The sequence below is a fragment of the Leucopleurus acutus genome, assembly GCF_964270905.1.
Source record: "Leucopleurus acutus genome assembly, chromosome: X".
Lineage (NCBI taxonomy): Eukaryota > Metazoa > Chordata > Mammalia > Artiodactyla > Delphinidae > Leucopleurus > Leucopleurus acutus.
This window is the reverse complement of record NC_139148.1, coordinates 113,188,370-113,332,548: the sequence shown is the minus strand read 5'-3', so window position 1 is coordinate 113,332,548 and position 144,179 is coordinate 113,188,370. Positions and strand designations below refer to the sequence as shown.

The window sequence follows — 144,179 nt, the reverse complement described above, 5'->3', positions numbered from 1 at the left end:
GAAATAATCCACACAGAAAGCTAGTAGGAAGGTTAAAAGACAAAGTAGTAAAATCATCTATATCCACAATAAGCAATTTAAGGATGCACAAGACAATTAAGTGTAAAATGATATCAAAAACAGTAATCGTGAGGGGAGGAGAGTACACGTGCATGTTTGTTATAGTGCATTTGAAATTAAGAGAATGCAACTTAAAACAGATATATATACATCTGGCTATATAAAAACCTTATGGTAACCACAAATCAAAAACCTGTGATAGATATACACCAAAACGAAAAAGGAATCCAAAAGATAGTCATCAAATCACAAGAGAAGAGAACAAAAGACGAAGAAAGGAAAGAAAAAAGACCTACAAAAACAACCCCAAAACAATTAACAAAAAGACAATAAGTACATACATATCAATAATTACCTTAAAAGTAAATGGACTAAATGCTTCAAATAAAAGACACAGAGTGGCTGAATGGATACAAAAACAAGATCTGTATATATGCTGCCTACAGTAGACTCACTTCAGATCTAAAGACACAAAAGACTGAAAATGAGGGGATGGAAAAAGCTATTCCATGCAAATGGAAATCAAAAGTAAGCCAGGGTATCAATACTTATATCAGACAAAATGATAAAATAATAAAGACTGTTAATAGAGACAAAGAAGGATGGTACATAATGAAGGGATCAATCCAAGAAGAAGATGTAACAATTGTAAACATATATGTACCCAACATAGGAGGCCCTAAATACATAAAGCAAATATTAATGGACATAAAGGGAGAAATCCACAGTAACACAATAATAGTGGAGGACTTTAACACCCCACTTCAATGGACAGATCATCCAGACAGAAAATCAATAAGGAAACACTGGCCTTAAATGACACATTAGGCCAAACAGACTTAAGAGATATAGAACATTCCATTTGAAAGCAGCAGAATACACAGTTTTTTCAGGTGCACATGGAACATTCTCTATGATAGATCACATGCTAGGCCAGAAAACAAGCCTCAATAAATTTAAGAAAATTGAAATCATATCAAGAATCATTTCTGATTACAAAGCTATGAGACTAGAAATAAACTACAAGGAAAAAAACTGCAAAAACCATAAGCTCATGGAGTCTAAACAATATGCTACTAAATGGATCACTGAAGCAATCCAAAAAGACATCAAAAAACATGTGGAGGCTTATGAAAACACAGTGATCCAAAACCTATGAGATGCAGCAAAAGCAGTTTAAGACAATACAAGTCTACCTCAGGAAACAAGAATAATTTCAAAGGACCCCACCTTCCACCCAAAGGAACTAGAAAAAGAAAAACAAACAAAACTGAAAGTTAGTAGAAGGAAAGGAATCATAAAGATCAGAGCAGAAATAAGTGAAATAGAGATTAAAGGAAAATAGAAAAGGTCAATGAAACTAAGAGCTTGTTCTTTGAAAAGATGAACAAAATTGATTAACCTTTAGCCAGGCTCATCAAGAAAAAAGAGAGAGGGACCAAATCAATAAAATTAGAAATGAAAAAGGAGAAGTTACAAACAACACCACAGAAATACAAAGGATTATAAGAGACTACTACCAACAACTATATGCCAATAAAATGGACAATCTAGAAGAAATGGACAAATTCCTAGAAGTGTACAATCTCACAAGACTGAACCAGGAAGAAATAGAAAATATGAACAGACCAATTACTAGTACTGAAATGGAATCCATACTAAAAAAGGCAAAATACCAGGACCAGATGGCTTCACGGGTGAATTCTAGCACACATTTAGAGAAGAGTTAACACCTATCCCTCTGAAACTATTCCAAATAATTGCAGAAGAAGGAACACTTTCTAACTCATTCTATGAGGCCAGCGTCACTCTCATACCAAACACAAAGATATCACAAAAAAAGAAATTATAAGCCAAATACCACTGATGAACATAGATGCAAAAATTGTCAACAAAATAGTAGCATACCAAATCCAACAATACATTAAAAGGATCATACACCATGATCAAGTGGGATTTAGCCCAGCAATGCAAGGATGGGTCAATATCTGCAAATCAATCAATGTGATGCACTACATTAACAAATTGAAGTATAAAAGTATATGATTATCTCAATAGATGCAAAAAAATGTTTTGACAGAATTCAATATTCATGTATGATAAAGTCTCCACTAATTCTGTGTAGAGGGAACATACCTCAATATAATAAAGGCCACATATGATAAACCCACAGGTAACATCATACTTAATGATGAAGAGCTGAAAGCATTTTCTCTAAGATCAGGATCAGGATGAGCATGCCCACTCTTGCCACTTTTATTCAATATAGTTTTGAAAGTCCTAGCCACTGCAATCAGAGAAGAAAAAGAAATAAAAGGAATCCAAATTGAAAAGGAAGAAGTAAAAATGTCACTGTTTGTGAACAAAATGATACTATACGTAGAAAATTCTAAACATGCCACCAAAAAACTACTAGAGCACATCAGTGAATTCAATGACGTTGCAGGATACAAAAGTAATATGCATAAATCTGTTACATTTCTATACACTAGCAACAAACTATCAGAAAGAGAAGTTAAGGAAACAATCCCATTTTCAACTGCATCAATAAGAATAAAATGCCTAGGAATAAGTCTAGCTTAGGAAATAAAAGACCTGTACTCAGAAAACTATAAGACACTGATGAAAGAAATTGAAGATGACACAAACAGATGGAAAGATATACTGTTTTCATGGTTGGAAGAATTAATATTGTTAAAATGATCATACTACCCAAGGCAATCTACAGATTCAGTACAATGCTTATCAAAATACCAGTGGCACTTTTTACAGAACTAGAACAAATAATTTTGAAACTCTATGGATACAAAAGACTCTGAGTAGCCAAGCAATCTTGAGAAAGAATGGAGCTGGAGGAATCATGTTCCCTGTTTTCAGACTACACTATGAAGCTACAGTAATCAAAACAGGATGGTACCAGCACAAAAACAGACACATAGAACAATGGAACAGAATAGAGAGCCCAGAAATAAACCCACACACTTATGGTCAATTAATCTATGCCAAAAGAGGCAAGAATATAAAACAGAGAAAAGACAGTCTCTTCAATTAACTGGTGCAAGGAAAACTGGAGATCTACATGTAAAAGAATGTAATTAGAATGTTTCTTCTCACACCATATACAAAAATAAACCCCAAATGGATTAAAGATCTAAATGTAAGACCAGAAAACATAAAACCCCTAGACGTAAACATAGGCAGAACACTTTGACATAAATCATAGCAATATTTTTTTGGATCTGTCAACTAAAGGAAAGGAAATAAAAGCAAAAATACACAAATGGGGCCTAGTCAGACATAAAGCTTTTGCACAGCAAAGGAAACCATCAACCAAACGAAAAGACAGCCTACTGAATGGGAGAAAATATTTGCTAATGATATGACCAATAAGGGGTTAACATCTAACATATATAAACAGTTCATACAACTCAACCTCAAAAAAACAAACAACTGGGTTAAAAAATGGGAAGAAGACCTGAATAGGCATTTTTCCAAAGAACACATTCAGATGGCCAGCAGGCACATGAAAGGATGCTCAACATTGTTGATCATCAGAGAAATGCAAATTAAAGCCACAATGAGATATCACCTCACACAAAGAATGGCTATCATCAAAAAGAACATAAATAATAAATATTGGCAAGGATGTAGGGAAAAGGGAACTCTCATATACTGTTGTTGGGAATGTAAATTGACTCAGCCACTGTGGAAAACAGTATGGAGGTTTCTCAAACACTAAAAATAGAACTACTATATGAGTCAGTAATTCTACTCCTGGGTATATTTCCATAAAAAATGAAAACAGTAGTTCAAAAATATACATGCACCCCAATGTTCATAGCACAGTTATTTATAATTGCCAAGTTATGGAAGAAACCTAAGTGTTCATCAGCACATGAATGGATAAAGAAGATGTGCCACATATATATACGTGTGTGTGCCTGTGTGTGTGTGTGTGTGTGTGTATACACACACACACACACACACACACAATGGGATACTACTCAGCCATAAAAAAGAATGAAATTTTGCCATTTTCAACAACATGGATGGACTTGGAGGGTATTATGCTAATTGGAATAAGTCAGACTATGAAAAATACTGTATATCACTTATATGTGGAATCTAAGAAAGAAAACTAGTGACTATAACAGAAAGGAAACAGGCTCACAGATATATAGAGGAGAAATTTGTACCAGTGGGGAGAGGGAAAGGGGGAGGGAAAAGATAAGAGTAGGAGATTAAGTGGTATGAACTACTATGTATAAAGTGAATAAGCTACAAGGATATATTATACAACACAGGGAATATAGCCAATATTTTATAACTATAAATGTAGTTACATATAAATGTGAATACACTCAATACAACTGAACTGTACACTTTAAGGTGTTTAAGATGGTAAGTTTTATGTTATGTGTATTTAACCACAATTAAAAAGTTGCAGCATTATTTACAATAGTCAAGATATGGAAGCAACCAAAGTGTCCATCCACAGACGAATCTATATTAGGATATGGTATATATACATACAATGGAATATTACACAGCCAGAAAAAATGAAATCTGCCATTTGTCACAACATGGATGTACCTGGAGGATATTATGTAAGGGAACTAAGGTAAGTACAAATGGGAGATTGGTTCAAGATGGTAGAGTAGAAGGACGTGAATTCACTCCCTCTTGCGAGAGCACTGGAATCACAACTAACTGGTGAACAGTCATCGACAGGAAGACACTGGAACTCACCAAAAAAGATACCCTACATCCAAAGACAAAGGAGAAGCCACAATGAGATGGTAGGAGGGGTGCAATCACAATAAAATCAAATCCCATAACTGCTGGGTGGGTGACTCACAAACTGGAGAACACTTATACCACAGAAGCCCACCAACTGGAGTGAAGGTTCTGAGCCCCACGTCAGGCTTCCCAACCTGGGGGTCCGGCAACGGGAGGAGGAATTCCTAGAGGATCAGACTTTGAAGGCTAGCGGGATTTGATTGCAGGACTTTGGGAAACAGAGACTCCACTCTTGGAGGGCACACACAAAGTACTGTGTGCATCGGGACCTGGGGGAAGGAGCAGTGACTCCATAGGAGACTGAACCAGACCTACCTGCTAGTGTTGGAGGGTCCCCTGCAGAGGCAGAGGGTGGCTGTGGCTCACTGTGAGGACAAGAACACTGGCAGCAGAAGTTCTGGGAAGTACTCCTTGGCGTGAGCCCTCCCAGAGTCCACCATTAGCCCCACCAAAGAGCCAGGTAGGCTCCAGTGTTGGGTCACCTCAGGCCAAACAACCAACAGGGAGGGAACCCAGCCCCACCCATCAGCAGCCAGCAGATTAAAGTTTTATTGAGCTCTGCCCACCAGAGCAACAACCAGCTCTACCCACCACCAGTTGCTCCCATCAGAAAACTTGCACAATCCTCTTAGATAGCCCCATCCACCAGAGGACAGATAGCAGAAGCAAGAAGAACTACAGTTCTGCAGCCTGTGGAACAAAAACCACATTCACAGAAAGATAGACAAGATGAAAAGGCAGAGGGCTATGTACCAGATGAAGGAACAAGATAAAAACCCCAGAAAAACAACTAAATGAAGTGGAGATAGGCAACGACCCAGGAAAAGGATTCAAAATAATGGTAGTGAAGATGATCCAGGACCTCGGAGAAAGAATGGAGGCAAAGATCGAGAAGATGCAAGAAATGTTTAACAAAGACCTAGAATAATTAAAGAAGAAACAAACAGAGATGAACAGTAAAATAACAAATAAAAATACACTAGAAGGAATCAATAGTAGAATAACTGAGGCAGAAGAACAGAGAAGTGATCTGGAAGCCAGAATGGTGGAATTCACTGCTGTGGAACAGAATAAAGACAAAAGAATGAAGAGAAATGAAGACAGCCTAAGAGACCACTGGGACAACATTAAACGCAGCAAAATTCGCATTATTGGGGTCCCAGAAGAAGAGAGAGAGAAAGGACCCGAGAAAATATTTGAAGAGATTATGGTCGAAAACTTCCCTAACATGGGAAAAGAAATAGCCACCCAACTCCAGGAAGCGCAGAGAGTCCCAGGCAGGATAAACCCAAGGAGAAACATGCCAAGATTACATAGTACATAGTAATCAAAGTGACAAAAATTAAAGACAAAGAAAAATTATTGAAAGCAACAAGGGAAAAACAACAAATAACATACAAGGGAACTCCCATAAAGTTAATAGCTGATTTCTCAGCAGAAACGCTACAAGCCAGAAGAGAGTGGCATGATATATTTAAACTGATGAAAGGGAAGAACCTACAACCAAGATTACTCTAACTGGCAAGGATCTCATTCAGATTCAACGGAGAAATCAAAAGCTTTACAGACAAGCCAAAGCTAAGAGAATTCAGCACCACCAAACCAGCTCTACAGCAAATGCTAAAGGAACTTCTCTAAGTGGGAAACACAAGAAAAGAAAAGAACCTACAAAAAGAAACCCATAGCAATTAAGAAAATGGTAATAGGAATATACATATTGATAATTACCTTAAACGTGAATGGATTAAATGCTCCAACCAAAAGACACAGGCTTGCTGAATGGATACAAAAACAAGACCCATATATATGCTCTCTACTAGAGATCCACCTCACACCTAGGGACACATACAGACTGAAAGTGAGGGGATGGAAAAAGATATTCCATGAAAATGGAAATCAAAAGAAAGCTGGAGTAGCAATACTCATATCAGATAAAATAGACTTTAAAATAAGAAATGTTACAAGAGACAAGGAAGGACATTACATAATGATCAAGGGATCAATCCAAGAAGATATAACAATTATAAATATATATGCACCCAACATAGGAGCACCTCAATACATAAGGCAACTGCTAACAGCTATAAAAGTGGAAATCGACAGCAACACAAAAAGAGTGGGGGACTTGAACACCTCACTTACACCAATGGACAGATCATCCAAACAGAAAATTAATAAGAAAACACAAGCTTTAAATGACACAATAGACCAGATATATTTAATTGATATTTATAGGACATTCCATCCAAAAACAGCAGATTACACTTTCTTCTCAAGTGCACATGGAACATTCTCCAGGATAGATCACATCTTGGGTCACAAATCAAGCCTCAGTAAATTTAAGAAAATTGAAATCATATCAAGCATCTTTTCTGACCACAACACTATGAGATTAGAAATCAGTTACAGGGAAAAAAATGTAAAAAACACAAACACATGGCGGCTAAACAATACGTTACTAAATAACCAAGAGATCACTGAAGAAACCAAAGAGGAAATCAAAAATACCCAGAGACACATGACAATGAAAACAAGACAATCCAAAACCTATGGGATGCAGCAAAAGCAGTTCTAAAAGGGAAGTTTGTAGCTATACAAACCTACATCAAGAAACAAGAAAAATCGCAAATAAACAATCCAAACTTACACCTAAAGGAACTAGAGAAAGAAGAACAAACAAAACCCAAAGTTAGTAGAAGGAAAGAAATCATAAAGATCAGAGCAGAAATAAATGAAATAGAAACAAAGAAAACAATAGCAAAGATCAATAAAACTAAAACCTGGTTCTTTGAGGAGATAAACAAAATTGATAAACCATTACCCAGACTCGTCAAGAAAAAGAGGGAGAGGACTCAAATCAATAAAATTAGAAATGTAAAAGGAGAAGTTACAACAGACAATGCAGAAATACAAAGCATCCTAAGAGACTACTACAAGCAACTCTATGTCAAGAAAATGGACAACCTGGAAGAAATGGACAAATTCTTAGAAAAGTATAACCTTCCAAGATTGAACCAGGAAGAAATAGAAAATATGAACAGACCAATCACAAGTAATGAAATTGAAACTGTGATTTAAAATCTTCCAATAAACAAAAGTCCAGGACCAGATGGCTTCACAGGTGAATTCTATCAAAAATTTAGAGAAGAGCTGACACCCATCCTTCTCAAACTCTTACAAAACATTGCAGAGGAAGGAACACTCCCAAACTCATTCTACGAGGCCACCATCACCCTGATACCAAAACCAGACAAAGATACTACAAAAAAGAAAATTACCGACCAATATCACTGAAAAATATAGATGAAAAAATCCTCGACAAAATACTAGCAAACAGAATCCAACAGTACATTAAAAGGATCACACACCACGATCAAGTGGTATTTATCCCAGGGATGCAAGGATTCTTTAATATATGCAAATCGATCAATGTGATACACCATATTAACAAATTAAAGAATAAAAACTATATGATCATCTCAATAGATGCAGAAAAAGCTTTTGACAAATTCAACACCCACTTATGATAAAAACTCTCCAGAAAGTGTGCATAGAGGGAACCTACCTCAACATAATAAAGGCCGTATATGACAAACCCACAGCAAACATCATTCTCAATGGTGAAAAACTGAAAGCATTTCCTTTAAGATCAGGAACAAGACAAGGATGTCCACTCTCGCCACTATTATTCAACATAGTTTTGGAAGTCCTAGCCATGGCAATCAGAGAAGAAAATGAAATAAAAGGAATCCAAACTGGAAAAGAAGAAGTAAAACAGTCACTGGTTGCAGATGACATGATACTATACATAGAGAATCCTAAAGATGCCACCAGAAAACTACTAGAGCTAATCAATGAATTTGGTAAAGCTGCAGGATACAAAATTAATGCACAGAAATCTCTTGCATTCCTATACACTAATGATGAAAAATGTGAAAGAGAATTTAAGGAAACACTCCCATTTACCATTGCAACAAAAAGAATAAAATACCTAGGAATAAACCTACCTAAGGAGACAAAAGACCTGTATGCAGAGAGCTATAAGGCACTGATGAAAGAAATTAAAGATGATACAAACAGATGGAGAGATATACCATGTTCTTGGATTGGAAGAATCAATATACTGAAAATGACTATACTATCCAAAGCAATCTACAGATTGAGTGCAATCCCTATCAAATTACCAGTGGCATTTTTTACAGAACCAGAACAAAAAATCTTAAAATTTGTATGGAGACACAAAAGACCCCAAATAGCCAAAGTAGTCTTGAGGGAAAAAAACGGATCTCAAGGCATCAGACTCCTTGACTTCAGACTATACTGCAAAGCTACAGTAATCAAGACAGTATGGTACCGGCACCAACATAGAAATATAGATCAATGGAACAGGATAGATAGCCCAGAGATAAACCCACCCACCTATGGTCAACTAATCTATGACAAAAGAGGCAAGGTATACAATGGAGAAAAGACAGTCTCTTTATTAAGTGGTGCTGGGTAATCTGGACAGCTACATGTAAAAGAATGAAATTAGAACACTCTCTAACACCATACACAAAAATAAACTCAAAATAGATTAGAGACTTTAATGTAAGACCGTATACTATAAAACTATTAGAGGAAAACATAGGAAGAACACTCTTTGACATAAATCACAGCAAGATCTTTTTTGATCCACCTCCTAAAGTAATGGAAATTAAAACAAAAATAAACAAATGGGACTTAATGAAACTTAAAATTCTTTTGCAAAGCAAAGGAAACTACAAACAAGACGAAAAGAGAACCCTCAGAATGGGATAAAATATTTGCAAATGAATCAATGGACAAAGGATTAATCACCAAAATACATAAACAGCTTATGCAGCTCAATATTCAAAAAACAAACAACCCAATCCACAAATGGGTAGAAGGCCTAAATAGACATTTCTCTAAAGAAGACATACAGGTGGCCAAGAAGCACATGAAAAGCTGCTCAACATCATTAGTTTTTAGAGAAATGCAAATCAAAACTACAATGAGGTATCACCTCACACCAGTTAGAATGGGCATCATCAGAAAATCTATAAACAACAAATGCTGGAGACGGTGTGGAGAAAAGGGAACCCTGTTGCTCTGTTGGTGGGAATGTAAATTGATACAGCCACTATGGAGAATAGTATGGAGGTTCCTTAAAAAGCTAAAAATAGAATTACCATATGACCCAGCAATTGCAGTACTGGGAATGTACCCAGAGAGAACCATAATTCAAAAAGGCACATGTACCCCAATGTTCATTGCAGCACTATTTACAATATCCAGGTCATGGAAACAACCTAAATGCCCATTGACAGAGGAATGGATAAAGAAGATGTGGTACATATATACAATGGAATATTAGCCATAAAAAGGAACGAAATTGGGTCATTTGTAGAGATGTGGATGGATCTAAAGACTGTCATACAGAGTGAAGAAAGTCAGAAAACTAAAAACAAATATCGTATATTAATGCATGTTTGTGGAACCTTGAAAAGTGGTACAGCTGAACTGGTTTGCAGGGCAGAAATAGAGACACAGATGTAGAGAAGAAACGTATGGACACCAAGGGGGGAAAGTGGTGGGGTAGGGGTTGTGGTGTGATGAATTGGGAGATTGGGATTGACACATATACGCTAATATGTATAAAATGGATAACTAATAAGAATCTGCTGTATAAAAAAAATAAATAAAATTAAATAAAAAATATATACAGCTCGATCAACTCAAAATAAAAAAAAGATAAATACGAGTACTGTATGTCATCACTTACATGTGGAATCTAAAAAACAAATGAACAAACTAATTAAAAAATCCAGAAACAGATTCATAGATACAGAGAATAAACTGGTGGTTGCCAGAGGGGAGGTGTGTGGGGTGATGGACGAAACAGGTAAATGAGATTAAGAGGTACATACTTCAGCTCTAAGATAAGTAAATCAGGGGATGTAATGTACACATATGGAATATAGCCAGTAATATTGTAACAACTTTGTATGGTGACAGATGGTAACTGGTCTTATTGCAGTGATCATTTTATAATGGATAAAAATATTGAATCACTATGTTGTACACCTGAAACTAATATTGTATGTTAATTATAACAATAAAAAAGTTATGCTTACCCATTAAGAGCAGTGAATTTAAATCGTGTTCAGGAGATAGCATAAATACATTGCTAGCACAACAAGGTGATAAAATTGCTTTACCACTCACTTCGTATCATTCACTCTAAGTACAGACACTGTGTCTTCTGTATTACACATTATTTTGTAGACTCGAATTTGAATAACATTTTTATTAACAGCTAAGATGTAAGTAGTAATTAGAAATATCAAATCATATGATCTGAAGTAAAAGGGAGCACAATAAGTCATATTCTTCCAGAGAATAAGCCACTCCCTAAAAGAGAGTATGGTGCTTTATACACTGCTCCAGCTCTTGCTGACACATAGAATGGAATAAAAAAAAAAAAAAGCCAAGTAGATTAGTAGGGACAAATAGATATTTCAGATATGGATCCAAGTATATATGCGTTAATGATTAATACATGACAAAAGAGGTGTTCATTGTCTGTCAGCAAAGGGTGGTTTATTTATAAATGATGCTGGTATAATTGGAAATTCATGAAACAAAACTAAACCAGCCCCTTTCCTCATACCTGTGCAGAAGTAATGTACAGCTGGATTAATGCCTTAAATAAAATGATGCAATATGAGAAGTAAAATGGGGATGCTATTTCATAGTCTTCGAAGAGGAAAGACCTTTATAAGGTAGGTAACAGAGAAGTCACATATACACACTACTGTATATAAAATAGATAACTAATAAGGACCTACTGTATAGAACAGGGGACTCTACTCAATACTCTGTAATGACCTATATGGTAAAAGAATCTAAAAAAGAGTGAATACTTGTATATGTATAACTGATTCTTCAGGTGTACTTTGCTGTACACCTGAAACTAACACAACATCGGAAATCAACTATACTCCAATAAAAATTTTTTAATTAAAAAAAAGAAATCACTGGGACTTCCCTGGTGGTCCAGTGGTAAAGAATCCGCCTTACAATGCAGGGGATGCGGGTTCAATCCCTGCTCAGGGAACTAAGATCCCACATGCCTGAGCGCCACAGCTATGGAGGCTCTCAACCAGAGAGCCTGCGTGCCGGAAACTACAGAGCCCACAAGCTCTGGAGCCTGTGCGCCACAACTAGAGAGAAGCCTGCGTGTCCCAACGAAAGATCCCGTATGCCTCAAAAAAGATCCCGCGTGCTGCAACTAAGACCCGACACAGCCAAAGATAAATAATAAAAAAACTTAAAGAAATCACTAAAGACAAAACCAAATGAGAAACAAAAAACTGAAATATATGGCATATATGTTAGACAAAGGTTAAATATATCTTGATCAGAGTAAAGCAAATGAATGAATAGTAAAATGCCTAATGAACAGGCAATTCCCAGAAGAGAAAATAAAGATGTCCAATAAATATATGGAAAAATTCTTAACTTCATTATTAGTGAGGGACACGCAAAATGAAGCAACAACAACTGAAGGAACAAATCCCCTGCTGGTGAAAGTGGAGATGGAAAGAGCCAGTCACACATACTGCTAAAAGCTTTTAATGAAATAGTTATGATAATGTCTGGTAATAGTAAAAATACACAAATTCTTTTACTCAGCACACTCACTTTGGGGAATCAATCCTTTGGGAACAAAAGCATTAATGCACAAAGATATATGTACAAAATGTTTATTTCAGCTTTATTTGTACTGTCGAAAAACTGAAACCAAACTGAAGTTTCACCTAGAAGGGAAAGGAATAGTTGAATAAAGTATAGCACATTCCCATTATCGATTATTCTGCAGCTATTAAAAACAATCATATATATAGTTGGATAGATGTCCATCATATAGCAAGTGAGTGAGAAAAACAAGTCACAGAGTAAATGATTGCCCTTTTGTAAAAACCAGTAACCACGCATTTCTGTTTATATAACATTTTGTTCTTCACTTCAAATAAATGGAGAAATGACTTTCCTTATACATCTTTTATAGCATATGTACTTTTGCAATTATATCTTTAAATAAATACAATTAAATGTTACATACTTGCCTTTATGTTTCTTTCTTTTTTTTTTTTTGCAAGCTAGAATTATCATTGACTAAATTTAACTTTAGCTACTCATCATAATTCAACATTTCTCCAATGGAGAAATGTGTTTGTTGGGTATGTGTCAAATCACGTGGGAAGGATTTTTTTTTTTTTAAGTGTAGCTGCCTCTGTCCTTTCCTCCCTCCCACCCTTCCAGGCATGATGGGTGCAAGGGGACTGGGAGTGTGTGGTTTTTAAGTTTCACAAGTGTTTCTGCAATGCCTCCTGTACCACTCTGCCCTTACCTCTGGTTGAGAACCACTGAGTCTATAGCTACTGAGGCCTTGATTGAAGCTTAAAATCATGGCTGGGTTTTAATCAGTGTATTTTCCTAAGTAAGAAAAGTCATGTTTTATTTTTCCTGAAAGTGGAGGCATTCTAAAGAATGCCTTAAAATTTCCACAGATTTTTTTTGTAATTTCGTTCCCTGTGAGACATTATGGCATTTTAAAAAGCACTATAGGAGAAGTATTTTTAAAGCATTAAACAAATTGAATCATAGAGAATATTTTTCTGAATCTTATTTTAGTGAAGTTACCTTCAACATTTCTCAACACTTGATAGTAGGTTCCGTATGAAAACAGGCCTCTGACTCCCTTGCAGGGTTTACAGTCTTCCTCTTGTTCATTCTGACCAGTCGCTTGCTCCCTGCTGGCTTTGTAAGCTTTCTGCCTTCTTTTTTTTTTAAAAGAAGATGTTGGGGGTAGGAGTTTATTAATTAATTAATTAATTTTTGCAGTGTTGGGTCTTTGTTTCTGTGCGAGGGCTTTCTCTAGTTGTGGCAAGTGGGGGCCACTCTTCATCGCGGTGCGTGGGCCTCTCACTGTTGTGGCCTCTCTCGTTGCGGAGCACAGGCTCCAGATGCGCAGGCTCAGTAGTTGTGGCTCACAGGCCTAGTTGCTCCACGGCATGTGGGATCCTCCCAGACCAGGGCTCGAACCCGTGTCCCCTGCATTGGCAGGCAGATTCTCAACCACTGCACCACCAGGGAAGCCCGGTTTCTGCCTTCTTACCTGAACATTCCGTTCTTCCCATTTACAGCCTCACCTCGTTCATCTGAGCTAAAGTCAGGCCTGATGTTTCATATAGCTTTTCAAGTTTTGGTCTTTGCCTTTTCTCATTAATTGTCTTTCATACTTACCTACCTGATTACATTGGTTATTGCCCATTCAAACAAGCTCCTAAGGTCCTTCACCTCAATCTTGATACTCTAGCTCACCCACCTTTACCTGAATTTGCCCCAGACTCACAAACAGCATCCAGACAAGGATCTTTGGGTGGCTTAGAGTTGATCTTGCCCATGCTAGTATTTCTGAGAAAGATGAACCAGAAATTCTTCTCTTACCCCTAGATCTTATGACTATCAATTTCTGTGCAGATAAGGGGCAGTTAATTTTATCTGAGAACAATTTTCTCAAGAAATTGAGGAAAGGGCTAAGGTCTCCTGCATAACCCTGTGTGAGGTTGGTTCACACTGCAAATAGAAGCATCTATCTTAAGTATGAATAAGTCAGGCTTAGGTGATGCAAGAAAGAAAAAATGGTTAAAGGGATCTGGAATTAGGGAAAAGCCTCAGCAGATCAGAAGAATCCTTCCTTCTTTAGGGTGAGGGATGGAGTTCGTTCGGATCAGCGAGTACACCTCAAGGCAGCAAACTAAAGCAGGGGAAGGTGCAGAGAGTCGACCATCAGAAAAGAAAGCAGGGGACAGGAGCCCAGGTGGGCTTCCAGGTGTCAGCACTGAGTCAGAGGGAGAAGGAACCCACAGACCAGCAATGGGAACTCTGAGACCTCTGGAGGGTGCTCTGCTGTTTGTGGCTCCTGCACGTGTTAGGAGCCCCGCTGTGTGTGCCCTGAACGTTTCCCTGCCTGATCCGGAGGGAAGCCCTTGAAGCAGGATGCTCCGTGTGCCGGGCACCTGAGGCCCTAGAGGGGAGGCGCTCGGGTGGCTGTGGCCCCCTCTGCAGCCAGGCTTCCAGGGGAAAAGGGCACCCAGAGGGTGGAGTAGGAGGCCCCTGTCAGGCAGGGCCTGCCCCTGTCCTCTGAATGCCAAGAGGGCTTGAACGTCACCAAGAAGGTCCCAAGGGTGTAGTTCGGCCCCCAGCGTCGTGCCTTTGTGAGCAGAGAGCACAGGGCTCGGCCCCACCTGCGGCCTCTCTGCCCACAGGGCTCTGACACAGGGGGAGGGTCCCCCAGCCCCGAGCCAGCCGTTCTGGGGCGCCACTTCCTGACCCTCCAGCAGTGGTTCTTGTGTGCATCACACAACCCTCTGCGGACCTGGTGGCAGCTGTCGGGAAATGCCCCAGAATTGCTTTTACACATGATTCAAGGGGGTTTATGTTCACAGAACCTCCCCGCCCTTCCTCTGAACTCCCAAGTTCAGAAGCCCTGCTCTCCCAGCTTGCAGTTAGTTTCACAGTCGCAGGTTCTGCGTTGGGTGTCGTTCGCCACAGTGGCCGCTAGATGCCGACAGAGACCGGGCTGAATGCCTCACGTCTCTTCCAGGGCTGAGGGCAGCTTTTCACAAGTCAAGTTTGTCCTCATCCCATGGGTGAAATTAGGACCCGGGACCAACCGGCACACCATATCTTCCCCTCACCTCTCACACACATGTCGGAGTGAATGAAGGCTGTAAACCACTTCCTGCTCCACCCGGGACCCTCCTCTCTTTAGAATTCTCTCCCTTCCGTGATCACACAGTGTGAGTGACTGTTTTCACCAGTAAAATCAGACGGGATAGATGTTGCGAATGTAGCTGTCTCTGACTGTCCCTGTGTTCCTCACTGCCTCCCTCCCGCACGTGGTAGAAGACAGGGGTCCGGCTTCTCTCTCGACCTCACCATAACCCAGCCAGCAACCAGGAGTACTGTGGGCTGGGCTAAGGACATGGGCCACATCTTAGCTGTGTGACTTTGACCTAGTTACTTGACCTCTCTGTGCCTATGTGTCTCATATATACCATGAGGACCGTAATAGTACCTACCTCATGGAGTTACTATGGAAATGAAATGAATCTGTATTTCTCAAACACTTATGACAATACCTGGCATATATGTCAGTTCTTTTAATTTGTCATCTTGGACTCTCACAGTAAGGCCACAGAAATTCTCTCTCTCTCTCTCTCTCTCTCTCTCTCTCTCTCTCTTTGGCATTTCCCATTTAGAGCTCCTGGTTTTTGTCTTTGGGATTTGTCCCTGGTTTCATAAACTGTGTCTGGTGGTTGCTAAGTGATTTTTGGCCCTAGTTTTCTACAAAGCCCTGGTGTTGGTGATGCTGCTGCTATGCTCTGGGTTGAGACAGGCCTGACAGCAAATTACTCGAGTCCCAGTGTTCTCTGGGAACATATGACAGAAAGTAGAAACTCCCTCCACCCACGGATAGAAAGCCATCCCCTTTGGCGTAAATATTTGACCCTGGGAGCACAGCTTTAGGGCCCATGCATAAAATGCTGCTCCTGGGACCCTAGCCAGGCTTCCACCCAGCAGGTGCTGTGCGCACCAAGGGTACAATGCTGATTGATAATGGCCAGTCAGAGACCACAGGGTTCCCAAAGGCTGACCTGCTGCACCTTACTGTGCACAAAGTTCAGGGTGATCTGCAATTTCCTTTTTGTATCTGTCCTGCAGTTTCTTACTGCTTTTTTTTTTTTTTTACAAAATTGAGATATAATTCACATACCATAAAGTTCACCCTTTTTAGAATGCACGTGCATTCTAAAAAGGGTTTTTAGTATATTCACAAAGCTTTGCAACAATCACCACTGTCTAATTCTAGGCCTTTCCATCACCCCGGAAAGAAACCCCATACTCATTAAGCTCTCATTTCCAATTTCCCACCCCTATCCCCAACCCCTGACAACCACTAATCCGCTTTCTGTGTCTATGAATTTGCCTGTTCTTGACACTGCATATGAATGGAATCATCCAATATGTGCCATTTTGTGTCTGGCTTCTTTACACTTGGCATGATGTTTTCAAAATTCATCCATGTAGTAGTCTGGATCAGTTCTTCATTCCCTTTTATGGCTGGTGAATGGATAAACAAAATGTGGAATATCTCCTTGTCTTTTGAGGCATATTAGTAGGTAGGGCAAATCTAACATTCAAGGTTTGATGGAACAAGCTCCTGTACCACATATCCCTTCTGTTTCCAGACCAGGACCATTTGTCTTCTCAATCTTGCCATTTTCAGATCAGCTCTCTCCTTTTGCTTTCACACGTCTGTGATATGGCGGCTCAGTTCCTCACCTCCACCCCAACTGCTTAACATTGGCATTGGAAAGATATGGCAGGGATTTACCCAAATCCTGTTCTCTGAGCTCTGGGATGGCCTAAACTTCTCAAGATAAGTCACTTTGTCAGCCCAGCTCCAGCCCAGAGGTGCCTTTGTAAGCAGAGAATAGGCTGCTGAGGCCCCTGTTTGTGGGTCATTGTACCCACCAAGTCCTAGGACAGAGCCACCAAGGTGGGGGGCCAGTCCTTCCTTTAGAGAACATTTGCTGCCCATCCCCCTCCCCCATCCACTTCCCACCCAACGCTAAGCTTCTCTCCTCTCACCCACTTCCTAGTCCTGTTTCTGGGCCTGAGTGTTATGTGCAATGATGACTGCAAGATGCCGACACAGAGCTCAGCTGGAAGCACCCACTATGTCATGGCTCTCTGCGAAGGTCTTCCTCTGGGTCACAGAGTTCACAGAATGACTCAAGCTACAATATGTGAGATTTGAACTCTTTACAAATGAGCAGCCTTATTCCCCAGCCATATTCTCTTTTCCAAAGGGATAAATTAGAGAGAAATGGAACCTCCTACAGTGAGTATTGTAAGACCCCTGAGCACACCTAGGTCATTTTTCTTTTCCACAATCTTGTCCTCTCCCTACAACACCACATGTCATAGTGCTATTCATATCATATCATACCTAATTGGCTCTCCTGGCTTGGCCTAGTGGCCCCACAAATGCTCATGTACAGTTGTGGAATGTGAGCTTGTCCATGGGCTCAAGATAGATAGATTCTTGAGGTTCAAATATTATATATTGCAATATTTTCAAGAGCAGGGGCCATGCATTTGTCCTATTTTATGTATATATTATGTCAATATTTTTGAGTAGAGTACCTGCTACTTGCCAAGCACTGTGCTTAATTATTTACAGACAATGGTGAGTTAAAACAGCATCCGCACACTCATGGAGCTTCTTTTGTTTCCACCTGTGCTAGGCACAATATTTAGTATATATTAGAAGTTCAGTCATTGTTTGCATGATCATTTGCTTATACAAAAGATTGTAATTATTTCCCAGATGTGACAACGATTTTAATTTTGGACCATTCTATTAAATTGTCTGAGTGGCAAAATACATTAATAACACTTTCAGTGAGCTTCAAAGATTCGACTAAAGGACATATATTAATAGATTCAAATGTTAGTAAATCCTATTAAGAGGATTACCAAGGGCTATTTCCAAAGATTATGATACACGGTTACTGAGGGAGGTGAAGGATCCTTTAACGTCAAAGGTAAGGACTTTTGCAATGCTTGGTACTACTCTCTTTAACATACTGGAGATCCAATTCATTGGCCAGAGCAGATTGTTTATTTATTTATTGTTTTAACATCTTTATTGGAGTATAATTGCTTTACAATGATGTGATAGTTTCTGATATATAACAAAGTGAATCAGCTATACGGCCAGAGCAGACTGTAACTTTTCTTTAAATTAGATAGCTTGTTTAATCTTATTTTCTGTTAGAATGAATCTAATCAGATAAAGTACAACTTTGGGTCTATAAAATTTTGCCCGAGCTTGGTCATCTCTCTAAAGAATTCAATAGATGTAGCTGTTTTACCTGGTCCCTGGGACAGAAGAATGAGAAAATTCAAAATTGTTCCTGATATTTCACCTTATGTAGCACAGAAACAGATGAGCCAATGTTAACACTCAGGAAAAGCACTGGGTTTGTATAAAAATATTTGAGTTCAGGCCTTGCTTATTCCAGTTATTAAATGTTTAACCATGACCCGCCATTCTTAAAAATTGTAGCAGATTAATGAATTAATTCAGCAAATATTTACCAGGTACCTACTCTGTGCTCTCTGCTAGGCACACAGCAATGATTTCAACATCTCAAACTCTAGCAACAGTCTACTTGGGAGGCACTCGTATGAACAAAGAAGGTAATCAGCATCATGCTGTGATAGGACACAGAGAATACAGCATGCCTGGCCATGCAGACTTGTCTGATGGCGTGGCAGGAGAGTGCAATTTTTAAGAACATAGATACTCACTTAAATACTGGACTACCTATGTGACCTAAGTTCTCTGTGTCTCAGTTTCCTTATCTGTGATGGGGGGATAATCACGGTATGTAATTTATGGGATTGTTGTAAGAACTAAGCGAGCATATCACATGCAAAGTACCCAGGAAAGTAGAGTAAGGACTATGTAAGTTTTAGTTGTGTGTGTGTGTTTTTAATTCTATCTCTCTAGCAACAATGTCAGGTATAGTTTCATAGAAGATAAGACCTATGGACTTCATCTTGAGTGATGAGTAGTTTTGTAGGAGATGCTGTGAACAGAGAGTAGTGAATTTAGGAGGCTCATGAGAAGATGTATAGAAGGAGGCATACAACATCCTGCAAGTAGATCATGGTAGCTGGGAGGAACCTCAAAAGGAGGAAAAGCATAAGAGAAGTGGTTATAGAGATGGCAGAAGCTGCAGCACGGAGGTCATTGTTCACCCGGTTTCAGTGTTTAGACCTTGCTGGTAGGTGATCTGGAGTGGTTATGGGGATTGAACAGGAGGGAAGTGTCCAGGAACACCCTTAAGGTTTGTGACCTGTGAAACTGGAGGTATGGTGCTGATGACAAAGAAATATAGGAGTGTGTCTTAGCCTGAGTTTACTAGGAAGCAGAAATTGAAGCAAAGCTTTTGTGCTAAGGGCTTATTGAGGGAAGGGCTGCAATTCTAGAGAAGCTAAGAGTGAGCAGAGAAACGAAATGAGGCAAGGAGGGAGAGAAAGCAATACGAAGCAGCACATTACAGAGATTCCTACAGTTTCATGAGAAAACACAGCTGGTTGCTTGTTCACATTGGATGTGTCTGGATAAGCACTATGGAACCACTACACCTTGGTTCAGCTGATTAACTCCCTTGAACTTCCAGGTTGTGTCACTCCCATCCCCCTTTCAAGTAATCATTGGAAAGTCAGAACCTACAGCCCATGGAATACCACTTCATTTGAGGCTGGAAGAGGTGGGAAAAGCCAGAGTTTCTATGAGTGTGATTGATAGGATCAGACCTTGTGCTGAAGCTGCTCTCGTTTCCGTTGAAACAGGCATGAAGGGGCTCTACTGGAGCCTAGATCTCCTCCCAAGGAAGGCTATGAGAGTTGGTGATATTAGGAGACAAGGTGATAGTGGTTACAGCCAGAGATCACCTTTGAGCAAGTGGCCCAGGACCTGGCGTGCCAATCACTCCTCTTGTGTAAACTGAAGAGGGGCATAAATTCAGGATGATATAATCCACCCCTTGATACTATCATTTGGAACCTCCAGTTTCGTGAGAACATGTCCTCATTTCTTTCCTGCATGAGGGAGCAGTCCTGCAAGATGGTGGCCATTTGTACGTTTTGGAAAAGGTCTAATAAGGGTTATTACACCAAGATACAGTTCCTGCTATTCTATATGGCCCAACACAGAACAGTAATTTATATTAATCATCTACCTATATGACCACCATATTAATACTTTCCTCATAATAAACTAGCACCTTGGCTAATTTAGGTTTCTTGCTTGGTGGGGTGACCCTGACCTTCATCCCAGAGGGGTTTGAGCACTCAGTTGCCTTTCCCTTTTTGGGCCGTGGTTGGGTATTGGGGCTGCAATTGGGTATTCACAGTTATTGTTGGGAATAGATATATTAAGAGATGTTTCAGTGGATCCTCTGAGTTCCAAACATAATTCTTCCTATCTCTGAGTAAAGTAGCAGCCCTAACTCCTGGAATAAATTAGGGTGATTACCTCAGTAAGTATAAAAATTTCTTTCTTTGCCTGTTGTTCCATTGTCATTAGGAGCCTAAATTTGCAAGATGGGAATTGCAGTTTCTGGTTCGTTGAAGCATTTACTGTGTGTGTCATCAAGTGGAAGTGGCCCCCAACCTTGGAACCAGTATCTCAAAACCAGCATAGCTTAAATTTGCAGGAATGAGGTATATTCCACAAGTGGGTCATTGGATTGATGGTCATTGGAGCCACTCCTTCTACTACACTTTGGTTCCTGGACCTAAGTATTTTTCTTTTCTTTAACAACTTTATCGTTAGTTACTGCTTTATAACAAAGTGAATCAGCTATACATATACATATATCCCCCTATCCCTTCCCTCTTGCGTCTCCCTCCCACCGTCCCTATTCCACCCCTCTAGGTGGTCACAAAGCAACGAGCTGATCTCCCTGTGCTATGCGGCCGCTTCCCACTAGCTATCTATTTTACACTTGGTAGTGTATATATGTCCACGCCTCTCTCTTCGTCCCAGCTTACCCTTCCCCCTCCCCGTATCCTCAAGTCCATTCTCTAGTAGGTCTGCGTCTTTATTCCCGTCTTGCCCCTAGGTTCTTCTAACCATTTTTTTCTTATTTTCTTTTTTAGATTCCATATATATGTGTTAGCATATGGTATTTGTTTCTCTCTTTCTGACTTACTTCACTCTGTATGACCGTCTCTAGGTCCATCCACCTCACTACAAATAACTCAGTTTCGTTCCTTTTTATGGCTGAGTAATATTCCATTGTATACATGTGCCACATCTTCTTTATCCATTCATCTGTTGATGGACACTTAGGTTGCTTCCATGTCCTGGCTACTGTAAATACTGCTGCAGTGAACATTGTGCAGCAGTATTTAGAGTAGCCAGCAGTATTTACATTGTATCTTTTTGAATTATGGTTCTCTCCATAGAATCTGAATGAGATCCTTGCTTGTAGAGTAATTTTGGTTGTAGGTTTTTCCGTTTCATCACTTTAAGTATGTCCTGCGACTTCGTTCTGGCTTGCAGAGTTTCTGCTGAAAGATCAGCTGTTAACCTTATGGGGATTCCCTGGTGTGTTATTTTTTGTTTTCCCTTGTTGCTATTAATATTTTTTCTCTGTATTTAATTTTTGATAGTTTGATTAATATGTGTCTTGGCGTTTTTCTCCTTGGATTTATCCTGTATGGTACTGTGCTTCTTGGACTTAAGTATTTCCTTTCTCATATTAGGGAAGTTTTCAACTATACTCTCTTCAAATATTTTCTCAGTCCCTTTCTTTTTCTCTTCTTCTTCTGGGACCCCTATAATTCGAATGTTGGTGCGTTTAATGTTGTCCCAGAGGTCTCTGAGACTGTCCTCAATTCTTTTCATTCATTTTTCTTTATTCTGCTCTGCAGTAGTTATTTCCACTATTTTATCTTCCAGGTCACTTATCTGTTCTTCTGCCTCAGTTATTCTTCTATTGATTCCATCTAGAGAATTTTTAATTTCGTCTATTGTGTTGTTCATCAGTGTTTGATTGCTCTTTAGTTCTTCTAGGTCCTTGTTAAACGTTTCTTGTATTTCCTCCATTCTATTTCCAAGATTTTTTATCATCTTTACTATCATTATTCTGAATTCTTTTTCAGGGAGACTGCCTATTTCCTCTTCATTTGTTAGGTCTGGTGGGTTTTTACCTTGCTCCTTCATCTGCTGTGTGTGTCTGTGTCTTCTCATTTTGCTAAACTTACTGTGTTTAGGGTCCCCTTTTCTCAGGTTGCAGGTTTGTCGTTCCCGTTGTTTTTGGTGTCTGTCCCAGTGGCTAAGGTTGGTTTAGTGGGTTGTGTAGGCTTTCTGGTGGTGGGTACTAGTGCCTGTTTTCTGGTGGATGAGGCTGGATCTTGTCTTTCTGGTGGGCAGGTCCACTTCTGGAGGTGTGTATTGGGGTGTCTGTGGCCTTATTATGATTTTAGGCAGCCCCTCTGCTAATCAGTTGGGTTGTGTTCCTGTCTTGCTAGTTGTTTGGCATAGGGTGTCCAGCACTGTAGCTTGCTGGTCATTGATTGGAGCTCAGTCTTGGCGTTGAGATGGAGATCTCTGGGAGGTTTTTGCTGTTTGATATTATGTGGATCTGGGAGGTCTCTTGTGGACCAGTGTCCTGAACTTGGCTCTCCCACCTCAGAGGCACAGCCCTGATGCCTGGCTGGAGCACCAAGAGCCTGTTATCCACAAGGCTCAGAGTAAAAGGGAGAATAAAAAAGAAAGAAAGAAAGAAGAAGATAAAATAAAATAAACTAAAAACGTTATTAAAATGAAAAAAAATGAAAAATAAAAGATAATTATTAAAAAATTTTGAAGTAATTAAAAAAAGAAAGAGAGGAAGGAAGAAGAGAGCAACCAAACCAAAAAACAAATCCACCAATGATAACAAGTGCTAAAAACTATCCTAAAAAAAACAAAACAAAAAATGGACAGACAGAACCATAGGACAAATGGTAATAGCAAAGCTATACAGACAAAATTACACACAGAAGCATACACATACACACTCACAAAACGAAAGAAAGGGAAAAAATATATATATCATTGCTCCCGAAGTCCACCTCCTGAATTTGGGATGATTTGTTGGATATTTAGGTATTCCACAGATGAAGGGTACAGCACGTTGATTGTGGAGAGTTAATCCGCTGCTCCTGAGGCTGCTGGGAGAGATTTCCCTCTCTCTTTGTTCTCACAGTTCCCGGGGCTCAGCTTTGGATTTGGCCCCGCCTCTGCGTGTAGGTCGCCTGAGGGAGGGGCACAGAGTGCGGGGCGGGCCTGCGGCGGAAGAGGCCGGCGTGACGTTGTAGCAGCCTGAGGCGCGCAGTGCGTTCTCCCGGGGAAGTTGTCCCTGGATCACGGGACCCTGCCAGTGGCGGGCTGCACAGGGTCCTGGGAGGGGAGGTGTCGATAGTGACTGGTGTTTGCTCACAGGCTTCTTGGTGGCGGCAGCAGCAGCCTTAGCGTCTCATGCACGTCTCTGGGGTCCGCGCTGATAGCCGCGGCTCGCGCCAGCCTCTGAAGCTCCTTTAAGCAGCGCTCTGAATCCCCTCTCCTCGTCCACCAGGAAGCACAGAGTCAAGAAGAAGTCTTGCCTCTTCGGCAGCTCCAGACCTTTTTAGCGGACTGCTTCTCAGCTAGCCGTGCTGCACTAATCCCTTCAGGCTGTGTTCAAGCCGCCAGTCCTCTCCCTGCGCTCCGACCGAAGCCCGAGCCTCAGCTCCCAGCCCCGCCCGCCCCGCCCGTTGAGCAGACAAGCCTCTCGGCCTGGTGAGTGCCGGTCGGCCCTGATCCTCTGTGCAGGAATCTCCTCGCTTTGCCCTCCGCACCCCTGTGGCTGCGCTCTCTTCCGCGGCCCCGAAGCTTCCCCTCTCCGCCTCCCGCACTCTCCGCCCGCGAGGGGCTTCTAGTGTGTGGAAACTTCCTCCTTCACGGCTCCCTCCCACTGGTGCAGGGCCCGTCCCTATTCTCTTGTCTCTGTGTTTTCTTTATTCTTTTGACCTCCCCAGGTACGTGGGGAGTTTCTTGCCTTTTGGGAGGTCTGAGGTCTTCTGCCAGCGTTCAGTAGGTGTTCTGTAGGAGTTGTTCCACATGTAGTTGTATTTGTGATGTATTTGTGGGGAGGAAGGTGATCTCCGCGTTTTAGTCTTCCGCCATCTTGAAGCTCCTCCTGGTTCTGTGGTTTCTATGTACAAGCAGTGCTAACCAGTGCAAACCATCATGTAAGAGATTCAAGGTGGTTTTTCTGTGACATCCACTGCACCTGGCCCTGTTGGAAACTCTAGAGCCAATCCTAGGTCCATTGTTAAGCACGATAGGTTACAAAAACCTATCACATTTCACTTCCAGGTCCTCATTTCTTTACATATAGCTCCCAAATTTTTATAACCACTTTTTCCAGAGCTCACTCATTTCTCACGCATTTAGATTCCATGTGAATAATCAGAGACAGTAAACTGGAATATTTATTGCAGAGTGTCTGTTTCTTGCCACCTTCAAGACCCACTGGCGAAAGAACCGAAACTGATACGAATAGTGAAGACGATTCTCATGAGCATTCTTATAAGGTATGATTTGTGTCATATTGCAATTTTCCATCTCATTATGACTCTCAATCCACAGCCTACCAGAAATATAAGTATTTTAAAAATAAATGATTAAACTTATTTCTACTTTGAGCCCCAATTTTGACAGAGAGGCAGAAATGTAACTTTAGTCACTTTGGGGTTTCCACGCCGTATTTCCAATATTGTATCAACTCTCCATTTCCCCCTCCCCCCAGGCCCTGGTAATCACCCTTCTACTTTCTGTTTCTGTGAATTTGGCTACTCTAGACACTCAGATAAGTGGAATCAAACAGGATTTGTCTTTCTGTGACTGCATTACTTAACTTAGCATAATGTCTTCAAGGTTCATCCATGCTATAGCATGTGAAAGAATTTTCTTTCTTTTAAAGGCGGAATAATATTCTATTGTTTGCATATACTGCATTTTATTTATCCAGTTATCTGTTGATGAACATTTGGCTTGTTTTCACCTCTTGGCTATTGTGACTAATGCTTTTATGAACACGGTGTGCAAATATTTCTTCAAGACCTTTCTTTCAATGCTTTTTGATATATACCCAAGAGTAGGATTGCTGGATCATATGGTAGTTCTGTTTTTAATTTTTCAAAACAACCACCATACTGTTTTCCATAGCGACTTTACCACTTACATTCCCACCAACAGTGAACAAGTGTTCCAGTTTCTCCACATTCTCACCAGCATTTATTACTTTATATATATATAATATGTATATATGTATATATATATTTAATCGTAGTTATCCTATGAGGTGTGAGGTGTTCATGCTACTCTTGTTTCTCCTCTCCAGTATATGAGAACACGTCTTCTTAGTTCCATTGCAAAGTTTGTTATGGGAAAATCAGAGTTGTGGTAAAGCCTTTGGCTACATATGCACATTAGCTGCTTCCTAATAGACTATGCAGAATTGACCATGTGATTCACATGCCTCAGCATTTCCCCAATCTCAAAAATGCACCAGGGGGATAGCAACCTAGGCATCAGATTCACCATCTTAACCTGGGTTCAAATTTATGCTCATGATTAGGGTGGACAAGATTTGACTGGGGTACAAAAAGGAGATTTCACATTCAGTTTTGGATTCTTTTTACAATGTCCTCTAAAGCAATGTACATGGGTTTACATCTTTGCTGCATTCCCACTGTGCAAAATGCAATATCTAAAATATATAGTATTCAATGAAAGTTTAGTTATCAGTTAGGTGGAAGAGAGGTAGGGAGAAATGACAGGAGAGAGAGTTACAGAGAATGAGAAAGAGGTAGGGAGGAATGGTGGAAGGAATAAAATAAGGAAAAAGGAAGGAAGTGAGGGAGGGAGGGAGGGAGGGAAGAAGGAAGGAAGGAGAAAAGGAAAGTAAGGAAAGATGGAAAATAAGTCTATTGGTCCCAATTTCTAGGTATGGAGTCTGGTTAAACTTTTTAAAAAAGGTTACACAGGTGATTTTGGAACTTAGTCAGTTGAAAAAAACTGGTATAGTCTGAGAAGATAATAAGTCCTGGAAAGGGCAGGCCTCTGAAAAATAACAACATTTAAGTAATGGGGTTAGAAAGAGACTCCAGTAAAAGGGAAGGAAAAGCAGCAGATAAGGACATAAGAGTAAAACCCTGAGATAGTGGTGCCACGGAGCCCAGGGAAGAGAAAGCGTCCAGAAAGTCATATTCAACAACCATCTAAGGTTGTGAAAGGTCAAGTAAGGTTCGTTTGAGGTGTGCTCACTCATGGAAGCATGAGTGTTGAAGTCATAGATTTGGAGTAAATGGGAGTTGAGTAATTTGAGCAAGTGAAGACATCTTATTTAAGAAGCCAGTAGAGAGTGAGAGGTTGAAATTACAGGAAATTAAAATGAGTAATTAATGAATAGAAATCCTGGAAGAGAAGGGAGGTGGTGTGACCAAGAAGACAAGTAGATATATTAGTGGGAAAGAAAATACAACCACGTAGAACCTGGTGTTGCAGGTTCCTGGTTTATAGTTAAATAGGTGACACGTGGAGGGAAGTTGGAGTTAATACCTAGTCACTTTAATTGTATCAATGATATAATATTCAAAGTTACCGGTTGAGAATATAGGGGGTAGAAATTGGGTTGGAAGGCTTGAAGGGAGTCACACATATTTGGAATATTAGTTGCTAGAATGTTAGGATGGAACTGGGCACTGACCTGAAACAAGCCAAAAGGAGGATCATCGAAGCTCAGCTGAGTTTGGATACTCTGAATTTGAATGATACCTGCAGACTTCTTCTCCAGCAGTTTCCAGAAACTCAGACACAGGAGAAGAGAACTATGGATATGAGACTGATACTGGGGTTTGATTTTGAAAGGGAGATGTACTTAAGCTGGAGGAACAGAAAACACAGTTGTAGGGATTTGTGAGTACAGTGCAGGTGAACGACTGCAGGCTTCAGGATGAGGAAGGAGGGAGGGGTTTGCAAACAGGTGAAAATGGAAGGTGGTTAGGGGACTACAGAGGTCTAAGGTGGTGGAAGAGCAGTGTGCTAGGACATTAATGGGTGGTGACAAGGTCCAAGACATGACCATGAATAGGGGTGACTGAAGTCGTATTCAAATGCAGATAAGTCCTACAGTTGATATCATGGGATGGAGAGCTTAGAATGACAGATTGGACAGTAGCAGAACTTAGAACAGAGAGAAGCCCAGATGCCAAGGCCATTGATTAATGTGGTTGGTAAATGACATTGAACAGAACTGTGAAAGGTGAGAAGGGACAATGTGTTGTTACAACTCTCCTAGGCAGGAAAGTTTTACACAATAGTAAAGGAATAGTAGTTACGAAGCAGCCTTGGTGAATTAGAAGAAGGTCAGTCTCACTTATAGACTCCTGTGTCATATATGGTAGAGAAGAGTAAACCTTTCTACATAAACATGAGTTCTGGAGACAGAAAGGCTTGGTTCAAAGCCTCACTCAGCCGCTACTATTCATGCCCGTCACATCAGCTCTCCAATATTCTATCTTTTAATTTGCAAAATTGATAATGATTATAGCATTTACCTCATAGAATTTTTGTGAGGATTAAAGAAATCAATCCAGGTATAGCACCTAACCTAGTGTCTGGTGCATAGTAAGTACTTAATCAATATAAGATAATATTATCTAAACACAAATAAATGTAAAATTTCTGAAGATGAGCAGTTGTATTTCTGTTCTCTACCTCACACTCTTCTCCCCCACCCCTATCTCCAACCTAATGCTCCCACAGTCTGCCGCATTGAAGTTACATAGCAACTTCATTCTTCTAATTGCTCAAGCCCAAAATAACCATTTTTGACTCTTCTCTTTTTTGTTGTTTGTTTCTTCCTTTTTAAAAAAATTTTTTATTGGAGTATAGTTGATTTACAATATTGTGTTAGTTTCAGGTGTACAGCAAAGTGAATCAGTTATACATATACATATACCCACTATTTTTTAGATTCTTTTCCCATATAGGTCATTACAGAGTACTGAGTAGAGTTCCCTGTGCTATAAAGAAGATGTGGTACATATATACAATGGAATATTACTCAGCCATAAAAATGAAGGAAATAATGTCATTTGCAGCAACCTGGATGGACCTAGAGATTGTCATACTGAGTGAAGTAAGTCAGATAGAGAAAAGACAAATATCATATGATATCGCTTATATGTAGAAGCTAAAAAAATGGTACAAATGAACTTATTTACAAACCAGAAATAGTCTTCTCTTTTTTCATACTACACATTCAGTCTTTCAGCAAACTCTGTTAGCTCTATCTTCAAAATACATCCCGAATCCAATTTTTGCTACCAGTTCAGATATAGAAAGTCTCATGAAACTCACTCTTATTATCGAACCAAAATAAACTAAATAATGTATGCAATCATAGTTTAAAAAAGGCACATTAGTGAGCTGAAGACAAGATAATCCAATGACCCAAACTCCAGAGAGTGAAGAGCCCTTTACAGAAGGAAGACCCATTGCTGTTCTCATCTCTGGTGGAACTGCAGGAAGAGGAATTCACCATACACAGTGTAGGCAGAAACAATGTGAAAAACAAGCTTTCAACAGCTGCCTGTGAAACGATAGCATCAGAGAGACAGCGAAGGCCAGAGACTTAATCCATATCTAAGGAGTGTGTACATGGTGCATATTTTCATTTTTCTTTCCAATTCATTTTCCACCCTGCTCTAGACCCAGGGAGGATGACCTCTGTTGTCTGCAACAAAGGACTTCCTTACCTTTTGGTTCCTGCTTGGATTTGGCGAATGGGAGACATAGGCAGGATATTGGCATGTGGGGAGAAATTGAAGACTGAGTACTTATTCTCCTGGTTTCTTCCCTGATGAGTCGCCATTGTTGACTTCAGTTTGCCTACTGAAGGCCACAGCTTCTCTCAAGTTACCTGAATACAGAGTTACCTTCTCTGGGTTCTAGATACCACCCCCTTATACCTTTAGGTCTAGGCATGGTAATGTCTCTTCCCTCTTGTCAGTAAAGCAATATTGCACTAAACCTGGTAAGTTTCTCTAAATCTTGCCAACACTTTTATTAATGGTCACTTTATTAAACTCTTCTCAAATTACCCAGTGTAAGTGTGATACCTGTTTCCCTCAAGGATTCTGGTTGATACAATACGGCCTCCAAGGTCAAGAGTCCTGAGTAGTGTATCCACCATGACGAAGTGGAACGTAGTCCTAGATTGAATGAAAATAGAGTTCAGGGAAACCATCACCTATTGGCCCTTTGGGGTCATAATTAGACAAACTAGGTCTTCAGGTTCTCCCAGGCTTTCTCTGCCCTTTAGCTTTGTGGATCACGCATTTCCATAACTTGAACATATTGTGTACTACATGCAGGTCACCCAGAGTCCCTTTGAATATTTTGAAATTTAGTTGCTAGAGACAGTGGCTCTTTCTTGAGAAACCTTTATTGAGATATAAGTGACATATGACACTGTGTAAGTTTAAAGTGTACAATGTGATTTGATCTATGTATATATTGCAAAATGATGACCACATTAAAGATTACTTAGCACATCCATCACCTCAACACAGTTACTTGTTTTTGTGGTGAGAACTTTTAAGATCTACTCTCTTAACAACTTTCAAGTACACAATATAGTACTGTTAACTATAGTCACCATGCTGTACATTACTTCCCTCAAACTTATTTATTTTTATAACTGGAAGTTTATAACCTTTGACCATCTTCACCCATTTCTCTCAGCCCCTACCCCTGCCTCTGGCAACCAGCAATCTACTCTTTGTTTCTATAAGTTCAGTTTTTTAAGATTCCACATATAAGTAAGATCATACAGTATTTGTCTTTCTCTGTCTGACTTAGGCCACTTACCTTAATCCCCTCAAGTTTCATCCATGTTGTAGCAAATTGCAAAAATTTCTTTATTATGGCTGACTATTTCATTGTATGTATATGTAACATTGTCTTTATCCATTCATCTGTCATTGAACACCTAAGGATGTTTCCATGCCTTGGCTATTGTAAGTAATACTTCAATGAACATGGGAGTACAGATATCTCTTTGAGATAGTGATTTCATTTCCTTTGGAGAAATACCCAGAAATGGGATTGCTGGATCATATGGTAGCTCTGTTTTTTTATTTCTTGAGGAACCGCCATACTGTTTTCCATAGTGACTATACCAATTTCATTCCCATCCAGAGTGTACGAAGGTTTCCTTCTCTCCATATCTTCACCAGCACACATCTCTTGTCTTTTTGATAATTGCCATCCTAACGGGTATGAAGTGATACCTCATTATGGATTTGATTTGCATTACCCTAATGATAGTGCTGTTGAACACATTTTCATGTACCTGTTGGCCATTTGCATGTCTTCTTTGGAAAGACATAGATTCAGGTCCTTTGCCCATTTTTAAATTGAAGTATTTGTTTTTCTGCTATTGAGTTGTATGAGCTGAGTGCTGGTTGCTGTTAAGCCCTGTCCCCTTTCTCAATCCCTATCTGATCCCTGGCGGTTGAACCCCACAGATTCACCCAGTGATCCCCATGAGGCGACACTCGAGTGGGCCTTCCTGGAAGTGTTTTGTAATACTTTGGGCTCTCTTTTCCCACTGGAGGAACCATAGGCCCTGGGGGCCCTCTCAGTGTAGCACTCTTGCTGGCCTGGGGGAAGGGTGATGTGGTCAAAGTGAAACTGCTCCTTCTATCCTTCCAGTGTGGTCTGTCTCAGTCTCTGTGGTCCAAGGAGGTGCTTCAGCCTCATCCCTGGGTTCTGGGATTTTCACAATGGAGTCTTCTATGGATAGCGGCTAGTTGGTCTTCTTGTAAGGGGGACCAAAATCATGAACAACCTATGTCATCATCTTACTGATGTCACTTTGACAGTGGCTCTTTCTACAGCACTGGGTAGCTCAGTCACAAGGCTGTTTACATAGGAGTGAGGCAAGAACAACATAGCAGTGCAGTATTCCGCAGATTCTTTTCACACAAAATTGTTTCATTTCTGAATGGATGGATGGCCCCATGGGTCAGGGCATTTCATGCTTGGGTGATGGAGAAAAAAGGCCATTAATTCTCAAAACTTTTTCCTCTTTCAGAATTTAGCTAGTTGGATAGTGAGGCTAAGAAAGTCTATGATAACATTCAGTCATTTGGTAGTAGTATGGCAAATTGAGAAAACTCAGTGTGACCTTTGATGGTTGGCTGGGGAGAAGCAGGTCCAACTAGGACTTAGCCTGTGTCACTGTTACTTGAGTCATTTTCACCTGCATCATTCAGTGTGGAAAATATATGTGCCACAGGGACCTGACCTCAGGCTGTTCAAGATGCATACTTTTTCTAGTTTCCATGGAGATGGTTGCAGTGAGGCCAGCTCGGGTCCTGTACATGGCTGTGTCTAGGGAGTGTATTAGAACTGTGTCTGTGACCAATTCCACTCCTCTTCCAGGAGAGAGCATACATTAGTATTCTTTGGTGCTAGAATAGTTGCGAGTATGGAAAAGGTCAAAGATTGTGCCTTGTTTTTTTTTTTTTTATTTAACATCTTTATTGGAGTATAATTGCTTTACAACATTGTGTTAGTTTCTGCTGTATAACAATGTGAATCTGCTATATGTATACATATGGCCAAGCGCCCTCTGAATCGAAGAACACTAGTCAGAATACAGACATAAAGCAGGAAGATTGAGAGTTGGAAAACAGGGTAAATTTTGCTATAAACTGGAAAAACTAAGCAGGAGAGGAGCCACAGACTGTGAGGAGCAGTGTGAGCAATGAAATACCCAGAGGTTTAGTGAGCAAGGGGTCACTCTGTCTGGATTGCCTCGGAGATGCCCACTGGCCACTAGACAAAGGGATATTTAGGGCATTGCATGTGTTCAAAAGAGAAGAGGAGCTTTCAAGGGATGTAGGATATACCCTCAGGTGGCAATCAAGAAATGGATGGTAGGAGGAAAGGGGAGGCCCCACCTACTGGGGGCAAAGACCCACCTCAGAAGGGAGTTTGGAATCATAGATAATGAAGATGGTGAAAACTCTGTGTTCTGTAATCCACTGATACTCCTTGAAGTCTATTATATTTGATGTCTCCTCTTTTCCAGCGTGAACTTCAGTAGAACCCTTAAAGAGGGAAGATCTTGTTTTTGAGGAAGAAGGAAACTGCAGTATCTCTGGCTGTGCTGGGAGGGAGGGCAGGTAAACTCTAAGCATGTAAGTGAGAGAAGAGTGAGAGAGAGAGAGAGAGGGAAGGAGGGAGAGAGAGAGAGCGAGAGCAGAGTAATAACCCTAGGTTCAGTAGCCAAAGCAGGAAATGCAGCCAGAGGCTATTGATCAGTGAAGAGACCTCATGAGACCACCTCGACAGTTGGTTAATAGGAGAACCAAGAGAGTGAGCTACTACAAAAGATACGAGTCAATCAGGAACCAATTTTTATGAACACAAACTGAAAAGTTGTCCCTTTTATGGATGGCCTATGGTGCTGTGATGTGCTGAGGAGTATCTTCTTATAGATCTGTGTGAAAGCAGACACTAATGTGAAGCCAAACAGTTTTATATTTGCTAATTCATTGAATCCCAGCAACAATTCCGGGAAATGGGTACTGTATTCATATTTCATCTTAGATATGAGAAAAACATGAGTCTCAGGTAGGTTAAGTGATTTGCCATATGGGATGTAATGAGTAAGTGACAGAGTTGAGCTTCTCTGGACATTTTTCTCTGGATTCCTGGTTAAGTGCTCCATCCTTTTGCCCACAGCTTCCTCATGCTGTTCTCTGTAGAAATTCCAAATAAGAAAGACAAATCTAATGAAGACGGTGGGCAGGCTGGCCACCTAGGCATGTTACCAAGAGAAAAAAATTTCCTTGTTTTTTTTATGTTTAAGATCTTGCCTTACTCCTCAGACTCAAGGATGGCTGCTCTTTTTCTGGCTCTGATCTCCAGCTTCCCTCATTGGCCATAGTTTAAACTCTTCTTCACTGTTCTACTTTAGGCTGCTGTGGGTAAGCACCTTACTGGATCCAGACAAGTTTCAGAACTCTACCACCTAAACATACCTGCTCCTTTGGACATGAACTACTAGATTCACTCCAAACCCATATGGAGCACTTCTGGGGGTAGCACCTTGGTAGACACCCATCTTGGGTAACTTAGGTAAGCTTGAGTTATTTCTGTCTACACTACCAAGGTTTCTGAGAATAATGAGGTAGGCACCCTCTCCATAGTTCTTAATTAATCAGGAATATCTGAGATCTGATGTGCAAGCAGTCAGAACTACCTCATAAACAAGGAATTAGAACAGGATATGATGCTAGAGGCATGGACATGAGTGAAGGTTGGGGGAAAGGGTGTTTAAGGAGGAGCACAGCAGGTGGTTCTATTAATACATGTATACTCTAGTGTGCTGCCATATACCCCATTTCCCCTCTCAGGATCCAGGCAATAATTACTCCAGCTGCCAGTAGTCTTGCATGTTGATAGCTCATAGCTGAATTCTTCCTCAAAAATTGCCTTCAGACAAATGGAGCTACCTGTTCTAATATTATGACTTCCTCTCTGGGGGCAGACTGTATCCACTGACTGGTTGGAGTAAGAGTATATGGGTCCAGCCCCCTGGCCTAAGTGTGTGTCAGCTTTCCACGTCCACTGTAGCTCTAGAGCTCCCTGCAGGATTGGCTGGGTCCTTCATTGTGACTGCATCACCATTCAGCTTTTCTCTCTCCTCGATCCTGTTTCCCTCGTTCCCACACAAGTGTTGCTAGAAGTACTCCCCAGTAAACGTCTTACAAACAGGTCACCTTTTCAGAACCTATACTCTGGGAAACCCATCTTGTGGGAGTTAGTTCCAGGTATGGTCCTGGGAAGCAGCACTAAAATGGGGTTTTCAGCAGGACACTTGCTGACCATCTGACAAAGAAAAACCCATTATTGATGGTAGGTGGAGCACTGATAGCCCATCACATATCTGTTAAAACTTTTAGTTGTGGTGAGCTGGGATGGGATGTCAATGCAAGGCACATAGTAGTAGGTACATTGTCTCCAATGTTTGAGAGATATGGGGGGAATAGTAAATATGAAGACTTAGAAATTGGATTGCTATTATTGGGAATATTTGATATTTTAGAGAAAGATATGAAAAAGCTGAAAGTGACTAAGCACTAATTAAAGGCTAAATGTGCAAACCAGAGATCTTCCTTAGGAGCATATAAAGAGACTCTCATCTCATTCAGCCTGACAAAAACTGAAGATCAGGTCCAGTACTTAATTATAAAAGTAGCAGAGCAGAGAATGTTGCATTCTCAGCCCTGGCAAGTCTGCTGTGCCAAGGTTTGAGCCCTGATTCAGGACTGAAACCCTGGGAAATGGGAGGGAGCTATCAGGGTCGATATGCAAAGAAAAAATGTTGAATTTAAAGATTCCCCTGAATATTCTGAGTCTACAGAAGTGACCTAATCCCCCTGTGTTAAGGATTGTTGCTTGCGGATAAGTACAGAAAGGCAAACTGTGCCCACTCCTCCCACCCCCTAGAATCTACCCTCACTTCCTCTCCTTACCACCAGATCAACAATTAGCATTAGGTCACAACACAACCCAACCAGGGAATTATAAGGCCTTCTAGGATACTGAAGGAATTATACCACAAAGCAGTTATAGTACCTAGCCAATATGTATCGATAGGAGCTAGGAAGGTATGTATCTGTCTGTATTCTGAGGGTAATGGATAAAGTATAGGATGGAACATAAAATTCTATGAGGGAGATTTTAAAATATGGGAATAGTCCTATTATATAGGATTTAATACCTTAGCAGAGACCCCAAAGAACAGTGCTAAAATGCTACTGGGTTAGCTCTTAGTAGCTTGAATAAAGCAAGGTGAAGTAAAAAGATCTGAACTGCTGTGGAACATGGTGATAAAAGGAATCAAAAGGCTCAGAGAAATAACCATGCTAAAGTATACTCTATGTATACTATAGAGTATACATGCTATGAAGGCTGAAAAAGTTATCACATAATATGTTCCTTAAAAGAGCCTTGAGAACACTCCACAGGTCAAAACAAAGATTTGCACTGATGACAGAGGGTCACCAGCACCAATGGGAAACTTAGTTGTGGCCTTCTTGAATAGTTCAGAGACACAATAGATTATACTTCTACGGAACTAGGCTCTGGGGTGTTAGGATCCTTAAATAATAGAGGCCAAGTGGTGACATTTAACTGTCAGAAGCAAGGTAGATGAAATTATCACAATGAGCAACAAGGTCAGAGTAGAAATCTGACCTCTTGAAATCTATGGATATGGTTAATATAACACAGTATTCCTAGGGTGCAGGAAAGATGGGCAGCCATCAGGCGCACTGCTGAATCTATACAATTAGAAGAAACCAAGGATAGATGATCAGGAGGCTGCAGGAAGCCACCTCAACAAAAGTCACTATCTTTTGTCCAGTTTCTGGATCTGAGCCAGTTTATAGACCCAGAACCCATTGATGGAGAGAGAAGATTAGTTTCCAGGAGAAAGGGCTCTGAAACATTACAGAAAGTGTGTCATAATGATTTACCCAATTCTTCTCCAAAGAGACCTATGGCCATTTGCTCAGGTATCTGTACACTGGGAAAAGAGGGACACCTAGATATTTCAAGGACTGTTAGGTACAAGGTCTGAATGGAGATTAACACCCAGAGAATTGAAGCATCTTCATGCACGACTTTTAAGTGTGGGAGCATATGGGGACTAAGTATCAAATGAAGTCCATTTCATTTACCAGTTTGGCTTCTACAAAAACACATGGAGGATGAATATGTTTGGACTACTACAAACTCAACCAAATAGTAGCTCCATTTGCAGCTGCTGTGGCAGATATGGTATCTTCACTACAGCAGATCAACACTATTTTGGGCACATGATAAATCTCCAATTATCTGGCTAACATATTCTTTTCTGTCCATATCAGAAGAGAGGATCAGAAACAGTTTTCATTCACTTGGGGCAGACAACAATATACATTTATAATCCTGCACCAGGGCTAGAGCATCTAGCCATTTCACAAAATATTACATTGGTATTGTATATCTATGAAGTCATGTTGAGATGAGCTGACGAGCAAGAAGTGACTAGTATGTTAGAGACCTTGCATAAGACTCATGAACTCCAGAGGCACAAGATTAATCAGGGACAAGGGAAATGGCATTTGGATGTATCAATGAAGTGATGAACATCTTGATTCTACATAATCATTTATTGAAATTTATTTTCATGCTCCTTTCTTCTTTTCTAATGTAAGCAGTAGAGAGCTCAGAAATAAACCTGTACATATATGGTCAACTAATCTTTGACAAAGGTGCCAAGAATACACAATGGGGATAGCATAGTCTCTTTAATAAATGGTATTGGAAAACTAGATATCCGCATGCAAAATAATGAAATTGGACCCTTACCTTACTCCACGTAAAAATTCAACTCAATATGGATTAAAGACTTAAATGTAAGACCTGAAACCATAAAACTCCTAGAAGAAAATATAGAGGATAAGCTCCTTGCCATTGGTATTGGCAGTGATTTTTTGGTATATGACACCAAAATCACAGGCAACAAAAGCAAAATGAAACTAGTGGGACTACATCAAACTAAAAAACTTCTGCTCAGCAAAGGAAACAATCAGCAAATGAAAAGGCAACCTATGTGTTGGGAGAAAATATTTGCAAACCATGTATCTGATAAAGGATTAATATCCAAAATATATAAGGAACTCAACTCAATTGCAAAAAAAGAAAGAAAGAAAGAAAGAAAGAAAAAAGGCAACTGACCTAAATAGACATTTCTCCAGAGAAAACATACAAAGCCAACAGGTACGTGAAAGGATGCTCAACATCACTATCAACAAGGAAATGCAAATCAAAACCACAATGAGATACCATCTCACTCCTGTTAGGATGGCTAATATAAAAAAGACAAGAAACAACAAGGTTGGCCAGGATGTGGAGAAAAAGAAAACCTGTACACTGTTGGTGGAGGTGTAAATTGGTACAGTCATTATGAAAAACAGAGTGGAGATTCCTCAGAAAATTAAAAATAGATCTACCATATGATCCAGCAATCCCACTTTTGGGTATATATTCAAAGGAAATAAATACAGTATCTCAAAGACATATTTGCACTCCCAAATTCTTTGCAGCATTGTTTACAATAGCCAAGATATAGAAAAGACCTAAGTGTTCCTCAACAAATGGATGGACAGGGCACTTTCCTGGCTGTCCAGGGGGTAAGACTCTGCGATTCCAGTGAAGGGGGAGCAGGTTTGATCCCTGGTCGGGGAACTAAGATCCCACATGCCGCACGGCGTGACCAAAAAATAAAATTAAATTAAAATTAAAAAAAAATCCCAAATGGATGGATAAAGGAATTGTGATATATATATATACACATACATATATGGATATATATATATATATATATATATAAAATGAAATATTCAGCCATAAAAAGAAGGAAATCCTGCCTTCTGTGACAATGTGGAAAAACTTGGAGGACATTATGCTAAGAGAAATAAGCCCAACATAGAAAGGCAAATATTGCATGATCTCTCACTTATATGTGGAATCTAAAAAAAAAGTGGAACCTAGAGAAACAATAGAACAATGGTTGCCAGGGCCTGTGGGATGGGGGAAATGGGGAGATGTTGGTCAAAGGGTATAAACTTTCAATTATAAGACGAATAAGTTCTAGAGATGCAATGTACAGTATGGTATCTACAGTTAATAATAATAATAATGTTTTGTATACTTGTAATTTGCAAAGAGAGTAGATTTTAAGTGTTTTCATCTCACACACGATGATAACTATGTCAGGCAATGGATATGTTAATTAGCTTGATTTTGGTAAATATTACGCAAGGTATACTTATATCAAAACACCATGTTGTATACCTTAGATATATACAATTTTAAATTTGTCAATCATACCTAAATAAAGGTAGAAGAAATCATTTAGACATATAACTTTCCCTCCAAACACTGCTTTAGCCACATACAATTTTTAATATATTGTTTTTTTTAACATCTTTATTGGAGTATAATTGCTTTACAATGGTGTGTTAGTTTCTGATTTAAAACAAAGTGAATCAGCTATACATATACATATATCCCCATATTCCCTCCCTCTTGCATCTCCCTCCCACCCTCCCTATCCCAACCTCTAGATGGTCAGAAAGCACCGAGCTGATCTCCCTGTGCTATGCGGCTGCTTCCCACTAGCTATCTATTTTACATTTGGTAGTGTATGTATGTCCATGCCACTCTCTCACTTTGTCCCAGCTTACCCTTCCCCCTCCCCATATCCTCAAGTCCATTCTCTAGTAGGTCTGTGTCTTTATTCCTGTCTCGCCCCTAGGTTCTTGATGACCACATTTTTTTTTTTAGATTTAGCACACAGTATTTGTTTTTCTCTTTCTGACTTACTTCACTCTGTATGACAGACTCTACATCCATCCACCTCAGTACAAATAACTCAATTTCATTTCTTTTTATGGCTGAGTAATATTCCATTGTATATATGTGCCACATCTTCTTTATCCATTCATCTGTTGATGGACACTTAGGTTGCTTCCAAGTCCTGGCTATTGTAAATAGAGCTGCAATGAACATTTTGGTACATGACTCTTTTTGAATTATGGTTTTCTCAGGGTATATGCCCAGCAGTGGGATTGCTGGGTTGTATGGTAGTTCTACTTTTAGTTTTTTAAGGAACCTCCATACTATTCTCCATAGTGGCTCTATCAATTTACATTCCCACCAACAGTGTAGGAGGGTTCTCTTTTGCTGGCACCCTCTCCAGAATTTATTGTTTGTACACTTTTGGATGATGGCCATTCTGACTGGTGTGAGATGATACCTCATTGTAGTTTTGATTTGCATTTCTCTGATAATTAGTGATGTTGAGCATCTTTTCATGTGCTTTTTGGCTATCTGTATGTCTTCTTTTTTTTTTTAACATACTTATTGGAGTATAATTGCTTTACAATGGTGTGTTAGTTTGTGCTTTATAACAAAGTGAATCAGTTATACATATACATATGTTCCCATATCTCTTTCCTCTTGCGTCTCCCTCCCTCCCACCCTCCCTATCCCATCCCTCTAGGTGGTCACAAAGTACCGAGCTGATCTCCCTGTGCTATGCGCTGCTTCCCACTAGCTATCTATTTTACGTTTGGTAATGTAGATATGTCCATACCACTCTCTCACTTTGTCCCAGCCTACCCTTCCCCCTCCCCATATCCTCAAGTCCATTCTCTAGTAGATCTGTGTCTTTATTCCCATCTTAACCCCAGGTTCTTCATGACCTTATTTATTTATTTATTTATATCTTTATTGGAGTATAATTGCTTTACAATGGTTTGTTAGTTTCCGCTTTAAAAAAAACTGAATCAGTTATACATATACATATGTTCCCATATCTCTTCCCTCTTGCATCTCCCTCCCTCCCACCCTCCCTATCCCACCCCTCTAGGTGGTCACAAAGGACCTTTTTTTTCCCCTTAGATTCCATATATATGTGTTAGCATACGGTATTTGTTTTCTCTTTCTGACTTACTACACTCTGTATGACAGAATTTGGTCTATCCACCTCACTACAAATAACTCAATTTCGTTTCTTTTTATGGCTGAGTAATACTCCATTGTATATATGTGGCACATCTTCTTTATCCATTCACCCGATGATGGACACTTAGGTTGCTTCCATTCCCTGGCTATTGTAAATAGAGCTGCAATGAACATTTTGGTACATGATTCTTTTTGAATTATGGTTTTCTCAGGGCATATGCCCAGCAGTGGGATTGCTGGGTTGTATGGTAGTTCTACTTTTAGTTTTTTAAGGAACCTCCATAGTGTTCTCCATAGTGGCTGTATCAATTTACATTCCCACCAACAGTGCAAGAGGGTTCCCTTTTCTCCACACTCTCGCCAGCATTTATTGTTTGTAGATCTTTTGATGATGGCCAATCTGACCAGTGTGAGATGATATCTCATTGTAGATTTGATTTGCATTTCTCTAATGATTAATGATGTTGAGCATTCTTTCATGTGTCTGTTGGCAATCTGTATATGCTCTTTGGAGAAATGTCTATTTAGGTCTTTTGCCCATTTTTGGATTGGGTTGTTTGTTTTTTTGATATTCAGCTGCATGAGCTGCTTGTAAATTTTGGAGATTAATCCTTTGTCAGTTGCTTCATTTGCAAATATCTTCTCCCCTTCTGAGGGTTGTCTTTTGGTCTTGTTTACGATTTCCTTTGCTGTGGAAAAGCTTTTAATTTTCATTAGGTCCCATTTGTTTATTTATGTTTTTATTTCCATTTCTCTAGGAGGTGGGTCAAAAAGGATCTTGCTGTGGTTGATGTCATAGAGTGTTCTGCCTATGTTTTCCTCTAAGAGTTTGATAGTGTCTGGCCTTACATTTAGGTCTTTAATCCATTTTGAGTTTATTTTTGTGTATGGTGTTAGGGAGTGTTCTAATTTCATGCTTTTACATGTACCTATCCAGTTTTCCCAGCACCGCTTACTGAAGAGGCTGTCTTTTCTCCACTGTATATTCTTTCCTCCTTTATCAAAGATAAGGTGACCATATGTGTGTGGGTTTATCTCTGGGCTTTCTATCCTGTTCCATTGACCTATATTTCTGTTTTTGTGCCAGTACCATACTGTCTTGATTACTGTAGCTTTGTAATATAGTCTGAAGTTGGAGCCTGAATCCTCCAGCTCCGTTTTTCGTTCTCAAGATTGCTTTGGCTATTCGGGTTCTTTTGTGTTTCCATACAAATTGTGAAATTTTTTGTTCTAGTTTTGTGAAAAATGCCAGTGGTAGTTTGATAGGGATTGCATTGACTCTGTAGATTGCTTTGGAGAGTATAGTCATTTTCACAATGTTGATTCTTCCAATCCAAGAACATGGTATATCTCTCCATCTATTTGTATCATCTTTAATTTCTTGCATCAGTGTCTTATAATTTTCTGCATACAGGTCTTTTGTCTCCTTAGATAGGTTTATTCCTAGATATTTTATTCTTTTTGTTGGAATGGTAAATGGGAGTGATTTCTTGATTTCACTTTCAGATTTTTCATCATTAGTGTATAGGAATGCCAGAGATTTCTGTGCATTAATTTTGTGTCCTGCTACTTTACCAAGTTCATTGATTAGCTTGAGTAGTTTTCTGGTAACATCTTTAGGATTCTCTGTGTATAGTAGCATGTCATCTGCAAGCAGTGACAGCTTTACTTCTTTTCTGATTTGGATTCCTTTTATTTGTTTTTCTTCTCTGATTGCTGTGGCTAAAACTTCCAAATCTATGTTGAATAATAGTGGTGAGAGTGGGCAACCTTGTCTTGTTCCTGATCTTAGTGGAAATGTTTTCAGTTTTTCACCATTGAGGACGATGTTGGCTGTGGGTTTGTCATATATGGCCTTTATTATGTTGAGAAAAGTTCCCTCTATGCCTACTTTCTGTAGGTTTTTTGTCATAAATGGGTGTTGAATTTTGTCAAAAGCTTTCTCTGCATCTATTGAGATGATCGTGTGGTTTTTGTCCTTCAGTTTGTTAATATGATGTATCACACTGATTGATTTGCGTATATTGAAGAATCCTTGCATTCCTGGGATAAACCCCACTTGGTCATGGTGTATGATTCTTTTAATGTGCTGTTGGATTCTGTTTGGTAGTATTTTGTTGAGGATTTTTGCATCTATGTTCATCAGTGATATTGGCCTGTAGTTTTCTTTCTTTGTGACATCTTTGTCTGGTTTTGGTATCAGGATGACGGTGGGATTGTAGAATGAGTTTGGGAGTGTTCCTCCCTCTGCTGTTTATTGGAGGAGTTTGAGAAGGATAGGTGTTAGCTCTTCTCTAAATGTTTGATAGAATTCACCTGTGAAGCCATCTGGTCCTGGGCTTTTGTTTGTTGGAAGATTTTTAATCCCAGTTTCAATTTCAGTGCTTGTGATTGGTCTGTTCATATTTTCTGTTTCTCCCTGGTTCAGGCTCGGAAGGTTGTGCATTTCTAAGAATTTGTCCATTTCTTCCAGGTTGTCCATTTTATTGGCATAGAATTGCTTGTAGTAGTCTCTCATGATCCTTTGTATTTCTGCAGTGTCAGTTGTTACTTCTCCTTTTTCATTTCTAATTCTATTGATTTAGTCTTCTCCCTATTTTTCTTGATTAGTCTGGCTAATGGTTTATCAATTTTTGCAAAAGAATATATAGCAATGGCCAAAAAGCATATGAAAAGATACTCAATGTCTTTAGTCACTAGGGAAATGTAAGTTAAAGCCACCATGGTATACAAATATAAACCCTTTAAAATGAGTAAAAATTTTTTGGTCTTTTTTTTTTTAATTGGAGTATAGTTGCTTTACAATGTTGTGTTAGTTTCTACTGCACAGCAAAATGAATCAGCCACACATATACATATATCCCCTCCTTTTTGGATTACCCTCCCATTGAGGACACCGCAGTGCATTAAGTAGAGTTCCCTGTGCTATACAGTATGTTCTCATTTGTTATCTATTTTGTACATCGTATCAATAGCATATATGTGTGTCAATCCCAATCTCCCAATTCCTCCCTCCCCACCCCTTTCCCCTTGGTATCCATACATTTGTTCTCTACGTCTGTGTCTCTATTTCTGCTTAGCAAATAAGATCACCTATACCATTTTTCTAGATTCCACATATATGCGTTAATACACGATATTTGTTTTTCTCGTTCTGACTTACTTCACTCTGTATGACTAAAATGAGTAAAATTTAAAAAGCCTGAAAACTCCAGGTATTGACAGGAATGTGGAGCAACTGGAACTCTCCTGCATTGTGGTGGGATTGTAAAACCACTTTGGAAAAGAGCTTGCCAAATTCTGATAAAATAATATACATTTACTCTTTGACCCAGCAATTCAATTCTTAGGTATTTACCCAAGAGAAAATAAAACATATGTCTTCACAATGAATTGTATGTGAATGTTCATAACAGCTTTGTTGAAAGTGGTCAAAACTGGAAACAACCCAAATTTCCATCAACAGCTGAACTGAAAAAATTGTGATATATCCATATAATGGAATCCTACTTAGCAATTCAAAGTAATAAGCTGCTTCTGTATGCAATAACATGGATGAATCTCAAAAATATTATGTGAAAGAAGATAGACACAAAAGGGTACATAGTATATACTTCTGTTATATGAAACTCCAGAAATGATAAATCTATTCTAGATGATGAAAGCATATTCACGGTTGCCTGCGGCTTGGATTGGGGTGCTAGTTGACTGAGATCAGCACAAGGGAACTTCTGGGGGTAATGAAAATCTTTTATATTTTGGCTATGGTAGTTGTTACTTCCAGGGGGTATATAAACTTGTCAGAACTCTTTATAAAGTATACTCAAAATGGGTGAATTTTATTGTATGTAAACTATATCTCAAAAAAAAGATTTTTAAAAGAAGCTATGCTTTGCCAAGGTGATCTGACAGGTCCTGAATCAATAGGTGTGGTCAGAAGCTTATTGCCATGAGGCTGAGGTAATGCCTGGAAGAGGCAGAACTCTCCATTTTGTATAAGACTAGTACAGGGGTCTGACGTACTTCTCCTATAAGTTATCTGTATATTATTGGAAGGACTTGGCCTTGGGCTTAGAGAAACTATTCAAATGCTTGACATACTAGTGGGCCCCAGGTCCCAGATTAATCATATTCACATGTAGTTTTGCCTTCAATTCTGAAAGTGCCTTCTGGTAAGTGGCAGACTTGTCTGGAATCTCAGGCAAGGAAGTGACAGATGGTGTAGGGCCATAGTGGGCAGAGCTAGAGAACTTAGGCAGAAGTGCAAAGTAAGATGAAAAACAAAGGTTTTCTTAAGATCCGAGGCACTCGGATCTCTATCTGTAAAGGCAATAGACCAGGGAATGGGTTATGAGCAGTAACACGCTGACAATACTGGGTTTTTTTGCATGTTATCTTATGAGCATGTTAATTCAATTATCTCTATCCCTCCCAACATGGGATATTTAAAAGAGTTTCCATTTAAACTAGGATAACCTTGGATCTTGTCACCAGTGTAAAGGCCAGAGCATACCACCCAGAGTTCTATGTTATGAAATGCCCTTCCCACTGCCCTTGGCAGGTAAGAGTAAAAGGTGAACCTTCTACTCTTACCCTGGGACCCTGGTTAGTAGGAGTTTCCAATGGTGGAGATGGTACATATGGGCAAAGTGGTTAGCTCTACTTTGGTACATATTCAGAGATTAGTGTGTCCAGGAGTCCTCTGGCATGGGTTCCTCTATTTCTCTAGTTTTGTGGACACATTTGTATTCGTGCCCTGAGGCTTATTATTTTTTTAATTTTTAATTGAGGTACAGTTGATTTACAATACTATATTATATTGTATACCTTATATAATATAGTGATTCAGAACTTTTATAAATTGTACTCCATTTAAAGTTATTTTAAAATATTGCTATATTCCCTGTGTTGTACAGTATATCCTTGTAGTTTATTTATTTTATACATAGTAGTTTGTACCTCTTAATCCCCTATCCCTATCTTGCCCCTCCCCTCCCATCCTGAAGCTTATTATTTCTGAAAAAATAATACTATTCTGACTGATCCATCTAGTAGTTTCCCCTGAGACTCTCTGAGAACTCAGAATAAAGGGCCTATTCTTTTTAGTCAACCAGTGGCACTATAAGCTGTCTCCTAACTGGTGGGGCTACTGAAAAAAAATTATTGCCTAAGAGAATCGAGCTTGCCAGACTCTTTTCATGTTCTGTCAGAATCGGGTCTCTAGAGTCCTTCCTAACCTGGGGTTGCACGTTGCTGGTGAAATTTCCCCTGAATTAAGAGCAACAGGGCAATGATGCTGGTTGAAAGCAAAGGTTCCCAGCTCTCTTCTCTTTGCCCCTGAATGCACCGTATGGAACACTGGAGGGCACTCTTGTGCTATTAGAAGTTGAGAGCTGTGGGAATCATTAGATGCCGCAATAACTGTGTGGGATGCAGAGAATTTTGCTCAGCCTCCTGAAGGATTTATCAGAGGGTGCCACCAGGGCCTGGACTGGGTTTGGGGACATAAGGAAAAAGATTAAATACTGATTAGGAATTCAGGCAGTGGTGGCTTAACTTTTTAGGCAGACCTCACTGAGCCACGGGCATGAGAGGAGACATTAAAGAAGTCAATCAAAAGGAATATATACTTTCAACTATCATCTGCATGCAGATTCGCAAATGTATATTTCCAGATTTTTCTTCTAAGCTTCATATATACACACACACACACACACACACACACACACACACACACACACATACACACATAACATACATACACACAACTGGCTACTTGATATATAGCCAATTGAATATCCATCAGACACCTTAAACTCAAAGTTTCCAAAAGGGAACTAATATTTTCCTTACTCTCCTTGCCATCGACTCTCCTCACATTTTCATCCCACGTCAAAACCCCTTCTTTGCCTCCCAGACTTACTCATTTCCCAGTATTCCCCATCTCATTAAACAGCACCACCTTGTTCAAGTCATCAAACTGGTGGTATCATCTCTGACACATTCTTCCTTCTATCTTCTTTTTCATTCAGTTACCTCTTCCTGTTCATTCTATTTCCTAAATATCTCTTGAACTTACACAATTTTCCACATTCCTCATTCCGGGCTACCATCTCCTCTCACTTGGATTACTGCAGCGACCTTATAGACACTCTGCCCGCATCCTGTGTTGATTCCTCCCATTTATTCTCCACCCAGCAACCAGACTCTATCTAAAATCTAAATCTAACCATGTTACTTCTCTGCTTGAAAACATTTAATGGCTGTTCTTAGCCTTCAGGATGATGTGTAAATGCTTTAGCATAGGACTCCTTCATGTTTCTTTTGGACAGTCTGTTCTGTGCTATGTACTATGTACTATGTTGGAGACATTGGGGATGAATTCATAAATGAAACATATACGGTCTCTTCTTTCATGAAGCTTAATTATTAAAGTCATAACGTATTTGGAGCTTACAGTATAGTGCCACAGAAGGCCATGCATGATCTGGTTCCTGCTCCAGCCTCTCATCTTGCCATTCCATCCTCTGCCCTATCTTGCCATGTCTTCCCTACCCCTTCAAACCCTATAGTGCAGCCAGGCAGGGCTACTTACGGTTTGCCCATGTTTCTGTTTAATGCTTTCACTCCTCTGAACAGGCTGTTTTCGTTCTATGTGGAATACGTGCCACAACTTCTTCATCCAATAAAATCCTGTTCATCCCTCAAAGCTCATTTCAGATGTCATATCTTACAGGCAGCCCTCCCTGGTACCTTTATCCTCTAAGCCTGTGTTAGGTGTCACTATAATCCCATAGAATCTTGTGGTTATCTCCTTTACAGCATTTTACATACTGTATTATAATTGTTTGCTTCTTTGTCTCTCCCTTTTTGGTGAGAATCCATTTCACAGAAACCTTACCCCGGAGTAAAGTAGAGGGCCACATTAAGTTGGTTATGTTTGCCATCTCTCAATTTCTCTGTTGCCAGCTAGTGCTGACTCAAGGGCTTTAGCCCAACTGTAACCTGTGGCTCTTTGTTCAGTGTCTTTCATTTCAGCTATTTCTTCCAGCACTCTTCTTTAGAAGTGCCAGGGACAGACCAATAAAAAGCTGGGGAAGAGGTTCATCTGCCTGCCTTTCAACATTCCATGCTGGGGATACTTTACCCATACACTAGAAATTGAACAATGATGATGCAGGACTGAAAATGGCACTCCCTCATCTGACTTTCTAGACAAGCCCTGGGGCACCCAGTTATTCTCCAATCTGGATTTTCAGGTAGACATACAGTGACTTACTGTACTGAAAAGACTAAAGATGAAAGCAGACTTCACCATTTCAATTACAGTGTCACACCCTTTGGTTTATGTAGGGTTCCAGTTATGTTTTAATATTTCTTGAACGATGGTCTACATGACCTCCTAGAATTGGGACAAAAGTTATGTTTGAATTATATACGCAAACTCCCGTGTATACCCTCATACCACCTTCTGTTTCAGTTGATTCCATCTAGTTCACCATGAGAGCAACCAATTTTATGTCTGCCATTAGAAGTAAATTGGTGTTTAGATAGTTGTATTTCTGGGGTCCAGCTACTCAAGCCAATGCATTCAGAAAATGCTGGTAAATTTTTGACAATTCTAGAGTGGAAGTGCTATGTAATATCATAGATATTAGTGGTTATTTAACCTCAGTACACAGGAGGGGCACATGATTCAGCCTGGAATGAGGATAGAGAGTCACACTCAGCACTCATTGCTCTAGTTCCTATAGCACACTGCTGTGTTTTTGCTTGTTGCTTACTGTTTACATACATGCATGTAAACATGCACACACACAAACACACATGTGGATACCAGAAAAGCCAGAAGGGCCCATTTTACAGTGAAACACAACCACGAGGTTGTGTTTACTACTGTGCATAAATGCTTAAAATTCATTATCATGCACAGGTGCTTTGCACTGTACACTAGCAGGAGATGAAGTTAAATAACTCTACTGGAAAAGTGTTAGGCAGTGATAGTCTGGGCCAGATGTGCCTCAAGGGCAATGAAACACTGGGAGCCGGGGGCAAGTGGCATAAAGCTTTGTTGGACTAGAGTGGAGGTATTCCTTGCTGTAGCTTACCTGTCCCTGCCCCTGAAATTAGCCTTGTGGATTGTTTTTTTTTTTTTTTTTTTTTTCGGTATGCGGGCCTGTCACTATTGTGACCTCTCCCGTTGTGGAGCACAGGCTCCGGACGCGCAGGCTCAGTGGCCATGGCTCACGGGCCCAGCCGCTCCACAGCATGTGGGATCTTCCTGGACCGGGGCACGAACCCGTGTCCCCTGCATCAGCAGGTGGACTCTCAACCACTGCGCCACCAGGGAAGCCCGTGGATTGTTTTTTGAGCTGTTGTTTACAAAAATGTGTTAAAATTATTTAATTAATTAATTATTTAAATACAGTTTACATTAATCTTAAACTCCATAAACATTCAGTCAGCTGCTCTTCAAATAATGAGGTGACTGGGTGCTCTTGTCCTAAATGTCCTTGAAATCCGTAGGCTAACAGAAGGTCTACCTGCTTTTACCTGAAATGTATTCCTAATTTGTAGCTACAAACTCCTTGCTATCATAGCCAAGCAGACTCTTCACACTTGTTAAAGGTCTCCACCATGTGGAGAGCAGCCTTGTGAATATTTGAGGGTGAGATGAAGTTAGGACCAGTATTTGATAGACCACTTTTCTCTCTTCCTCTCACAACCCCATTTTGCTACATTCTGGGTAAAGTGGTTCCACACTACAATCAGGAAAACATAAGCATGGAGAATGCCATTGAGCCTAGTTCTAGCTTCGGCAGCAGAATATTCTAGAATACCTGATTGAAAACACTGTCAAAAGCACCTAATAAGGTCTTATCAGAGGTCTTAATAATTTAGGACCTTAGGGCTGATGCTGAAGGGAAATTTTGGAAAATCCCTGATAGTTTGGATCTCTTTTCATGCACAAGCTATTTTGTACGCCTAACTCAGGTTATCACTTCAAGTTGAACCCTAGTTCTGGAAAAGTGATCCCTTGGAGCAACAACCTAGTAGATTTCTGAGGAAAGAACCCTAAACATGTTACTTTGTTAAAGGAACCATATTGGATTTATTTAGAATAAAACAGTAAGCTATTTTGATTCTGTCTATACACCTATAACCCAAGGAAAGCCACTATGTGGCAGGATTTCTGTCATTCACAGGATGTAACTAGAGGCACAACCCCATACCAAGGGTTATTTGTAGGGCAGTCTCTGTGGACAGCCATCCAGTTTGGCAGATATCATTTCAGGGACAGCTGCCCATGATGCAATTAGAGGGGTCTTGGCTGCTATGATTTTGCTTTTGGAGGAGCTCCTTAAGTGATGAGACTTGAGGGGCTTCTTCCAATTCATACTTTTTCAGGTAGTTGATGTGAGGCATGACTGGGACAATATGAATATAACATATTCACATATGACATATAGAATGATATGATATTTATTTGTATATACAATATGGCAGCAACAATTAAACACATGATTTGAGAAGCCATCTTTATATGGTACGGTTTTATCTGCCAGCCAAATACAATCTGATTTCAGGGACAGCCTCTGCTATTGGTGTGAACCAGGTACCAGCTGACTCATTGGTGGACAAGAAGAGGGGAGGGTCCTCCAAACCATGTGACCTGAAGCACGTAGGGTACTTAAAGCACAATGGCTTATTTAGATATATTTGAGGAGTCACCTATCTATAATGTATGAATGTATGTATGTATAATGTATGTATGACTTCAGTGTAAAGAAGGCAGGAGTAGCTTGTGACATATGAAACTAGCCCTGGAGGGGACAGCAGAACCTGGCAAAAGGACTACATGAATATTGAAGCAATAACAAAGATACTAATAATATCAGAAACAATGAAAACAGAACTAGCCACCATTTATTGAACACTTACTATGTACCAGGAAGTATTCAAACCACCTACCTTCTATACATTTTTTCAGTATTTCATTTTAAATATTACAACTTTGGAAAATAGGTATGATCCTCATTTTATACAGTAAGAAACTAAGGCTCAGTGAAGCTAGCTATGCAAAATCATGCAGATATTAAGTGGCAGAGCTACGTTTAGAGCCCAGGACTGTCTGACTCCAAAGTCCATGCTTTTTTCATTAGACTGCTCAAGTTTCAAGAATACACTATAAGCTTCAGATGCATTTAGTCCTAAGCTTTTTTTTTTCTCTTGGCTTCAGTCAGAGGAAGGATCGCTTATAGCTATCAGCTACAGAGTGGACTAATGAAGAAGGATCTTTAGGAAGAAATACAACGATTCAAATAAACTAAAATCCCATTTAGTCACCAAGTTTTCTCAAATCTATCCTCAACCAAATGTCTCTGTAGTTCTCTCTAATCCATTTCCTCCACTCTGTGCCCACTTTGGGTAGGTCCTCTCATCTATATTATTGAAAAAACTCCTTAAATGGCGCCTTTGCCTCCAATATCTCTTCCCAATCCATCCTCCGCAGATATTCCCTAGAGAGGTTTTCAAAACACAAATGTGATCAAATCATTCTCAGGCTCAAAACTCTTCAGTGGCTCTCCATTGCCAAAGGAATGTGAGAACATCAACTCTTAGGTCCCTGATTAACTTTTTCAGCCTCAGTTACTATGCTTTCAGCCATAACAAACTCCTATAGTTTTTCAAGCACAGCATACTCTCTTGGGACATTGGAATTCATCCCTATCTCAATTTCACGTGAATTAATTAAACTCTTTTCCTACACATAGGCCTTATTCAGGCCATCTTTTACTACATGTAGACTGCTAAATATTGCCAAGACAAGATCTCACACCTTTGTGAATTTATGCTTCTACATAATTATGGCTTTTAAGCTCTCGTTGACCCTCCATGTCATGATAATGTGATGTTTTCCTAGACTGCTCTCTTCTCCATTTCTCACAATAGCTTACTGGAACCTCCATGAGCCTCTCCTTATCTTCTCCTTCATCATTTCTATCTTCACTCTCAGTACCTGACTTCTCTAATACTCCAAAAAATAGAAGTCATCAGGTTAGAATTCTTACACTTCCTGTCCCCTCCTCCTACAAACAGGTATATGTTTGATTCATCACTGACTCCTTCCCTCCTGCCTTGGTGGCAAAGAATCCTCATTATGCCTAAGAAAAATTCTTCTACCTGTGCTCTGGATTCCATTTCCTTTTATTTGCTGTAGAATAAAATAATTTACTTTGTTTTGTATTAACACCTCACTTCCCTTTTCTACTGACTCTTTCCCCTTATCCTGTAAGCATGTTCAAGTTTTTTTTTTCCCCACTATGCTATCCCTTCTCTGGCTATCACTTTTTATCACAGTTCAACCTCTTGAAATATGTAGTAATCACTAGCTATAGTCTTCACAAGTCAGGAAAGGTCTGTATGAAAAAGAGAGATTCAGGGACTAATATGTGTGGATGATAGGTTTATGTTGAAGGGAGGAATAAAAATGGATGTTGGGAGGGGTAGAGAAAGGAGTAAAGGAAAACAGTAAAATGAAAGTGCAGCAAAAAAAGCTGGGGTAAACTGAAGGAAAAAGACAATGTGGAGTTGCTACATAAAACATCTACAGAGTGGGGAAAGAAGGGCCATAGAGACATACACAAGAAAATAAGTACTACAGATTTCCTGAAGATGGACTTCAAGACACAGAAGTACAAGGAATAAAGAAATGGGTAATAGAAATTTAGATTGATCAAAGAGGAATAATATCTGTTTGCTCCTTTCTCTCCTTTCAATTTTAACTCTTTCCTATATCCGAAACTATACTTTTTTCTGCCTCTAAGAAAGAAGCTCCCATCTGCCTTCTTGTCAGAGCTAACATATACATGGTTAACTGATTTCACTTCCTCTTGATTTTTCAGGATCTTGCTTTAGTAGTTATCCTCATGTTCCATGCTACCAATTTTACTATATAAATATAAATAAATAAATAAATAAATATATATATATCTCCCAATTTGTACCAAACTCCATTCCTTATGCTTACAGTCATACAGAGGATTCTCCAGTTTTAAGATCACTCATCCCTTAATCCTGCTAAATTCATGAGCTATCTCATTTCTTCCCTTCCCTTTATCACCAAACTTCACTAAAGAGTAGTCTACAATCGCTGCCTCTACTTTCTCACTTCCCCCCCCACCGTCTAGCTTCTGCACCATCCTGTCTACTGAAATACCTTATTTGAAGGTTTCCGATCACTTCCTAATTGCCAAATCTAATGCTTCTTAGAACACATTTTCATCTGTATCTCTGAAACATTCAGCATTGTTAATCAACCCCTTCCTTTAAATTCTATATTCCTTTGGCTTCAATAATATTTCAGTCTCTGGATTCTTCTTCTAACTCCCATACAATGCTTTTTCTCCTTAACCTCCCATCTTTCTCTTCCTACCCCTGTGGGTATTCTCCATGGAAACTCCTTCTGACCTTTTCTCTGACTTTAGGCATGGTGATTTCACTCACCCCTATAATTTTAACTATTCTTTCTATGTGGTAGAATTTCAATCTTTATGTTCAACAAACCTTCATATCCATGTTTTTGATGAATAACTTGATTTGGATGGCTTTCAAGCACCTTATGTTCACTTATATCCAAAGCTGAGCCCATTTCCCTTTGACCAAAGCCAGCAGCTCCCCTTCCTTCTTTCCTTTGTTAACAGCGTTGCTCTCTTCCTACTCATCCAAATAAAACATTTTGGATTTATCTTTGATTCACTCATTCACTCTTTTGGTAAAGATTTGAGAGTCTACTTTGTTACTCCTTTTTAAACTTCCAATGGCTTACTCTTTCCTATAGAATAAAAGATAAACTTCGTAGGTCAACAATATGCTCTACAGCATATGCCCACCTTACCTTTCCTGATTTATGATTCTTGCAGCCCATCCTTCGGCCAACAGGAACTAGCCATTCTGAAAATACACCCTATGACATGATACGCCCTATTTACACTTGTGTGCATTTTTTCCCTGCCATTTGGAATATGATCATATCCCATACCATTAAATGCTATCCATGCTTCTAAACCCAGCTCAAATTCTTCAATGTTAAAGAAATATACTACATTTCTTCTTACCCATAGATAATTTATCTATTTACTTTATATCCATAGCATACTGTTGTTTGCTTATAGTACACATCCATTATTCACATGACATGGCTTTGTTTGATGTTCTTGTTATTGGAAAGGAGAAAGAGACTACAACAGAGAGGAAGATTTTTGGCAAAATATCACCATGCAAATGTTTGAAAGATAGGAGATCTGAATTGGAGGGCATGATCAAGGATGTCAATTAAGGAGAAGAGCTTGGATTTGTAAATTAAGGATGTGGTGCCCTTTCTTCATTCTTCATAAAGTAGAGTTGTTTTGGAGTGGAGGGACATTTCAGTTACATCTCAGAAAAGGGAAAAGGGCCAGAGATAATTGGAAATTGACCAGTGAAGCTGAATACTTAGAAAATTGTGTGCAAAAATGTAACTTGAGAGATTATTTGGAAGCGTATGCTAACACTTTGCAATATGCTTACATAAAAGGGAAGTGATCCAGTAGGGTTGACCGGATTTATATGCAAGAGACAGTAGAGGTCCGACATATAAAATGAAAGATAGCACTTTTTCTGATCGTGCAAAGGTAATAGCCTAAATTAATTTCTTAAAAGCTTGGAAATTTGGCAGAGGTAAATGGAGGATGAGCAAATTCATATAAGTAAGAGAAGACATTGAAAACGATGAGGAATGGTCAAGGGGAGAGAAGCCCAGCTTTCATTTCAAGCTGTCAGAAAGGATTGATACAGATGAAAAAATAATTTGAAGAAAGCTCTCAAGGAAAGAAATGAAGCCAAATGCTTTGAAGAGAAAAATAGGTATTTTGAATTTTAGAACAAATTAATGTAGAGCACAGAAAAAAAAATAAAGAAATTAGAACAGAAATAGGGAAAATCAAAGAGCAAGTGATAAATGTCTGCAATAGACAGAAAGTCTGGGTACTACAAGGAAGAAGCAAAGGCAAGCAAGTCTACTGGCATTTTCTCATGTGCATGAAGAGAAGAAGGTTGCCACGTGCTTGAGAGGTTATAGACAGGTAGGTTAAGGTGACTTTAAGTCAGTTATGAGAGTCCTTTATGGACTTATAATGCAGGAAAGGATATAGCCTAATATGGGGGTATGAAAAAACAAGCAACAAACGAAAGAGTGACTCAGCAACAGACTTCACAGCTCAAGTGTGAGGAGCATGATGAACAAGTTGTTGATGAGAAAACATGAATCTGCTGCCTTATGGATGCAGCACAATGGAAAATCTACAAGCTTTGGGGTTAGAGATGGGTTTTAGTCCTACTTTACCTTAGGCAAATCTTTCCAGCTTCCAGATCCTTGAATTTCTCATCTGTAAAGTGACTTCACACTGTTGTGAAGCTCAAATGAAACAATATTTGTGAACATATCTTGAACAAAATTTAGATATTATTATTCTAGGACTTTTATTTGCATGGGCTGAGCAAGTATTTATTTGTGGGTTTCTTTCTTTCCTCCCCCATCTTTATTGAGATACAACTGACATGTAACCTTGTGTAAGTTTAAGGTGTACAGCATAGTGATTTTATATATGTATATATTACAAAGTGATTATATCTGTGGTTTCTGTGGTATATGGGATAAGAAAGAAACGACCAATATGATAAAACAAGGCGGGTTAATGGCATTTGAGCAAAGAAAAAGAAACTGGGAGTCACTGACATTACTAAACACTATTTTTAGAAATCTTTTTATTAAGGCTCATGGTGGCACTATTCATAATGCATGAGATGCAACACTACGTCTAAACGAGTGACAGGTGATCAGTGAACTTCAGAGATCATATGAGAAGCCAGAGGATATTTATTATCTTTAAATAAACACATTTTGTTTGAACAAAATGCAATTTTATATGCCTTACAAAGCTATTCTGGGTCAGAGAAAGGACTGTAATATATGAGTAAAACACACAACTAAGTGACTTTGAACCCTGCTCTCTTCGTATTTCTCTGTGCTCACGGAATGTTAGGAAAGAAATGAATGATGTTGTGGATGAGATCACCCAACCCCAAGGCCCCTTATTATATTTGTGCTAAAGATCTTGCTTCTGAGAAAATGAATGTTGAATGTGAATGAAATTGCATGTAAAAACGAAAAAGGAAGGTTTACTCTAATGACCCAAGTTTCTTCCAAATCCGTATTGCTACAGCCTTAGTTTGGGTCTGCATCAGGTCTCAGATTATTGTTAACAGCCTCCTAATTGGCCCTATGTCCAATCTGCTATCTCTTCAATCAATTTTACACATTTGCTGTAAAATTGAGCTTTTAAAAACAATTCTGGGGCTTCCCTGGTGGCGCAGTGGTTGAGAGCCTGCCTGCCGGTGCAGGGGACACGGGTTCGTGCCCCGGTCCTGGAGGATCCCACATGCTGCGGAGCGTCTGGGCCCATGAGCCATGGCTGCTGAGCCTGCGCGTCCGGAGCCTGTGCTCCGCAACGGGAGAGGTCACAGCAGTGAGAGGCCTGCATACCGCAAAACAAACAAACAAAAAACCCACAATTCTGAACATGCTACTGATCTGCCCAAAATTTTCAGTAGTTACCCACCACTTATAGCAGGACTTAGAAAAATTTTTTCTGTAAAAGGTCAGACAGTAAATGTTTTAGGCTTCACAGGCCACGCACAGTCTTTGTCAATAGTCTTCTTAGTTGTTGTTGTTTTTTTACATCCATTAAAAATTTGAAAACCATTCTTAGCTCATGGGCTATACAAGCCAACAGCTGGCTTTGGCCTTTTAGGCTGTAGTTTGTTAACCTATAGAATAAATAAAGTGCAAGCTCCTTAATATAACATAGCAATCTTCCCATAATTTGGCCTTCTGCTTTCTTTTCAAGTTTTATATTTTGCTAAAACACTTCCCACACCCTCTGCTGTGGGAATTGAATTGGCAGTACCTGGAAGTACAGCAAACTGGGTTTTATACCTCTGTACCTGTTCACATTGCATCCACTAAAATGGTCCTTCTTTATCCAACTGGCAAACTATTCCTCTTTCAAGACTCTACTAAAAGTGTCATCTCTTCTATTAAATATTTCCTGACTGCCAAGTTAGAACTGGTCTCTGTAGCTTGTACAAATACGGATTGCAGTATCTGTAGCACTTCACTATGCTTATTTACTCAAATGTGAGCCTCTCAAAGGCAAGAAAATGACTTACCTGGATTGTATTCCTAACATACGGTAGCCACTTTTTAAATCTTTATGGAATGAATGACCCCAGGCCTTCTGTTAGCAAGTCATTCAACACCAGCACTAACATAAAAAGCAGTCCTCTGAATTGTGCATGACCCATACATAGAAGCAAGTTACTACATTTTTAGCCTCTAGAAAAGCTCCCTGAGTCTCACTCTTACATCTTGTGGAGATTTCCTCATACACCCAGCAGGTCATGAGAGTGGTTACACAGATCCTCATGGCAGATTTTTTTTTTTTTGATCATTAATGCCATCTTACAGTGCCCGTGCTTTTAGAATCCAAATGGGGACTCAAAACCTATCTTCCAATAAACATACTTTAAAAAATTCTCCTAAGGCCTTTAGTATTATTAGTGATAGAATGATGACCTAAATAGGTGTTGGTGAACTGCCCTTGGAATGTTGCTATCCTGTCTCAGTGGGGAAAACGTGCTCAGAGTTCCAAGCTGATGACTTATGAGTTAACTTTTGGACATAACTCATTCCTAAGTTTGAGGCTGTCTCTACTTAAAATATATCAAGCATAGGTCAGAGGAACTGGAATAGGAGTCAACCAGATTAAGAGTAAAGCCATAAAAGTGAGAGCCAAAGGGAAATATGATATTACTGTGTTTCTAAAATTAGAGAATGGTCTGGTGAGGCTCCTCATTGCACACCCTGGAGAAAATGATGCATAAATGAAATTGATTTTAGGAAACAAAGACTAGGAGTATTTGGAAGCTTTTAGAAAATAGCAATAATATCTACATTTATTGAACGCTTACTATGTGCTAGGAACTGCTCTAAGAACTTTAAATAGACTATCAATTTCATTTTCCAATGGCACAATAAGAAGGGTACTATTATTATCTTTATTTTATGGGTGGGGAACTTTATTTTATCTTTATTTTATGGGTGGGGAACACAGAGCAGTTATTTGCCAAAGATGCCATAGCTAATAAATAGTGGAGCTTAAATTTGAACCAAAGCTTTCTGAATCCATTGCCCACAATCCAAATAGCTTCAATTATATACATGGAAGCACCAACAAAGTGCAGTGTGGAATATAATTACATTATATTATACCTTTATAATATATTTTATATAATTTATATATTTACTTTAAATTTATTTTATTTAATTTTTATTAAATGTTTAATTTAATTTACTATTAACTAATTTATATAAATAATATATATTTATATATATTACATATAATATATCTAAATATATGTATACATGTATATATATAATTTGTCAGATAATATACCTTCAGAATAATCAACCTTTAGAAAGTGAAGAAAAAGGCTAAGGATAGAAAATATTGTGACCAGATAGTCATCTACCCAAGAGAAGGCTCTGGGAATAAAGGAAATTTTAGAAGCAAGACATAACTACCTTCTGAATGTGCTATGGCAGAAGGTTTCTGGAGTCAACCAACTTAAGATGAGAAAAAGAATCAACAAGTTACCATAATACAAAGTGTAAAATAAATGTTGCTTGACAACGATAGAAACTGCATATGGCATCTTATTAAATTGGGAAAAAGGAGAAAAATAATCACAATCTTGGCCATGAACACTTTTGAGTAGAGCAGAAATGCTGAAGCTCGTGAATGTGTATGAGAAGTGGGAGTAGAAATGGCCAGAGGGTCACTAAAGCACACCATGGAAAAGAAGGCAGAGAAATAGAAGAAGGCAAAAAAATAACAATTTCAGTTTAGACATTTTTATAAGAAATTGGGGCTTCCCTGGTGGCGCAGTGGTTGAGAGTCCGCCTCCTGATGCAGGGGACGCGCGTTCCTGGTCCGGTCTGGGAAGATCCCACATGCCGCGGAGCGGCTGGGCCCGTGAGCCATGGCTGCAGAGCCTGCGCGTCCGGAGCCTGTGCTCTGCAACGCGAGAGGCCGCAACAGTGAGAGGCCCGCGTACTGCAAAAAAAAAAAAAAAAAAAAAAAAAAAAAGAAATTGATATGATGGAAATTTAATGTTTTCAGAAACAAATATTGGTTGAGAAAATATTTATTAATATGTATAATATGCAAACTATTTTAAAATAAGAAATTATAAGTATAAACTAGAATAATTTATTTAAAAACACTTTTTAGATGATAAAGTGTTTTACAAACAAAAGATATTTCTTGGCATGAGATATTATCACCTAAATGTGGGAAGTGAGAGGTCATTTGTCTATTAGGTTCAAAATTGGGTCAGACATCTGTAAAATGTGATGTGAGGAGCAAATGCTATATTATGGTTGCATAACCACTGTCCTATATATGAATTCTATCTATCTTGTGTGGCAAATACAAAGATGTTTGGTTGCAAAAATCTTGTGGTTTATATCCCAGAAGAGAAACTTCTTCCTGATGGGCTACTATGGCTGTAGCAGTCACCTTTGCCTACCTACTACTATTATTCTCTTTGTGAACTGTTTTGCACACATTCATGGCTTTAGCTCTTAATATGGCTTGACAAAATGTTAACATTCACGGTAGACTTGATGAGTGCCTAGTGATGACCACGGAAAGAATGCTCGCTAAGATTTTCGTTGTTGTTGTTTGTTTTTAAAAACATAAATTGAAATTTTATGGGCTGAGTTTTCATTCTTATTCTTGCACATTGGAGAGGCTTATAAGGAGAGCCATTGGGATTTTTCATTTCCTTTGGCTAACTTCCTAAGTGCACCTTTTACATCCTTATTTCTCAGAGTATAAATGAGGGGATTTAACATGGGGGTAACTGCTTCATAAAATATTGAGATGACTTTGTCTTCTTCCTGATATTCCTTTGACTGAGGTTTCAGGTACATTTAGATGACTGTCCCATAAAATACAGTGACCACAGTTACATGGGATCCACAAGTGGAGAAGGTGTTAAGTCTGGCCTCCGCAGAACGGATCTTCAGCATGGCAACAACAGTGCAAAAGTAGGAAATGAGGATGAAGGTGAATGGCAGAGGCAGTGTGAACACACTGATAACCAGACCCAGAATTAGACTGACGGAGTGTCTGAGCAGACAATCTTCAGCAGGGCCTGAATCTCACAGGTAAAATGGTTGATGATATTATGCCCACAATAACGAGCAGGGATTGCAATGATTGGTGTGACTGCTACTAAGAAGGCACTGGCCCAGGTTTCCAAGGCCAACTGTATGCAAACCCGGTTGTTCATAATGATGGTGTAACGTGGGGGGTTGGAGATTGCAACAAACCGGCCATAAGCCATGATAGCAAGGAGACACTGTCATCCCCAGAAAGAGGGATATGGTCATCTGGGCATAACAGCTGGTATAGGAAATGATGCAGAAGTCCCTGAAGCATTGGGCCAACATATATGGCTCCGAGCTAGTGGAGTAACAGATATCAAGGAAGGATAAATTACTGAGAAGAAAATACGTAGGGGTATGAAGTCGAGAATCCCATCTCACTACAACAACAATAGGTTGTTCCCAAACATTGTGACCAGCTGGAAAAACAGCAGTCCTAAGAAGAAGGCAGCCTGGATTTGAGGCTGTTGGGAAAATCCAACAAGGATGAATTCAGTCCCCTCAGAGGCATTGCCTCTCTTTAGACTGCCCATTTAATTGTCTCAAGTACTAGGAAAGAAGACAAAACATAATGTCACCCACATGAGGAAAATAAGAAGAGTAGCATCTCAATAGCCTGTTAAGAATTCCTGTTCTGCAGCTCTGATTATTGTGTGTCATTTGTTTTACTGGGTTAGACTCAGCTGTTCAAGTATCTAATGGTGGAAATATAGGTTTTCTCTTTGCTTTCCTGTCTTGTAGAACCGTATATCAGGAAAGGCTTATTAAGTTGTTTGGACTGTTAGATACTTATATTTGATTAAGTAAGACAATCGTTAACAGTGGGTTAAACAGAATTATTACTCTCATAAAGGGGCGTAGCTAGATGATTGACTTTATTCTTGACCAAAAAAAAAAGAGGCAAATATGCTACATCTCCCCACCTAAAATGCTCGTTTATAGTTGACTTTATTTAAGCTGGTTCATTAATTAGCAAGTAATAATTTTTTTTTACAACTGGATCATTGAGGTTAAACTTGAAAATTATTACTTGGAATATTACTCAGCAAGTAATAAGTTTTAAGTTTAAGCTCAATGATCCAGTTGTGAATGCTTGAAATACTTCAGATACTTCTTTGCTTTTCAACCTTTTTTTTTTTGGTGGTTGTTCTTATATGTCATATTAAAACCACCTATGCATGTTAAATTAGACAGTGTATATGTAGCTAAAGCTATCAGTCAATTCAATGGAAAAACATCACTAGCCAAAATGATATGAAATAAACCAAGCAACTGGTGGATTTATTGAAATCTCACTCTGTTTAATTGTTCTGACATCCGTTTTCAAATGACAGAAACTTACTATGTGCAGATCCTCCCATCTCCATATAGTTCGAAACAAGAGCTTAAAGGGTGATGGGAAAATCTTATTAGATAAAAGGATTTCATGAAGACAACAGTTACCAGAAATTGTGAAGAGGGACAAGGCAAATTTTGGAATGCATGTTTCCAGAAGTGTTTAAAAATAAAAGAAAGGAAAAGACAGAGCCCTGTCAGTTTTATATGCTTTCAGTAGGGAGTAAAACAGATGACCCATTGAAGACTCCTTTGGCTTTAAGTGGCATGGACATATATACACTACCAAATATAAAATAGCTAGTGGGAAGCAGCCGCATAGCACAGGGAGATCAGCTCGGTGCTTTGTGACCACCTAGAGGGGTGGGATAGGGAGGGTGGGAGGGAGGGAGACGCAAGAGGGAAGAGATATGGGGATATATGTATATGTATAGCTGATTCACTTTGTTATAAAGCAGAAACTAACACATTGTAAAGCAATTATTCTCCAATAAAGATGTTAAAAAAAAGATTTCTTATTTAGACACAGAATCAAATCTCTCCTTATTGTATAGTTATATTAGTGCTGCATATAATTAGGTAATTCTTCATGCTTAATAGGCAGAATGTTGAAATACAGATCAAAAGCAAGGGAGTCAGCTGGATCAAAGTCTAAATTCTGGTTCAGCCACTAACAAGCTGCATAATCTTGAGAAATTCAGTTTTCTCATACGTGAAATGGGAATATCACCTAGCCTCTGGCAGGACTGTTCCAAGAATTAGATAAGATTATTTCTATAAAGAACCTAACACAGTGCCTGGCACAATTATACCACCCAAGAAACTTTAGCTCCCTTCCCACTTTCACACCCCACATAGACCTTTCCTTCAGCTTAGATTTCATCCTTGTAAACATGTGCCGAAATGTTATTTCATCCTACCTTTCCTTGTAAGGTTATCATGTTACCAGAAACAATACCATCTGAAGTTTCCAGTTTGAGTAACAACTAAAGAAAGGTTGACTGTGTAAGTCATTAAAATTTGTTCCTGATGGTAGGTGGGAAAAGACATATAAAGAGATGAAAATTATTCACTGACTTAGGGCTGGAGGACAGTAACAGAGAAGTGCACCTCATTCATAACAGAAGCATGTTGCAGTTGGCGACACCCCCACAAATGACTAATCTCCAAGAAGAAATTTGATTCCTTCAACTGCAAGGAAAAGAGGTTTAACACAGGCAGCTGTGGTGATAAATCTTCCTATCGGTTGTGGTTATAAGGTTGGAAAATCTTGAGTTAACTGTGCTGGTGAATCATGCACATTTATTTCTACTTGTTAAATATCTTTTTCTTTTATTTACACAGAGTTGGCTTGTAATAAGGCTACCATGAAAGGTTGATGTCTAAAACGCAATAAAAAAATTCATTTTCTAGCCTTATAATAATAATATAGTTGCCAGTTCACGACATGCAGTTTTTCTTTGCCTGTGCAAATATTAGAATGATATTTCTTCTAGAGGTGTCCAAAATTCTGTTACTTTGTTCCCAGCCACAGAAAAATAAATTGAGGAGATGTCCTTTCTGAATACATTGAGATATTTTTAAAGTATTGGTGTTTGCCAAAAGTGTATAGTCTACTTACAGACCAAAAATATTTAGGTAGTATTAAAAGAAGCCACACTTCAAATGCAAGAAGGAACTTTGGAAATTTGGATAATCTTGTGGTGGGTTTAAGAACTTATAACCTCAGACTTGAAGAACAGTTTCCACTTTGGGGATTTAAGAGATATCCCTGCTTTGTAATTAAGTTGCCTAATGCAAATAGGGAGAGAGAAAACGAATAAGGAGGAGGCGACATCTGCTATATTTAGCTCATTAAAATAATGTTCACTTTCCTCCTAACTTGGTTAGTGAGCATTTCAGTGACTGTTCCCTATAGCAATGATTCTGGTCAGTAAATATGGTGGTCGGGAGCCAGGGCTGGTTTTCCTCAAGGAGAAGCTTTCTTCTGTTTGGGCAGTTCTTCATTTACTTTCACTTCTGATAGCAAGTTAAATGTTCAGGTAGTGCTATTAAGAATTTATATTGAGGAATTTTGGGGATTAAAATGTACATCATAGTATGATTGTATAACTTAATTTTGTGTTTACTGGGTCTTCCAAAGATATGCTATGTTTGTCAATCCAATTCTCTCCCAAGTATGATTGTGAGTTCAATTTTTATTTAGTTTTGTTTTTAACTTGAGGGACTTTTGACCCTGTATAATGGAAGTAAGTCTGAGTGTACATTTTGGAAGCTGTGAGCTCCTTGATTTAGCGACCATATCTGAGTTATCTCCGTTTTCTTTGGAACTCTACCTTGCACAGAGGAAACTCTTGAAAGATTTTGCTGAAATAAAAGCTCTTGATGTCACTTTCACTAAGTGGATTTTTCCATTCAGGTATTTTTATATTGCATTTAATCATACTATCTGTTTTTGGCTATCTGACCCTGAACAATTTTTTTCCTGAAGTTTTTACTTGTCAATTTCTTGGTGCAAAAAAATGTATCGATTGACAGAGAAGTGCTCTGTAGAAAGACAACAGAAAAGGAGAACTTTCACCCAGATAGTCACTTCATATCAGGCTTTTGTGGGTCACTCCTTCCACAGAGGGTTGACGGTAAGGTTCTGCTTATGTGAGATACCCATTCCTCAAGAATTTTCTGTGTGATTCTGTCCTAGGGACCTTCTCACACCCATATATAAAAAAATATATTAAACCTATGTGGCAATTCACAAAGTGTGAAGGAGAATAAGATGATGAACATTTGTAGTAGTGTACAAATTGAAAGAAATTGCAGTGCCATCAGGGAAATATTTCATGGAGGACATGGTTGATGCTTCCCTAATGAAGATTACAGAACTGGCATAGAGGCAAGCTACAGTAGGAATGGAAAGCTTCAGCTGTCCAGGCATTTGATGGAAGTCTCAGTCTGGTAAAAGCAAGGCATCTTATAAATTTGGTATTTGCCTTGCTGACAATTTCATTTCTCAGAAGGTTAAAGAAGCATTGAGGGGAAATGATGCTGTGGACTTAATTATGATGGAATGGACCAGAATCTTGGGAGAAAATAACCATATCATCTGGGAGTTCATAATAGAAAGAAAGTCTATAGCCAATATTTCCAAAAGGGAAGTTGGCTATGAGACCATAGATATCTTTTCTGTCAATCTTTTAATTTCAAATTTCTTAAAGGCTCTGATGATAGTTTGACCAGAGGCAGAGAATCATGAGATTTAAGGTGAAAATAGACCTTTTCCACTTCAAGAGCACAGCACACAACATGCAAACAGCCCAGACTCAGATCTCCTGGGTGTAGACAGTACTTACGTAGAAATCTCATAAGGCCTAATTGACAGCAGCTTTCTTGCCTTGTAGTCAGATTCTACTAGACCCATCCCTATAGCGTCCTGATCTGTGTGGCCTAATCTGAAAGTTTACTAAGTACCTGGATTTTATTTATCTTGTGGATATTTTTCTCAGAGCTTTTTGGTGTGTCTATGAGAGAATTCAATATAGGCTTTATAGTCAGGCAGAATCATTCATTTGTCCATTCAACAAATATTTATTGAGTTCATACCATGTGTCCAGTTCTGTTAAAGTTGCTGAGGATACAACAATGAACAAAAAGAGACAAGGCTTACCTTCTTATTTGACTTATACTCTATTGGGATGATAGTGAGAACAAGAAGTAGCAAATAAAGCAATTGATATAGTAATAACTGTTATGAAAGAAACAGAGTGATATGAAAGAGAGTGCTGGAACAAGATTGTTATTATACAATAAATGTTAGCTTTCAAGGAAGGTAATGTTTGAGTTGAGATCAAAAGGACACAAAGGCTCTTGCCTTCCAAGATGGCCCACACTCTGTCTATGGAGCGTGTATCTCCGTGAATAAACCTTCTTTCACTTTACTGTGTCTTGCTCTTGAATTCTTGCCTGCACAAAGCCAAGAACCCACACTTGGCGGCCATCCCAGGGACTCAGACATGACTTAGGATGTGACCATCCTCTCGCACCCCACTCTCTTTCCTGCAACATCTTTCCTGGCACCCAATGCGGGGCCTCAAAGGCCATAATCTCGATCCGCCTACTGGGCTATGGCTCCCCTCTGAAGGGTGGCTGGGACTTACCCTGAGCCATGGAGATTCAAGTAGCCCGTTAAGTGGCAGCTGATGTCGCCTGCAGGATCTGGCAGAGACCGGTTCTCTGGCCGTGAAGAAGCGCACTGAGGCCAAGGCTTTTCCCCCTCAGTCTTTCTCATTCTCCTATTGCTCTATCTCTTTGGGCTTGAAAACATCCACCCAGACGACCACCGAACATCCAAATTAAGACTGCACGGCAAGTAACTGACAACTTGGTTGGGTCTAAAGAACTCCTGCCAGGGGGCTTATCTGGTGGCGCAGTGGTTGAGAGTCCGCCTGCCGATGCAGGGGACACGGGTTCGTGCCCGGGTCCGGGAAGATCCCACGTGCCGCGGAGCGGCTGGGCCCGTGAGCCATGGCCGCTGAGCCTGCGCGTCCGGAGCCTGTGCTCCGCAACGGGAGAGGCCACAACAGTGAGAGGCCCGCGCACCGCGATGAGGAGTGGCCCCCGCTCGCCGCAACTAGAGAAAGCCCTCGCACAGAAACGAAGACCCAGCACAGCAAAAATAAAATAAACGAAAGGACACAAAGGAACTATGTGAAAATTTAGGTGAAGAGAGTTCCAGGGAGAGGGAACAGCAAGTGCTAAGACTAGGGCAAGAACAGGTTTAACTGTTTGCTGGATAGATAGATAAGTGTGGCTGAAGCATAGTGTAGGGTAACCAATCATCCTGGCTTGTCCCAAACTTTCTTGGTTTTACCACTTGAAAGTCTCACGTCCTAGGAAACCCTTCAAACCCTGTGTGGGACTTAGTATTACCGTAGAAACTCACTAATGACACTAACCTCACGGAGTATTTTTTTCCAAGTTAAGCATTCTGTAGTCCTTCCATCTCAACTTAGATGATATAGTTAGTTCTAAGACCTCTCAATCACAAACCCAGTACTACTCCTGAGAATATACTTGATTTTTTCCCCCGTGTACTCTTGAAGAGTGGCCCTTTGAACCAGACACGGCTTCTGAAAACATGGGATGACCAATGTCCATTATGGAGAAACTACAGATTGTGGCAGCATTCTTCTAATAAGTCATCCTAGGATAGCCAGCTATTTTTAGTATTATGCTTAGCAAGGAAGTAAGTCCACTAGCCCTGATTTTTCCACACAAACTACTCTCAAACCAGTTAGTCCACTTCCTGTAACTGTAAAGCTGATTTTCTTTCAACCTCAAGGCTCAACTTTACCATTTGCTAAGCAATGCTCATTCTTGTTCAGTTTAGCTCAGAATTCCCTTCCTTTTGAATGCTAATTCTGGTATCTGAAACTTTACCTAAGCACTTCTTACTTTCTTTGTGTCATCAAAAATTTGACAAATGTGTCTTCTGGGTTTTTATCGAGATCATTTGATTAAAATGTTGGACAAAACATGGCCCTGGGCGTGTCACTGGAGACCTTCCAACATAGCATTAATTCATTAATCAATACGTTAGGAAAATTTTGTTTAAGCAGATACTAAATTTTAAAACTTCAGGTATACTCTGTTACTCATGATTTGGGATATGGCATGTAATCATGAAGCCAAAATATTGCCTGAAGATAAAGCCCCTTTTATTTGTCCTTGCAGATTACTGGGAATAATGGATGATAAGATTGGAAATGAGGCTGGAACAGCTGGAGAACAGTAGGCAAATCTAGCATGGAGAAAAAGAGCCCTTAAAGCTGATTCAGAGGTCTTACAATTTGGGAAAGATCAGAAGAGGAGGGGGCTTGAGTATAAATGAAGAGTTAAATGTCTTAGACAGTTACTGAATTCTTTTTTTGTAATGATGCTACAGTCATAGAAAATATATAAATGACTGGGTGTGATTGTGTTCCAATGAAACTTCAATTACAAAAACACATGGTGAGCCAGGTTTGACTGGCAGGGTGTAGTTTGCCAACATCAGCTTAGATGATCCAGAATCACCCTTATAGAAATATCCTCATACACAGTCCAGGAATATACAGTTTTCCCCTGACCTTCCTTCTCTATGTTAATCTCTTTTATTACTAAGCTTCAACACTGTAGGTTGGGATTTCTTTAACTCCCTTTTATCTTGGCTTCCTTTCAGGATTATTTCTTCCAACTTTTTTCTTTTATGATCTAGAACAGGGGTTGGCTAAGTTTTTCTGTCATCAGGAATATTTTAGATTTTGGAGGCCATAGGTCTCTGTTGCAACTGCTCACCTCTACCATTGTAGCACAAAAGTAGCTACAGGGATTATGAAAAAGAATGGGCATGGTTGTACTGTAATAAAACTTTACCTACAAAAACAGGCAGTGGGCCGGTTTGGGCTCTCATGCTGCAGTTTTGCCAACTGCTGGTCTAGAAGGGATGGTGATTATTCTTGAAATCCTATCCAATAGCCTAGCTGCTACCTTGCATTTGCTTTTTGCATTATACTAATTGGAGATTACCTGTGCCCTACAGGTCACTGCAAATAGTAGTCCCTCAGGCATCTGCAGGTCTTGTGTCCTGTGGCTAACAGCACTAATTTGTGGTCGTCTGTGCCCTCTGAATCCCTCATAGAACTAAGGCCTGGAAACATGCTGTTGATCTCACAGTCCCCAGTCTCAGAATCCTCTGAGAAGGCTGCTTTTAAACCTACCAGTTTTCATATCCCCTGTCCCTGGAGTGAAATGTCTGCCAATCTAATTATGAGGTGATAGCAATTAGCAGGAATTAGCACCCCTCATGTAAAAGTTCAGATTCCTTTCACTGAAACTAATTCATATCCAGAGCATTGGCAGCCCTTTACCAAAACAGTCTAATCTCCTTTTGCACCAGAGGTTATGAGCATCCTTGGATGACTGAAGCCACTGTTGGCAACGGGCAGTTGGGTAGAGCAAATGACTGAGAAGAGAAGCTAGAGCAGGGCAAGGGGGTCCCTGTAAGACGACGAGTCCAAATGACTGTTCCATCTAAAAGAGAGTGGAAGTCTAGTAAGCATATCCATTGCTTATGTGAAACCACGTTTCCTACTTGACTCTAGAATGAGTGCCAGGTTTTCAAATGCATAGAATTCTTATTTCACTGAAATTTTAGAGTAATTGAAAAATGGAATTCTATGTCTGCCAAATCTCAAGTCAAGGAACAACTTACTCTAGATGTCCTGTGGCCAGATTTCTTGTCCTGGTTGTGCCGGAACACCCGGGACTTTCATTTCTCCTGTGTAAAGCAAGTGACTCTCACTGGACAATCACTCTTTTTAATCAACATTTTTTTCCCAATCAAAAGAGAAAACATGAAAGCCACAGAAGACTGTAGGTAATTGAACTAAAACCACAGAGAATTGTACTGTTCAGTCATGGTCATTAACAACATTTGGGCTCTTTCCCTACTCCTATGCCTATTTTCACAGTCATTATGTCAAACTGTAGAAAATGCTGGGACCTGTTTCCTACTCAAGCATTTTCCCATGGCAGTAGACAATTGTTGAGGACTCTTCTTGCTCTTTGATTTCAGGTATGTTTGGTTTCTTATGGTCCATGTAAAATAGACCATCAAAAATCATGGTAAATAACATTTGATTTTTTAACCAATAAAGAAGTCAATATAAAGTTTTTCATAGAAAATAAATGTAAGAATTGTAAAAATAAATTCTTTATAAACTTAGAAAGAATTATTACAATCCTTTATTTACCCTTGTTGGCCCTTGATTGGATTGTACCCTAAAGAACGGTCCAGTGTGGTAAATTAAAGAACAAATTATACCATTCCTTTCTCCGCCAGGAGAAGCATATGGTCCCTAAGCCCAGAAGTCAGATTTTATGAAAATTACTGGAGATGAATAGATATAATGTTTTTTAAAAAACAGAAAACTCCTCTGAATTAAGGAGTTTAGAGTATAACTTATAGCACCTTGTAAAAAAATGAAGCAATATTGATGCCATATGGAAAAGAATGAAGATGGCTGACTTTGAGAATGAATTATGGCAGGCCATTGTAAAGAAATAATACTCCAATAAAGATGTAAAAAAATTATACTAGGTTTTGCAGACATGGATAAAAAACCAGTATCTAGAGACCAATAAAGCAACATTGGAAATTTGGATGTTGGCCAAATATTGGATGAGCACCTCCTCATGCAAGGTATTGGCCCTTGGCACATAGCACCCCAGGAAACCCAAAACATTGTTGTTGCCTGCAGGGACTCACAGCTGACTTGCGCAGGGGAGGGGTGACCCTTGGACACAAGTAACTATAAGGTGAGGGGCAAAGTGGTAGGTATCCTTGCAGAGAGGCATTTGAGGTGTTATAGGAATTTCTTTCTTCTGTTGACCTGGAGCAGTGTCCCAGTGGATCATTCCACACGAGGAAAGAATCCTTGGGCTGAGCAGTGTCATGTATGAACACAGAACATGCAGTAGCAGTAGGTTTTTCCTTTCCATTTCGTAGAGACCTGAAGTGAATTCCAAATGTAACTCAAAGGCAGCAGCACCTTTAGTAAATGGGGAGAGGAACTCTCCAAAGTCCATTTATTAAAACGGCCAGGGAAGGAGTGGAATCGCACCTGCCAGGGGACACAGTATCAAAGGTTTTAAAGTTGCAAAGGGAAATCAGTTCAAACCCTCCAGGATTAGGTCCCAGAGATGCAATTAGAAGGCTGTTCACATGAAAGAGTTCAGGAGTATTTACAAGAACAGGCCCAAGAGAAAGAGCTTATTTCTAGATTATTAACGCTAAAGTTGCTTTCCTCCTTAATTAATTCTCTATCTTTGGAAACACAAAAGATTTCATTGCCTTCTTGGCAACTTTTGGTTCTAAATGGCCTGGGAATCCAACAGGTGGGTCTAAGTGGTACCAAATGCCAGGATGAAAGGCCAGCAAATCTGTGGTAGTCACCTGGATGATTCTAAATATCTGGATGGATGATAAAACACGTATTAATTTGGTGCCAACATCACTACCTTGGGGCAGCATACCTTGACTCCTCAGGAAGAAATCTGGTTCCTTTTCTTATGTTCACACTTACGCCTGTATATTTTTATTATCTGTTCACTCGTGTGTCTCCAACTCTGGGTCTAATTTTGGGAGGAGAGACACTGTGTCCTTCCTGCCCACCGTTGTTTCCTTTCCACCATATGTAGCACAGGGTGTGGAATGTTACTACACACCCACAGATATTAGATAAATGAAAGAACACTTGGGCAACCTGTGGTGGGCCGTCACTAATGGAATGTTCTGTGGTGAAGGCAGTAGGGAAAGGGCTCTGTCAAGGGTCGGCCAATACCTGGAGATTTGTCTAAGTGGGCGGTGGCACAAAGGCTAGAGCTGTACCAATGTGCAAGGTTTCTTCCTCATGTCAGTTGATGAAGGTCAGGAATGGGGCTGGGGAAGCCGGTGTGATATTCTGATATGATTTTCGTACCCAAATGAGGACTTTGGAGCCCATCTGATACAGTGCCCACATTTTATTTTATTATTTAAAAAAGTGTTTTTGGTTGTGTTGGGTCTTCGTTGCTGCGCATAGGCTTTCTCTAGCTGCGGGGAGCAGGGGTTACTGTTTGTTGTGGTGCACGGGCTTCCCATTGCGGTGGCTTCTCTTGTTGTGGAGCACGCGCTCTAGGCGCACAGGCTTCAGTAGTTGTGGTACACGGGGCCAGTAGTTGTGGCTCGTGGGCTCTAGAGTGCAGGCTCAGTTGTTGTGGTGCACGGGCTTAGCTGCTCCGCAGCATGTGGGATCTTCCAGGACCAGGGATTGAACCTGCGTCCCCTGCATCAGCAGGTGGATTGTTAACCACTGAACCACCAGGGAATTCCCAGCCCACATTTTAAAGATGGAGAAATTGCAGCCCAGAAAGGAATAGAGTCTGCCCCTAAGGCACTAGCTAGCAGAGGAGACTTTCATACCTGTATCTCCAGATGTCCTGGTCAGTGCTCTTCTCTCTGTAATCAGCTGCCTCTACTAAGAGCTCTGAAACTCAACAGTTTCAATGGCAGCTCCACAAAGGAAGTAGCTACGTGGTCTTAGGAGATGGTTTCCCCCTTTTCCAACGTCAATTTCCCGATTGGGAAATTGGCCTTATAACATGTGACTCCTAGGGCCATTGTGAGCTGGCCTTAGAGGAAAGAGTGCATGTGATGGTCCTGGCAGAGTGCCTCTTACGTAATTGGTTCTCAGCTCTTAACTCCCTTCTCTTCACCCCTTGCACACGAGGTCTTCCAAGACAAGCAAAGGTGAAGAGTGTCCTTAGTGGTTCCAAGGGTCAGCTTTGCTGGGGGTTTGACTGCTCTGACCCATCTCATCCCTCAGGAAGCAAATTCAGAACTGAACCTGGCATGGATGTGGTCTTGCTCTAAAGAGACCCTCCCTGCTCACTCCTACGCCCCCCAAGGAAACACAGCCTTCAAAACACAGACTTTCCAATTTTCCCAGTAAAATGAATGAAAGACGCTTTTGGGCGATGAAGTGATTTCTTTTTAGCTCCATTTGTTTACTTTTCCATAAGCTCCCAAGATGGCTTACATGTTAGCTGTTAATCACACCATCTGTTCAAACAGTACTTCAGTAAATGATTCGATTCATACTTTTGCTTCTAAAATAATCTTTTAAAAGACAGTGTTTATGTCTGTTATCCTTCACTTGGCAATGTAGCATGAGCTATTTTAATGTTGCTATCATTGTAAACACATATTGAATTCTCCATTTCTTAACTGCGCAGAAAATAGGACACCTTCTCTGCGTTTGTTCCACTTGACTCTAGGCTTAGGGATGAAAGAGTGCTATTAGACAGAGATGTTATATTTCTAAAAAGAAAAAAAAAAGATGAAGACACAAAGTTGCAGCCAATATTTCTTCTGAAAGCTTGAATTTAGTGACAATGAGTAGGTTCCAGCCACTTGAGACTTTTCAGGCCAAGAAGCTGTGAACAGAGTGTCCTTAGTGGTTGGGAAGGGTCAGCTATATTGCAATCCTGGCTGGTCAGACTCATCTCATCTCTTAGGAGGCCAAGTTGCCACTGAGGGACACCTGGAAGAAGGGCCTCAGTCCCACCCAACAAAAGCTTGGGTGATGCAAGGCCTGAGGAGGAGGTAAATGGGCTGTTGATGCTTCTGAATAAGAGAGAGTCCCTTGAATTAGTAGAGTGAGAAGGATACAAGCGTAGAGGTAGACTTCTTATTGTTGCAAGCTGTTCTGTGGATCTCTGGAAGCCCCACATTCATGTGAGCCTCTGGAGAAGTTCATACAGCAAAGGATATGTCCTGGTGCTGGCTCATATGGATGTCATTGTCTCTTGCTTTCTAAGACCTGCAACCACATGGAAAGAGTGCTACATTGTAGTCATGTACAAAGTATAAGACATGTACAAAATAGGCAAATATAGATTTGTGTGTGGGGGCACTGATAAAGAAGGGATTCACTTTCCAGGCCGAGAGATAAAAGTTAAATGAAGAAGGCTCATATTAAAGGATACAGTTTTGTTGGGCTTTCAGGGTTGGATAGCTTACTAGTTCAGTATACAAACATTTTACAGAGACCACATCAATCCTATGCACAGAACTGTAAAACAATAAAGTGTTTATGGGAATGGTAATCAGTTTGTGTGGTTGGATTAGCAAGTCAGGACACCCATGTGAGCTGGGTCCAGATCTCAAAGTCTTAAATGTCACACTGATGAATCTAGCTTTTTGCCTCCATGTGACTAAATATCATTGAGGATTTTTAAACAAGAGAGTGACATACTCTGACATGTCTTGGAAAGATGGGTGACACTATAGTGTGGAGCCTAGTTGCAGTGGATTGTTGAGGAGACCATGTCTGAAGTCATTGCAATAGTCAAAGCAAGAAATGATGAGTGCTGGAATTAAGAGAGAGACAGTGGATGAAAGACTAGGGATGAACTTGAGATTTATCACAGAAGTAGAATAGGCAAAGCTTCAAAGATGATTGGATTGTGTAGTGAGGGAGGAGGAAGATTATAGGATGTCTCTCAGATGGATGGTGGCACCATTAAATGACATCCAGAAAACAAGAGGAAGGGGAGATTTTAGGGGAAATATGAAGCTTTCTGATTTGGAATGGTTCCATTTGGGTTGTCTGTGGAGCTTTGAGGTAGATACATGTCCATTTTTCGAGAACACATGTAACTGGAGCTCAGAAGAGATGTCTGAGCTATAGATAGAGCTTTGGCAGTTATTACTCTAGATAATGATTTGTGACAGTGTTCATGAACTTGCTCTTATTAATATCTTCTGCTCTAGTTGTCTAGTAGAAGTCATGTTTCACCCATGCCATGGTATATCCTCTCCCTTTATGGTTTGGGGTAGAGAATGAAATCAATATAAAGCAATAATCTCCAAGTATACAATGAATAATAAGAAATTGGTATGTAGGCAGTAAAGGAATGAACAGTACAGTTAGGATTGAAATGTTGTAAATATCCATGTACCATACATATATGGAGAGGTATAATTAGTTAGGCATGTTGAGTATTGAAACATTGTGGGGTAAGGCTTAGTTATTTTCAAATGGACATGACAAACTGGAAGGGACCATGTATCAGTCAGAATCAGTTTCAGCTTCAAGAGACAGAAAACTTAATATATAGTGGTTAAAAAAGATGGATGATTTTTTGGTACCTCACATAATAGATAACTGAAGATGAGAAGTCCAGAAAAGCTCTGGTAGTTCTACAATATTTATGGACTTGCATTCCTTCCAGCTAAACATTCTTCCCTCATTCTCATAGAGCAAGAAGCTTGGTAGAACTCTGGATATCACATTTACATTCTAAACATCAGGATAGAGGAAGAGGAAAATAAGGAGGACTCATTTTCTCCTTTTTAGGGCTTTCTAAAAATATACCACAACATTTTTACTTATATTTCATTGATAATAATTTTGTCACCTAGATTCAGGGGAAGTTGGGAGTTGTAGTTTTTTGTTTGTTTGTTTGTTTTTTAGCTAAATATGTTGCTACCTAAATAAAATTCGGTGATCTATTACCAAAGAAGATTGGGAGAATGGATAATGGGGTAGATAACTAGCAATCCCTGCCATAGGACATAATCTCAATTTGGACCCATTTGGTATAAAGAAGACCTAAAAGAAAGTACCACCTAGAAGATCCATGGGAAGACTTCCAGTCTAACAAGTGGAACATAATATTTTGAGGGGTAGCCCAGGCAAACACTTGACATCAGAGAGATCCAACATGAGTTACCAGGTATAACCTCACAGGTACTTAGAGAAGAGTAAAGAAAATGCAGGAACAAGTAATGTTTGGAAAGCAAACCAATCAAGTGTGTACATCAGGGGGGTCCATCAGTAGGTAGAAGGATCCCAGTCACAATATTCCATTTCAGGTATAGGATGCTAATCCATGGGTGATGGTGATGTTGAAGGACATTGACAAAAGCACAGCAAGATCTCAGTCTTAGAAGGAATAGGCTGCTAAGCAGAGGTTCAAGGCAGAGACATAGGTCCAGAACTGACACACAAAGTAAGAGGGGAATAGCAAAAAGATAGACTGGTTGTTGGGTCTCCAAGAAGGACCTTAGAAAAATGCTTCCCCAAATTTTGGATTTCACATATTAGTGCATAATTTTTTGAGTGAGTTTGCCATAATGTTGCCAACTTTTTATTTCCCAAGTAAAGATATATTAAAAACAAAGCAACTAACTAGCCACAATTTGTAGACCATGTTATTTCATTTAAAAGACAGGTAAAAAATAGGAGATAAATTCAAAGCAAAGAACAGTCCTTGTTGAAAATTCAAAATGTACAGAAGAATAGATAATAAAAAGGCTCCCACTTACCCCTGTCCCTTCATCACCCACTTTCCCTCTCTGGAGGCAGCCATTGTTATCTGCCCCTTGGACATCCTTCCAGAGATGTTCTATGTATAAACAAGCATATACCTGTGTGTGTACACCATTCTATACATACATTTTTCAACTAAAAAGGATATCTTTTTGTGTGTGTGTGTGGTACGTGGGCCCCTCACTGCTGTGGCCCCTCCCGCCGCGGAGCACAGGCTCCGGACGCGCAGGCCCAGCGGGCACGGCTCACGGGCCCAGCCGCTCCTTGGCATGCGGAACCCTCCTGGACCGGGGCACGAACCCGTGTCCCCTGAGTCGGCAGGTGGACTCTCAACCACTGCGCCACCAGGGAAGCCTTAAAAATGATATATTTAAAAGCATTCCATGTCAATACATAAAGAGATTCCTAATTCTTTTCATGTCTGCATAGTAGTCCGTTGTATAGGTTTACCAAATTTGCTTAATAGCCATTTATTAATGGACACTTGATTATTTTTAACCTTTTGCTATTATGAGCAGTGCTTCAGTAAACTGGCTTAGAACACTCTTTGAAATGAATCTAGTTATGAACAGCTCATTACTTTGCTTTCATTTCTTTTCATTTCAACATAGACTGGTAAAAATTTTACCACTACCAGCACCATTTTATATACTGGTCTTTGACAAACACTTTTCCACTACATCCTTGAAGTCATTCAGGCTTGTGAAATGGGCCGTTTGCTTTTGGCTCTCAGGTACCTCCTTTATAAAGTAGAATCCATCCAAAAACTTGGTCTATCTCACTAAGCGGGTACTGAGTTTACGTTTCCAGCTGATTTTTTTCATACTGTTTTCCCCCTGGTGAAATGTTCTTCCCTTTTGGTTTTGCCTATTGTTATTTGTAACCAAACATAGAAATTTGATATGGCTAGACATGGGCTAATTAAGGATACTAGATGTATCAACAAAAGGACAAGAATTTGAATACTACTCAGGCATTTGGGTGGATCTGGCACAGGGAGACAAGAACATCCTCAGGTGTTGGGATATATTAGCATCTCTCTTGTACATCTTGGCTTCACCTGTATATTATTTTACCTGTCATTATGACAATCAGCTGTGTGGATTCCAACATACTTCATGCAGGTGCAACCTGACAATACCTCATACCCTCTTTGTACACCTCTCAACTCCTGGGCTGGGATTTACCAGTGAACACTACTATAAGACCGTCACTGATGCCTATATATCTACAATCTGAAAGCATGAATGACTGATGAATGAACCTTTTATCCATTGGGAGATAGGAGATGGTGGCTAAATTCATCCATCTTGTTTTCACCCATGAATAGGATTGAGTTTATACAACTTCTTGAAAAATCCAATGAGATTAAGCAAAGTCTCACTTAGCTGAGGTCAGCTCAGTAACACATCCTTGAATTGGCTTTCCCTGTTTCTTTGATTCATTATCCATGTCCCTCATTCTTATTCTCTGGAATTGTACTCCCAATACAACAACTGCACATAAATACTGTGCCTCAAATCAGGGTAGTGGTATGAGATAAGACCTTGTATATAAGATATGATTTAGGCAAGCATGGCCAAAACAAACAGTAGAGGATACAGATCAGCAGTCAGAATCAGGGATTTAGTGGTAATGAAATCTTATCCAGACATGTATATGGGACCTGGTGATCAGAAATTCATTGTGTATGGGTACTGGGTACTGTATTCAGTAGACTATGCATGTAATCATCACTCAGGAATTTTGATATCATAAAGTTGTACTCCAGGTCAGGTAGGATTCTAGTTTCTGGAAGGATGGAGGGAACACTACTTGCAAGAGTAAGACTACTCATGAGTCCTAGAGGACCGAGAGTGCTAGGCATTTGACCATGACCCAAAGATTTAATTGGAAAAAAGGTAATGGAGGTCAACTGGTGCTCTGGGTCAGGTATGGAATAGAAGCTGTATGTCCTGATATTGAATCACAAAAGTATTTAGAGTTTCCTGCATAACCCTTGCCTAAGTTCAAGCTTGAAATTGGAGTGGGACTTTGTATGTAGGCAGGAGGGCAAAGGAAAACTCGCTATGTGGAAAGAAGTGTTTCAAAGACTGGGAATGACACAGAAATTGACAGGAAAGTCAACATTTCTACACTTGATGACCCTGGTAGGTGGAGTGAAACAAGTAATATACTCCTAATACAGACCCCATGCTTCTTGGTTTAGCATTTCACTCTATGACACATTAATTTCTTCACCTATTTGATGAGAAAGCTTGAACGTGCCACCAAAATGAGTGACGATCAGGAGTTCACCTTCAACAATTTACTTTAAGACGCACTGTTAAATGTACAATAGAAACTACACTGGATTATTAGTCAGGATACCTGACTGTAAATTGTGCCCTTAGTGAGTCATCTGACTTCTCTGATTCTCTTTTCTATTCTGAATAAAAGCCTACTATTTTTGCCTTCTCTACCTCACAGATTTGCTATGAGTATGAAATATGATAATATATGTGAAAACAATGTGTAAATGTTATGCAAATGCTAGTTATTATTATAAGAAATTATCTTTAGTGCTTAGGAGAATAAAGTTCTTTATATGATTTGCCTTAAATTTTGCATATGATACAAATGCAGTAACATTGGCTTCAGGGTGGTTGAATTTCTTATTTATGATGTTAGGTTCCTGGGCCACTGCTCTGTCCTTTCCAGTCTAATGCCAAAAATATAGCTTACAAACCCCTGTCTATGCAGCAAATGTCTCATTATCCTCTGCGGAAGTCTCAGTTTAGATGTCATTTTGTAAACAACATCATTAAAGATTAAGAAAAGCATCACTGAGTCATTGTCATGTAAGCTATAGAGTTCTGAATGATATCTAAGGCAGAAATGTGTTCTCTGTGAAAAACTTTTTCTTTATTCTCAGTGTTATAGGAAAACATAAGAATTATAAAACAAAATGTCTAAATGTTTAACGATTTCTGTGTGACGTTATGCATGTAAATTTTCTCTCCACTATCCCCATTCAAGTGTTACTTGATATCCACATTACCATATCAGTGTTTTCTAGATGGAATTATCTGCACTCTTGATACTCAAATGTGTGGTCTATACACTAGCAGTGTTAGAATCACCTGGGAGCTTGCTAGAACTCCAGAATTTCAGATTCTAACCCTGACCTGTTGAATCAGAATCTGCATTTCATCAAAATTCCCCACGTGATTCATAAAGTTTGAAAACCAGGGGTCTACACTAACCTGTTCTTTTGAGTCAACTCACTTCAATCTTCTTAACTTTTTAGGCTCTGTTCCTGTGCCCCACTCTGCTTTGCTTTGGGATCCTTACATCAATCCCTGACTCTAGCCCTATGGACTTGCCTTTCTTTATAGTATATGTGTTCTCTCAAGTGTCTGAAATTCCACTTTTTCTTATGCACATTGGTTTGACTCACCAACTTGTCCCAGTTGCTTTTAGTATATAAATATATACTACATATATTGAAGCTCTACTTCCTTACAACCTAATTCCACACCCTTACCCATTCAACTCAGCCAGTACTGAATAGGCCAGGCCAACTCCTTAGGAAGGAAGGGAGTTGGAGAAAGTTAGTTTAGCAGTACCATAGAAGTTGCCTAGATTAGATAGTGTATGCACATCTGAGTCTTGTTAAAAGTTCTTATTCCTCTAGTCTTAGTTTTTCAGTAGTCATCTGGTCCTTTTCGTGGTATAAGCTTCTGGAAGATAAACAGATTTCTACCTTTACTTCCTGGACTCTCATTTCTGTATGTAGGCAGGGACGTACTAGGGTAGGCAAAACAAAGCAATGGCTGATCCAAAAGTTATTCTGATCTGGCTCTGGAAATTACAAACTTGTTGTAGCAAACATATCAAGATAAATGGCATACCAGGGAGAATGTGGAGAGCGTGCCTTCCTGCCACATCTTTTTATTCCATCAGGTGAACACCATGGCTACCTAGCTGCTTCAGAGCTAGTGTGTGAAATTTGTTGCTACTAGTGAGTTAGCAACACAGTTGTTTGTGGCAATCTCTTCTTTGGAAAGGGACAGTTTATAAGCAAGAGTATACTGTGTAGTTTGTATATAAGGGACCAGTTCTCTTCCATATGTGGTACCACAGAGACTGGACTGTCCACTCTACCCCAAGATCTAGCACCTGCTTTTTCTAACGATTATAGTCAGTGAGAAATAAATTCATAAACTGGAGAACTATCAAGATCCATTTTCTTAAAGATGAAACTGTCATGGAAAAGAGTCCTTTAAAAACAACTGACTCCCATTTGATTGGGTCTGAGATAGGTTCATCTTTTATTCAATTCTTCTTTGTGGACAATTGTGAAAGAGCAGAAGACTGGTGACTCGTTGACAGAGATTCAGGACAAGATATCTAAGACCATCAGACCATTATCCTTCCTTTGACCACCTTCATTAGGACATCTTTCACATCCTTGTTCCTCAGAATGTAAATGAGTGGGTTCTGCATGGGTTTTACTGCCCCGTACAACAATGTAACAATATTATCCTCATCCTGGGAAGATTGAGAGTGTGGGCACATATACACTGATTGCTCTCCCATAGTAAATTATGACCACAGTCAAGTGGGAGCCACAGGTAGAAAAGGCCTTGTGTCTGGCCTCTACAGAGTGGATCTTCAGGACAGCCACAGCAATACGGAAATAAGAGAGCACAATGAGCCCAAAAGGCAGGAACAGTACTACTACACCACTAGCAAACATTAGGATCTCCTTTACTAGTATATAAGAGCAAGTGGGTTTGAAGATTACTTGGAGCTCACATGTAAAATGGTTAACTACATTGTGGCCACGAAATTGCATTGGTGTGACTAGGACAGGAATCACAGCCATTAAGAAAGCACTGGCCCAATCTCCTGCCACCATCCAGATACAAACATTGTTGTGCAGGCATTCTGAGATGGCAATAAACCTGTCATGGCCATAACAGTAAGAAGGAAACACTCCATCACTCCCAAGTAAAGAGAGATCGTCATTTGGAAAAAGTAGTCACTATAGAATATAGTGGGAAAGTCCTTCCAGCAGTTCACCAGAACCATGGGTGTGGAGCTTGTAGACTAGCAGATATCTAAGAAGGATAATTGGCTGAGAAAGAAGTACATGGGGGGTGTGAAGATGGGAATCAATCCGGATAATGACAATGATGAGAATATACCCACCAAGGTGACAGATTAGATGAACAACATCGCCCAGAAGAAGGAGCTGAGATGCAGGCTGTCTGGAGAGCCCCATCAGAATGAATTCCATCACATTTGGATTATTTTCTTCAGTTGGGTAAATCATCATCCTTTCTATGAAGAGAAAAAGGAGGAAAGTATGACAAACATGATGTAATCCTAAGAAGGCACTGGAAAAAGGGCGAGGCTGAATGATGAGGAAGAACTTCACTTCACCAGAGGGAGAAAAAAAAACAGTTTATGCCACTCTATAATCCTTTGGATCTTCTCATAGCTGTGGTTAGGTCAATGAGGCCTTGTTTTTAGCTCCTCATCCTCTCACTCAGCATTCAAACCTGAAGACGCAGAACCACACCCTCCTTATAATTTGTATTACAAGGGGGTATTTTGTATAGAGATTTGTTTGGGGTGGCTATCCGTGATTTCATGTCTGTAATGAGTGTTTTCATGGTGAAGTGCAGCTCTTCAAAGGAACTTCTATACTTACTATGGCGTTTACTTGGCCCAGAATGATGATAGAAGCCATCAGACACAAGGGCAGGCATCTCAAACCCTAAACAGAACATTTCCCTTGTCTTTGCCTAGGTAACAAAATCAAAATTATTTTGCTTACAGTCAGATTTCAGGTCTTGAACATCTCTTGTCTTTTTTTTTTTTTAACATTTTTATTGGAGTATAATTGCTTTACAATGGTGTGTTGGTTTCTGCTGTATAACAAAGTGAATCAGCTATACGTATACCTATATCGCTATATCTCCTCTCTCTTGCGTCTCCCTCCCTCCCACCCTCCCTATCCCACCCCTCTAGGTGGTCACACAGCACTGAGGTGATCTCCCTGTGCTATGCAGCTGCTTCCCACTAGCTATCTATTTTACATTTGGTAGTGTATATATGTCCATGCCACTCTCTCACTTCGTCCCATCTCACCCTTCCCCCTCCCCAAGTCCTCAGGTCCATTCTCTACGTCTGCGTTTTTATTCCTGTCCTGCCCCTAGGTTCATCAGAACCATTTTTTAATTTTTAGATTCCATATATATGTGTTAGCATATGGTGTTTGTCTTTTTCTTTCTGACTTGCTTCACTCTGTATGACAGACTCTAGGTCCATCCACCTCACTACAAATAACTCAGTTTTGTTTCTTTTTATGGCTGCATCTCTTGTCTTTAGAGAAAAATTTCTTAGGTACAGGAGGGTAAAAGATACAGTAGAAATTAAAGATCTGATAATAGAATTCAAGGAACTTGAAAAAGGACTTGATCATGAAGAGAAGTTGAGAATGTGCCAAGGGCAGCTCTGTGCCAATTTTGGGTTTTGCTTTTTGCGAAATTGCATGCAACTCTTACCCAGGGTAATCGTATTCTCCTGTAGCTGAGTTATAACTGAAAGAACGAGAGTAAATCATAGGAAAGAATACTGAAGTAAGGGCATTTTAGTTTTGATTTGACTATTTACTTGCTGTGTGACCCAACTGAGCTGCAGTTTCATTACCTATAGAATGAGGAAAAATATGCCTTTCCTATGTCACAGAAATATTAAGTCCCAACAAGATAATGGATTGGGGAATGCTGTGAAAATTATAAATGTATGAAAACATAAGTGATTATTGTTTCTGGAAGAAGGAATACAACCAAGATATCCCCTTATCCAACCTTCTTGTCTCTTTTCAAGGTGTAAGGGAGCCTAGGAATTCAGTAGTTGCATTTATAAACACCTTAGGTATAGGAAGCTTTTTCCTACTGAGGATAACTGACTCAACTCCCACATATCAGTCAGGGGCCATACATAAGTAAAAAGTAACTTCAAAAATTTTAATGGTTTTGTTTGTGAAGAAAAGAAGATGATTTTAAAATATTCAATCTAACTTTTTCTTTGTGAACTTAAATACACTTATTTTAAAATTTATTTATTTATTGAAATATAGTTGATTTACAGTATTATATTAGTTGCAGGTGTACAACATAGTGATTCAATATTTTTATAGCTTATACTCCATTTAAAGTTACTAGAAAACAATGGTTATATTTCCCTGTGCTGTACAACATATCCTTCTTGCTTATCTATTTTATACACAGTAGTTTGTATCTCTTAATCCCGTACCATTATCTTGCTTCTCTCTCCTTCCCTCTCTCCACTGGTAACCACCAGTTTGTTCTCTATATCTGTGAGTCTGCTTCTCTTTTGTTATATACATTCATTTTATTTTTTAGATTGCACATATCAGTGATAACAGAGTATTTGTCTTTCTCTGTCTGACTTATTTCACTAAGCCTAATATCCTCTAGGTCCATCCAAGTTGTTGCAAATTGCAGAATTTCATTCTTTTTGTTGGATGATTAATATTCCATTGTGTGTATATACCACGTCTTTATCTATTCATCTGTTGATGTACACTTAAGTTGCTTCCATTATTTATAGTCTTGGATACTGTAAATAATGCTGGTATGAACACTGGGGTGCATGTATCTTCTCAGATTAGTGTTTTCATAAAAACACCTATTTTTTTTAAAAGAGGAAGCTTAATCCTCCTTTATATAACACTTGATGCACAAAAAACGTAATTTCTTTTTTAACATCTTTATTGGAGTATAATTGCTTTACAATGGTGTGTTAGTTTCTGCTTTATAACAAAGTGAATCAGTTATACATATACATATGTTCCCATATCTCTTCCCTCTTGCATCTCCCTCCCTCCCACCCTCCCTATCCCACCCCTCTAGGTGGTCACAAAGCACCGAGCTGATCTCCCTGTGCTATGTGGCTGCTTCCCACTAGCTATCTATTTTACGTCTGGTAGTGTATATATGTCCATGCCACTCTCTCACTTTGTCCCATCTTACCCTTCCCCCTCCCCATATCCTCAAGTCCATTCTCTAGTAGGTCTGTGTCTTTATTCCCATCTTACCCCTAAGTTCTTCATGACATTTTTTTCCTTAAATTCCATATATATGTGTTAGCATATGGTATTTGTCTTTCTCTTTCTGACTCACTTCACTCTGTATGACAGACTCTAGGTCCATCCACCTCACTACAAATAACTCAATTTCGTTTCTTTTTATGGTTGAGTAATATTCCATTGTATATATGTGCCACATCTTCTTTATCCATTCATCCGATGATGGACACTTAGGTTTCTTCCATCTCCTGGCTATTGTAAATAGAGCTGCAATGAACATTTTGGTACATGACTCTTTTTGAATTATGGTTTTCTCAGGGTATATGCCCAGTAGTGGGATTGCTGGGTCATATGGTAGTTCTATTTGTAGTAAAAAACGTAATTTAAAATACACAACAATCTAAGTTGTTTGCATAGCAAGAAGTGTGGTTTTCTAACTCTCCTAAATACTGATATCTATATTTACATTTATGTATATTATTAAAAGTAAGGCCAATTTATTCAATAACTTGATGAAACTAAGGATATTAAACATAAAACTAATGTTAAGTTTGTAGTTCAGGGTAAAGACTGAGACATAGGAAGTGAGAGATGAAAATAAGGAATGGAGAAAAGAAGGCAGAGAGAAGAGAGAAGATCAATATCAAGAATGAGGTATAGAAGAGAATAATTTTGTTGTGGTATAAGAGGGTAGAACTAGAACTGGAAGACAGTTAAAAGAGAGGCAGATTTCAGCTGAGTAGGAGGACAGATTTTCTGTCTACATCAGCGATCCCCAACCGTTTTGGCACCAGGGACCGGTTTCGTGGAAGGCAGTTTTTCCACGGACTGGTGGGTGGGGGATGGTTTCGAGATGATTCAAGTGCGTTACATTTATTGTACACTTTATTTCTATTATTACTATATTGTAATATATAATGAAATAATTATACAACTCACCATAATGCAGAATCAGTGGAAGCCCTGACCTTGTTTTCCTGCAACTAGATGGTCCCATCGGGGGGTGATGGGAGACAGTGACACCCGAAGTGTGTTGCTTATGTTCAGTCTTCTCCGTGATCTCGTTTTGGTTGCTGTCACTACAGAAAACCCTGCTTCACAAAGATAGGATGTTGGAAATAGAAGCAGGCTTTTCAGTGCTTTCGTGGCAATCTCAGGATATTCCGCCCTGACTTTAATCCAGAACGTATGGAGATTTGAAGTTGTCTCAGACATACTTTTAAGGTCACAGTCATTTGCGATCTCAAGCAGTTGATCCTCTTCTAGTGTGGACAAAGTCGATTCACCTGGCTTATTCACAAATGGGTCACGGATCCATTCCTTCCCAGTTCGGGGGTCTTTTGTGGTTGTAAAGTAATGCTCAAACTCTTGAAAGCTGAGATAGGTGGTCATGCACCAGCTGGGAGAAAGAAGGCCCTGGCACAGTCTCTTCCAAAATCTCTGCTAATGTTTGAAACATGTCAAAAATCCCAATGTTCATATTCATCGCCCCCATAATTCCAGTTTGGCTTTGAATGCAGCCACTTTATCTGCAGACTTGAACACAGTTGTAGTTCTTCCCAGAAGTGACAGATTGAGTTCATTGAGCAGGTTGAGTATGTCACACAAGTAAGCAAGTTTTGCGACCCATTCTGTGTCACTGAAATGTGCTGCCAGTGGTGACTGTTTTTCTAAAAGAAATCTGTGCAGTGGCTCTTGTAACTCAAAAACTCTGGCCAGTCATCTACCTTCAGAAAGCCATCTCACTTCTGTGAATAAGAGATGACATGTGTGCTCTGCGTCCATCTCCTCACAGAGCTGCACAAACAGACGTGAGTTAAGGGCATGTACTTTAATGTGGCTGATAATTTTAATCACATCCTGCAAAATGTTAAGTTCAGTTGACATTTTTCAGGTAGCCAGCATTTTTCTCTGGATGACACAGTGCATAGACCCACATTCAGAAGTGACCTCTTTGACCTGAGTAGTGAAACCAGAAAGCTGTCCAGTCATGGCAGCCATTCTGTCCGTGCATATACCGACAGAAATGACTAATTCAGTTTTCTTGATATGTAATCATTCAAAGACTTGAATAGTTCTGTAGCTGTGGTGTTGGTTGGCAACAAAAGTGCACATAACATATCCTCATGCACATCCTCCTGAGAAGCATATCACACAAAAACAAGCATTGTTGCCTTGTTGTCAACATCAGTAGACTTCTCAACCTGGATTGCATACCACAGTGACTCATTAATCTTCTCTAACAAGCGTGCCTCAATATCCTCTGCTATTTCATCAATTTGTCTAGTTATAGTGCTAGCCAAAAGAGAAACACATGCCACCTTTTGAACTGCATCCTCTCCTAAAAGTTCACGACAAATGTCCTTAGCAGCAGGCAGGATCAACTCTTCACCAATAGTAAAGGGCTTCTTAGCTTTAGCAATGCGGTTAGCCACTAAGAATGGTGCTCTCAGTGCAGACACATTTGATCAAGTGGTGGCCTTCAATAATTCTTCTGTTCTTTGTGTTCATGTTTTTTCTTTCGAAAAACTCCAGAGACTTGTCTTTTAATGCAGGGTGCTTGGTCTCCATGTGGTGAAGCAGTTTTGAAGGCTTCATGGCTTCGTTGGATAGCTGGTCACTGCATATTATACAAGGTGGGCTTGGAGAATGTGAATCACCTGTTGCAATGAACCCGTAATTTAAATAGGACTCTTGGTATTTTCTTTTCAATGCAGCTTTCTTTTTGTTGGCAGTCTTAGAGTCTTCCACTGTCTCATCATTGTCTCATCATTCTCTTTTCAAAGAAGCTCTCCAGCGACGTTTGTTTTTTATTCATTTTGGCTAGGGTTAGCTTGTGGGCTTAGCAAAACTGTGACAAGTGCACAGTGTGGGAAAGAGGTGAGGACGGAAGTGGTAAATAAAATAATGGGTGGGCCACCACGTGGACTGAAATAAGTGTCAGATTCTGACTTAAAGCCTGCCACCAGATGCAGCTGTACAATTGAAGTACATCAACTCACTTGCCACTATGAAGCCTGCCAGCAGATGCAGCTTAATTGTCACTTGCCACTCACTGATAGGGTTTTGATATGAGTCTGCAAGCAATTGATTTATTATGTTCTCTGTGCAGTCAAACCTCTCTGCTAATGATAATCTGTATTTGCAGCTGCTCCCCAGCGCTAGCATCACTGCCTCAGCTCCACCTCAGGTCATCAGGCATTAGATTCTCATAAGGAGCGTGCAACCTAGATCTCTCGCATGTGAAGTTCACAGTAGGGTTTGCGCTCCTATGAGAATCTAATGCCGCCGCTGATCTGACAAGAGGGGGAGTTCAGGTGCTAATGAGAGTGATGGGGAGTGGCTGTAAATACAGATGAAGCTTCGCTTGCTCACCCACCGCTCACCTCCTGCTGTGCAGCCCGGTTCATAACAGGCCACAGACCAGTACAAGTCCATGGCCTGGGGGTTGGGGACCCCTGGTCTAGATAACTAGAGTTATCTAATATGATGGAATAAGCAGTTTCATGAATTAGTGAGCTCACTCCCTCACTGATGCAACACTCAATTTCAGCCTGGTTATCAGTACAGTAGGGGGATCTCCCATATTAGACCATAGCCTGAACTAGGCCAAGTCTATAAAACTGTGAGAATCTATAATGCCATAATTATGAGAGAGAAGAAATGGAAGAAAGAAACAAGGGCATAGAGAAGGCAGGAAAGAGAAGAGACAGATCTAGGAGAGGGACAGATCCAGGGAGTTAAACTAGGGGAATATGGAGGAAGAGAGTAAGCAAAGAGAGATGGAAAGAGAGAAAGAACCATGCCCTCAAAGGGCTGCAGGGCACTGGTTTAAGTAACTTCCTCTCCTCACCAAGCTTCTAACTAGGGTTATCTTTATTACTTAGCTCCATTTCCACCCTTCCTGTTAATGCTGCTTTTATCTTTAAAACACTTTATTGAGTATAATCGCTATACAAAAAACTGTACATATTTAATATATACAACTTGATGAGTTTGGAGTAAGTATATACCTGTGAAGCCATCACCACAATCTAAGCCATAAGTATATCTATCACCTCCAAGAGTTTTTTCCTTCCCTCTTTATTATTATTATTATCAGTATTTGTGATAAGAACACAAGTTCTACCCTCTCAGTAAAGTTTTAAGTATAAAATACACTATAGGTTCTATGCTGTACAGTAGATCTCTAGGAATGATGATCCAGCAATCTCAGTTCTGGGTATATATCCAAAGGAATTTAAATCGGTATCTTGAAGAGATAGCTGCACTCCCATTTTCATTGCATCATTATTCACAATAGTCAAAACATGAAAGGAACCTAAATGTCCACTGGTGGATAAATGGATAAAGAAAATGTCATATGTACACATGATGGAATATTATTCAGCCTTGATAAAGAAGGAAATCCTGCCACTTGAGACAACATGGATGAACTTGGAGGGCATTATGCTAAGCGAAATAAGCCAGACTAGGAAGACGAATACTAGGTGATACTGCTTATATGAGGAATCTAAAATAGTTAAACTCATTGAAGCAGAGAGTAGAATGGTGGTTGCCAGGGATGGGGGCAGGGAAGGAGAAATGAGAAGGTATTAGTCAAAGGGTACGAAGTTCCAGCTATACAAGATTAGTAAGTCAATTCAGAGCTTTGATTTCCATCACACAACTGTACCTACTAGAAAGTGACCCGATGGACTACTAAGGACCAAATCCAGTGTTCTTTCTCTGTCTTTAATTTCATCTAACACTTCTTACCATTTCCACCTCTTGACATTTTTTCTTCCTTTGTCTTCTAAGATCCATTTCTCTCAATTCACCTCTCACCTCTCACCTCTCTGATTATCCTTTTACCATGTTAGCTTCTTCTTTCTAACCTCTAAATGTATGTATTTCTAAAGTTTCTGTAGCATTCAAGATAAGCTAGCTTGCTCTATAGCAACAAACAACCCTCAGATTTTGAGTGGCTTGAAACAATGAAAGTTTACTTCTTGCTTATGCTACTTTTTCATCTGTGGTGGGTCTCTGCTCATTGAAGTCACCCAGGGACCTAGACTTACTGAGGAGTCTCTTTATGTATGCTTTAATGATTGCTGAGGCAGGAAAAAAGAGGCATATTGAATTGTGCATTGCCTCTTTAACCTTCTGCCTGGAAGTCACTTTTACTCATGTTTAGTTGGCTAAACAATCATGGCAATGATGTCATGTATCTGGAAGGAAATAACTGGATTACTTGTGAAAGACTCTAATGACTACCATATATTCCTTCCTAATTTCTGTAACTTTATTCTGTCCGTGGATAGTCATGTCTAGTTTTATGACTTCATCTAACTCTTGGTACTCATGACTCCAAAAACTTATAGCTAGAGGCCAGATAGCTTTGTTTTTAGCCCAAGAGTCACATGTCCATTTGGCTTCTGAAGCCCCAGACTATTGGAAAGTAAAATTTAAAAAATTAAAATGTACTTGTCACCATCCTATTTAAAACTGTCATTGTTTCTTCCCTACTTGTACTAATGGCATCTGAATTTTCCCAATAAAGCAGGTTGAGAAACTTAGTCATCATCCCTCTTTCCTTAAGTTTCCCATATCAGCCACTAACGTATCACCAAACTGCACTGTCTCTTTAATGTGGCTTTTCTGCTCCATCCCTGATAGAGATTCCCTTGTCAAAGTCTTTTCTGTACCTTTTGCACGGACTCTGTCAATAGGTTCCAAAATAGTTTTTTATCCTTTTCATCTGTCCTGGACATTTTTGCTGGAGTAATCTTACATTTTGATTATATCATTCCCTTATCCAAAAGGCTTGTTTCATTCTCCACTGCCTATGAAATCAAGTCATAACTTCTTAGTCTGACATTCAGTACCTTTCATTATCCTTCATTATTTGTCCTCAACCTAACTTTCTGTCAGTTATGGTCACTGATCCTTGGTTTTCCCTTTGTTTATTTGCTCCCTATGGTGTATGTACTCAATGTCCTACACCAAAACTCTCTGCCCAGGACTAAGAGGGTTCCTGGAATGGAGGACTTCAAGTGCCCAAACCTGGGGAATCCAGGCAAACGAGGATGAGTTGGCCTCCATAGATTTTCCATACTCACCATTCCCCAGACGTGCCACTTTCTATGACTTTGGTCACACAGCTCTGACCAGAATGGCTAACCATCCTATTCTCTCCATTAAAATTCTAGACATTTATTGATCAATCTCTTCCAAGAATCCTTTCTCCCAATTCAGAATTAATATTTTCCTCTAGTGTTCTCTCACAGTATTTTTGGTTTTTTCTTCCTCTGTTATAGTACATATCACTCTTTTCGATAAATTGTAGCTAACTGAGTATATATAGTACATGTTTATCTCCCTCTCTATGTTGTAAGCTTTCTGAGGGCAGAAACCACGTATCATTTATTTCCTTACCTGGTATAATGCTTTGTCCACAATGGGGGTCAATAAATACTTGTTTGACAGAAATTAGGGAGCAAAAAGAAAGATGAGAGCAAGGAAAGAAAGAAATGTGAGCACAGGGGGGTACAGAGGGAGGAAGAGGGAGGAAGAAAGGGGAGATAGGAAAATCTCATACACTTCGAGCTCTTTTTTCCTGAGGTGATAGCAGATCCGTTCCTTTCCTACTGGTATGCCACCCAAACATTTTTCATACTAACCATCCCCAAATAATCTATAATCTAGTTTAGTAATTGGTTTTCATTACTTCAGTAAGATTACCTAGTCCTATTTACTGTTTACCTCTTCTGGAAACATCAATTACTTACTGTTCTCTACCAGCCAACATTATACAACTGTCTATTCCCAATTTCCAGAGGCTCTTACCTCCATATCACTTTTAGCTTGTTACTATTAATCCACCCATGGTAAGCATCCTTCACCCCACCCTCTCTAACCCTAAAGCTTTAACCAGTACTAACACAAGAAAGTTTGGGTTACATCACTTCTGCCACTACCATCAGTTCCAACCCACTCATAACTTATTTCTGGGCCATGTGATACTAGGATACTCTCCTTTAAGATTACATTTGCAGAGTGAAATATTGGTGGTAAAACACTAAGGATAGAGAATTTGTTCTTACATTTTAATATCCTTAGCCTCTGTGTGCTTAATTCGGGGAAGTAAGTGGGAGGCAAGGAGGAGTGTACACTGAGAAACCATTGGTTATAGACACTTTTTTTGGCCTTGCTCCACCTCATGGTTCCTCTCTACTGAGCTAAACTCTCCTTCTATTTAAGTAACTTAAATTTTTTTTTTAGCATCTTTATTGGGGTATAATTGCTTTACAATGGTGTGTTAGTTTCTGCTTTATAACAAAGTGAATCAGTTATACATATACATATGTTCCCATATGTCTTCCCTCTTGCGTCTCCCTCCCTCCCACCCTCCCTATCCTACCCCTCTAGGTGGTCACAAAGCACCGAGCCAATATCCCTGTGCCATGCGGCTGCTTCCCACTAGCTATCTACCTTACTACGTTTGTTAGTGTGTATATGTCCATGACTCTCTCTCGCCCTGTCGCAGCTCACCCTTCCTCAAGTCCGTTCTCTAGGAGGTCTGCGTCTTTATTCCTGCCTTACCCCTAGGTTCTTCATGACATTTTTTTTTCCTTAAATTCCATATATATGTGTTAGCATACGGTATTTGTCTTTTTCTTTCTGACTTACTTCACTCTGTATGACAGACTCTAGGTCTATCCACCTCATTACAAATAGCTCAATTTCGTTTCTTTTTATGGCTGAGTAATATTCCATTGTATATATATGCCACATCTTCTTTATCCATTCATCCGATGATGGGCACTTAGGTTGTTTCCATCTCCGGGCTTAAGTAACTTAAATTTAACAAATGAATTTTGAGCATCTGTAATGTACATTCTGTGCTACCTGTTGTGTTCTTGTAGGACTCTGCATATACTTCTATTAGAGCACTCTGTGTATTAAACTGCAGCTGTTTGTTCAGAGTTTGGTTTCCTCACGAGACTGAGAGAGAGAGTATGTCTTTTAAAGTGTATCTAGTGCTTAGTACAGTGTCAAGGACAAAAAGGGTGCTCAATAAATGTTGGAAAGATAAATATGTAGATTCTTTAAAAGAAACAGAGATAAGTGTAAGACATGGTCCCTGCTCTGGAAGCGGTCACCACCTAGCAGGTAGAAGAGGAGAGGACCTCTGAATACAAATAACTTTAAACAAGTCAGACAAACAAGTCTTGCCACTCTATTATAGAACCCAGTGAACAACTGAGAGATGTATTTTGACCAGGGGATCTTGAGTTCACTTGACAGATTTATATTTGGTTCCAAATTTCCTGTATTGTCTTCAATAGAGGCTTTTATTTTGTCTTGGAATTTCATGATTTGATGACCAACTTCATTTTTCTGCTAGCCAATTTTTTTTCTCACCATGAAAAGGGACTAATATTAAAAATCAAAGTAGAATTGTTTTTGTTGGGAGAAGAGGAAAAATGAGACGATAGAGGAATGGTAACTGAATTTTCTGAATCTGAAACTGATATGGATGTTCTGACAATTACTAGGCAACTTTCAGGAATATCATGATGGAGTATTAGAAGTTGGAGTTATCCTAGATAATTGAGTTATGAGGGACAATGTGGTGTTTAAGGGTGTGGGCTCTGCAGACAGACATGGGTTTGAATCTTGCCCTTGCTACTTCATGTGACCTTGGCCAAACCATCTAACTTCTCTGAGTTTTAGTTTTGTCATTTATAAAATAATTTCTACTCTAGAGTGATGTTATGGATATTAAATGAGATGGTTGATAAAACATTATCCTTGGTATACAGTAAGTACTTGATAAATTTATTTCTATTCTATTAATATTACAGGGGCCTGAATATGATGCTCAGGTGATGTAGGCATTGACTAGAAGTTGGACAAAATGGCTTTTTAAGTTATTCCAGGCCTGAGACTCTGAGTTTATAATTCTTTGGCCGAGGGGAAAATAAACGTTACTTACCATTGCCTGTGCTGATCAGATAACCTCAAAGCCCAGACACACTGCATAATTCTCCGACAGCAATAACTCAGCTGGCAGTTCCCAGGCAGAGATGTAGGAGAAAGTCCAATATCCGGGAAGCGCTAGGATCTACAACTTCCTGTGGTCTGCCTAGTGAAATCTGACCAGATAAGAACAGTTAATAAGAAGCTCTCGAGATATAAAAGCTCCCCTTTTATCTCTGAATGTGAATATTATTGATGTTAAATACCTGAATGGATGAGGTTAATTTGAGTAGTCTTCTATTGTTGCAAGAAATATGGAAAACTATTCAGGGAAACTTGAAAAACTCTTCTTCATACTTGTGGCATGAACTGAAAGAAATTATTTTCTTATTCTGAAAAAATGATGGCTCCACTGCCTGTGTGAGGTAGAAGCTTTTAAGGACTGGACCCAGAGACACCCCATTGTGGTATCTAAGAAGAGATCAAGTCTCATATTCTGGACCTGCCTTCTGTAACACTTTGCAAGTCATGCCAGATTCCTATCAAGGCCGAACAATTTACCTTGAGGTCCCCAGATATTTCCAACTGCCATTAATGTCTTGAATAAGAAAGCATTGCATTGCAATGAAAACATTTAATGGCTATAAATTCAATTTCCAAGAAGCTTTTCTCTTTTGGATATTCAAGGGGCAGGGTCCCTGGGCAATGACTTATTATTTCCCTTACCTGCTCTGCAATGATTACAGAGACTATCCAGGAAAATATTTTGATAACTTGATTCTCCTAGTAATCCCTCCCCCTTTTCATTTCTTGAAACAATTTTCTGAGTGTGATCACATACCCTCTTTTCTCCTTCCATCATACAGGGGTGAATTTACTATAAAATATCAGATGTTGCTTTCATGTCTCAAACTCCTTTTGTGAGCAAACCCAGGCTATGGGCCTGATAAATGTTTAGCAAGAAAGCAGCATAGCATAGTATTTGAGTGAGAGCTCTGTTGTCAGGCAAACCTGAGTTGAATTTCCAGATCTGCCACCTACTAATTGTGTGACTTCTCTGCATCTCAGTTTCTTCATCTGAAAAATAAATTGAATACAGTAATACTTATCTAATAGGGTTGTTTTGGGGATAAAATATAACAATGCACAGCAGTGCCTGATTAAAGTGTTCAGTAAATGGTAGCTACTATTATCGAGAAGCAGATCTCTTCATCAAGTTCGCAAGATGAGAGGATGTAGCTAAAGTGGTAAATGTGTATGCAAGTACTTTATGAAGTATTAGGTCATTCTGAGGGTGTACTATCAATTATTCTGTTGAGTTGGCATATCCTAAGATTAGACGTATTTATGAAGGGCTGCAACGGTAGTCCCTTAATACCCCTTCAACTTCTGGGACTATAGCTATATCAGGGTATGCTTAGACAGTAGCAATCGGGAAACTAAAATCCTAGGTCATTAAAGCAAACAGGTAGAAAAATAGCCTTTAGTTAAGGTACCACAAGACAGGATAAGCAGTGGGGTATAATATCTTGTGCCTATCTTACTGTTTCACTTCTCTAGCAAAAGGTTGACAGCTCCATATTTGGCTTTTCCAAAAAACATAATAAACCCGATGAGGTGGTTGAAATGCATTTATAATTCTTGCTTTGGGGGATATGGCTTGGACAAGTTGGAAAGCAAAGTTGAAGTATTCTATGAAGAACTCCCATTCTTTTAGGAGTTGGAGACACATCTGAGACCTGCACCTGAAGGGAGAAAAAGGGAGGCTGGAAGACAGTGGGTTAGCTTCTCATACACCTGGGACTGGACTTGAAGTGCTAAGAGTATGGAATTGCTCATTTTTGTTGTTGGAGTATCAGTTGCCTACTATAAAGGTGTTTGCTGAGACAGTGAGATCTAGGTCTGAAGACACCTACATAAACTTGAAATAAAACTTTAGGCAATCCATTAGCCTCTCTGAGACTTTTTCTTTTTCTTTCTTTAAAATTGAAGTGAGATTTACATATAGTGAGATACACTAAATGTAAAACTGAGGAATTATGAAAAATGTACATACCTATGTAACCACAACCTCAGTAAAGATATAGAATATTTCTACCACCCCCCAAAATTCTTTTGTGTTCCCTTCCAGTCAATCACTACTGCCACTGGCAGCCACTATTTTGTTTTATATTCCCCCAGATTAGTTTTGCCAGTTCTTGAATGTCATATGCATGGAAGCATATAGAATGCACATTTTTATATGTAGCTTCTTTTACTTAATGTAATGTTTTTGAGATTTATCCATGTTGTTTCATGTATTAATTGCTTATGATTTCTTTTTTTTGATTTCTTACTATTGAGGAATAGACCATTGTATGAATATATCACAATTGTTTTATCTATTCCCCTATTGATAGAATTTGAGTTGTTTCTGATTTGGAGCTATATTGAATAATGCTGCTATAAACATTCATGTACAAGTCATTTTGTTGACATTTGTTTTCACTTCTCCTGGGTAAATACCTAGGAGTCTAATGGCTGTGTCAGAGTAGATATAGGTTTAATTTTAAAGAAGTTTTCAGATGTTTTTTGAAATTGTTTATAAAATTTTACATGGCCCCCAGCAATATATGAGTTCCAGTTGCTTCATATCCTTGCCAATATTGGTGTTGTTGGTATTGTTAATTTTAACCATCTGGTGGTATGTGGTAGTATCTCATTGGGTTTCTAAAAAAAAGTATTTTGAAATAACTTTATATTTAGAAAAATTATAATGATAGTACAGAGAGTTCCATACACTTTTCACCCTAACATCACCCTCCTATTGTGGTTTCAATTTACACTTCACTAATGACAGATAATGCTGAGTACATTTCATATGACTATTGGTGATTTAGAATCTTTCTTTGTGAAGTATGTGCTCAAGTCCTTTGCTTATTTTTATTGAGTTGTCTTTTTGTTATTGATTTTTAGGAGTTTCTTATATATCTCAAATGTAGTATTTTGTCAAATGTGAACATTGTGAGTATTTTCTCACAGTCAGTGGTTTGCCTTTTCCCTTCCTTAATGGTATTTTTGAAGAAGTTTTAAATTTTGATGAAGTTCAATGTATCCATTTATAAATGATTAGTGCTTTTTGTGATCTGTCCAGGAAATCTTTACCACTGCCAATGTCATAGAGATATTCTATATTTTCTTCTAGAAGCTTTACAGTTTTAACATTTACTTTGGTCTATGATCTATCTTCAATTAATTTTTTAATATGGTGTGAGGAAGGGGAAGAGGTTCACTTTTTCCCCATATGGCATCTGTATTAGTTTTCTAGGACTGTCATAACAAATTACCACTATCTGGGTGGCTTAAAATAATAAAATTTGTTGTTTCACATTTCCAGAAGCCAGAAATCCAGAATCAAGGTGTCAACAGGTCTCTAGGGAAGAGTCCTTCCGTACCTCTTCCAGCTTTTGGTGGCTCCAGGCCATCCTTGGCTTGTGATAGCATAACTGCAAACTCTGCCTCCATCTTCACATGGCCTTCTTCGCTATGTCTCTTGTTCTCTCCTCTTCTTGTAAGAACATCAGGCATTGGATTTAGGGCCCATTCTAAATCCAGTATCATCATCCTGAGATCCTTAACTAATTACATCTGCAAAGAAACTTTCTCCAAATAACATCATATTCTGAGGTTCTGAGTGAAGATAATTTTTTTGTGGGGGAGAGATACTAATCAACCCACTGCAATTTCCAATTGTTCCTCCACCATTTCTTGGAAAGACTATCTTTTTACCACCAAATTACCTTGTAATCTTTGTCAAAATTCAATAGCTCTTGTAGGTGAGGCTCCAGTTCTGTACTCCGTATTCTAATCTGTTGTTCTATTTGCTCATGCTTAAAGCAGTACTTAGCTGTAGAGTAAGTCCTAAAATCAGGTAGTGTGAGTCATCCAACTTTGTTTTCTTTTTCAAAATTGTTTGGCTATTCTAGATTCTTCGTTTTTGATATATATATTAGAAAAAATTGTTAACTTCTACAAAAACTCCTTTTGGGATTTTGACTAGATTGTGTGGAACATATAGAGGAGTGTGGGGAGAATTAACATCTCATAGAAATGATATTGATTTTTGTATATTGACCCTGTAGTTGGTAAACTTTATAAATTCATTTATTTTTTCTACTAGCTTTCTATATCCACAAATAGCTTAGAATTTTCTACATACAAGATTATGCTATTTGCAGATAAGGACAGTTTTCCAGTTTGATGGCCTTTATTTTATTTTCTTGCCATATTTTGCTAGCAAGAACCTCTAGTACTATATTGAATATAAAGTGGTGAGAGTTAACATCTTTAACTGCTTCCTAAACTCAGCTGGAAATGATTCAGTATTTCACCTGATGGTGGTAACTGTAAAGGTTTTGTTGATGTTGTTGTTTATTTATTTATTGTGTTATTTTATTTTATTATTAGTAACATCTTTGTTAGAGTATAATTGCTTTACACTGGTGTGTCAGTTTCTGCTTTATAACAAACTGAATCAGTTATACATATACATATGTCCCCATATCTCTTCCCTCTTGCATCTCCCTCCCTCACAGCCTCCCTATCCCACCCCTCTAGGTGGTCACAAAGCAACGAGCTGATCTCCCTGTGCTATGTGGCTGCTTCCCACTAGCTATCTATTTTACGTTTGGTAGTGTATATATGTCCATGCCACTCTCTCACTTTGTCCCAGCTTATCCTTCCTCCTCCCCGTATCCTCAAGTCCATTCTTTAGTAGGTCTGCATCTTTATTCCCGTCTTGCCCCTAGGTTCTTCTGACCATTTTTTTTTTAGATTCCATATATATGTTAGCATACAGTATTTGTTTTTCTCTTTCTGACTTACTTCACTCTGTATGACACTCTTAAGTCCATCTACCTCACTACAAATAACTCAGTTTCATTTCTTTTTATGGCTGAGTAATATTCCATTGTATATATGTGCCACATCTTCTTTATCCATTCATCTGTCGATGGACACTTAGGATGCTTCCATGTCCTGGCTATTGTAAATAGAGCAGCAATGAACATTGTGGTACATGACTCTTTTTGAATTATGGTTTTCTCAGGGTATATGCCCAGTAGGGGGATTCCTGGGTCATATGGCAGTTCTATTTTTACTTTTTTAAGGAACCTCCATACTATTCTTCATAGTGGCTGTATGAATTTACATTCCCACCAACGGTGTATGAGAGTTCCCTTTTCTCCACAGCCTCTCCAGCATTTATTGTTTGTAGATTTTTTAATGATGGCCATTCTCACTGGTGTGAGATGATATCGCATCATAGTTTTGATTTGCATTTCTCTAATGATTAATGATTTATTCTTTTGGATATTAAATCTAACTTGCATCCCTGTGCTAAACATACATAGTCATTATGTAGTACCCTCTTAATATATTAAACTGTATTCAAATTGCTAAATATTTTTGAGAATCTTTGCATCTATGTCCTGGGGGAAGGTTTGTCTGTTGTTTTTCTTTGCAGTGTCATTGTCTGATTTTATTATCAGTGTAATAATCATAAAAATATTTTGGAAATATTTTGTACTCTTTATTTTCTGAGAGCTTGTATTGTATTGATTGCTTTTCCCCCTTAAAAGTTTGGTTGAATTTACCAGCAAAGTAATCTGATCCTGGAAATTTCTTTTTTTCAGCTTTATTGAGATATAATTAAAATTTAGCATTGTTTAAGGTTAAGGTGTACATGTGTTAATTTGATACACATATATGTTTATCACCATAGGATTAGCTAATATCTCCATCAGGTCACATAATTAACATTATTTTTGTGGTTCAGGAGTTTTCTTTTTTGGAAAGTTTTAAACTACCAGTTCAATTGTTTTAATTGATATAAAGTTATTCAGGTATCAACTTCTTCTTGGGTTAATTTTGGTAATTTGTGTCTTTGAGAAACATGTACATTTCATCTAAGTTGTCAAATTTATTTGTGTGAATGTTCATAATGTTTTGTTTTTTCTCTTTTATCATTTAGGAACACAATACTGTCTCTTCTCTTATTCTTGGCTGTTATTTCTGTATTCTTTCATTTTTCTTGGTCAGTCTAGATAGATATTTATCAATTTTGTTGATACTTTTTAAAATTAGCTTTTGGTTTACAAGTTTATCTCTAAGTACTGCTTTAATTTCTCCCACAATTCTATTTAAAATATATTCTTATTTCATTTGTGTTTTCTTCTATGAACCATTGCTTATTTAGAACTATGTCCTTAAATTTTCAAATATTTGGGGCTTTCCTAGGTATGTTATCATTACTGATATATAGTTTAATTCTGTTGTTGCCAGAGAACACAGTATATCATTTCAGCCTTTTAAATTTTATTGTTTTATACCACAGCATATGCCCAATTCCAGTGAGAAGAATGTGCATTATGCATTTATATGGATTAGCTTTCCATAAATATCAATTAGGTTAAGGTGCTTTATAGTATACTGTACAGAGCTTCTCTTTCTTTGCTAATTTTTTCTTGTCCAGTGGTTTTTATAAATTCCTGAGAAAGGACTATTAAAATCTCTAACAAGGACTGTGAAGGTGTCCATTTCTCCCTTTGATTTTGTCAAATTTTACTTCAGATATTTTAAAATTCCATTGTTAGGCACATATATATTTATGATTGCACTTTCTTCCTGATTAGTTGAGCCTTTTATCATTATGAAATACCTCTATTTCTTGCAACCTTTCTTATCTTGAAAGAAATTTTATCTGCTATCATTATAGCCACCCAGTATTCTGATTTTTATTGTTTGTATATATATTTTACAACTATTTATTTTCAACGTATCTTTGTCTATATATTTTTTAACATCTTTACTGGAGTATAATTGCTTACAATGGTGTGTTAGTTTCTGCTTTAAAACAAAGTGAATCAGCTATACATACACATATATCCCCATATCTCCTCCCTCTTGCGTCTCCCTCCCACCCTCCTTTTCCCACCCCTCTAGGTGGTCACAAAGCACCGAGCTGATCTCCATGTGCTATGTGGCTGCTTCCCACTAGCTATCTATTTTACATTTGGTAGTGCATATATGTCTGTGCCACTGTCTTGCTTCGTCCCAGCTTAACCTTCCCACTCCCTGTGTCCTCAAGTCCATTCTCTACATCTGAGTCTTTATTCCTGTCCTGCCCCTAAGTGCTTCAGAACCTTGCATACAGTATTTGTTTTTCTCTTTCTGACTTACTTCACTCTGTAGGACAGACTCTAGGTCCATCCACTTCTCTACAAATAACTCAATTTCGTTTCTTTTTATGGCTAATATTCCATTGTATATATGTGCCACATCTTCTTTATCCATTCATCTGTCAATGGACACTTAGGTTGCTTCCACGTCTTGGCTATTGTAAATAGAGCTTCAGTGAACATTATGGTACATGTCTCTTTTTGAATTATGGTTTTCTCAGGGTATATGCCCAGTAGTGGGATTGCTGGGTCATATGGTAGTTCTATTTGTAGTTTTTTAAGGAACCTCTGTACCGTTGTCCATAGTGGCTGTATCAATTTACATTCTCACCAACAGTGCAAGAGGGTCCCCTTTTCTCCACACCCTCTCCAGCATTTATTGTTTGTAGATTTTTTGATGATGGCCTATCTGACTGCTGTGAGGTGATACCTCATTGTAGTCTTGATTTTTTTTAAATCACTTGATTCATTTTATATTTATAGGAAGTAATTTGAGGTACATATAATTTTATTTTACAAATATCACAAATCAGGACATTGAGTCTCGGAGAAATAGACCATACTAAGTCATCCAGCTACCACTACAAGAACAACATTTGAGATTTAGGAAAGGGAGGGATCAAGATGGCAGAATAGGAAGTCCCTGAGCTCACCACCCTCCACCAACACACCAAAACTAAAACTAAATATACAGAAACTCTTTTCTTTGAGGGGGTGATTTATTGTCTTTTTACATCAGTATGTCTTACTTTATTTATACTTGGCAGTTGTCCAAATAATGTCCTTTATAGCAAAAAGGGGGAAAGATTCTGGTCCATGGTCCAATCAAAAATTACGTCTTGTGCTTAGTTTTTATGTCCCTTTACTCTTTTTATTTTTTTACATCTTTATTGAAGTATAATTGCTTTACAATGGTGTGTTAGTTTCTGCTTTATAACAAAGTGAATCAGTTATACATATACATATGTTCCCATATCTCTTCCCTCTTGCGTCTCCCTCCCTCCCACCCTCCCTATCCCACCTCTCCAGGTGGTCACAAAGCACCGAGCTGATCTCCCTGTGCTATGTGGCTGCTTCCCACTAGCTATCTGTTTTACGTTTGGTAGTGTATATATGTCCATGCCACTCTCTCACTTTGTCCCAGCTTACCCTTCCCCCTCCCCATATCCTCAAGTCCATTCTCCAGTAGGACTGTGTCTTTATTCCTGTCTTACCCCTAAGTTTTTCATGACATTTTTTTCTTAAATTCCATATATATGTGTTAGCATATGGTATTTGTCTTTCTCTTTCTGACTTACTTCACTCTGTATGAGAGACTCTAGGTCCATCCACCTCATTACAAATAGCTCAATTTCGTTTCTTTTTATGGCTGAGTAATATTCCATAGTATATATGTGCCATATCTTCTTTATCCATTCATCCAGTGATGGACATTTACGTTGTTTCCATCTCCTGGCTATTGTAAATAGAGCTGCAATGAACATTTTGGTACATGACTCTTTCTGAATTATGGTTTTCTCAGGGTATATGCCCAGTAGTGGGATTGCTGGGTCATATGGTAGTTCTATTTGTAGTTTTTTAAGGAACCGCCATACTGTTGTCCATAGTGGCTGTACCAATTCGCATTCCCAAGAGCAGTGCAAGAGTGTTCCCTTTTCTCCACACCCTCTCCAGCATGTATTGTTTCTAAATTTTTTGATGATGGCCATTCTGACCGGTGTGAGATGACATCTCATTGTAGTTTTGATTTGCATTTCTCTAATGATTAATGATGTTGAGCATTCTTTCATGTGTTTGTTGGCACTCTGTATATCTTCTTTGTAGAAATGTCTATTTAGGTCTTCTGCCCATTGTTGGATTAGGTTGTTTGTTATTTTGTTATTGAGCTGCATGAGCTGCTTGTAAATTTTGGAGATTAATCCTTTGTCAGTTGCTTCATTTGCAAATATTTTCTCCCCTTCTGAGTGTTGTCTTTTGATCTTGTTTATGGTTTCCTTTGCTGTGCAAAAACTTTGAAGTTTCATTAGGTCACATATATTTATTTTTGTTTTTATTTCCATTTCTCTAGGAAGTGGGTCAAAAAGGATCTTGCTGTGATTTATGTCATAGAGTGTTCTGCCTGTGTTCTCCTCTAAGAGTTTTAGAGTATCTGGCCTTATATTTAGGTCTTTAATCCATTTTGAGTTTATTTTGGTGTTTGGTGTGAGGGAGTGCTCTAATTTCATTCTTTTACATGTAGCTGTCCAGTTTTCCCAGCTCCAATTATTGAAGAGGTTGTCCTTTCTCCACTGTACATTCCTGCCTCATTTATCAAAGATAAGGTGACCATATGTGTGTGGGTTTATCTCTGGGCATTCTGTCCTGTTCCATTGATCTATATTTCTGCTTTTGTCCCAGTACCATACGGCCTTGATTACTGTAGCTTTGTGGTATAGTCTGAAGTCAGGCAGCCTGATTCCTCCAGCTCCGTTTTTTCTTCTCAAGATTGCTTTGGCTATTTGGGGTCTTTTGTTTTTCCATACAAACTGTGAAATTTCTTGTTCTAGTTCTGTGAAAAATGCCAGTGGTAGTTTGATAGGGATTGCACTGAATCTGTAGGTTGCTTTGGGTAGTAGAGTCATTTTCACAATGTTGATTCTTCCAATCCAAGAACATGGTATATCTCTCCATCTATTTGTGTCATCTTTAATTTCTTTCATTAGTGTATTATAATTTTCTGCATACACGTCTTTTGTCTCCTTAGGTAGGTTTATTCCTAGATATTTTATTCTTTTTGTTGCAGTGGTAAATGGGAGTGTTTTCTTGCTTTCACTTTCAGGTTTTTCATCATTAGTGTATAGGAATGCCAGATATTTCTGTGCATTAATTTTGTATCCTGCTACTTTACCAAAGTCATTGATTAGCTGTAGTAGTTTTCTGGTAGCATCTTTAGGATTCTCTATGTATAGCATCATGTCATCGGCAAACAGTGACAGCTTTACTTTTTCTTTTCCTATTTGGATTCCTTTTATTTCCTTTTCTTCTCTGATTGCTGTGGCTAAAACTTCCAAAACTATGTTGAATAAGAGTGGTGAGAGTTGGCAACCTTGTCTTGTTCCTGATCTTAGTGGAAGTACTTTCAGTTTTTCACCATTGAGGATGATGTTGACTGTGGGTTTGTCATATATGCCCTTTATTATGTTGAGGAAAGTTCCCTCTATGCTTACTTTCTGTAGGGTTGTTATCATAAATGGGTGTTGAATTTTGTCGAAAGCTTTCTCTGCATCTATTGAGGTGGTATGGTTTTTCTCCTTCAATTTGTTAATATGTGTATCACATTGATTGATTTGCATATAGTGAAGACTCCTTGCATTCCTGGAATAAACCCCACTTGATCATTTTGTATGATATTTTTAATGTGCTGTTGGAATCTGTTTGCCAGTATTTTGTTGAGGATTTCTGCATCTATGTTCATCAGCGATATTGGCCTGTAGTTTTCTTTCTTTGTGACATCCTTGTCTGGTTTTGGTATCAGGGTGATGGTGGGATTGTAGAATGAGTTTGGGAGTGTTCCTCCCTCTGCTATATTTTGGAAGAGTTTGAGAAAGATAGGTGTTAGATCTTCTCTAAATGTTTGATAGAATTCACCTGTGAAGCCATCTGGTCCTGGGCTTTTATTTGTTGGAAGATTTTTAATCACAGTTTCAATCAGTGCTTGTGATTGGTCTGTTCATATTTTCTATTTCTTTGTGATTCAGTCTTGGCAGGTTGTGCATTTCTAAGAATTTGTCCATTTCTTCCAGGTTGTCCATTTTATTGGCATAGAGTTGCTTGTAGTAATCTCTCATGATCTTTTGTATTTCTGCAGTGTTAGTTGTTACTTCTCCTTTTTCATTTCAAATTCTATTGATTGGAGTCTTCTCACTTTTTTTCTTCATGAATCTGGCTAATAGGTGATAAATTTTGTTTACCTTCTCAAAGAACCAGCTTTTAGTTTTATTGATCTTTGCTATCGTTTCCTTCATTTCTTTTTCAGTTATTTCTGATCTGATATTTATGATTTCTTTCCTTCTGCTAACGTTGTGGTTTTTTTGTTCTTCTTTCTCTAATTGCTTTATGTGCAAGGTTAGGTTGTTTTCTCGAGATGTTTCCTGTCTCTTAAGGCGGATTGTATTGCTATAAACTTCCATCTTAGAACTGCTTTTACTGCATCCCATAGGTTTTGGGTCGTCGTGTCTCCATTGTCATTTGTTTCTAGGTACTTTTTTATTTCCTCTTTGATTTCTTCAGTGATCACTTTGTTATTAAGTAGTGTATTGTTTAGCATCCATGTGTTTGTATTTTTTACAGATCTTTTCCTGTAATTGATATCTAGTCTCATAGCGTTGTGGTCGGAAAAGATACTTGATACAATTTCAATTTTCTTATATTTACCAAGGCTTGATTTGTGACCCAAGATATGATCTGTCCTGGAGAATGTTCCATGAGCACTTGAGAAAAATGTGTATTCTGTTGTTTTTGGATGGAAATTCCTATAAATATCAATTAAGTCCATCTAGTTTAATGTACAATTTAAAGCTTGTGTTTCCTTATTTATTTTCATTTTGGATGATCTGTCCATTGGTGAAAGTGGGGTGTTAAAGTCCCCCACTGTGAATGTGTTACTGTCGATTTCCTGTTTTATGGCTGTTAGTATTTTCCTTATTTATTGAGGTGCTCCTATGTTGGGTGCATAAATACTTACAATTGTTATATCTTCTTCTTGGATCAATCCCTTGGTCATTATGTAGTGTCCTTCTTTGTCTATTGTAATAGTCTTTATTTTAAAGTCTATTTTGTCTGATATGAGAATTGCTACTCCAGCTTTCTTTTGGTTTCCATTTGCATGGAATATCTTTTTCCATCCCGTCACTTTCAGTCTGTATGTGTCTCTAGGTCTGAAGTGGGTCTCTTGTAGACAGCATGTATATGGGTCTTGTTTTTGTATTCATTCAGCCAGTCTGTGTCTTTTGGTGGGAGCATTTAATCCATTTACATTTAAGGTAATTATCGATATGTATGTTCCTATTCCCATTTTCTTAATTGTTTTGGGTTTGTTATTATAGGTCTTTTCCTTCTCTTTGTTTCTTGGCTAGAGAAGATCCTTTAGCATTTGTTGTAAAGCTGGTTTGGTGGTGCTGAACTCTCAGCTTTTGCTTGTCTCTAAAGGTTTTAATTTTTCCGTCAAATCTGAATGAGATCCTTGCTGAGTAGAGTAATCTTGGTTGTAGGTTTTTCTCCTTCATCACTTTAAATATGTCCTGCCTGTCCCTTCTGGCTTGCAGTTTCTGCTGAAAAATCAGCTGTTAACCTCATGGGACTCCCTTGTGTGTAATTTGTTGTTTTTCCGTTGCTGATTTTAATATGTTTTCTTTGTATTTAGTATTTGACAGTTTGATTAATATGTGTCTTGGCGTGTTTCTCCTTGGATTATCCTGTGTGGGAGTCTCTGTGCTTCCTGGACTTGATTAGCTATTTCCTTTCCCATATTAGGGAAGTTTCATGTATAATCTCCTCAAATATTTTCTCAGTCCCTTTCTTTTTCTCTTCTTCTTCTGGATCCCCTATAATTCGAATGTTGGTGCGTTTAATGTTGTCCCAGAGGTCTCTGAGACTGTCCTCAGTTCTTTTCATTCGTTTTTCTTTATTCTGCTCTGCAGTAGTTATTTCCACTATTTCATCTTCCCGGTCACTTATCCGTTCTTCTGCCTCAGTTATTCTGTTATTGATCCCTTCTAGAGTATTTGTAATTTCATTTATTGTGATGTTCTTCGTTGTTTGTTTCATCTTTAGTTCTTCTAGGTCCTTGTTAAATGTTTCTTGCATTTTCTGTATTCTATTTCTAAGATTTTGGATCATCTTTACTATCATTATTCTGAATTGTTTTTCAGGTAGACTGCCTATTTCCTCTTCATGTGTTAGGTCTGGTGGGTTTTTATCTTGCTCCTTCATCTGCTGTGTGTTTTTCTGTCTTCTCATTTTGCTTATCTTACTGTGTTTGGGGTCTCCTTTTTGCAGGCTGCAGGTTCGTAGATCACGTTGTTTTTGGTGTCTGTCCCCAGTGGCTAAAGTTGGTTTAGTGGGTTGTGTAGGCTTCCTGGTGGAGGGGACTAGTGCCTGTGTTCTGGTGGATGAGCCTGGATCTTGTCTTTCTGGTGGGCAGGCCTATGTCTGGTGGTGTGTTTGGGCTGTCTGTGGACTTATTATGATTTTAGGCAGCCTCTCTGCTAATGGGTGTGGTTGTGTTCCTGTCTTGCTAGTTGTTTGGCATAGGGTGTCCAGCACTGTAGCTTGCTGGTCATTGAGTGAAGCTGCATGTTGGTGTTGAGATGGAGATCTCTGGGAGATTATTGCCGTTTGATATTATGTGGAGCTGGGAGGTCTCTTGTGGACCAGTGTCCTGAAGTTGGCTCTCCCACCTCAGAGGTACAGCACTGAGTGCTGGCTGTAGCACCAAGAGCCTTTCATCCACATGGCTCAGAATGAAAGGAAGAAAAATGGAAAGAAAGAAAGAGAATAAAAGAAAATAAAGTAAGGTAAAATAAAATAAATTTGTTAAAATAAAAAAATAATTATAAAGAAAAAAGTTTTTTTAAAGAGTATAAAAATACAAAAACGAAAACAAAAAAAATGGATGGATAGAACCCTACGACAAATGGTGAAAGCAAAGCTATACAGACAAAATCTCACACAGAAGCATACACATACACACTCAGAAAAAGAGGAAAAGGGGAAAAAATATTAAATCTTGCTCTCAAAGTCCACCTTCTCAATTTGGGATAATTCATTGTCTATTCAGGTATTCCACAGGTGCAGGGTACATCAAGTTGATTGTGGAGATTTAATCCGCTGCTCCTGATGCTGCAGAGAGCGATTTCCCTTCTGCTTCTTTGTTCGCACAGCTCCTGGGGCTTAGCTTTGGATTTGGCCCCGCCTCTGCGTGTAGGTTGCTGGAGGGCGTCTGTTCTTCGCTCAGACAGAACGGGGTTAAAGGAGCCGCTCATCTGGGGGCTCTGGCTCACTGAGGCCGGGGGGAGCGAGGGGGACGGAGTGCGGGGCCAGCCTGCAGCGGCAGAGGCCGGCGTGACGTTATAGCAGCCTGAGGTGTGCCGTGCATTCTTCTGGGGAAATTGTCCCTGGATCCCGGGACCCTGGCAGTGGCGGGCTGCACAGGCTCCCGGGAGGGAATGTGTGGATGGTGACCTGTGCTTTCACACAGGCTTGTTGGTGGTGGCAGCAGCAGCCTTAGCGTCTCTTGCCTGTCTCTGTGGTCCGCGCTGTTAGCCGCGGCTCACACCCGTCTCTGGAGCTCCTTTAAGCAGTGCTCTTAATCCCCTCTCCTCGCGCACCAGGAAACAAAGAGGGAAGAAGAAGTCTCTTGCCTCTTCGGCAGCTCCAGACTTTTTCCCGGCGTCCCTCCCGGCTAGCCGTCGTGCACTAACCCCTTCAGGCTATGTTCACGCCGCCAGTCCTCTCCCTGCGCTCTGACCGAAGCCCGAGCCTCAGCTCCCAGCTCCGCTCTCCCCGTTGGTGAGCAGACAAGCTTCTTGGGCTGGTTAGTGCTGGTCGGCACCGAACCTCTGTGCGGGAGTCTCTCCGCTTTGCCCTCCGCACCCCTGTGGCTGCGCTTTCCTCCGCGGCCCCGAAGCTTCCAACCTCCGCCACCCGCAATCTGCACCTGTGAGGGGGTTTCTAGTGTGCGGAAACGTTTGTTCCTTCACAGCTCCCTCCCACTGGTGCAGGTCCCATCCCTATTCTTTTGTCTCTATTTATTCTTTTTTCTTTTCCCCTACCCAGGTACGTGTGGAGTTTCTTGCCTGTTGAGAGGTCTGAGGTCTTCTGCCAGCGTTCAGTAGATGTTCTGTAGGAGTTGTTCCACGTGTAGATGTATTTTTGATGTGTCTGTGGGGAGGAAGGTGATCTCCACGTCTTACTCTTCCGCCATCTTCCTGGAAGGCCTCTACAGCAACTCTTGATGAGAATGACCTTAAGACTAGCAAAATGGCTTCTCCTTGCACATTTTGTTTCCTTCTCAGGTCATGGGCAATGTTTCTTTGAAGGCTTCTTACTCTCTTCCCCTTGCTAGTGTTGGAGGGTCTCCTGCAGAGGCAGGGTGTGGCTGTGGTCACCGTGACGAAAAGGACACTGGCAGCAGAAGTTCTGGGAACTACTCCTTGGCATGAGCCCTCCCAGAGTCCACCATTAGCCCCACCAAAAACCAAAATAAAACAAAAAAACTGTAGTCTTGATTTGCATTTCTCTAATGATTAGTGATGTTGAGCATCCTTTCATGTGTTTGTTGGCAATCTGTATATCTTCTTTGGAGAAATGTCTATTTAGGTCTTCTGCCCATTTTTGGATTGGATTTTTTGTTTTTTTGATATTGAACTACATGAGCTGATTATAAATTTTGGAGATCAATCCTTTGTCAGTTGCTTCGTTTCCAAATGTTTTCTCCCATTGTGAGTGTTGTCTTTTTGTCATGTTTATGGTTTCCTTTGCTGTGTAAAAGCTCTTAAGTTTCATTAGGTCCCATTTATTTATGTTTGTTTTTATATCCACTTCTGTAGGAGGTTGATCAAAAATGATCTTGCTGTGATTCATGTTATAGAGTGTTCTGCCTATGTTTTCCTCTAAGAGTTTTATAGTGTCTAGCCTTACATTTAGGTCTTTAATCCATTTTGAGTTTATTTTTGTGTGTGGTGTTACGGAGTGTTCTAATTTCAATCTTTTACATGTTGCTGTCCAGTTTTACCAGCAGCACTTATTGAAGAGGGTATCTTTTCTCCATTGTATATATTCTTGCCTCCTTTTTCAGAAATAAGGTGACCGTATATGCATGCGTTTATCTCTGGGCTTTCTATCCTATTGATCTATATTTCTGCTTTTGTGCCAGTACCATACTGCCTTGATTTTTATAGCTTCATAGTATAGTCTGAAGTCCAGGAGCCTGATTCCTCTAGCTCCATTTTTCTTTCTCAAGATTGTTTTGGCTATTCGGAGTCTTCTGTGTTTCCATATGAATTGTAAAATTTTTTATTCTAATTCTGTGAAGAATGCCATTGGTAGTTTGATAGGGATTGTATTGAATCTGTAGATTGCTTTGGAGAGTATACTCATTTTCACTATGTTGATTCTTCCAATCCAAGAACATTGTATATATCTCTCCATCTGTTTGTATCATCTTTAATTTCTTTCATTAGTGTCTTTTAGTTTTCTGCATACAGGTCTTATGTCTCCTTAGGTAGGTTTATTCCTAGGTATTTCATTCTTTTATTTACAGTGGTAAATGGGAGTGTTACCTTAATTTCTCTTTCAGATTTTTCATCATTAGTGTATAGGAACGCAAGAGATTTTTGTGCATTAATTTTGTATCCTGCTACTTTACCAAATTCATTGATTAGCTCTAGTAGTTTTCTGGTAGCATCTTTAGGAGTTTCTGTGTATAGTATCATGTCATCTGCAAAAAGTGACAGGTTTACTTCTTTTCCAATTTGGATTCCTTTTATTTCTTTTTCTTCTCTGATTGCCATGGCAAGGACTTCCAAAACTATGTTGAATAAAAGTGGTGAGAATGGACATCCTTGTCTTGTTCCTGATCTTAGAGGAAATGCTTTCAGTTTTTCACCATTGAGGATGATGTTTGCTGTAGGTTTGTCGTATATGGCTTTTATTGTCTTGAGTTAGGTTCCCTCTGTGCCCACTTTCTGGAGAATTTTTATCATAAATCAGTGTTGAATTTTGTCAAAAGGTTTTCCTGCATCTCTTGAGATGATCATGCTCTTTTATTCTTGCATTTGTCAATATGGTGTATCACACTGATTTGAGTACATTGAAGAATCCTTGCATCCCTGGGATAAATCCCACTTGATCATGATGTATGATCCTTTTAATGTGTTGTTTGATTCTGTTTGCTAGTATTTTGTTGAGGATTTTTGCGTCTATGTTCATGTGATATTGGCCTGTAATTTTCTTTTGTGTGTGTGTGTGTTACATGGGCCTCTCACTGTTGTGGCCTCTCTTGTTGTGGAGCACAGCCTCCGGACTCACAGGCTCAGCGGCCATGGTTCACGGGCCCAGCCGCTCTGCGGCATGTAGGATCTTTCCAGACCGGGGCACGAACCTGTGTCCCCTGCATCAGCAGGCAGACTGTCAACCACTTCGCCACCAGGGAAGCCCTGTAATTTTCTTTTTTTGTGATTTTTTTCTGGTTTTGGTATCAGGGTGATGGTGGCCTTATGGAATGAATTTGGGAGTGCTCCACCCTCTGCAATTTTTTCAAGAGTTTGAGAAGGATGGATGTTAGCTTTTCTCTAAATATTTGATAGAAATAGCCTGTGAAGCCATCTGGTCCTGGACTTTGTTGGAAGAGTTTTAATCACGGTTTCAATTTCATTACTTGTGATTTGTCTGTTCATATTTTCTGTTTCTTCCTTGTTCAGTGTTGGAAGGTTTAGGTTTCTAAGAATTTGTCCATTTCGTCTAGGTTGTCCATTTTATTGGCATATAATTGCTTGTAGTATTCTCCTCTGATCCTTTGTATTTCTCTGATGTCTGTTGTAACTTCTCCTTTTTCATTTCTAATTTTATGGATTTGAGTCTTCTCCCTTTTTTTCTTGATGAGTGTGGCTAAAGTTTTATGTATTTTGTTTATCTTCTCAAAGAACAAGCTTTCAGTTTCATTGATCTTTGCTATTGTTTTCTTTGTTTCTATTTCTGATCTGATTTTTATGTTTTCTTTCCTTCTACTAACGTTGGATTTTGTTTGTTCTTCTTCCTCTAGTTGCTTTAGGTGTAAGGTTAGGTAGTTTGAGATTTTTCTTGTTTCATGAGGTAAGATTGTATTGCTCTAAACTTTCCTCTTAGAACTTCTTTTGCTTTGTCCATGGGCTTTGGATCTTCATGGTTTTGTTGTCATTTGTTTCTAGGTATTTTTTGATTTCCCCTTTGATTTCTTCAGTGATCCATTGGTTATTTAGTAACATATTGTTTATCCTCCGTGTGTTTGTGTTTTTTTAGGTTTTTTTTCCCCTGTATTTGATTTCTAATCTCATAGTGTTGTGGTCGGAAAAGATGGTTGATATGATTTCAGTTTTCTTAAATTTTCCAAGGCTTGATTTGTGACCCAAGATGTGATCTATCCTGGAGAATGTTCCATGTTCACTTGAGAAGAAAGTGTATTCTTCTGCTTATGGATGGAATATCCCATAAATATCAATTAAGTCTATCTGGCTAACTTCTTACAGTAAATTATAGATAATTGATTTTATATCTTTCTTCTTTATAATATAAACATTTGAAGTTATAAATGTCCCCCAAAGCACTGCTTTTGCTCCATCTCATGAATTTTTATGTATTGTCTTCATGTTCACTTAGTTTGAAGTATTCTATAATTTTTCTGTGATTTTTCCCTTAATCCATGGGTTACTCAGTCATGTGCTGTTTAAATTCCAAAAATGTGGGAGTTTCTCAGATATTCTATTATTGTTGATTTCTAACTAATTTTCATTATGGCCAAAAAAGAAATCCTGTTAGATTTAAATATGTGAAATTTATTAAGACATTTTATGGTCCAGCACTGATCTATCTTAAAATTCTGTGTATACCTCAAAGTATGTTTTTTCTGAAATTATTGCATGCAGTGTTTTATAAATGTGTTCAGTCAACATGGTTGATAATGTTCTAAAAATTTTCTTTATCTTTACTTTTTTCCCAGATGGGATAATTTGTATCACTCTGTCTCCAACTTTGTTAACCATTTTTTTTACCAGCTCCAAGCCATTGATTTTTCATTTCAAAGAGTATACTTTTCAGTCCTAGAATTTCCATTTGATTCTTTTTCATCGTTTTAGTTTTTGCCTTGGGATGCCAATTTGCCCACTTATCTTGACCACCTTTTCTTTTAAGTCTTTGAACAAATTTTGACAGCTTTTAATAATCCTTCTTTGCTTATTCAACATCTGAGTCATTATGGTATCTATTCCTATTTACTTATTTCTTACAACTTTGTGTTACATTTTTCTCTTTATTCACACTTTTAGTAATATTTGATTGTATAATGGATAACACTGATGATATTTTAAGAGATTTTTGATTCTCTTATCTTCTTCCTAAAGATATTTTATTTTCTAGCTGACAGTTCAATTATAACCAGATCATCTTGAACTTTTAGAGCCTTCACTTAATACTTTGTTAGTGAGTCTGATTCAGTTTTACCCTTAGTCTTAGGTTAAATCCTTGGACATAGTCTTTATTCCTGAGGCATACTCTTTTGGAAGTTTCTATAGAAAACCTAAGATATTTATGAAGATCCTGTAACTTTATTGAATTCAGCCTCCAAACTCTGTTGCCCTTATGGTGAGCAATGGCTAAAATCTCTGTTCCAATTTTCTGCCATATTTCTGTTGCTTTTTGTTTTCTTATTGTTTTTTTTCTGTACATGTGCAATTCAAAGGTCATCTATGTATTTAATGGGAGTTAGTACTTAAAAATTGGGGCTCACCTTTGTGTGATGCTCCTCTTTTTGGGACTTCTTCATTCAAATTTTAGCCGCTCTGGAAAGCCCCAAATCCATTCTCTGGTACCCCAAGCCAATATGATTTGAGATTTCTGCTTGTGCTTTAGCTACCTGACACCAAATTTCCTGGGTAATGTCTTCAGAGTAAAAGCCATATAAATATGGATTGCACCTAGTGTGATTGTGTTCTTTTGACAGTTTGAATACTCTGCAGATTATGCTTCCAAATAGTTCATGTCTAATATTCTCTCCAGATTTTTTTTTAATCTGTGAGACAGTTGGTCCAAAACAAGCCACTCTGCCATTACCAGACTCCAAATTTGTTCTCTTTTAAAAAATGTTCAAAAGAGAAAAAAAAAATTTGCATGACATATCACAGGCTGAATTGTGCTGATACATTTACAAGTGAAACTGAATATGTCATACAGTTATCTGTTGTTCTTTCTATAATATATATCAATTTCTGGGGAGGGGTTTGTGTAACCATGGGAACAATCACTTCTTCTCTCAGTAACCAGTTTATTAAATGGAAAGTGATATCTATCTTGATTTCACTTCATAGAAAATGCCAGTTTTCTGGTTCATTATCTGTTCTCATCTTGGTCTATATGCAGCATTTGAAAGAGTTGGTCATTCTCTCCCTCTTGAGAACCTTTGTTTTTTTGTTTTCTGGGACAATAGACCCCTGTAATTTGCTTTACAACTCACTGGCCTCTCTACGTCTATATCTTTTGCAGGTTCTTTTTCTCCATGACCTCTGAATGTTGGAGTTCCTCAGGTCAGAGTTCTTGGATTTTTGTCTTCTCCTGCTACTTTCTCTTGACAATCTCATTCATACCATGGCTCTAAATATACTCTGTATTTTGAAAATTTCCATATTTATATTTCTAGTTTACCTCTCTCCTCTGAACTCCAGATTCATATGTTTAACTGTTTAGTGATATTGCCTCTTTTTTGCTTAATACACATCTCAAAATTAACATGTGTAAAACTGAAATCTTGCTCTCTCCTTGCACTTTCCATCTCCAAAATATTCCCTGATAACCTCCATCTCTATTATCCCCCATATCTAGTTGTTTAGAGCATAATCATTTGAGTCATCCTTAACTCTTTCCTTCACACCCCTGATCCACCATCTTTGAATTCTGATGTCCCTTCCTTCAAATATTTCCAAAATCCTATCACTTCTCACTACTTTGATTACCACCTTGTTCTGAGCCAACATCATCTTTTACCTGGGTTATTGCAATATCCTTCTACATAGTCTCAAAGCTTCTGTCCTTGCCCCCATTAAAGTCATGTTTTTCATTTAACAGTCAGAGTTACTCTTTAAAAATGTAAGTCAGATCAGGACTCTCCACTACCCAAACTCTTTCAAAGATTTAGAAATAATTATAAAATTATGTTTATTGGCTTCTAAGATATAAAGATATAATTTGTATGACAATATTACAAATAAGGGGGGAAGGAACTGAGTTATATAAGAACAAAGTTTATGTATACTGTTGAAATTCAAGTGTTATTTATCCAAACTAGATTGCTATATATTAAGATGTTAATTATAATTCCAAAAGCAACCATTAAGTACATAACTAAAAATATATATTAAAAGAAACAATTGAATTAAAATGAAATACTAGAAAATGTATATTAACACAAAAGAAAATAATAATGGAGGAATAGAGTAACAAATGAGATATAAGACATACGGAAAAGTAAAAGCAAAATGGCAGGTCTAAATCCTACCATATCAATAATTACATTAAATGTAAATGGACTAAACTCTCCAACCAAAAGATAGAAACTGGCCAATGGGATTTAGAAAATATCAAAACATGATCCAACTGTATACTATCTACAAGAAACTCACTTTAGATTCAAAGACACAAATGTATTGAAAATAAAAGTTTAGAAAACATGCAAGCAGCACCAAAAATAGAGCTGGTGGAGCTAAACTAATATTAGACATAATAGACCTTAAGACAAACATTGTTACTACAGACAAAGGAGAACATTTTGTAATGATTAAAGTGTCAATCCATCAAGGAGACACAATAGTTATATGCTATATGCATCTAACAACATATGCATCTAACAACTGAGTCACAATGTACATAAAGTAAAATATGACAGAATTTAAGTGAGAAATAGACAATTCAACAATAATAGTTAGAGACTTCCATACCCCATTTTCAATCATTGATAGAATAACTAAACAGAAGACAAGAAAATAAAAGGCTTTAACAACACTGTAAACCAACTGGATCTATCCAATTCTGTTGACTCCACTTGACATCAACAGAATTAACATTCCTCTCAAGTGCACATAAAACATTTCCAGGATAGATCAAAAACTAAGAAATGCAATAATTCTCAATAAATGGAAAATAATTTAAAACATACAAGTACGTTTATGACCACAATGGAATAAAATTAGAAATTAAAAACAAGAATTAGAGTAATTCCCAAATATATGAAAATTAAACAAATACTCTAAGTAATCAATAGGTCATAAAAGAAATGAAAAGGTAAGTTAGGAAGTTCTTTGAAATGAGTGAAAACACATAAAATACCGAAATTCATGAGGTACAGTTAAATCAGTGCTTAGAAAGTTTTAGCTATAAACGTCTATAGTAAAAAGAGAAATATTTCAGTAACCTAAGCTTTTATGTAAAGAAACTAGAAAGTGAAGATAAAACTAAACTCAAAACAAGCATTGAGAAACAAATAATAAAGATTAGAATGGAAATAAATAGAGAAGAGAAAAATCATATAGAAATGCATCAAAACTAAACATTTATTCTTTGGAGAGATTAAAAAAATGATAAACTTTTAGCTTGATTGACCAAGAAAAAGAGAAAGAAAACTCAAATTTATAAAATCAAAAATGAAATTTGGGACATCACTACCAAACTTAGAGACATGAGAATAATTATAAGGGAATACTGTTAATCATTGTATGCCAATAAGTTTGATAAGCCAAATTCAATGAACAAATTCCAAAAAACACAAAATGCCTCAAGAAGGAATAGACAATCTAAATAGACCTATTATAAGTAAAGTGATTGAATTAATAATCAAACATCTTTCCGCAAAGAAAAGTTCTAACCAATATAGATTCACTGGAGAATTCTTCCAAACATTTGAAGAATAATTGACACCAGTCCTTCACAAACTCTTCCAAAAATAGAAGAGAAGGGAAAACTTCCCAAGTTATTCAATAGGGCTGATATTATCCTTATACCAAAACCAGACACACATCACAAGAAAACTACAAACTAGTATCCCTTTTGAATATAGATCCCAAATCCTTAACTAAACACTAGCAAAGCAAATCCAGCATCATATAAAAAGAATTATTTGCCATAACTAAGTGATATTTATCCCAGAAATGCAAGGTTGACTTAACATATCTATGTAATACACTATATTAATTCATTAAAGGACAAAAGCCACATCATCATCTAAACAGATACAGTTAAATAATTTTACAAAATCTAATACCTTTTCATAATAAAAAAGCATTGAGGGGACTTCCCTGGTGGCGCAGTGGTTGGGAATATGCCTGCCAATGCAGGTGACACAGGTTCGTGCCCTGGTCCAGGAAGATCCCATATGCTGCAGAGCAGCTAAGCCTGTGTGTCACAACTACTGAGCCTGCACTCTAGAGCCAACGAGCCACAACTACTGAAGCCCACGAGCCTAGAGCCCGTGCTCCACAACAAGAGAAGCCACCACAATGAGAACCCCGTGCACCATAACGAAGAGTAGCCCCCGCTCGTTGCAACTAGAGAAAGCAAGCATGCAGCAATGATGACCCAACTCAGCCAAAAAAATAAAAATTAAATTAAAAGCATTGGGCAACTAGGAACAGAAGGAATGTTACTCAACCTGATAAAGGCCATAGATGAAAACCGCACAACTGACATTGTAATTAATGGTGAAAGACTGCAAGTTTTCCCCCTAAGATCCTGGAAGAAGACCAGGATTTCTACTTTTGCCACTTCTATTCCACATTGTTCTGCATTTTTTGCCAGGGCAATTAGGCAAAAATAAATAAATAAAAATAAAAATTAGAAATCATCCATATTGGAAAAGAAGTACTGTTAGCTCTATTCACAAGTGTCATTATCTTGTATATAGGAAATCCTAAGGAACCCACAGAAAAAATTATTAGAACTAATAAGCTCTTTCAACAAAAATATACTGAATCAATGGTATTTCTATAAACTAGCAATGAATGATCAAAAATGAAATTAAGAAAGTAATTCCAATTACCATAACATAAAAAAGGATAAAATACTTAGGAATAAATTTAACAAAAGAAGTGCAAGACTTGTCCAATGAAAACGACAAAAAACTGTTGAAAGAAAGTAAAGAAGACCTAACTAAATGGGAAAATTTCCTATTTTCATGACTAGGAAGACTTAATATTGGAAAATAGGAAGAGGGCAATACTCCCCCAATTGATCTATAGGTTCAACCCAATCTCTATCTAAATCCCAGCTGGAATTTTTTAGAAATTGGCCCATCAACCCTAAAATTCATATGGAAATGCAAGGGGCCCACAGTAGCGAAATCAATTTTGAAAACTAACAAAGTTGGAAGATTCACAAAACAAGCACATGAAAAGATGCACATCATTAGTTATTAAGAAAATGCAAATAAAAATCACAATGAGATACTAGTTTTAGCCCACTAAGATGGCTATAAAAATCTAATTGTACACTAACAAGACTTAGCTAGCATGTGGAGAAATTGGAAACTATATATTGCTATGGTGTGGATTCCCCTATTTCTCTAGTTTTGCAGACACATGTATTCACATCCTGAAGATTATTATTTCTGAAAACATAGGGACAAGCACCTGATGAATAGATAAACAAAATGTGATATATCCAATACAATGGAATATCATTCAGCTATAAAACGTTACTCAACATAGATGAACCTTGAAAACATTATGCTAAAAAGGTACATATTGTATGCTTTCCTTTATATCATATTATATTATTTACATCATATTCAACAAAACTTCATTTATTGCAGGAATAAATGAACACTTTTCTGTGTGCTCCTTTCCATATGATGAAAATGGTAGACTTCACAGTTCTGCTTTCATGAGTTATAGAAACTCAAGGGTCATTCTGCAGATAATTTTATTTTCTTATTACTTTGTACTGGTGTTGTTGACATACTCAAAAGCCAATGATATATTCTTAGCCTTCTTCAAATTTTAAATTCTTTCTTTTAAACACAGGAAAAGTTGTTACTATGGCTCTCAAGTGCATTTTCTTCACTTTGCTGCTGCCAGTACACAGCACGAAGCTCTCTTCTCAGTGCTGTTGATTTTTAAGGGGTCAGTTCAACCTTTTAAGATGTCGCCTTGTGATTTTGGCACACCTTATTGAGGAGATGGTGTGCAGGGAGGCAGAGTTGCCCATTATCAGCTGCAAGCCAAAAGTGCTGTTTGGCAGAGATAAGAAATTTAAACAAGTTTCCCAAGGCATAGGTAGTTCCAAAGTATTGCCTGTTTATTATAATTCTAACCTGTTTACTTAGTAATACAAGGAAGGTTTTAAGAAAACAGCTCTCACAATAAACATTTAACATAAAGGCACCGTACACACATATCTCTAGCTGATTAATTGTTCTTATAATCTCTTACACTTTCTATTCATCCAGAGTCTTTTTTTTTCATCCAGAGTCTTGACTTCATGTCAGAAGTCTTCCTGCAGCTTGTTCTCTACTTCTGGATGTAACATATTTCTCTCTTTAGAGAGAACCCTGTCTAACTTCTTCCTGAGGTAATCAAAAGGGAAGACATTAGTTTACCTGTCTGATTTTCTCTTGTAGCTAAAAAAGTCCCTGCCTCTCCCCAATAAATTTCTTTCTGTCAGCAAAAGGCACATCTCATTGCTTGTTCTATTCTACCTCTTCTTAGTCCCTAATGAAAATGATCAAATTCCAATAAGTATTAGGTTTGCAGTTTTACTGCATTTTTCCTTTCTTTTGAGGAATCACGTTTGTTTCCCGCCTCTAGTGTTTGACTTTATCTGCTTGCTGTGTCTTGTTAGTTAGTTATTAGTACCTTCCCTTTAGTTTTAGGGGTGCTTTAGTTTAAGCGAGAAGTTTTAGAAACACCAGGAATAAAACTTACACAAGAATTTGTTCAAGGTTAAAATGGTAATGTTACAATGAAATTTGCATAACACCATAGATTCTCTTTCTAAAGAGTTCTCTATTGGGATTCACACATTTTATTATTTTCATTTTCATTTACAACAGCTTCTGTTGTTGACTGATTAGGCATTAATTGCAGGAGTGCTTACCAGAGTGAAATAAAATGGCTCAAACTGGGGATCTGCCTGTCAGGATGTATCTGAAAACTGATGGAGTCAATCAATGTTGAAACAAATTTTGTGGCTTTTTATTAGTCATATGTTACTGAGTGTAGCATTTTGTTTCCAAAATTGGACTGATTCATTGCCAGTTTGAACCAACAACAAAGACCCTAACTATTGAAACACAAATGACCAATGAACATGAGAAACATATTCAATCTCCTTTCTAATAAGATAAATTCAAATTAAGAACACAGTGGGAACATATTTTTTAGTCTATCCTATTTGCATGGATTATTTTAAAAATGATATAGTCATTATTTATATAGACATAAGCAAACACTCAAAAATGGCTTTGTGTTAGAGAGTTATTGACAGTTTTTTTCTTTTTTGACCGATGGGTATTCTGTGTCCACCATGTGCCAGTCATTGTGGTAGAAGCTAACGCGTATTATCCTATTTAATTCTCAAAACGAGTTTGTGAGGTAGGCACTCTTATAATCCATATTTTACAGATGAGAAAATTGAAGCTTAAAGATGGAAACTAACTAACTAAACACCACACAACCGTGAGTACCAGACTTAAATACATGTCTTCCAGATTCTAACACCTATGCAAGCCTCATTGAGTGCTGGGATTATAGGTGGTATTTCATTTCTTCTCCCCCAATGTGTTTTTAAAAAAATGAACATTATAATTCTTATGATCGAAAGATACAGTACATGCTTGTTTTCTTTTAAGGAGTTCCTCCTGAGTTAAATTTGCTCTATGTGAGGTCAACAACTTTGGAAGTGGCATGCAATTATCCAGAAGTAGGGTACATTGGCAGAGAAAATGTGGCCCTATCTACTGATCAAGACATGCAATTGTATGTTCCGTAGAGTCATCAGTTCTGGCCCTCAGTATGTACACAGTCTTGAAGGGCTCGTTGCTTCAGCAGAGGACTTTCTATGTGGAAGTCTTATATAGCAGTTGAGTAATTTTTCTCTCTCTACCCACTCACATCTATCATTTCTAAGCCTGAATCATAATATACCTCATACAAAAAGTATTGAGTTAAGAATTGTCCATTTTACAAGTTTGCTCTTTATCATCTATAAAAGAGAATCTAGAATATTGAAATGTTTCTCATTTATTAAAACAAAATCAAGCTACTCAGGATTCAAATGTGCTAATTATTATTTTGTTTTATAAGCTCTCCCACAAGATTGTCCTGTATAATTTATTACCTAAATGGATGACATTGTAAATGCTTAATGTTTTTCTCAGTGAGAGTAAGTTCTTTATCACACACCTGTTGGAAATAGAAAAAAACACATTTGAAAATAATTACGTTACTAAAATATTGTTTAGTATTTGGACCTTGTTATTTTTACAAGTCAGTGTCAAGCTGTTGGTTAGATGAGCCTCTGTGGGTTATTCATGCCCTTTTTAGGACTGTTTCTTCTTAATTATTTTTCTTAGGGCATCTTTCACATCCTTGTTCCTCAAGGTATAAATGAGAGAGTTCAACACAGGGCTTACAGCACTGTAAAATGTAGAGGTGACTTTGCCCTGGTCCCGGTACTCCCTTGACTGAGGTTTCAGGTACATGCAGGTGGCTGTCCCATAAAATATGGTGACCACAGTCAGATGGGATCCACAGGTGAAGAAAGTTTTGAGCCTGGCCTCTGCAGAGTGGATCCTCAGCACAACAACCACAATGCGAGTATAAGAGATGAGGATGAAGGTGAAGTGCAGCGGCAGTGTCAATATACCGATGACCAGACCCAGAATAAGTCTGACTAGGGTGTCTGACCAGATGAGCTTCAACAGGGCCTGTGCCTCACAGGTAAAATGGTTGATGATATTGTGTCCACAAAAACTGGCAAGAATTGCAGTGATTGGTATTACTGCTAAAAGGAAGGCACTAGCCCAGGTCACCACAGCCAACTGTATGCAGACCTGGTCATTCATAATGATGGTGTGACACAGGGGATTGGATATTGCAATAAATCTATCATAAGCCATGACATCAAGGATGAGGCACTCTGTCATCCCCAGAAAAAGAGCAATGGTCATCTGAGCATAACAGCTAGTATAGGAAATGGTGGGATAGTCTCTTAAACCATTGAACAATAAAAAAGGCACTGAATTGCTAGAGTAGCAGATATCAAGGAAGGGCAAGTTGCTTAAGAAAAAATACATAGGGGTGTGAAGCTGCTTATCTACTCTAACCGCAACAGTGATGAGACTGTTACCCACCAATGTAATCAGGTAGACTGCTACCCTGGACTTTTGGATGATTGGACAAACCCACCAGGATGAACTCTGTCACTTCGCTGGCATTATCTGTAATCAGAATATCCATTGTGTTCTATCTGCTGAGGAAGAAGAAATTGAAATCATTTTAATTTGGGAAACATTTATTGAGTGTTTGCTGTATCCTCAGTAGTATATCAGGTGCTATCAGGAGGAGATGTCTATGAAACAAGTGATGCTGTTTGTAAGTTTATGTTCTATTTTGGAAGATGAAGCATTCATACACAGCACAAGATTAATTTGCAAAGTAGCACAATCCATTGTGAGTCTTAATCCCTTCCTCTATAAAATGAGGGAGGTTGGACTCCACCTGAAGCATGCTTTGAACACTCCCCCTAAAAGAAAATGTGCTAATTTACTGCGTAAATGTAATCAGATCCCTGAATCACAGAATTACTAATTGTTCTTTCCTGCTATGGATATTAGCCAGAGGTTTATCTTTAGCTTGTTCATATCCTTGGCATAAAATGTGTGCCCAGTTCACTCATTTCTTCCTTAACCTGCACATCCAATCAATCACTAAGTACTATTGGCTTGTCCTCCTAAATATATTTCAAATCTACCTACAAATCTCTATACCCACAGCCAACACTTATCTAGTAAGAGCCACCATCGTCTCACATCTGGACTAACACAAGAGCTACTTAATAGGTTTCCCTACTTCCATTCTTGCCTCTCTATAGTCTATTCTACACATAGCAGCCTTTTACAAACATTCCCATGCTTAATACCACTCTAGGGCTTCTAATTACAATCGGAATGCAATCTAACCTGTTTACCATGACCCACAAGAGTCTAAATGACCTGACCCTAACCTTATCTTGCATAGTCTCTTCTCATGCTGACCTTGTTTCAGCAATATTATCTTTATGAAGCACTCTAAGATTGTTCCTACCTCAGGATTTTGCACATTGTGTTCTTGCTGGGGGAAATGTTCTTCCTACCGTTTTTGCTTGGTGAACTCCTAGTCATTCTTAATACCTCAGCCTAAAAGGAACTTCATTACAAAAGCCTTCCCTAACCCCACTAATTTAAATCAGATCTCTTTGTTAAAATTGTTCATAGTACTCAGAACTTTTCTTGTATGGCTCTTATCACAGTTTGTATTTATATATTTATGTGATTATTTAATTTCTGCTCTCTTACTATAGCTCTAGGAGGAATGAGGCCCTGACTGTTCTATGTACTACCTTATTTTCACTACCTCACACAGTACCTGGTGTGAACCCACAAAATGTGGGTTCAATATATGTTTGTTGAATGAATCAAGGCCAGTTATTTGGTTCTTCTCTCTTACCCAATGTCATGAAATTGATTTGACTGAAACTACTTTGAACTGGCTGAAGAAAGTAAATGTTTGATGGTAAAAAGCCTATGATGAGAAACAGTTAGTATCTCATAGTATTCAGTCTTTTTTTTTTTTTTTTTTACTTTTTGGCTGCGCCACATAGCATGTGCGATCTTAGTTCTCCAACCAGGGATCGAACCCCTGTCCCCTGCATTGGAAGCACAAAGTCTTAACCATTGGACTGCCAGGGTAGTTCCTCATAGTAGTCAGTCTTATTAATGCCCTGTAGCTCAGAAATGATACTTTTTTAGCCTTACAATTTGCCCTTTGCATGGAAGGAAGGTGTGATAGTGAAGAGAGAAAATGGGTTTATTCTAGAATCTGAAAGAAAAGTGTTTTCACCCTTTTTCATCCATTAAAAATTTTATTTTCTTTGTTCTAGTTCTATCAGATATGCATACTATCACAGACCAGCTCATTATTAAGGTCAAGATCTTTTCCTGGATTGTCTGTAAAATTTCCAGGAAGTTGTAATCACAAATCAGGATTTGGGGCATCTACAGTGTATAGTTTCAGACTCATGAGGCAGTTGTCAGGCCTTGGTGAGAACAGGCTGTGGATGGGAAGGTTTGTCTTAGGAGCTAGGCAGCAGAGAGAACTATCCAGGCTAATGATGTAGGTGATCTCTTTGGATTCTCTACTCAGGACAAACTCCAAATCTCAGAAGGTAGAAGACCTTTATGGACAAGTAATTCAGGAAGTAGAGTAAGAATTTATAACAAGAGCCTCATTAAAACCTAATACAGGATAAAGGGGTTCTGAAAAGAAATCAGAACCAAGGGCCAAAAAACTGAAAAAATACTTAGGTGCTGCTAAACTTCTAATTACAGTTGTTTTTTTACTTATTAAAGAGAGTGATCTTACAAGGAGGCCCTTGACTATCTGTAATGAGAATTTAAAGGCTCCTTTTTGTTCTGTATACTCCCAGAATTGGAATCAGAAAACAGAATCAATCTGAAGTGAAAAAGTCTTCTTGGAGTAGAGTTATAGGATTGAGACTGAAGCAGAAGTCAGGTAATCTAGTCTTTATTCAATGGTGACACCACAAGCATAGCTTCTTAACAGCATTACAAGAATGGGATTTTCGGGGCACAAACTTTTTCAAGGGGTACTAAAGTTTCACACTAGAATGGCAACATTTAAAATCATAAAGCTTTATTTTGACTTACAATATTCACCATGTTATAGTCCTAAAAATCTCAAAACAAATGCCAGTATAGATAGCTGAAAAACAAAGAACACATTTATGTGTTTACATGATTTTAGAGAATTTCACTAGACTAACCATATATATTTTTTATTGAATAATTCAATGTTTTAGCGCTGTGTAGGCCAGAATCTTCCTAAATTAACTAGACATATGTGGAGATTCTCACATATAGTCACAGGCTTTTGATCTTTTGGAAACATGTTGGGTGTACTTTTCTTCACACAGATTTCCCAAAGAGGGCTTTCCTGGTCCCACTTACCATGTAGGAGCATGCTTCCCAGGAGGACTCATTTAACTTTTAATACTTAAATTAAGGGATGCTTGGAGTATCTTCCCTGTTCTCTGAGCTCTTCAGAAAGCTCCCAGGAGTTCAACATATACTAGAATAGATAGTGCGCACAGACAGGAATTTCTGTTATTCATATCAGGCAGTGTAGACTGTTGGTTAAGAGCATGGATCCTGGATCAAAGTTTGAATCCTGGATCCATTACTGATTCACAGTGCGACATTGGTAATTTGCTTAGCTTGTTTACACCTTAGTTTCCTCAATTATAAAATTGGGAAAATTATAGTAACTATCTCATAGGGCTTTTGTGCTATATATATAAGCTATTATTATTTTAACTAATATTTTTAAATGAATCCTCATTTGGGAAGTAGCACCCATGACAATATGGCCACATTTGTTATCTTTCTTTTCTGGAAGGGGGAAAATAAATAAATGAGGACAAAAATAAGGCAATATGGTCAGATTATACTGTGAGCCTTCTGAAAGAAGAATTTGCATTTCATTTCTATAACTTCAATACTTGTCTCAATTCCTGACACATGGCAGGAACTTAATGAATAAATGATTATTTGGGGAATCAAATTGATTTTTCTCACCTGAATAGCATAAAAGCCCCCCAAACAAAAATGGCAAGGTCTCTAAGAGTTGTGCGGGATCATTAGCTCACTGAAGTGTTGGAGTCTTTCAAGGGGAGTGAGTTACAGATGCATCCTGGGAGATCCATGTCAAGACTGACCATTCCACACATATATGTTGATTTGTTCCAACAGACAACTATGGCTTCTTTCCTCCTTGCCAGGGTGTATGTTCTTCACTTGCTCTTACAACGGGTTTTATCTTGATTCTGTTCAGCATTTTAGAAACCAGGGCTCCAAATGGTCCAAAACATGAACAAGAGAAGAAGGAGAGAAGAATCTTAAACATTCTCTGCTGTTACCTTCTGAGTTTATTCATTCTGGTTCCAAAGAAGTGATTTCACTGAAGAGACTTCAGGGATCAGGTCCCTAAAAGGCAATTAAATCCTACTACTGAACTAAAGCTGTACATTCTTCTGGGAGTGTTATTTCTAAGTCATTAAAATACAAGTAGATTTTGTCTACTAATGCCAATACTTCATTAGTGACAATATGATAAAACTTTTGACTAACACCCTCAACTCCACTTTTGCTCTTAAGTTACCAGGGAGCAGAACCAACTCTAGGGTGATTACTCAGAGTCCTATGTTTCTTGGGAGGGTTTCCAATACAGTGACTCAGAAGGTAATGAATGAATAGGAAAGGGGGAATGACCACAATTTATTGGGATGCTATGAAAGCTTCAATTAAGCATTCAGGTAAATAATGTTAACAGTGTTTACTGGAGGTTTCCTCTTCCTCTTCACTTTATCCTAACTTCCCCCAGCCTATCCCAGCCATCTTTGACTTGAATAGTTTCCGGAAATCCCACTTTTTCCTAAAACTTTGCTGGATTAAATTTGAGGTGCCATACAAACTGTCACTGTCTAAATATAATCATCTTCTCATTCACTGTCCCATTGATTTACTTCATCTGTGCATGTACCTAATTATAATAGTATTATTTTATTGATTTCTTGCCGAGTTGTGGCCTGAATATATGATGTAATTGTTTATTATTTTTACATGTATCCTTCTTAAAATTTCCAACTTAGAGTTCAAGATATTGGGGCTAGGAATGAGGCATCTCAGCAAATGGTCTAGCTGAGTGCTACTCAAAATGTTTGCAATGACATAAGAACAGAATTGAGAGTAAACAGTAACTTTTAAAGTGATTTGACATTGCCATAATATTTTCATTTAAAATATCAGGCTGTGACAGCTTGGAACTTTAAAAAAACAGCTGTGTTTTACCACAGATAGTTTAAGAAGTATTGGTTTAACGCCTATTCATTTAAGCAGTTCTTATTGTGCATGTACTCTGTGCCAGGAATTATGCTAGGGAGACAGAGATGAATGAAACAAACTTCTTGTTCTCAATAAACTTATGATCTAATTGGGGATAAACACTCCAAAACAACTGATTATAAAATAATATGGAAGAGGCTAAATTTAGGGTTGAACAAAATGTTATTAAGCAAAAGAAAATGGAATTAAGTCACCTATCCAGGGTTAAACGGAATGCAATGAGCTCTGGGGAAGGCTTCATTGAAGACATGACATTAGATCTGACCTTGAAGGATGACTGAGGTTTTGCCAGGCATGGAAGACAAGAAGGGCACTGCAGGCAGAGAGAACAGTGTATACAGTGGCATATACACATAAAAGGTAGAGAAAAAAGTATTGATTTCCTGGAGCATGGGGTCTGTGGAGATGAGGTAGAGAAGGAGGATAAAGAGGTTAGCAGGGTCCTCAATTAATGTTGGCATATCCTATAGGCAATAGGGAGCCACTGCAAGTTTCTAATCTTGGAGGGGAATTGTAGAAGAAGGTTTAATATGATGAGATTTTTGCTTTAGAAAATCATTCTGGAGAAGTTTCTAGATTTGACGATGGCCATTCTTACTGGTGTGAGATGATATCTCATTGTAGTTTTGATTTGCACTTCTCTAATGATTAATGATGTTGAGCATTCTTTCGTGTGTTTGTTGGCAGTCTGTGTATCTTCTTTGGAGAAATGTCTATTTAGGTCTTCTGCCCATTTTTGGATTGGGTTGTTTGTTTTTTTGTTATTGAGCTGTATGAGCTGCTTGTAAATTTGGGAGATTAATCCTTTGTCAGTTGCTTCATTTGCAAATATTTTCTCCCATTCTGAGGGTTGTCTTTTGGTCTTGTTTATGGTTTCCTTTGCTGTGCAAAAGCTTTGAAGTTTCATTAGGTCCCATTTGTTTATTTTTGTTTTTATTTCCATTTCTCTAGGAGGTGGGTCAAAAAGTTGATTGGATGGCTAGTTTAGAGAGAGACTGGACTAGGGAAAAATAGGAGCTTATTACAGTCATCCTGGTATGGGTTGAGTAAGCTGTGGACTAGGACAGATGCATTGAGGACAGAGAAGGGATGGATTTCGAAGACATTTCAGAGCAAGAAACAATAAGATTCAGTGAGTGAGTGGTCATTAAGGGTAAGTGAGGAGAAGATGTAGAGGCTAATTCTGAGGCTAATGAAAATACCATCATGTAGCATTCGTGCTTTTAACTTTTTAACATCTAACATCTATGATCTCATTTGATCTTCCAACCCTTCTGAGGTAGGTTAAAGAATATATTTTTCCCTGTTTGACAGATCCAGTCCAGAGAATTAAGTGATTCGCCCAGAGTTTCATAGCTCATTAATGGCAGAACCCAGACCAGAATCCAGACATCCTGACGCCTAATCATGTGCTTTTCTCACTCCATCGCGATGTTGTACTGAAAAAGTGTTTGACCTGCTGCTCACAGTTAATCGGAAACATTTGCTCTGCATATTACTAGCAGGGGGAAAAAAGAGGAGAGAAGGCACCCAGTGAGATGAGCACCAACTACTTTTGAGTCAGTTGAAACTTCAGTATTAGTAATAATAACTGTATAATAACAGTAATAAAATAAATTAATGCTTATTGAGGGCTTACTATGTCCCAGCCATAGTTCTCATTATTTTATATAAAATCAACTGATTTAATCCTCTTAACAACCTTATGAGGTCAGTCCTATGATTGTCTTCCTGTTATAGATGAGGAAACTGAGGCAGGAAGTTGCCCAAGGTCATATAGCCAATAAGTGTCAAGGTCAGATGTTTTAGCTAGACAATCTGAAAACATAGCATTTTTTACTTTCTCTGTTCAGCAACAATCTTACCTTCTTCCTACTTTTCTTTTTCAAAGACTCCCTGAACCCATCAGGCTCCCATCAGAAAGAGCATCTAGGCATCAGGAGAATTGTATTTTTTAAATTAAATTAAATTAAATTAATTTTTTATTGAGGTATAATTGACACATAACATTATATTAGTTTCAGATGTACACCATAATGATTTTATATGTGTATACAATGAGAAATTACCACCACCATAATTCTAGGAGAACTGTATTCTCTTCCCAGTCATATCGCTAACTGTTGACGTTGATATCACAGCCTCTCTACATCTTTTTATCACCTCTTAATGTCAGTTTCATAATATTAATAACAATATCTGTTTGTTAATCTCATTAAATTATTTAGAAGATGATATGAGGTAATATATGTTCAAGAATAAGATAAACTGTAAAGTGTGTAAAGTGCTTTATAATTTTAAGAACTAGGAAGATATAAATTCACATAGTAATGTTGCTTGCATACACGTCTTTCTTCCCACCTAGACAATGAATTCTTTGAGGGGAAGGATCAAATATGCTTTTATTTGACCACCGCATCTCTGGCAATACCACAGTACCGGCTGTATAGTAGGTAGTTAATAAATGCATATTAATTGAATGATATATGTACAGATGCTTGAATGCATGGGTGAGAGAGCAACCTTGGAAGGCACTATTTAAGAAGCAAGTAGGCATTTCAATTCGTGGCGTCTTAGGCTCACGTGATCCAGACTTCACAATGACAGCTAACTATAGACTAACTATATATATATATACTGTCACTATATGCTTTGTCTCTTTATTGACTTGTTGGTACAGGCACAGCCTATAGACAGGGACTATAACTATAGGCCAGGGACTTTTCTAAGTGCTTTACATGAATTGAGTCATACAGTTCTTATAACCAAGCTATGAAGTCACATTCAACACATCCTTTTTAGCTCTCACCTGTATTGTAAAAGTGTGTAGACTTTGTAAACAGAGATTTAAATGGCTTCTGAGCATTCTTCTCTGAAACATCTACTTCAGTAACATCATTGGTAACAGTTTCCTACATAATATCCCTAAAACTTACCAAGATTCCTGCGATTCCTGCAACTGTCTGAGGTTGTTGGCAATATTCCTTTACCTTCTCTCTCACAGCCCTTCCAAAGGCTTCATAGGCCTCTAATTCTGTTTATTAAATCCCTTCCTGCCTGATATAACTAGAGTGGTTGTGTCTACATGATCACTACATGAACACTACAGTTAGTGTTACAAGTACTATTAGCTCACTTAGGTGAAGAGATCAAAGCAGAGAGAGTAACTTGAAATAAAAGTGGTAGAATGAAAGTTTGAATCCAAAAAGTTTGGCTCCAGGGCCTGTGCTCTAAATAGTTATACTTCACTGCCTTTCCTCAAGTGAAATCCCAAATCCTGTGAATGGGGTGTGGCGTCTTTTTCTTAAATCCCTATTGGAAAATATCACTTGGAAACTGTTTTTCAGTTTGCAAACTTTCTCCTCAATTTCTAACAGAACTATCTTAGTTTCAAACCAGTCTTTATTTGCTTTCCAGGGTGAAGCAAGGTAAGCTTCACTACCCAGCTGCCTAGGATGAGGTGCACAGTGGAATGCTTCTCACAATGCCTGTGAGTGATCAGGTGGAGAAGCGATAGTCAACCTTAGGAGTTTTCAACAATCAAGAATTGATTTCATTCCACAGCACCCTCATAGAGTTCATTTTTATATTTAAAATGAATTAATATCAATGTTGAATTAGATTGTCTTTGGGGTTTAGATGCCTAGAAACAGAATGTTAGTGCTGGAAGGGCCATAGCTATGTTAACTAGCTGTTATGTGTGTCTACTTTTCCAGTCAAAGTCAGGCAGATAGATCTATATATATTGATCTTGAGGAATGTCCATGATATATTGTCAAGTGGAAAAAGCAAGTTGCAGAGTAAATTGATGATATTATTCTATTTTTTTAAGAAAATATATATAACACCTAGATGCAGAATGTTAAGACTAGAGAGATCCTTGGGTAACAAAACACAACCTTCCTATTATATTGATGAGCAAATCTGAGGGCCAAAGAGTGCTATAACTAAGGTCACACAGCTAGTTAGTAGCAGAATCAATTCTGCAGCCCTATCTCCAAACTCCACTATGTCACTCTGTCTATAGGCTGTGCCTGTACCAACAAGTCAATAAAGGGACAAAGCATATAGTGACAGAGCTACCATTTTGTAGTAGGGGCACCATTAACAAAAATATAATTCTCATTTTAAGCTGCAAATAGAGAGCTGTAGTAAAGAGTAGAATATTTCTCCCCCCATAAGCAGGGTCATTAAAATGAGTACTCCGCATATTTCTCCTAATTTCTGAATTTCTCTCTACTTGAAGGCTCTATTGTTTTCTCCTGTAAAACTTTATTGATTTCACCAATTTAACTTTATTTCACAATGTTAATTTGAAATGTTTTGCATAATGTATGAAACTTGCCCTGGCACCTAGTACCTAGTTCCTGGTTGAAAGTAGAAAGTTAATATTTGTTGAATGAATAAATCAAAGATTTAAATCACTTGGATTTTTTTCTAAATATTTTTTATTTCTTGATATTAAAACATGGTTTCAGTGGCTGCGAATACCATAATTTTAAAAAATGTATAATAGATGGAATTTGAATGAATGTTGCATTTATTTGAAAATTATGCTATTTTGATAAGTGATTTACTCATTCTATTTTTTTTCTCATTGTTAACATGAGGGGTGGATTATGGTGACTTTTCTGACCAATTTTACAGAGATATTAGGAATACAGAATGAAATAATATATTTGAAAGAAGTTTAGAAAAAGAAAAAGAAAAAAATGAAACACTCTACACTAATGTAGGAAGTGTCTATGATAAAATTTTCTCATGACTCTGAGGTTAAGTAGAGTAAGGGATTGTGCTTTTACAACAGGGTTTGCCTTCAGTAAAGTTGTAAAATTTCTGACATTTGTCTTCTGACCTTTTATTATACCATTCTTTGTCCTATTTTCCAATTTCAGTTATGCCTCGCCTCCTGCTAACAGTCATAGGAGATTCTCTTGCTGCTTAGGTCTCTTCTGTCAGTGAGGAAATGATTCTGATAAATTTATTTACCTTAAGTTGAGTAACTTAATGGGTAGCCGACCACTAATGTGTTATATGTAAAGAAAGAGTAAAAAAAATGCCTGTAACGGAAATTCAAGTCTCAGTAAGAATAATACTTTGGGGTGGGAGCACTTCCTGAAGCTTCTCATATAATGATCACCTACTCTACCAAGGGTAAAGTCAGACGTTTTAAACAGTTTTTTTCTGTCAGTGAAGATGTAGCTGAATGTTATTTTAGAAGTTTAGAAGCAAAGATGTCTTATGCCCTTTTTGCCATAACTTTCCTCATTGCCCCTTTAACATCCTTATTCCCCAGGCTATATATTAGGGGGTTCAGCATGGGTGTCAAAGCCCCATAAAACACTGAGATAAACTTGTCCTTGTCAGGGGATGACTTGGACTGCGGTTTCATATACATGGAAATGGCTGCCCCATAGAAGATTGCCACCACAGTCAAATGAGAACCACAGGTAGAAAAGGCCTTGAGCCTACCCTGGGCTGAGCGAATCCTTAGAACAGCAGTGGCAATTCGGACATAGGAGAGGAGAAAAAGCCCAAAGGGTAGGAGCAGGGAAAATACTTGTGATGAAGATCATAAGCTCATTGAGGCTGGTATCAGAACAAGCCAGCTTAAGAAGGGAGAGAATTTCACAGACAAAATGGTTGATGACATTAGCCCCACAGAAATGAAGTTGCAGGGATAAGATGAGCATGGCAGTGAGCACAAGTGATGCCCCCCATGAGGTAGCAGCCAGCCAAACACACACTGAGCCATTCATGACCACAGAATAGCGCAGGGGATTGCTGATAGCAACCACACAATCATAGGCCATGACAGCCAACAGGAGGCACTCTGCTGTGGCCAAGACCAAGGAGACAGTTATTTGGGTCAAACAATCGTGGGTAAGAGAGGTAGGGATGGGTAGAGAAACAATGCACCAAGGCCTGGGGCATGGAGACTGTTCCATAGCAAAGGTCTAAGAAAGACAGATTACTAAGGAAGAAGTACCTTGGAGTGTGGAGGTAGGGGTCAATGTGGATAAGAAAGATGATAAGTCCATTCCCCAATAATGTTCTGAGGTAAGTTATCAGTACCAATGTGAAAAATGTGACTCTCCATTCAGGATAGTTAGAGATTCCAATAAGAAGAAACTCAAATACTGCTGTAGCGTTGTCCATGGCCATTCTTCCCACTTGCCACTATTCATTGGATGGGTGCCAATGTAGTTGCCTAATTTTACCTGAAAGGATGAGAATAAAGATGGAGGGATGGTATGAGAAAGTTGGAAATAACTAGGGTGTACAGGATCATTCTCGTTGTCCTCTTCAAAAGATATAAGAATACAAATGAGATATCTATGATGGATACAGAGGCAAAGCTAAAAATCTACTCCCTCCCGTGGAAAACAGCAAATTCCCCATTCTTTTAAAATGGTTATATGAAAAGTTCTGCAACCCACTTTTGCCAGATACTTTTTAGTATCATTTTTTTTCCCAAGTAAGAAGAGAGGAAAAGGAGGGCGTCTTCCTGCTTCTCTCACTCGTTCTCCATTTTCAAAGACAAATTGATTCATAGAGATGGTTGAACCTCTGTCAGCTTGAGTTACTAATCTCCACCAAGAGGGTACCTTCTGATAGTCTTAGCTAAAATATTGCCTATTCTTGTGTCTGTCTGTCACTCCTAGATTGTTCATACCTCCATTTTCCCATTGTGCTAGTATCTACCACGGTGCTTGTCCTAGAGTCCTGCCAAGTATTTCTTTTTTTAAAATAAATTTATTTATTTATTTTTGGCTGCGTTGGGTCTTCGTTGCTGCACGCGGGCTTTCTCTAGTTGCGGCGAGCGGGGGCTACTCCTCATTGTGGTGTGCGAGCTTCTCATTGCAGTGGCTTCTCTTGTTGCGGAGCACAGGCTCTCGACACGTGGGCTTCAGTAGTTGTGGCACGTGGGCTCTAGAGTGCAGGCTCAGTATTTGTGGTGCACAGGCTTAGTTGCTCTGCGGCATGTAGGATCTTCCTGGAGCAGGGATCGAACCCATGTCACCTGCATTGGCAGGCAGATTCTTAACTACTGCACCACCAGGGAAGTCCCCAAATATTTCTTTGATCTAAACTGATATTATGTAAATATAGTATGTCATGGAACCCTTGAGGTCTATGAAAACCCTCTGCTAATGTCTGTGGTTGGAGTTACATTTCCAGGTCCTCTGGTGTTTTCCGTGTTGTGATTGCTGAGCCCCAGTTAGCAATGTGAAAATCTAATGTGATGTTTCTAAAAGTATGAGTGGTAAGGAGTGACCAGCCTACCTGAAAAGTCCCTCTCTTCTCACCCTCATCACTCTCTTTTCCCTCACGCTGCTTAATTTTCCTTACAGCACACTCCAATATTTGAAACTACATTAATGATTTGATTGTTTATTACTTCAGCGGTCCCCAACCTTTTTGGCACCAGGGACCGGTTTCCTGGAAGACAGTTTTTCTTCGGATGGGGCGGGGTGTGCGGGGGGATGGTTCAGGCAGTAATGCGAGCGAAGGTTCAGGTGGTAATGCGAGCGATGGGGAGCGATGGGGAGCAGCAGATGAAGCTTCACTTGCTCACCCACCGCTCACCTCCTGCTGTGTGGCCCGGTTCCTAGCAGGCCAGCAGACCGGTACCGGTCTGCAGCCCAGGGGTTGGGGGCTCCTGTATTACTCGATTACTTGTCTCCCACTCGAATGTAAATTTATTGAGAACAGAACCTTGTCTGCTTTGTTTACTGGCTTATCCCTAGTATTTAGAACAGTGCCTGGGGCATCATAAGGAACTGGTATCGAATGAATAAATGAACGTATAAAGTCCTGGGCTGTTACAGATATTATTCAGAATTTAACTACTCCTCTTGCCACCTGCACTGCCATCCCTTATTCCAAGTCATTATCATTATTCACCTGGATTTTGTCAATAACTTCCTTATTGGTTCCCCTGTTTCTGGCTTTGCCTCCATTCAGTTCAAATGATTCAGTTATATTGTAAGTCAGATCAGGTTACTCTTACATTAAAAAATTTCAATAGCTTCTCATTTCAACCTAATTAAACACCAACCTCCTTACTATGACCTATCAGGCACTACATGGTTTGCCTCCTCTTTACCTCTCTGACCTCTGTTCCTACTACTCTTTTCCTTGCTCACTTTGTTCTAGTCACACTGGCCTCTTCACTGTTCCTTAAACACTCATGGCACGTCCCTTTCTCAGAGCCTTTGATCTCTTTGATCTCGCTGCTCCATATTTCTGAAACCAAGATCCTTGTATGGCTTACCTTCTCACTTCTCTCAGGTCTTTACTCACAATGCATCTTTTTAGTCAGTTCTTCTTTGGCCACCCTGTCTAAAAGCTCATCTCTAGCCCTTGGCATTTTATGTTCCCCTTTCCAATTCTCTTTAGAATTATTATTTCTAGCATCTTGTATATTTTATCTATTAATTATGTTTATTGATTGTTTCTCTCAACTAGAATGCATACTCAGTGAAGTCACTGCTGTGTGCCCAAAACCTAGAATGGTGCCTGGTGCATGGAAGGTGCTTAAGAATTATTTGCTGAATGAATGTGTGAATGGAACTCTTTAGCTTTTCCACATTGAAAGACAGCCTCTCTTTTTCCATCTGCCTCTTCCCTAGATATTGCTGTTTATATGGCGAGCACCCCCTAATGTGTATGTGCTCCTTCATGAGATTAACTCTCCCTTTTCTTCTAATCCCTTCCTTGAAGCTTCTGCTACTCACTGGCTATTTCTCTGGATAAGTTTCTTCCCCTCATTGGCTTAGATTTTTATTTGCAATCTAGTTAAACTAAGTGATCTCTAAGAGCCCTTTTAGCTCTAACATGCTAGGATTCTCTGATTTCCCTCTATTAAAAGGAAGACAAAACAAAACTTAACACTCCTCAGAATATGAAGAATCTACTACATTTTCCTCCACTGTTGGAAATTCATGTGGGCTACAGAAGGGGTTTACTAAGGGATGAAGTTTCTCTAACCATCTTTGAAATGGGAGACTCGCTTGTCCTTAAAAGTCTTTAGCAAAGAAGATTCTACAATTCCCCCACTTCCCTGTCCTGGAGTCCAAGTAACCTGTCCCTGTGTCTAGTTCTCTACTTTGTTCAGCCTCTCAGACAGGCTAAGTATATGAGAATGGTAAATTTATGGAAGTGAAAGTGTATGCCACTTGTGAAGTGTCAAACACATGTAAGGGAGGGAGAAGATAGTAATCTGCCTTCACAGGAGTGTCCTCAGATCTTGAGAGACCTAGTGAGATAATCATTTCCACAGAGGGAAAATGCAGAAAGATGAGAGTCACATGGCTATATGAAACAATGCACTGAAGCCTGTTATATTTTAAGTTAGTACAGTCATACCTTAAATTTCTTTGTGGTCTATGTTTAACTCCCAATTACCTATATATGGGCCATTCTAAAAAGATGATGGACAAGCTGCAGATGGGAGGATGAACTGGTTTTGCATAGAAGTAGATGGCTGATTATTATGCCATTTAAAAGTCTCTGTTGCTCCTAGAACTCTATAAAGCACACTGATTTTGCTGTTAAATATTGATAAATAAATGTTTTCCCTCCTTATATGAACCTATAATTCTTAATGACCAGCAGGATGTATTTTATTTCTCTGGTATTGAGGTATTATTTATAGAGTCTATCCCTCAGTCTTTCATGGGCCTAGTTGAATAAATTGATGAGCGATTTGATTAAAAATTGGTGATCTGTCTATGGTTGCGGGAAGACTTGTTTTTAATAGTGTTAAGCTTACTGATAGAGATTGGGATCGAACCCGTGACCTTGCCTCCATTAGTACTGTGTCTGAACCTATGGAATTAAAATTGATGACAACTTCCCTTTCACACTTAAAGGCTACTCAGCATCTAAACTGAGGGACCTATTATTTAGTCTGGGCCCTGCTCTCCAAGGCAGTGCTGATTGTCTCATCCTAAAATTATCGTTAAAAGATTCCTGGAAAACTGGGCTTAGAATGTTTCCCATCTTAGTCTTGTTGCCTGCAATTATTTATATAGCCTAACTTTTCTTTCAACTAACAGCTGCCCTCTTGCCTTCCTGGAGGTTGCCCATGTCTGATAAATTGTTAGAGGTTAAAAAAAAAGTAGGAGGGGGAATGAAAGAAACTGGAGCATTTTCCTGTTACTGACTTACCATTGGAGGTTCCTCTCAAGTACCAGTAGGTGGAGCAGAATGAGACTGCTGAAAATACCAAGTTTCCAACAGTTGTCAGGTTTGGAACTTGACGATCTCCGTGCAAAGTCTCCTGGTGAGATTTCAAAAGCCTTCCCAGCTTCTCAAACTCTCAAATGCCTGGAAACCTTTGAAGAAAAAAGATATCTTTTTGGTTAGATCAAATTACAATTGCCAAAAACTTTAATGTGCAGCCCTTGGTGATGGTATCTGATTAAATCATTTAATTTCTTAGGCAAACATTTCTTTCACTGACCTTTGACTCATGTACATCTTTGTTCTATCTTCCCTAGAAAAGTTATAACAAGGACGATTGAGGTCATTTGAATAATTTGCATCAAGACCCTTAGGTTATTTCAATTTTCGACCTGCTAGATTAGACACCTTTTGCCTCTTGGCAATATTTATCTATCTGTTATCTTATCTTGATGAACTGGAACACAATTAAACCAAATTGTCACTTTCTTTAAAAAGAGGGAAATGATAATAAAACATGCTGCATCCAGGGCTTTAAACTAAATTGGATGATTTCAAGGAAGTGTCCTGGGCTCTGTGTATACCCTACCCAGTTTCCTACTCTTTCTCCACTACCTATTTTCAGTGCCAGAGTGTGAAAGTATACAACCTGAAGACTCCAAGGTCCTGAGCATCCCTCGGTCAGCAAAAAGATCTAATGACAGTTACTCTACCCACTAAGGCTGGACAATAGACTCAGACATTTCAAAAGCATTAAACTGGGGTTGAAGCGCAAAGCTGTTTGGTTACCCCTCACTTGTCCAGAAAATATAACTACCAGAACCTGCCTTTCATTGAGCAGTTTGGGTTTTAGAAATTGTGCCGTTCCTCCCCTTCTCTTGATCTAGGTTAAGAATCCATCGATACATGTTTACCCGGAAGCTGTCACCAGAGCTCTATCTCTGGGAGCATACTTTGCTCTGAACTAAATCTATAAATCCTACATCATCAGCATACTTATGATGTCTGGGGTCTGATTCTCTTCCAGACTCAATTCCAAATGCAGGGAGAAAGTTGATGAGCTGCTCAGTAACTTAAATAACTTGAAGTTCCAAAGTGCTACCAGACCATTTATCTCACGAGTACAGTTCAAAGTTTCTGGTCTTCAGCAGAAAGAAATAATTAGCTTGTGAGAGCTTCAGGGACCTCATCCCAAACAGGCAATTAAATTTTGCCAAACCAGAGCTGTTTGAAAAAAAAGTAGTATTTTGTGTAGGGAAAAGAAATAAAGAAAGAGAAAGGAGACTTTTGAGACCATGAGACTTCTGTATACCACTGTTGGGCTTTCCAGAGAACTAAGAAATAATTCTCTTTTATTTTGGTCCATAGTCTCTTCACATTCTTTCAGTATTAAATTGGTGTCGTGACAGAGCCTGCAGCTGGTAGAGAAATGTCTATCAGGGGACAGCTGGGATAGAGAGTGCACAACAGAGTGCATGTGTTATTGATTCCCACGTTGAAATAGCCCTTATGTTTGCCTTTCCATTCCCACTTCCACCACCCCAGCCTGCTCAAAGAGCTTCCATGGGAGCTTTTTTTCAACTGTATCAAGTCTGTATTCCTTCATCTGACATGCGAGGCCAACTGTGGCAGTTCCTCATCTATCATTTAACATTCATTTGTTCGCACATTTACACATTAATATATTTATTCTACAAATACTTAATGAGTACCCACTATGTGTTAGGCAATGTGCTTTGCATTGAGGATACAACGGAGCAAAAAAAAATTCTGACACAGTTCCCACTTTCATGGAGCTTACTGTCTGGTAGGGAAAACTGACATTAACCAAACTATCAAGAATATAAATACGCACCTGTGGTAAGTGCTATGCAGAAAAGCTACTTGGTGGTATTTGTTATTGATTCCCACATCCACCTCTGTCTCCTACGACTGCTCAACAAGTTCTCTCCACTTAAGTCTGGTCACTTTCTCCATTGCTCCATGAGTGCTCACCCCTACTCCTTCTACACCAATAATCCTGATGTTATACCAACTTGGAAAGCAAAATAGTACCTAATCCATCTTTCAACACTAAACCTAGTTTTTGGCTCTTTTGTTACATGGTTCTCTATGTTATCTGATTCTTCAGCTATATCATAGGTAACCAGAAGCCAGATACTTGTTTTTCTACTTCTTTAGGACTTTTTATGGTAGTGCCAGCAGATAATAGGGTAGTGGGAAGCAGTCTGAGGTAGTCTTTATGGCTGTGTACCCAGGGGCTTGCTAATTATGTGACCTTGTTCAAGTAATCCAAATAATCTGAGCCTAATTTTCCTTTTTATAGGAAATGAGTAAATACATGGATATGCTTTTTTTTGTCCAAATTATTTTATTTAGTTATTTATGTTTTAACATTTTATTGGAGTATAATTGCTTTACAATGGTGTGTTAGTTTCTGCTTTATAACAAAGTGAATCAGTTATACACACATATATGTTCCCATATTTCTTCCCTCTTGCGTCTCCCTACCTACCACCCTCCCTATCCCACCCCTCCAGGTGGTCACAAAGCACCGAGCTGATCTCCCTGTGCTATGCGGCTGCTTCCCACTAGCTATCTATTTTATGTTTGGTAGTGTATATATGTCCATGCCACACTCTCACTTTGTCACAGCTTACCCTTCCCCCTGCCCATATCCTCAAGTCCATTCTCTAGTAGGTCTGTGTCTTTATTCACGTCTTACATATAGGTTCTTCATGACATTTTTTTCTCAGATTCCATATATATGTGTTAGCATATAATATTTGTCTTTCTCTTTCTGACTTACTTCACTCTATTTGATAGACTCTAAGACCATCCACCTCACTACAAATAACTCAATTTCGTTTCTTTTTATGGCTGAGTAATATTCCATTGTATATATGTGCCACATCTTCTTTATCCATTCATCCGATGATGGACACTTAGGTTGCTTCCATCTCCTGGCTATTGTAAATAGAGCTGCAATGAACATTTTGGTACATGACTCTTTTTGAATTATGGTTTCCTCAGGGTATATGCCCAGTAGTGGGATTGCTGCGTCGTGTGGTAGTTCTATTTTTAGTTTTGTAAGGAACCTCCATACTGTTCTCCATAGTGGCTGTATCAATTTACATTCTCACCAGCAGTGCAACAGTGTTCCCTTTTCTCCACACCCTCTCCAGCATTTATTGTTTCTAGATTTTTTGATGATGGCCATTCTGACCGGTGTGAGATGATATCTCATCGAAGTTTTGATTTGCATTTCTCTAATGATTAATGATGTTGAGCATTCTTTCATGTGTTTGTTGGCAATCTGTATATCTTCTTTGGAGGAATGTCTATTTAGGTCTTTTGCCCATTTTTGGATTGGGCTGTTTGTTTTTTTGTTATTGAGCTGCATATGCTGCTTGTAAATTTTGGAGATGAATCCTTTGTCAGTTGCTTCATTTGCAAATATTTTCTCCCATTCTGAGGGTTGTCTTTTGGTCTTGTTTATGGTTTCCTTTGCTGTGTAAAAGCTTTTAACTTTCATTAGGACCCATTCATTTATTTTTGTTTCTATTTCCATTTCTCTAGGAGGTGGGTCATAAAGGATCTTGCTGTGATTTATGTCATAGACTGTTCAGCCTATGTTTTCCTTTAAGAGTTTGTTTCTGGCCTTACATTTAGGTCTTTAATCCATTTTGAGCTTATTTTTGTGTATGGTGTTAGGGAGTGTTCTAATCTCATAATTTTAAATGTACCTGTCCAGTTTTCCCAGCACCACTTATTGAAGAGGCTATCCTTTCTCCACTGTACATTCCTGCCTCCTTTATCAAAGATAAGGTGACCATATGTGCGTGGGTTTATCTCTGGGCTTGCTATCCTATTCCATTGACCTATATTTCTGTTTTTGTGCTAGTACCATACTGTTTTGATTACTATAGATTTGTAGTATAATCTGAAGTCAGGGAGCCTGATTGCTCCAGCTCCGCTTTTCATTTTCAACATTCCTTTGGCTATTCAGGGTCTTTTGTGTTTCCATACAAATTGTGAAATTTTTTGTTCTAGTTCTGTGAATAATGCCAGTGGTAGTTTGATAGGGATTGCATCGAATCTCTAGATTGCTTTGGGTAGTAGAGTCATTTTCACAGTGTTGATTCTTCCAATCCAAGAACATGGTATATCTCTCCATGTATTTGTATCATCTTTAATTTCTTCCATCAGTGTCTTATAATTTTATGCATACTGGTCTTTTGTCTCCTTAGGTAGGTTTATTCGTAGATATTTTATTCTTTTTGTTGAAATGATAAATGAGAGTGTTTTCTTGATTTCACTTTCAGATTTTTCATCATTAGTGTATAGGAATACCAGAGATTTCTGTGCATTAATTTTGTATCCTGCTACTTTACCAAAGTCATTGATTAGCTCTAGTAGTTTTCTGGTAGCATCTTTAGGATTCTCTATTTATAGTATCATGTCATCTGCAAACAGTGACAGCTTTACTTCTTCTTTTCCGATTTGGATTCCTTTTATTTCCTTTTCTTCTCTGATTGCTGTGGCTAAAATTTCCAAAACTATGTTGAATAAGAGTGGTGAGAGTGGGCAACCTTGTCTTGTTCCTGATCTTAGTGGAAATGGTTTCAGTTTTTCACCATTGAGGATGATGTTGGCTGTGGGTTTGTCATATATGGCCTATATTATGTTGAGGAAAATTCCCTCTATGCCCACTTTCTGGAGGGTTTTTATCATAAATGGGTGTTGAATTTTGTTGAAAGCTTTCTCTACATCTATTGAGATGATCATATGGTTTTCTCCTTCAGTTTTTTAATATGGTGTATCATGTTGATTGATTAGCGTATATTGTAGAACCCTTGCATTCCTGGAATAAACCCCACTTGATCATGGTGTATGATTCTTTTAATGTGCTGTTGGATTCTGTTTGCTAGTATTTTGTTGAGGATTTTTGCATCTATGTTCATCATTGATATTGGCCTGTAGTTTTCTTTCTTTGTGACATCTTTGTCCTATTTTGGTATCAGGGTGATGGTGGCCTCGTCAATTAGTTTGGGAGTGTGTTTCCCTCTGGTATATTTTGGAAGACTTTGAGAAAGATAGGTGTTAGCTCTTCTCTAATTGTTTGATAGGATTCGCCTGTGAAACCTTCTGGTCCTGGGCTTTTGTTTGTTGGAAGATTTTTAAATCACAGTTTCAATTTCAGTGCTTGTGATTGGTCTGTTCATAGTTTCCATTTCTTCCTGATTCAGTCTCGGCAGGTTGTGCATTTCTAAGAAGTTGTCCATTTCTTCCAGGTTGTCCATTTTATTGGCATAGAGTTGCTTGTAGTAATCTCTTATGATCTTTTGTATTTCTGCAGTGTCAGTTGTTACTTCTCCTTTTTCATTTCTCATTCTATTGATTTGAGTCTTCTCCCTTTTTTTCTTGATGAGTCTGGCTAATGGTTTATCACTTTTGTTTATCTTCTCAAAGAACCAGCTTTTAGTTTTATTGATCTTTGCTATTGTTTACTTCATTTCTTTTTCATTTATTTCTGATCTGATCTTTATGATTTCTTTCCTTCTGCTAACTTTGGGGTTTTTTTTCTTCTTTGTCTAATTGCTTTAGGTGCAAGTTTAGGTGGTTTATTCGAGATGTTTCGTGTTTCTTAAGGTAGGATTGTATTGCTCTAAACTTCCCTCTTAGAACCGTTTTTGCTGCATTGCATAGGTTTTGGGTCATCATGTCTCCAGTGTCATTTGTTTCTAGGTACTTTTTGATTTCCTCTTTGATTTCTTCAGTGATCACTTTGTTATTAAGTAGTGTATTGTTTAGCCTCCATGTGTTTGTATTTTTTACAGATCTTTTCCTGTAATTGATATCTAGTCTCATAGCGTTGTGGTGGGAAAAGATACTTGATACAATTTCAATTTTCTTAAATTTACCAAGGCTTGATTTGTGACGCAAGATATGATCTATCCTGGAGAATGTTCGATGAGCATTTGAGAAAAATGTGTATTCTGCTGTTTTTGGATGGAATGTCCTATAAATATCAATTAAGTCCATCTTGTTTAATGTATCATTTAAGGCTTGTGTTTCCTTATTTATTTTCATTTTGGATGATCTGTCCATGGGTGAAAGTGGGGTGTTAATGTCCATTACTATGAATGTGTTACTGTCTGTTTCTCCTTTTATGGCTGTTAGTATTTACCGTATGTATTGAGGTGCTCCTATGTTGGGTTCATAAATATTTACAATTGTTATATCTTCTTCTTGGGTTGATCCCTTGATCATTATGTAGTGCGCTTCTTTGTCTCTTCTAATAGTCTTTATGTTAAAGTCTGTTTTGTCTGATATGAGAATTGCTCTTCCAGCTTTCTTTTGATTTCCATTTGCACAGAATATCTTTTTCCATCCCCTCAGTTTCAGTCTATATATGTCCCTAGGTCTGAAGTGGGTCTCTTGTAGACAGCATATATGTGGGTCTTGTTTTTGTATCCATTCAGCCAGTCTGTGTCTTTTGGTGGGAGCATTTATTCCATTTACATTTAAGGTAATTATCGATATATATGTTCCTATTCCCATTTTCTTAATTGTTTTGGGTTTGTTATTGTAGGTCTTTTTCTTCTCTTCTGTTTCTTGCCTAGAGAAGTTCCTTTAGCATTTGTTGTAAAGCTGGTTTGGTGGTGCTGAACTCTCTTAGCTTTTGCTTGTCTGTAAAGGTTTTAATTTCTCCATCAAATCTGAATGAGATCCTTGCTTTGTAGAGTAATCTTGGTTGTAGGTTTTTCTCCTTCATCACTTTAAATATGTCCTGCCACTCCCTCCTGGTTTGCAGAGTTTCTGCTGGTAGATCAGCTGTTAGCCTTATTGCGATTCCCTTGTGTGTTATTTGTTGTTTTTTCCTTGCTGCTTTTAATATGTTTTCTTTGTAGTTAATTTTTTTTTTTTTTTTTGCGGTACGCGGCCTCTCACTGTTGTGGCCTCTCCCATTGCGGAGCACAGGCTCCGGAGGCGCAGGCCCAGCAGCCATGGCTCATGGGCCCAGCCGCTCCGCAGCATGTGGGATCTTCCCTGACCGGGGCATGAACCCGTGTCCCCTGCATTGGCAGGCGGACTCTCAACCACTGCGCCACCAGGGAAGCCCTGTAGTTAATTTTTGATAGTTTGATTAATATGTGTCTTGGCATATTTCTCCTTGGATTTATCCTGTATGGGACTCTCTGTGCTTCCTGGACTTGATTAAGTATTTCCTTCCCCATATTAGGGAAGTTTTCAACTATAATCTCTTGAAATGTTTTCTCAGTCCCTTTCTTTTTCTCTTCTTCTTCTGGGACCCCTATAATTCGAATGTTGGTGCGTTTAATGTTGTCCCAGAGGTCTCTGAGACTGTCCCCAGTTCTTTTCATTCTTTTTTCTTTATTGTGCTCTGCAGTAGTTATTTCCACTATTTTGTCTTCCAGGTCACTTATCTGTTCTTCTGCCTCAGATATTCTGCTGTTGATCCCATCTAGAGTATTTTTAATTTCATTTATTGTGTTGTTCATTGTTGCTTGTTTCCTCCTTAGTTCTTCTAGGTCCTTGTTAAATGTTTCTTGCATTTTCTCTGTTCTATTTCCAAGATTTTGTATCATCTTTACTATCATTATTCTGAATTCTTTTTCCGGTAGACTGCCTATTTCTTCTTCATTTGTCAGGTCTGGTGGGTTTTTACCTTGCTCCTTCATCTGCTGTTTTTCTGTCTTCTCATTTTGCTTATCTTACTGTTTTGGGGGTATCCTTTTTGCAGGCTGCAGGTTCGTAGTTCCCGTTGTTTTTGGTGTCTGTCCCCAGTGGCTAAGGTTGGTTCAGTGGTTTGTGTAGGCTTCCTGGTGGAGGGGACTAGTGCCTGTGTTCTGGTGGATGAGGGTGGATCTTGTCTCTCTGGTGGGCAGGTCCATGTCTGATGGTGTGTTTTGGGGTGTCTGTGGCCTTATTATGATTTTAGGCAACCTCTCTGCTAATGGGTGGGGTTGTGTTCCTGTCTTGCTAGTTGTTTGGCATAGGGTGTCCAGCACTGTAGCTTGCTGGTCGTTGAGTGAAGCTTGGTCTTGGCATTGAGATGGAGGTCTCTGGGAGATTTTTGCCATTTGATATTACGTGGAGCTTGGAAGTCTCTTGTGGACCAGTGTCCTGACGTTGGCTCTCCCACCTCAGAGGCACAGCACTGACTCCTGGCTGGAGAACCAAGCGCCTTTCATCCACACGGCTCAGAATGAAAGGGAGAAAAAGTAGGAAGAAAGAAAGATATAGGATAAAATAAAATAAGGTAAGATAAAAAACTTAAGTTATTAAAATAAGAAATAAAAAATAATTAAGAGAAAAATTTTTTTAAAGAAAAAAAAAAAACGGTCGGACAGAACCCTAGGAGAAATGGAGAAAGCAAAGCTGTACAGAGAAAATCTCACACAGAAGCATACACATACACACTCACAAAAAGTGGAAAAAGGGAAAAATAATATATCTTTTTCTCAAAGTCCACTTCCTCAACTTGGGATGATTCGTTGTCTATTCAGGTATTCCACAGATGCAGGGTACATCAAGTTGATTGTGGAGATTTAAACTGCTGCTCCTGAGGCTGCTGGGAGAGACTTCCCTTTCTCTTCCCTTTCTCTTCTCTTCCCCTTCTCTTCTCACAGCTCCCGGGGTTCAGCTTTGGATTTGGCCCCGCCTCTGCGTGTAGGTCGCCAGAGGGCGTCTGTTCTTCGCTCTGACAGGACGGGGTTAAAGGAGCCGCTGATTCGCGGGCTGTGGCTCACTCAGGCCGGGGGGAGGGAGGGGCACGGATCCGGGACGAGCCTGCGGCGGCAGAAACCGGCATACGTTGCACCAGCCTGAGGCATGCCGTGCATTCTCCCGGGGAAGTTGTCCCTGGATCACGGGACCCTGGCAGTGGCGGGCTGCACAGGCTCCCCGGAACAGGGGTGTGCAGAGTGACCT

The 144,179-nt window shown here is 38.8% G+C and overlaps 1 protein-coding gene and 1 pseudogene across 2 annotated transcripts; both read right to left on the bottom strand.

Moving 5' to 3' along the window:
- Positions 1–59,126: 59,126 nt before the first annotated feature.
- Positions 59,127–120,309, bottom strand: LOC309978053 (annotated as a pseudogene). Its single transcript has 3 exons — positions 119,484–120,309; positions 67,784–67,946; positions 59,127–60,007 (listed from the first exon to the last, which is right to left on the bottom strand). The product of its transcript is annotated as an uncharacterized misc_RNA (transcript).
- A 9,960-nt stretch (positions 120,310–130,269) lies between these two features.
- OR13H1 (olfactory receptor family 13 subfamily H member 1) lies at positions 130,270–131,195 on the bottom strand (the record flags this gene model as incomplete). The annotated part of the gene is given in 3 exon segments (XM_082864655.1): positions 130,270–130,591; positions 130,593–130,906; positions 130,908–131,195. Coding segments are annotated over 3 exon segments (924 nt in total).
- Positions 131,196–144,179: the final 12,984 nt, after the last annotated feature.